We start from the raw sequence: 116606 nt of genomic DNA on the forward strand, positions 1-116606 counted from the left end.
AGTTGCCTTAATCTTGCCCTGGTTCTAGTTCAACTTTTCAGCCTCGACTTGCTGGTTGCAATGATGAATCCTGTAGGCAGTTGGCGCCACGAGCTGCGTGGCAAGCCCGCTGTGACCACCTAGTGGGATTCAGAGTATCCGAGAGATGGCCAAAAAACAAACTGCAACCAACAGGTAGACAATATTCATAATAGAGATTGCTTAGCAACTGCTGAAAATTGCTGAAAATTTGTAGTCTCATTGATGTAGACCAGATTCAGCAGTTTCTTTTATCATGTCATTAGATCTAGATCTAATTGCAAATATCAATTCAATGAGCCGCATAAGCCGCTTAGTCGAAACTGTACTTTCACTGCCATTGCCATGGCCAGAAATGTTGCAAGTTTGCTGCTCGAAAAGTTTAGCCCGCAGTTTTAATAATGCAAAGTAGTCGAAGGAACCCAAAATTAAATTGATGCCAATGTCGATACTTGGAGAGCGGCTTCACAAAGTTTCCCAAAAAAAAGTTGCAAAAAAATTAAAACAAAACGTGAACTCCTTAGAGATGCAGCTGAGCTGGCGTGCAACGCACCTGAAATACACTATTTACATATTCAAAGAGATCGAGCCTACCCATATAGAAGCAAATAAAGCCATGTGCTGTAAAAGAATAATAGGTATAGCCATGTAAGGAATATATATATACATATTTATATTTGAGATATGTATGTATGTATCTATGTGTGTGCATTGCAGTACAGTCTGCTGCTGCTGCTGCTGCTGCTGCTCCTGCTCCTGCTATGGGCTACGACTATTTCCGCTGGTCGCATTAACTGCAGGCGCATAACTTTTCCAATTTGCTTTTGGCAATTATTGATATAAGCCAACAGCAACAACACTTGAGCTCAGTTTTTCTCTCTCCCTCTCTGACTCTCTCTCTCTCTCTCACTCACTCGCTCCGTCTCCCTGTTGAATTTGTGTATGTGAGGCGGGGCCGGCCAAGCATATTTTCTTGCATTTTGCGCATATCTGTGCAACATTCTCAAAATTCTTGAACAAAGTTTTGTTATTATTGCCGTTTTGCTCGGGACTCGGGACTCGAGACCGAGACTCGAGACTTGAAAGTGGAGAGCCGAGACTTGGTTTTGGTGCTGACTGCCACTTTGATTACTTTTGCAGTTGCCGTTGCAATTAGTTTGTTCATTAGACGAGGCAACAAACAGCCCATGACGAGAGCGAGATAGACAGAAGCTCGAGCTGCAAGAGTTGCCTCGAGTTGATTGGAATTCACACACTTAATTAGTTGCATGCCCAGTTAATTTCCTCTTTGTTCCTGCCACTGTAGTTGGTAATTGCGAGCAGTTTTTGCTACAATATATCTTTAAGATTCACTCCTACATGCACAGGTCTCCCAGGTGTGTGCCTTCCCACTGCTCCTCGGCGATGCAAATAAGTTAACAAGCAAACAGCGTACAAGCTGTCTAAAGTGACTCACGGACTGCAGCCATTTCTGTAAGCTCTGAAATTCAATACAGTGTTGAACTGGTCGAGCTCTTTTTAATGTGTTAGCCGCAACGATCTGGCCAAGCTGGCCCGTAAGGCATAAGCCTTGGACCTGGACCTGGACCTGGACCTGGCCCGGCTATCCTTGTCCCTTGTTTTGTTGCATAATGCCAACTTATGCACTGGCACATTGCTGACTGGTTGTTCGGTATTTTGAGTAAAGTTCTCTCTGCCCGCCCTTCGTATTTATTTGCATTATCTCCTGATGGTCTAGTGCCAACGCATTTTGGTTGAAAAATCTACAATTCGCATGCCGCAAAACAAAAGCAAATGCCAGAGACAAACTCGTCAAGATGAATGACTGTAAGCAAATCCAGCGATTCAAGCTTGCATACCAGCATTACTCCATGTCAGTAGACCCCGAGAGCCCGGACAGCCTGCACAATTCAAATTGCACATGTCCAGCCTTCCCTCACGCTCCAGTCCCAAAAACAAGTAAGAGAGTACTAGTCGGGGTGACTGACTTCAAGCTACCCTGAACCCAGTACCATGTGCTAAATTTTCCATTGCATCCATAGCATCGAGCATTAAATATAAACCAAAATATACATAAAACTAACTGGGGAGGCTCTAGCTCATAAGCCGTGAGATATACTTTAATAGCTGCATTTCGACCACGTTTTTAATCGGTAACAATCAAACGGAGATTACATATGCGCTTCCTTCGGCCTGTTACATACAGTTTAACAAAACCACTATACCCTGATTTCCCATTTTCCATGGGATCAGGGTATAAATAGAAAAAAAGCAGAAAAAGGAAACAGCGAATATGTGACTCGGGGCAGTTTCTTCTGCTGCTTGGAAAATTCTCAAGTAAATTTCATTGAATAAGAAATAAATAAGTAAATACTTCAGATAACTCTAAGATTCTCTCTCTTTCTTTGCACTGTGACAATTTTCTGCGGCGCTTTCAATTTAATTTACTTCCCCCTAACCACGTCTGACCATTGTTGGAACGTTGTGTGTAATTTAAAATCCCCTCAGCATGCAAAACACAACCTCAGCCGCATTTAGGCGCTTTCACTTGTCGGAGACTAAAATCCAGAATGAAGCAAACCAAAGACAAATCCACACGGCCATAGAATGTGTGGCCAAACCAAATACGAGCAAGTATGACATGCCCCAGCATCAGGCATCAACGAAGCGTCGACGTGGCCTTGCAAGCCAAGCAAATAAATGTTGGAAGGCAAAATGGAACGTGCCAAAGTCAGTTGACAAAGCATGAGGTAACCACATATATAAATACTTATTTAGTAGTAATGAAATAGGTAGGGGTGGAGTGTTACAGGCATGGCTAGAAGTGTTAGACTGACTTTTCACTTTGCTTATTGAATTTTCCAACTTAAGTTTCCCCTATGTTGAAAAGTCGAATATAAAAAATAAAATAAATACCCTTGCGTTACGTAATTCAATACAAAAATATTTTTCCCTTAGTTAAATCAAAATTATATATATGTATTGTTTTTGGGGTAGATATTTATAAGTAGACGGCGCTTACCGTTGACACCTAATGCAACCGCGCTTGCATAGGGAAAAACAAAACGCAATTAAAATTGAATAAACTAATCACTTTTCTCCCTTTTACAAAATTCACTTTTTATAAAATAACTTTCAGCATTATAAAGCTCACAAATTATTTGCACCCGAAAACGAAAGCACACGCACGTGATTTGACTGCGTAGCTCCGCGAGAATGCTAAGCTAACATGCACACAAGAACAATATCACAAAGAAATAGAACTAACTAAAAAGCTTTTGCATTTACACTATTTCCAAGGCAAATACAGGCATAAGAACTTTTAACTAAATATTTCGTGCAGTAGGAAAATAAAACCAGGGGTGCCCGACTATGAGATACCCTGATCCCAGTCCTATCTGAGTCTTTAGTATATTGCCTAGTTTGTGTCTAGCTTAAAAAAAAAACAGCTGAAACTTGATATTAAGACACCAAAATTGCTTACGCATCGAAATTTTCAGCATATGCTCTACATATTCTATTTGCATATTTGTCAGCTTTGTAAAAATGCTCCTTCACATATTAACCCTATTTTCAACTCAACTTAAATATAAAGAATTTGGGGAAATGTGGAGACGGTATATAAAATCTATCAATACAATATACATTAAGAAAATATGCTGAGATCAACGCGCTAACGAAAATCGGACTGTTACATACAGTTTAACAAAACTAGTATACCCTGATTTCTTATTCAGGGATAACGGTATGCAAATCTAACGGGATAAAAGCTTTGAATATTTATATTGCATAAGTAGACATACATAACTCAGATAACAGGATCTATTTTGTATGTACACACACACGAACGAACGAACAAAGAACAATAAAGAGCGTACAAAGAATAGCGTCTGCTAAATGTCAAACTGAGCACTACAATGATCGACCATCTGGAACAATCGACAGGCAACAACTGTCCACAAAATGAAGTTGTGGAACGCATTGTTTGCGGACCGCCATATGCGACGGCCATGTGAGATCCCAGTCATGTTAACGAAGTAGAAGTCTGGCTGACTGTGGCATTCTTTAGCTGACATTGCAGCGCACAATTGTTTGATAATGACACTAACATGATGCTGTACTGACAACCAGGCAAAAGAAACCTACTTGCCATTTCAGTTTTCTTTTATTTGGGAGCAAAACCCCACGAAATTATATACGAAAATTATTTGTAACAGACCGCCGCTAGCAAATTTTGGTATCCTGGTCGCAGCTGAGTCGTTCAGCCTAAGCCTAGGCTGGATCTCATTTTGGTTGGCGCTAGTTTAGCTGATTTCCTGTGGCTGGCTGAGAAGAGCCACTGTGAAGCGATTGTAAATTAAGTTTTAAGCAACATGTCTGCAAAAATCATGCCCGAGGACAACAACCTCGGCCTTTGTTGCGCTCTCCCCTCTCCTCTCCCCGCTCACTCGCTCTCTTTTTTGCCTCCTTCCCTCTCACGAACACTGTCGCAGGCAGTTGCAAGATTTCTTCATTTTTTTATTCATTCGTTTATTTTTTGTTGCTTTGTATTCCTATTTGAAGAATGGAAATTGTGTTTTGTGTGTTTGCTGCAGTGGTCGCAATCGTCGTCGTGCAGCTCCTTGAGGAGCTGGCTTACTATTTTCGCATCATGCCTTTTTTACTTGCATTTCTTTTTGTTTTATTATTCCTTTTTTTATTGTACTTTGCTATTTACACTGCCACAGTCAACAGTCGGCGTCAGCGTCGACTTCGACGTCGCCAGTGACGTCAACAGTTGCAGTTGCTTTAGCTGTGCCTATTTATATATGTGTATATTTGCTGTAGTTGGGTAGCCGGGAATAACGGACGGGCAGGATGCCTCGGCGAATTTGTATTTGTATTTGTATTTGTGTTTTAGTTTATTGTGCTGGGGCCACAACAGCCACCAACGAACTTTGGCAAGCAAGTTCTGTATTTGAGCTCCGCTGAGGCAAGGAATTCAATTTTAGAATCGCAAAGGACTCGGCGCAATTGTTGCGGCTGCCTGTCTGCCTGTCTGGCTGGCTCACTGCCTGCATTTGATTACAGCTCGTTTCATTTAAAATTATTTGCCCAGTTGATCAGCTTACGTGCAGCCGGGGTAGTGCCTAATTAATGCCACCAACAATCGATATCATATGTAAGATGCAAATGCACGACTCTAAAATACCCTACCTTAAGTTCGTTTCCTATACGAGGCAGGTCTATCTATAACTTGATTATTATTGTCTAGTATTATCAATACTTTCAACAAGTTCACATACTATTATTATATGGTGTAAATTCACTGAGAAGAAATTACCGAAACTTATCAATACTTTCAACAAGTTCACATACTATTATTATATGGTGTAAATTCACTGAGAAGAAATTACCGAAACTTAGAGCATCTTAAAGGGCAGCGAATTTTAGTCATATTTACACAGATCCTGGTCACTGGCTTAGCTGGAATGAACAACAACCGACTAAACACTTGCCCGGCCAATTAATTAAAACTCAACAAAGCTTAGCAGACATCTAACAGCAAACAGCAAACAGCAAACATCAACAGCGACAACTGCAAATGATGTTAAGACCAGCTTAAATAAAGCTAAGGACTTAACTGATAAATGCAGCGCTAGTAAGTTGCCGTTATCAACTTTTGCCGGGCAAAGAAGGCTTTGCCGTTAGATCAGCCACCAGCTGCTGTATGGCCACGGTGCAGCCCACAACGCCAAAGACAATGCCGATTAGGATTAGCAGAATATCGCGTAATAGCTTCCAACGCAGGCGGCCATACCCTATCTGATAGTTAACGAAGATGTCAATCAGCGCCGGACAGATCAGGTTTAAGTTGCACAGAGAGAAGGCACCTTCCAGCTCGGTCAAAGCAGCCAAATTGGGCACAACAGCAGCCACGATGCCTGGAGGGAAACGAGAGACGAGCGATAGGAACGTAAACAGATCAGATCCGGCTGCTCCACCTACCCGTTAACACAAGAAAGCAGATGCGCACCAAGATTTCCACTGTAGTGCGGCACTTGTGCTGGGGTTTCTGATCACCAAATTCGTTGAAGACGATGGTTATGAACACAAAGCCGTTCAACGGATAACTCAAGAAAATGCCACATGCAATGGCAATCTTAATGAATTGTGAGAGGCTTGTAAAATAAGGAAGGAGAAGAAATTAAATAATGGAGTAGCTAAGACAGGTGGGCTCTTCGCGCTATAGAGCGATGCGCAATACTTACACTTCACTTTGCGGAATATTGAGCGTAATGCTGGCTTCCACTTGCTCGCCGTAGCGCCAGTAGCCCATGATTCCGAAAAATATGTTCGAGCAGAGTATGCAGAAGACGGCCAGATTAAGTACACCGAAGAAGCCAAGGTAGCTTTCTGGATGTGCCATGTTGGCTTCCACGACGAGCATCTAAGAGTGTGCACAGTATTTAGGGTAAATTATAGACGAGTCTCTGTCATACGCACTGAACCAACGGCTGTGAGGGAGAAGGCGGCAATGCCAAAGAACATCATATAGTCGAGGGGGGGCTTGAACATTTCGCGATCCTGTAAGCTAGGCAGGCCCTGGAACAGGTAATACATGATGCACAGGAATCCGACGTAGAGCAGGATATTCGAGAGGAGATTCAGCGGCACCAAGAACTTCAGCTTGCGTATCAAAAAGAAGGGCAGTTGCAGTACACAGACGCAGAGAACGTAGTAGCGCTCGTGATATTCCTTGAAGTAGAAATCGCCGATTTCCTTTAGGTTCTTTGAGACAAACACAATGTAAACGCAGCAGAGACCAAACTGGCCAAAGACCAAAACACAGGTGGTCGAAATGCCAGCCGTGCGGGCAAAGCAATGCAAACAGGCTGGTCCCAATTTGTAGGCAATCTGCACGGCCTGCGGCATGGATACCTGCGGTACATGGATGCGTCGGCAGCACTCGGTCATGCCAGTGATCTGTGCGGGAAGGCTAAATGCAAATAATTGCGATTTGGACCGGACATGGGCAGCAGAGAAGGCAACTGCAGATACTCACCAGCAAATGGATGCAATAGGTAAGCAGGACCATTAACAGCACAGAGAGCACCACGCCGGACACGATGCCGGCGTACCGCATGGCCAGTGGCATGGCCAGAATGCCAGTGCCAATCACGCACTTCAGCAGCGAGACGAATGCATCAAAGTTACTGTCGGAACAGATGTTGAATCAGAAGTCAGAAGTCAGTAGTAGCTGAAAACAGTACGATTCATAACAGGCAACGCCGTTCGACAAGTCACTTACGTTAGGGGCACCTCAACAGTGCGTTTTTCGTAGGGATTATAAATGTAAATCGATGACCTTGTTGGGTCGTTGGGTAAGCCGCTGCACGTGTTGCAAGGTTTGATTAGAGCCAAGTTCTCGGCAAAACCCAAAAGCTACTCACATAAGAGACAGCGTCGGTTGCTGGTGTAGCTGCGAGTTCTCCTTCGTTGGCTTGGCCATTTAAGCCAATTATTTGAGCCGTACGATAGTCGTAAAACTAAACCAATGGTGAATAACAAATTTTGATAACAAATTCAAATGAGTGTAGTATAGTCGTAAGTCGGAAGTCGGAAGTGTCGTCTGTGACACCCCCTCTCCCCACCCCGCACACATTCAATTTACTTTAAGCTAATCAGTGAGCTTAGCCCCACAATCAAAATCCCAACTGCTACACATGCGCGACGGCCATTACCATAATATGCGCAAATTATTGCATACTTTGCAGCGTAGCCAGAGCCAGTTGCACTGAGATAGAGGCAGAGGCAGAGACAGAAAGAGACAGAGACTGAGTCGAAGGCAAAGGCAGAGATAGAGGCAGAGACAGAGCACACAACTTACAACAATTTGCAAAGCAACAGTACAGTACACACCAGCTATAGCAGAACTCTATCAAATGAATCTTGAAATGTTTAACTTTCACATTTGACATACGAAGAGAGAAGTTTATATATAGAGAGAGAGAGTGGTAGAGAGAGATAGAAAATCAGGGAGTGATATAGGCAGAGAGGGAGAGAGATCACCATAGGAGATAAAGAAGTACTTCATGCCTCTCGCTCACTCTAGATTTTTGTCTGGCAGTTACATTTCGTAAAGAGAAAGTGAAAGTAGAAAGTCAAAGAGGAAGCTAAGGTTAGACCTAAGCGCAGTTGAGCATGACCTGTAAGACTTGTTTTTTGTACTTGTGTACTCTTCGGTTGCTATTCTATATAGCCAGGCAGAGCAGTACAGCATGCACTAGCTAAAGAAGAAAGATTATTTAAGTCTGCGTTTACAGAGATTTACCAATTTTCAGTGAGCTCAATCGTGGTCGACGGTCGACGGTCGAGCGACAAGTTTAACAATGGCAGCTGACACTGTATCTTGTATCTAGATAACCAGCGCTGCAGCTCTCAAATTTCAATTCCAGCTGCAGGATGCAGGATGTCGAGCTGGCGCTGGCGCTGGCGCTGGCGCTGCTGAAAGGGGGACGATTGTCATGCCAGAATGTGCACTTCCGCGTCCGCTTTTAGTTGTGTGAACTTTACAGTAAATTGAATTAAAATTTATTGTGAAAATTGCAAAATTCAAAAAAGCCGTAGCAGCTAGCAGAAGTGGGCTTCAAGGAGACATCAGCGCAAATCCAATACAAATAAAATTAAGTAAAAATGCACACACAGCGGCGCACATGGAGTGGGTGGGCTGTAGCTGAAGTGGGAGTCGAGGGTAGCGGGTGTTTGGTGGCTGGTGACGGGTGCCGGGTGGCGGGTGGCGGGAGTCGGGTGTCGGGGCTCGCCGTGTGTTTGCACAAAAATATGCAAATGTGATATTGTCGCTGGCGACATTTACAACAATTACAATAACAACGAACGGAACGTACGGATGGCGGACAGGCGGCAACTACTAACTGCGTGCGACATGTGACACGATATTCAAATAAAGGCGGCTCATAGGGAGACGTAGGTGGCTGGGCGTGGCATTTATATATTTTGAATAAAAAGGGAAATATGCAGCAGCAGCAGCAGAGCAAGAAAACGAGTGAAGCAGCAGCAGCAGTAGCACAGAAATCAAATAAAACAAATTTGGAATTTTACAGCAGGCGAACAGGAGAACATCTTCTACACACACGCGCACACACACTCCCGCACACACACTCGTGCACATATGTATGTGCTTGAAGGAGTCTCGCAGATGACTTCGACTTCGACTCTCTTCACTTCAGTCTCGCTCTGCCTGTCCTTTCTGTTTTTTCTACGGAGACAAACAGACTGACATTCAATTTAAATTCCTATACAAATAATTGCGTGCCAGTTCCGAGTCCACACACAGTTGGATAGCTGCAGAGTCTGCAGCACTGCAGCGCTTAGATTATGTTAGCTGCTTCCTTCTCTTTTTTATGTCTTTAATGGCGACACTGCGACGTTTGCCATAATTTGCCTAGCTCAATGTCAATGGACACAGACGCTAATAATTATGCATTCCTTGCCACGTTCAATCCTATGAAATTATTCTGTCCTCATCACCTGCTGTTGCTAAAACAAAAAGAGCGAGCGATGCAAAGGAAGTCGACGTGAAGATACCCTCTCTATTAAATAAGGAAGAAACCATAGTTATTTTTGAATTAAATAAATTCAATCTATTGTCTATCTATCAATTGTTTGATTGAAAATAAAACAAAAATTATTCTTGAAACACTTTCTAAACTCAATTTAGTTACCTCTCAGTTGATAGTTGTGACGCTCAATCATTTGGAATATGTACAGGGTATACGAATAAATTTCACCTCAAAGCAAAATTTCTTAATGCAGCGCACGCACCTGAGCTGCGTAGCTCTCTGTCTCTCTCGCTCCCCATCGTTGGCTACGGTTTACCTGACTGCGGCTTCAGCTATTATCGCTGCGGTTATCTCGCTCCCTCTCCACGCAGCCACCCCGTACTTCCCGCTATTATCATCAATGTTATCAACAGCTTAGCTTAAACTTTGTGCGACTGAAAGATGCACCACGTTCGACGTTCAACGCTCCAAGCCCCACGTTTCGCTGCAGCCACTTCCTCATGCTTTGCGCATCAATGATTTTGATCAGATTTACTGAAGCTGTCCAGCGTTGATGCTGAAAAAGAAGTTGACGATGATGACGTTGATGATGACGACGCGGCCACAGGGCGCGCTTAGCAGCCCTTTTATCTCGCTGCCCACAATAATTTTTGCATTTATAATGAAATTCATCGTCATTTTTCATACTTTCACAAAGTGGATTTTTATTAGATTTGCATTTCTTGCAAACCTTTATACTATATATATATATATATATATATATATGTAGGAAAGCTTATTGTTTGCTGTGGATTCAAACCATATGGTCAAAGTGGCTTAAATGCATTAGAACTTTCTATGCTTTCGTTATTTTGTTTTTGTTGTTGTTAGAGGCAATTTCATATGCAGTGCTATTAAAACTGCAAGATTCATGAATATTCATATTCATTTTCGTATTTTCCGCACAATTTGTCAATGGCGGGGAAATTATGTGTGTCTTAAAAACACAACGTGCAGAAAATTTTCTATTAGATAAACTGTCAGTCATTTGCGTTGACGTGGAACGTGAGCTCAGGAAACGAAAGTCATACGATGATATTTCAAATTATTTTAAGCCCCTCATCAACATGGTATCTTTAGGGCTGCCATTAGATACCCTGTATATAATTGAAACGTAACTACCTCCTGTTTTGTGTGTAAATAAACAGGAACATAAATGACATTTCGAGATACTAATGCAAGCGACATGACAATGAAGCATTAGATGCACAGTTGTTGCACTGCGACAGTTTGATAATTAAATATTGTACACGTAAAATATTAAAAGGAGTCCAGTCTGTGCATTATGCGATGTCAATACGTGAGCATAGTCGATAATGACAGACAATACGCGACGTGATAACTTACTAAGCACATCTATTGAAATATATGGCTCAGGCTTATTTGAATTTCTACTGTAGCGCGCGTAAGCCTGGCACTGCTGCTATAAGTGTTGGTGCGACACGAACTTTAAACGTTGACAAACACTTACTTATAAACCAATATATCGATAGTGGTCACTATAAAATCGACAAGCCCCCACGTTGTAGCGGCGTGTTTCACATATTTACGAAGAGTTAAATAAAAAACTGCACAAATAATGGATGATGAGGCGGAAACTTACAAACTCTGGCGCATACGCAAGACGATCATGCAGTTGAGCCACGATCGTGGTTACCTGGTAACTCAGGATGAATTGGACCAGACCCTGGAGCAGTTTAAGGAAATGTTTGGCGACAAGCCGAGTGACAAGCGTCCCTCGCGGTCCGACCTAATCGTCTTGGTGGCTCACAACGACGACCCTACTGACCAGATGTTTGTCTTTTTTCCCGAGGAACCCAAAATTGGAATCAAGACCATCAAAACGTACTGCACCCGTATGCAAGAGGAGAACATCCACAGGGCCATCGTCGTGGTGCAAGGTGGAATGACGCCCTCGGCCAAGCAGTCGCTGGTGGACATGGCACCCAAGTATATACTAGAACAGTTCCTGGAGTCTGAGTTGCTGATCAACATAACGGAGCACGAGTTGGTTCCGGAGCATGTGGTAATGACGGCGGAGGACAAACAAGAACTACTCAGCAGATACAAACTCAAGGAGAACATGTTGATGCGCATCCAGGCGGGTGACCCGGTAGCCCGCTACTTCGGCTTAAAGCGCGGCCAAGTTGTAAAGATTATACGATCGTCTGAGACAGCGGGTAGATATATATCATATAGATTGGTTTGCTGAGCGACTTAATGAACAGACGTAATAAACGTAATACAAATAGACTTTTCGTCCTATTATAACAATTAATTAAATATATATATATATGTATACATATATTTATACATATATAAGAAAAAACGTTTTAAAATATATATATTTTGATACTCACCATCTGCGGGTCGTATAAGCTAAGCTATCGATAGTTGATATCGATAAGTGTCAAATTACAACCGGGTGGGAAAAGACAAAAAAAAAAACAAATACAGAAAATACAATTATACAATCCGAGGTCTGTTGTGTCTCCTCCTGAGATGGCTATGCTAACGCGCCTGACCAGCAGCGGCACGACAACAGTAGCACCTGGTTCGCCTAAAGCGTTGCAACGCTTTCAGAATTATCTCAGCGCATTTCTCTGGCCGGGAACGTCGCAACGCAAGTCGTCGACGCAACTGGATGCCATTGATTGCTTCACCAATGAGCTAGTCAATCGTAAGACACAGAAATGGGGCGAATTGCGTGAAAGCCTGATGAAGCCCACTGGCGAGGAGGCCAATTATGGAGGAAGCAGCTTTGGCCAGAACGTGGGTCTCATGTCCAAGGGCATGATGAGCGATCTGAAGACTTTGCGCTCCCCGCAGCTAGGCCTCGATATACGATCTCTCTCACAACCACAGCTTGACAACTTACTGCTGGCGACACTGGAAGTTAAGAACAAGTTGGACTTCCTCTATTTAATACGACAATGCGTTCGCTGGCAGCAGTTGCCCTGCAACGAGGTTTTCATCTCCTGTCTAAAGTATTTGAGCTCTTTGGGTCGCATGCAGCAGCTGGAATCGCTGGCGGAGACCTGTCGCCAGTTGAATCATCCGTTTGCCACCATGTACTCAGATTTGGCGCCGTTCAAGGCAATCGCCTTGTGGCATAACGGCAACTCGGATGTGGCACTGATGACCCTGCATCGTGGCTATGGCGGAAGTCTTAATACAGAGGAAGGCAGGCGCATGATTCGCGTCGCCTTTCGCACCATTGTGGAGGAGACGCTGGCTCAGAAAAGCGAAGCAGTCCTCGTCTCCCTAATGGAGGTCGCCCGTGCCATACACAACGAGCACAAAGACATCTTTGTGGTGGCCTGTGTGTGGAAACAATGTTTTGCCAGTGATTGGTTTAGCGATCAGAAATCTGCTGGCGAGCTGTTCGAGCACCACAAGGAGCTGCAGCAACTAGTGGATCGAAGGTGCCTACTCGAATGAAATGTATTATGATAATTCCATATTTTACTAATAATTCTATTTTAGAGCCAGTCCGCTATGCTCCTCATTCCTGAGTCGCCACAATGTGGACGCTGTGCATCGTCTAATAGAGGTATTTTTGCAACACAATCAACGCAATGCGTGCGCCAATTGCCTCAGTTTGCTCTTCAACTATCAATGTATGTATATCTATCGCATATTTTACTCGATTGGAATAATAAGTTTCAAATGATTGCAGACTTGCGTAAGGATTTGCGTGCGTGCGCAGAAATTGTTAAGTCCTGCAGTGAGCTCGAAATGCCACTGAACGAGCTACAAAACGAACAGTTCCTTAGCCTGTTCCTTGATCAGAGCGAACCATATGATACTGCAGCTGCTGGCAATCGAACGACGGGGAACAAGTACAAAACGAAATCGTTCCAGTACAAATTTTAGAGACAATTGTATTCCCCACTTTGTTGCATCCGTAGTCTGTAATTGTAGAGCACACATTACATAGCAATACGCACATACCTTTACCACTTGAATAAATGTTATTTATCTTGTCAATCCAAATATATGGGACCTCGGGATACTAGTTATTGTTATAAAATGCTGCTCTTGGCTAATAAATATCTTGTTCAATTTTTAAGAATCTCGTATGTTGCCCTCGGGTAGCTGGGCGGTCGTCAGGCCCATGCACTCATAGCACCGTGAGATTAGATGATTGCCGCAACGATGCGCCTGGCACTGTTGGCAACGCGATCTCGCTTTAATTTCGCGCTTGTTGCGAGCGCAAGGCTTGCAACGACGATGCTTGTCCCCATAACGACTGACCAAGGCGACGCCTTTAGGCAACATGCAGTGGGACAAGCTAATGACACCAACTCCATTCGATTGGTTGGCCTCAATAGCGGCCTCACTTAACAGTCTCTGGCTGGACTGGCCCAAAATTTCACAAATTTGCAAACGCATTGCGAGTGTTGTTGCCGTCGATTGACGATGCAGGCGACGTTGTAAACGCTGCTGCGTTAAAAAGAGTCCCAGCTGCCGTTGAAAGTCGCGTTGATCTATATTGCTGTTGCCGGTAGGTGCCAGCCGCAGTAATATCCAAGAATTGACAGCCGACACATTGAGCATCAAATGGAGCAGCTGCAGGAACACATCGGGCTTAGTTCGAGCCGGCATAGACAATGAAGTGCTGTATCTATTGGCGAGCTCATGGAATTCTACGCAGGTTTCGGAAGTGTGCAGGTGTGTTTGTAAGGCGTTCAGTTGGCTATTCAAGCCACACACGAGCAACGCGACTCCTGAGTGTTGGGTCAGCTTCATTGCGCCGTTTGACAGTGCTCCACCAGACCAGGCTTTTGGATAGTCTAGCGAAGTGGAGGGCAGCGTACAAAGACTGCTCAAATTGCACTCCAACAATTGCTCGCATTGGCTGAAGCTAGCGTAGCGCGTCCCCAGTGTAATATTACGACCAGTGGTCTTGTAATCGCAGATGAGCTGTATCAGATCCTTGCTGTGTTTCGTCTCCGTTTTATTAATTATTGCATTAGTCATAAAGAGCGTCTTGGCATCGCAGCATAAGCTCAAAAATAAATGATCTGGAAGAACCTGCTCATCCACACAAAGCCAACCACTGGGTCCGTAATAGGAGCGACAATTAATCAGCAGCTTTTGCCACAGACGCAGTGCATCATTCCAGCTGCTCTCCCCCAGGTGGCTAAGGCAATTTGTAATAAACTCGAAGCGCGTCAGCGACATTGTGGCACGAAATATTGCATTTCCCAACTCCAGCGTCCACAGCTCCTCTATTGAAAAGATAATAAATTAGAAAATAAGTCCGATTTACACGTTGTAGTTGTTTAGCTACCTAATGGTCCATTGTACTGTGCATTACGAAAGACGCCACACAAATAGCTCAAACCCATCCAGGAACGGAGCTCTACGAGATCTACAAAGCGCTCTGGAGGATTTCGCGAACGTCGCTGTCGAATCTGATCATTGAGCAGCCGCAAGAGCATGCGCAGCATCTCATCATCGAACAACATCATCCAGGACTCTACAGCATTGGAGACTAATTTTGCAGGACCTTTGCCACACGCCTGGTGCTTGGGCACCAACAATTTTTCCTGAAGAGGAGTCTGCATATCACGTTCAGAGTTCCAGATATGGCCATTGCTAGAATGGAATCTGGTGTTGCTGCTTGAGGGCCGGCCGCGCTTGGTGCGACCTTTGGATGGATTCAATAGGACCGTCTCAGGCAACTGCTCATTATCATTAAGTAGAATATCTTCATCACTAAAGCGCCACGAAAAATTTAATGGCAACGCAGTTGATTCTTGAAGAGGATCGGCGTAACTATCCGCGGGATTTTCGACTGGAGTCTTTAGCTCTATTTCCAAATTCTCCACCTCCATTTGCTGGCCATTATTATTGGGCTTCGTTATACTGCTTTTTAGGCTTGAAAACAGCTGTTCATCCAAAACAGAAACTTTATCGTCACTGACTTCCATTGTTTACCATTTTTTATTTACGTTTTTGACTGCCGTGAAGTTAGCTGCGCGCACATTTTTGTCTCGCATGAAGTTGGCTGCGTGTGCATATAGATGCTAGTGACAGTGTGTACACATTGAGTGACATAAAATACATCATTAAAACAGCAGCAAAACAAAACATTGCTGTTATAATGTACGCAAAATTATAGTGACGGAGTTCGTGTATATATAAACATAATACAGATGAGTCGTTACACGCAGCGACGGCAAGTGAACCAAAATTTATCTCAACAACAGCAACATACAAACAAATATAGCAAATTCTGCGCTGCAGGCCACCCAAGCATAGCTGGCATAGGGAGGTTAGAAGCCAACAAAATAAGCCCTTTAAACTTTAACGTAAAACAATAAATCAACTGACGGCTTTAATGTTTACGTTGTGTGAATTATGCGCGCGTATTAAGCGATTTGTCAAAAATCCTGCTTGGCAGTGTCAATTTGACATGTTATACTGTCACGTCTTTGAATAAGTCTTATACGAGGTGCTGTCGATAGACGACCCTAACGATACGTTTCGATAACAAGCAATTTTGAAGGCGAGAAATTTCAAAATTAAAAATTATGCAGTAGGCCATGCTAAATTTTTGGCAGCTAGAAAATGTCGTCTAGTCAAAGTTAGTCTAATTTCAAAGCCGGTGCTGTGAACACAAAAATACGGAAACTAAAAATATATATAGTGGATATATTTATTACCTATAATTTTTTTTTTTTTGTGAAAAAATCGTTTATTGAGGAGCTGCAAGTCATCCTGAGCTTGTACTCCTTTTTTGCCTACTTGGTGAATGTGTTATGATGATCTCCCCGGAGCAACATGAAGTTGACTTGGTATTGGATCGCCAAGTGCGCAGGAATATACAGGACATGATGCATGAGGCGGATGTGCAAGCAAATCTATTGGAAAGCGAAGGTCAGTCTTAGCATTAGCCTTAATGTCTGTGTGAATCAATATTGACGCAATTTAGTTTAGGCGTTTCGGCACGTGAGCGATACAACTCGGAGTCAAGCATCGATCAGGATCAGCTGCAGCAGGACACAATGGTCGGGCTGGGCACTCTCTCTGCGGATGAGATTGTCGAAGAAGATCAGGACTCCGAGCAAGCGGTGCAGGAAATACAAAACTTTCACGACATGCTCGTGGAAACGCACATCGACGTCAATGGCTCGCTGCGAAAGCGACGGGGTAATCTGCCAAAACACTCCGTCAAAATCTTGAAGCGTTGGCTCTACGAACATCGCTACAATGCGTATCCCAGTGATGCTGAGAAGTTTGCTTTGTCGCAAGAGGCCAATTTAACTGTCCTGCAAGTCTGCAATTGGTTTATCAATGCGCGTCGACGCATTCTGCCTGAGATGATTCGCCGCGAGGGCAATGATCCTTTGCATTTCACCATCTCTCGTCGAGGCAAGAAAGTAAGCCCCAACTCTTCGGGCTCCATGGGCGGCCTAAATATCCATTGCACACCAAATCCAATTACAGGCAGTCCGGCTTCAGAAGTTGTAAGCTGCTTATACGATCCGAGTGTTTATATATCTCATCAGTTGTCTCATCTGAACAGGTTGTTGGCGCTACGGAAGAGGTGCACAGTGCCGCCGAGATGCACGAGGGTATAGCCAATGTGCTTACTAACTTTGATCAATATGTGCGTACGCCCAATGGTCAGATGGTCAAAATGGAGCCAGAGTTCGATGAGAGCGTGATATACAGGTAAAGCTCAGCTTGCTTTAGCAAATTGCCCTGTAGCCTATTTGAATGCATATGAGTCCACACAATTGATCTACCTGCTCCCCAAACACAAGTTGGCAACAAGCAATTGCAAACAATCCGCTGGGCTTTCAGAGGCTGCACGCCTCATTACAAGCTACCATAATCGATAAGATACAAAGCTATCAATTGCGCAAGGCGGCCTTGAGTGATGGTAGCACCACCTGCACCACTAGCAGCGGCAGCAGTAGTGAGAGCAGCAGCAGCAGCACTTGCAGTACGAACAATTCCATGCTATCGTATAGTCCTTACGGGCAACTGTCGGCCGAATTCGATGAGGATAAGCCGTCAAGGAAGCGCGGACGCAAGCGTCAGAACGAATTGAACAAGATGTCAGATACTCTCCCACCAGATAAAGTTCTTAAGCAGGAGCGTGGGCAAGGGCAAGGGCAAGAGCAACACAAATCGCTATATCTGTCGAAAGCAGAAGTATTTGCTAAACAGGATGATTGCACTGGTGGTTTTGTGGCTGCGCTTAGGTAGCTTCATGCTTTAGTTTTAGCTATAAGTTTCGTTTGGGCTTTTGCTGTAGGCCGTCGTCTCTAATGGCCACGTTCTCATTCGCAGGTCAGAAGGTGAGGAGAGCGGCCACGACTACGAGTCCTGCGAACAAGTCAGTGAGGAGGAAGTCCGCTTCGAGACATCCGACGACTGGCAGAGTGTCATCAAGTAAGTATATATCAACACAGCAAAAGACGCTAAGGCTGTAGCTCTTAATGCTTTGCAGGACCGTTTTCAGTACCGAGGAGGTGACCACCACCAAAACGAATCCCGTCACCAGCAATGCAGTCCATTGTGATTCAGTGACCCCGCAGGTCGTCAAAAATGAAGGTAAGTGTATTCTGTGGCTTATCGAAATTATGTCTTCTATCCTATCTTCCTCGACTTCAGTAATTGCAGGCAGTCAGCATTTGCTGGATCATATGCTGGGTGCAGAGGCAACAATTGTGACGAGTTCGAATGTGGATGATGGTGTTTCGTGCGTTCCAGAGCCGGATGAAAATGTCTCCATTGCAGAGAATGAGAATACACAACTGCAGGCGCAAACACCTCCACGTCCAGGTGCGTTAACTCAAATTACTATAAGATTTATATAACAATTAAGATTATTTGCAGCTTTAAGTCGTGAGGAACGAGATAAATACAAATGTCTGTATTATCTTGTGGAAACCGCTATGGCTGTGCGTCAGAGCGATAGTGGACAGGATGAGGATCTTTCCTACATGGGAAACTATTTAAATAACTAACCCCTAAGCCAAGGATTTATATTGTACATAACTATGTATTATTTGAATTATATTTCAAGCGTCTGCTTGCGCTTTTTCAACTCGTTGAAGCATGTGACCAATGAGTGTCATTTTGTACAAAATTGTTAACAGAAACTTCACCACTCAATAGCAGTCAAATACACCATGAATAGACCCTCGAAAAATACAAATCTTGTTTTATTGGCAGAAACATTTAAACGGTCGTTTAGTATAGTATCATTTAGATAGTATGTAAGTCGGTATTTTACGGTTAGTGGTCACACTGCGCAATTACACAAATTTTAGGGTGCCCACAGTTGAACATAAAACTGTTAGTGCTAGTAAAATTGAGCTGAGTGCAGACAAATGCGAGATTTGTGTAAATAATAAAGAATGAACTAAAATGTGAATGTGAAATATGAAATGCAGTGTCAGCCTCACGTAAACGCACAAAACCACCAAGGAGAAGACGTTTTCAAACGCTGAGTGAAGCCACTTTCCACCATCCGCCTTCACACTCTTAACCTGTCGCGCTGCCTTCACCGCCTGCAGCCAGCCACAAAAACAAAAAACGCGATTTCGAGATTGCGGCTAAGCTGAGGAAGCTTTCCCATCGCAGCCACAGACCAAAATCAGGACATGAGAAGGGCATTCCAAGTTGTGCTGTGGGTTAGTATCTGAAATGCTCACTTTATGAGTGACAAATTGACAAATTGTCTTTGTTTATTTGTGGCCGATAAGATATGCTTTCGGCAATTACATACTTTCGTTTTCTTTTGTTATTGTTTCCTGTACTCGCACTTGCGTCACCAAAAGCTGTCGTTGTGATTATTAGTTTATATACATACACATATGGCTGTATGTATTTATAATATAAATAAATATTATGTGCACTTACTTATCTTCTGTTGTTGTTCTTGTTGTTTTTGCTTAACGCTTAACTACGTTGTTTCAGCTACTGTACAATTCATTAAAAGGTTTTTGACTTCCACCTTTTTCGATAACTTGCTTCCGTCGGCTGTGTGTAACGAGGGTGGTCTGAAAAATGTCCAAGCTGATCAAAAATGTCCACACTAAGCCTCGCATTTTGGCTGCGCTTAGTTGTTAGTATATATGTATGTATGTACTCTAAAATATGTCAGATCATCATATATCGCATATATATCGATAGACATGACATAATTTGAGCATTTTTGAATCTTATATTTATAAGTATCTGATTTCAGTTAACGTAAATGCACTTTAATACGATAATGATCTGTTGTATTTATGTAGAAGTAGATCGTTTCGTAAATGTCATTCTCAAATACATATGGCACAGATATATTTGTGCCGAAATGGGAACACATTTGATTTGCAAGGGTGTCTATATTTCGTCATACTTAAAAACACAATTTATTCTCAATGCTTTTTTTCACTCAGTTGCTCACTTAATTTGTCGCTTTGCTTTGCTCCCATAAAACCCCCACTGGCTATTTTTAAGCACGTGCCGTTTTCACTCTCAGGACCCATTTGATGTTGGGCATGATGGGTCTCAAGCACACACACGTAGATGCTCCCAAGTGAACATTAAATTTTTTAGCTCATCATATCTTAGAATTAAAAATTGAGAGCAATAAAACGCTGCAAATGATGCATCTCCATACGTTTGTCAGTTCATTCTTATTAATACATTGAAGCTCCACCTCTGCACACCTCGTCTGTAGTATAATAATGCAGAGTCAACCCTAACGACAAAGGGTCAAATGGCTGTCGATGCCGCTGCGCAATTAGTTGTCGCTACACCACATACTCCGTCTCCTTCTCCCAACAGGGCATCGTCTCATGTCGTCACACAGCTCGACAATTTTCTATTTTGTTTAGCTCACGTTTTAGCACAGTTCCTGCTCTCTCTCTCTAACGCTCTCACTAACGCTCTGATGTAGTCTGTGCTTGCTCAGCGGTGGCTAGCTCTTTGGATGCCTCACTTGTTGTGCCACAACGAGGCAACGCATCATTCTCAGTTGCAATTATAAGCCACGTGGGTTCTAACTGAATGTTGTGTGTGAATTTCCAAGTTTTCTTCGTGCGGGATAAATATATAAATAAAAATAATTTGATATTTTGTGCATCTCTTCGGCATGGAAACAAAGAAATTCTTCACATAGTTCTTATGAGTGTTTTTTTCGAATCTACTGATCGAAATGCTGTTGCTGCGACGGTATGTGCTAGAAGGAAGACATTCTTAATTCATGATTTCGACAAGATTAAAGAGCAATAGCTTAAGGCATTTGCCATTTACCCTTTGTTATTTGCCATTTGGGTCACGCATACGTCAAGTAAGCCGCCGATAATCCATTTCTAAAGCGGCCGCATTGTTTGCTAGTTGCAATTGCTATTGGGTCATGAAATCATAAGTCATACCGCACATTGAATAGCCTATATAGACGGAGATGCGTGTCTGCGGTTGGAGGCGCTGCCTGTCTGGGTTGAAACTATTTTTAGTGTTTCGCGAGCGAGTGAAAGCAGCAACAATCTAATTTACTCTATTCACTTGTGCTATGCGAAATTGATTCCATAAGTGAAGTCCCTTTTTATGCATGTCTAATTATAATTGTGACACAGACTGGATACCGATAGTCGGAAGTAGCGTGGCCTAAGTGGCCATGATCCTAGCTTGTGATTCTAGTTCGTAGTTATAACTACAGAGAGCGGCTAACTAGCTGCTTGTTATCAACTTTAGAGCAGCGAATAGGTTGACTTTGCCCCGAGCTCTGCATTTGAACCTTGGCTTCGCATTACGTGCGATTTGCTTGCGGCCATCTTTTTCTTTATTACCCCCAAGAGCCAAACAAAATGAGGTAAAGAGAAAACATGTGTCTGCCTGTGAGTGGGTGTGGGTGTGTGGGTGTAGGTGTGTGTGTATGTGCGCCAGTGCTGACAACTGCCTATCGTAAAAACAGGACAGAAAAATGAGACAAATGCCACTTAAAACAAGAAGGAATGTGTCAGACGGGTGCTGTCGACTGCATAATACTCGTTCGCGTTAAATATAATAAGAACTGTGGATAATGCAGTTTTATCCGATTTCCCACAGTCCGAATGATTATATATCTACATACATAACTACATACTATATATTCAAAATTCCTCTAGCAGCCTAAATAGCTCCTTTTTATACCAGATAGAGTATTTCTTGATTTGCTATTTACTAATGAGTCAAAAAAATGGATAGTCTGAAGTCAGTTATATGAATTATTTGCAATTTTTATAGAATATATTGCAAGTATAGTGAAAATATAGCAGATTAAACACTAACAGAGAAATTTATGAAACAAATATAGGATATAGTCGGTAGTGTCCGACTAAAAAATATGTTTGATATGGACCCACATTTCCAAATAAACCAAACACATCTAGGGAAAATGCTGAAATAAAAGAGCTATACATTTCTACGTAGAAAGGCTAAATGGGCAGCAGGGCCATGCACTGTGAGGGGGCAGTTAAAAAGGCTAGACGACAAAAGGCTAAATGGCCAGCACTGCTATCTGCCTCACAGCCATCAAAGCTACACGGGTATTTTAACGAATGGGGCCGCTTTTCACGGTTAGCCGTAATGCTCTGGCCTCTTGCTTGTTAAGCGTTATGTCACTCTTGGTCCGCTCATTCGTTATATTTAATACGAAATCAATCAGATTAAGCTTGATGAACCTGAATGCAAAAGTATTGCGGCTAAGGTTCTGTCAAAAGCTTCGGCTGGGCTAAATTCAATTCAAGTACATTTTTATTGATATTTTTGCTTGCAACAGCCTTCTGCTGTTCGGATATGTATGCTTAAAACTAATGTCTAGAGTTAAAAATAAATTTGTATATAAGAGTGGGTGTGGGTGTGTGGGTGTGGGTGTGTGTGTAAGCGAAAGATGGGGCAGATACAAATGATTCGCAACTCGAGATCAGGGTGAAGCCAGAGCGAACTTCAGAAAAGGTTGATAGGATTGTTGCTATGATAAGGTAAACATTTTCTAAGCATCTGCTCCATATTATCCTATAAAATAAAGCACATGTGTGATATATTTCGATATTTAGTATTGTAAATTTGACTGGGAACTGGGTACTGGGAACGGCTCAGACATAGCCACTGGATTCTAGCTTGAGAGCGCCCTCGTATGTGGGCAAGCCCGATATGTCAATGATTTTGCTCATATCCAGGCTGATGATGCCATTCTCATTGATGTGGTTTATATCGAGGTCGGCAGCAGCTTCTGCTGTCGCTGTCGCTGTTGCTGATGTCGCAGTTGATGCTGCTGCTGTTGACATCGCAGCTGAATTGTCATTCTCGTCTATGTCTATGTCTGTGTCAGCAACAGTTGCAGCTGCAGCTGCAGTCTCAGTTGCGCTGTCCACCACATTTCCATTTGCTGCATCAGCATCAATTTGATTGGGGTTTTCGATGGTGGGTTGCAGCGGCTGTTGCTGAGCACTTGCCACGTTCTCATTGGCGTCGCACTGTTCCAGGACACTTTCGCCAGATGCCGTCAACGCCTCATCCTCGGCAGCATAGCGAAACTTGCCGCACAGTGGACAGCCGCGTCTGTAGTGGCTGTGCTGCTGCTGATGGTGCTGCTGACTGTACTGCAAATAGCGCCTGCCGAAGCTATTCAGCCGCATGGCCGCCTGTGCGTGCTTGCGCGCCTGCAGTGCCAGCGGCAAAGGCGACGATGGCGACGGCATCGCCAGTGGCATCGGCATAAATGTGTCCAGTTCCTGGCAGTGGCCACTCCGCGCCGCTACAGCCGCCGCGGCTGCGTTCCACATGTTCTCCACCTCGGCACGCTGGAGCGAGCAACAGGACTGAGCATTCAATGTGCGCTGCAATTGCTTGTTTGCCATGAGTCCTGCTCCAACAGCTGTTGCGCTGTTGTTGCTGCAGCTGCTGCTGCTGCCTGCCAGTCCATCGGTATTTGATATTTCTATTACTTGCTGCGCGCTGCTTATGTCTAGGCTGGAGCGATAGCCGGGCGGCGGTGAGACGCGCTGCAGCAGCAATTGCTGCTGCTGCAATTGAAGTTGCTGCTCCTCAAGTTGCTGCTGCTGCTGCAATAGTTGCTGTTCATGCAACACTACAGCGTCATACGATGGCGGCGGCTCGTGATGCAACGCTGGCAGAGTGGCCAAGCCGTCCGTTGAGTCGCCCAAGAAGAGGCCAGAAGTCTCATAGCACTAAAGCAAAAGAAGATGCTTATTAAAAAGGAAAGGATAAATATATCACGGATACTTTAAGGTGCACAAAATAAATTGATTTATTTGTGGAGCAACCACGATTGCATCCGCCTGCTTGCGCCCGTTGACAACTTTGTGTGACATGGACCAGGCTAACGCTGATTTACGCTCGGCTGTCGCCTTTTCCCACAGGGCCAACAAACAACAATGTAAGCACTGTATAAATGAAAGTGGCCTGTACTGAGGCCAACAACTTATTAAGAGCTTGCTACACAGCAAAGTCGAGTGTCTAACGTCCATTTCAGCTGTGTGCTCGGCCTTTGCTGTTTATTTATTTATTTCTCCCTGCTTAGTTTTCGTTTTTTCATCGTATTTGTTAAATACTCCGCATTAATATTCATTACCAAAGAGTCGAGTCTTGTGGCTGTGACTAAAGATCGAATATTAATTGTTCAATTCCTGGCTGGCATTGGGTCAAAAATTTACCACAATTCAGTAAAGTCACGAAGCTTCGTCTCAACTTCGTGCTTACCCAGATCCGTGGTGCTCTCAGCGATTAGTGCCTAGTGTGATTTCTCTATGATGTATTAGCCTTGTATGAAGCTTTGCTCGGGCAGTAGCAATAAGATTAGCCTAATTGCCAAGTGCTGCATTTGTAAGATCTAACGGGCAATTGATACATAGTCTTACCTGTTCGACACTGTATATTTCCATATTGGGATCGTTTTCCAGCCACTGGTGTTGTTGCTGCCTGTAGGCGGCCTCAGTGCGCTTCTTAATGTTGCGATGGCAACAATAACAAACTACACATAAAATAGTCGTCACCAGGCAGAGCATAGACCTGCAAGAAACGAGAATAATGTCATATATATATATATATATATATATATATATATATATATATATAATATATATATATATATATATATATATAAAAGTTTCATTCAGTTCGTCAAATAAAATACCCTGTAAGCCAATGGTAGAGAACATAAGAAAATCTAGCCAAAATAAATATGCTTAGCCGTAAACCTGGTCGACAAAGCTTTGTTAAAAAGTACCTAAAGTATAACATACATATGTAAGTATGTATGTGTGCATTGTACTCACAAGTAGAATGGCCATTCCATGTGGCTTTTGTTAGTCGGCGCTGCTGCACAACTAGTCGTATATCGATTGTGAATTATAACATTTTGTGTGTTGTTGCTTGCCCCAAAGGCATTTCGACAATATTGGCTTACAAATAGATTAAATAATTGCCAAAAGCAAAATGTTATTCAACACATTGTTTACGCCACTGCATTCGCGCTGAGCTATAAACATGTGGCCACAAATAACAAACAAGAGCTGCTATGTCCGTGTAATATATATATACATATACACGTATAATTGAAGTGAATACGTTTACATACGTATTGCTGCGAAGAACTGTTGAAGGGTCCTTTGTAATCTGGATAACGCCAAGTTGTGCAGCCCAGTAACCTCGTTAATCTGTCTCTGGAATCTGTTACACATTACACAAATCAATGATGTCACTTAATCCACTTTAAACACAATATAATGCCCTTTGTCCTCTGGCATGTAGGCGCTACCTCTTACTCTCCTCTTGCTTGCCTTCTTGCTTTGCTCATTTTCCGTTGAGCCTCACGCAATTTCTCGCATGTCAACCGTTCATTAAAGGCTCCAAAAAGCGTTCCATAGTGCTGTAACAGCAGGATGAGGAGGAGGAGGAGGTGGTAGGTGGAGGTAGGAGGAGCTAAAACTATCATCGGCATGTGTAGCTTTTATTTTTGTTAAATTTTATTGACATGCTTCTAGACAATCGATAAGTAAGTAAAAACGTCGAAGCGAAATATACTCGACTGCATAATACTCGCTCAATGGGATTCAACTGTGACGCAACTGTAATGTCAGTTGGTTCTAGATCTTGCCGATTGGAACATGGAACAGTTTATCAGACAAGAATATATTCTAGATTATAGGTCATCAGTTGTTAATCTATGAAACTGATGATGGCAGTCAGCGAAGACATCATGCAACCAATATACTCTCTTTATATCATGAGCGAGTAGAAAGGTATATAAAAAAGTAGTTAAAATAAAGTTACGGTCATCGAAGCGCACGCCGTTAGCAGACATCAGAACTTTGCTGTTGTCACTTGAAGCATTTATTTTTACTAAACCCATTTCATGAGCCACTCTGATCTGAGTTTGTGTTACAGTAGAAGTAGAAGAAGAGGAGAAAATATTAATTTAAATAAGCGGGCGTCAGTTCTTAACAACAAAAAGGGGAGCAATTATGAATATGACGACTTTGTCGGGGCCCTGAGTAAGAAGCGAAGAAGCCGTCGTCTATCCAAAGGATGCTCTGCAGAGTTGCATGAATTTTTTATGTTATTAATTTGCTGCTGTCCCATAAATCATAGGGATAACCGCCTTCTAGATGATCTATGGAGCAATAGCTCTGGCGCCGAGAGATGATGAAGTATTTATATACACAAAATGTTTAGCATAATAAATAATTAGAAATATTACAAAATGCCATTTCATGGCACTTAATAGAACATATATTAGGAAGCACTCCCTAATGCTTGGCAAGTTGAAGCTTACATAGAGAAGAGTATGCTCACTGTAGTTAGGCTAAGAGTACTTTTTTTACATTGAAAAGGATCTGGCTTAATGTTGAATGTTCAAATATGCCTGTCGGAGCGTCTTAGCTAACTTTGATTGCACCATAAATGAATAATTTGAAATGAATAACGCAGCAGCGGCATTGAGAGATGCCTCACTCACCCGCCAAGCAGAAGATTCACGCTGCCATTGACAACGTGAGCGTAGGTCTGTGAGCCGCTGCCAGTGCTGCTTCCGCTGCCAGAGCCGGCGGCGCCATTGAGCAGCGATATGCCAGCTCCAATGCCGCGCTGCTGATTATAGAGACCCATGCCGCCATTGTAGTATGTCGTTATTGAGGAGCTGCTGGCGAGCTCCTGCGAATGCAGCAGCTCCTCCTCCCCCACCTCCTCGCTAGTGGGCAAAGATGTTGTAGTTATTGTTGATTCTTCTGCTGTTGCAACAGCAACAGCTGTCGTTGTCGTTGTCGTTGCTGTTGACATGACTGTTGCATTGTTTAGCTGTTGTTGTAGCTGCTTCTGCTGCTGCTGGTCCTGGTTCTGGTTCTGGTGCTGGTGCTGGTGCTGAGTGAACGGCGCGATTATTGCATAACGCTTCAAAGACATTTCCCACTATGTCTTAAAGCTAGAGACGATTGCATAACAATTAGCCAAGGCACATATTAGAATGTCCATAACACAAATTCACCAACACACACACACACACCGTGGCAGACTCAACACACCTGTACAGGCCTTTAATTGCACACGCAGGTATTACTGTTGCCTGACGCTGCAAGCGCTAGACTGAAATACCAAGGACAACGGCCCTGCCTACTTAGTGTTATCCTCGTACACGTTGTGCACGTCAGCCTGGCACGCGAACCAACGCGAGGTAACGCGCACTAGCGAGGTGCGATCGATGGCCAAGGTAGCCAGCCCAGGTACCAACAGCAGCAATAACAACAACAACAATTTGTACAAGTGTTACTATTTCTATATTCGCTGACTATTCGCGTTCTGTGTGAGCTGCGTTGCGGCGCGCTCTGTCTGCGTCTTGGCAAATGCGTTGCGCTGTTGCAACTGAGGCCCGGCTTGACTTGCTGACTAGCTGCCAGGCAAGCTGCTTGGCTGCGTGGCCAGGCTGATTTGGCTTATCCTTTGTTGTGTGCCACGACGAAGTTGTTAGGCAACCGAGAACGAGAACAGCTTCGGCTGGCTTGCCTTCGGCCAGCAACAGTAACAACTGCTTCGTTTATGCCGTTATTTCTGTTGCTGCTGCTGTCACTGTGCGCCTGTTTCAATTCGTGCCGCCATTTTGCTGTTGCTTTGCAGGCAGCCTTTCCCTTTTTAACGGCAATGATGGAGGCCAAAAACACAGCTATTTGTATTGAGCATCCTCTTTGTGTGTTCGTCTTCGTCTATTATACAAATGTGAGCGTGTGTGTGTTTGTGTGTGTGCGGTTTCTGCACGTTTCACATCAAATTGAGCGCCAACTGTTTTTGTTATGTGTGCATGATTGTTGCTGTTGTTGCTGTTGCTACTGCTAACAACACTTGTCGCCAACTGTCGTTTTTCACGGCATGCGACCATAAATAATAACGCGACTCTAAGCAACAGTCGATGCACTGCATATTGAGCATGGTGCGTATGCGTATTATTCGAAACATCCCAGACAATGCTCTTATAAATTAAGAATTTGTTTATGTTTCGATATAATTAAACATTTAGCATTCCATACAGAGTATACACTTTTTTAATCAAACAGTCGATATGCCTGTCTGGGCATTGCCATGCGCACAACCGAGCGTATACTTAATATTTGAAATAAATTTATATTTACACAAAATGTAATTATGTTTTTATGTAACTTAGCATAAATTATTATATTTCTTATATGAACATTGATGACGTTGTTTCTTTGGGCCACATGTGCCCTCAATATTGCTTTACGGCACTGTAAATGCGTCCAACCGCTGGCAGGTGGTTCAAGAACATATGTAAATACTATATATATGCACGCCATTTTTGGGACCAGCGCTAAGCTGAGCCCACTAGGCCACTAGTAAGAACTGGAAAGGTTGAAAAATCCGTTCAGAGTCGCGCTCAGTCGCAGTTACCTACACCTCGACAGTCGCACGGCCACTAGGACGTCAGAGTTGTTGGCCGTGAATAGCGTAAGGGCTTCGCATATTTTCTTTAATTCCTTGCGCCATATAAAAACGTTTAAATATAGACTTGTGCTGAAAGAACTAACACAGCAGCAGATGTAGTTACGCCTGTAAAAGAGTCCTTCAACAGTTGGCTGACAGCAGCAGGACGATTTGTCTGTAGTGAGGTTCGTCTCCATTAGCGCCAACATATTTTGATGATGGATAGTTTTCGGCGCTTTTGCTCGCTAAGCTCAACACTGCGCACGCGTTGCAGGTAAGCAGGTGCAGGTGCCCGTGTGTGCTGCGTTTTTGTGGCTCTGCAACTTACAGCCAGAAGCTCTACCTATTCCTATATAGAGTTAAAAAAGCTGACATCTGTCGGGAAAACGGCCAAGCTAATAGCAGTGCCACTAACAATTAATGAGCCAGCCACCGATGGCCTTTCCTCTTGCTTATGCATTAACGATGTATGCCTCTTGATTTATTATGCACAGACCCTCGGAAGCAAGAATGAGGATGCCCCACAAAATGGTGCACTTGCTCGCTTATGAATATAACACACTCCACACTTCACGTGTTGTGCACGTTTTCCTTACCTGTGAATGTTTGACATTTGCAATTGACCGGCCACAGCAGACTGTAAGCTATGTGGCACGTGTGCGGTCGACTCTTTCATTGACCAGCCATAGCAAACATATACAACAATAAACATACATATGTTATGTTTCGCATTCCCAACTGTAACTAATATATTAGTGAGTGGCCCGCTGAGCATGCACCGAAGGGTGTGTCCTGTGTTCGCACTGGGGCAAGTGTAAAGTCCAGCAATTGCCTACAATAAGCTTGGTGTGGCAGCTACATTAGTCATTAGTCATCAGTCAGCAGACACGAAGACTCGAAGGTCTTGCTATTGAACATGGCAGTGTGGACTAAATTGTTTTCTGTTTATACTTGGGAGACTTTAAACTCATACCCTTAACAACAATATTGACTTGATTTGTAAATACAAACAATAGTCGAGGTGTTAGGGGCTAGTAATATATTTAAATTACTTAATTACAGGCATTTAATAGGATTCCAAATAGAGGAAGATAGCTCTATAATACTGCTCAAAATGAGGTCAAATAGCCCTTAAGAGTTGGTGATGAAATCCAAGATATAGACGACCCAAAACCTTCCCAACTGAGCTGTAGTGCAGAAGGTGGTCTATGCTTAAAACTTCATCACATTCGTATTTTTTTAAATCATATTCGAGTGTGTCGTAAGAGAGGATATCAAATTTGGGGTAGACGTCTGCCACACAGTTGCATCTCTGAGATTGTATTGCCGTATTCATTTTTGAAGCCATGAAAAAGTTGGGATCGTCAATCCGGTCACATTAGTTCAGGGTAACTATACTACTCGAAATGTATCAGGCGACCCCTTTTTCATTTTTTTGGATACTTTATAACCATTTTACATTCTCCATTATGTGGCACAAACAGACAGTAAAGCTAGAAAGGAAAATTGAACATGGAAGCGAGCTCGGACTCTTCTTCCGTGCATTGCGTGCCAGATGCTATATATGAAAGACAAACAATTTGCCATGGGCTTTATGTGTCGTAAAAGCCAAAGCTAACAAGTTTAGTTCCGCAAGGAGGCAGGGGAGCAGGGAATGGAGTTCCTTTGATTTTATTGATTGTTAAGCCCAGTTCATTTTAGTTTCATCAACCAAATTGCTAACGTTAATTAAAGTTCGATGTGTTCGTTGATTTGTTTGTGGTGCGGGCTCCTTATTAAACGATGACATGAAGAACATGACATGTAATTTATTAAGTTCCAGTCTTAGTTGTTGTTCTTTGCCTATTGTTAACTATTTAATTGCTATCGAGTGCAATTTAGCAGAATTCACATTTGATTGTCATATGGCTTTGACTAAATATGTTGCAAATCGTTTTCATTTTCGTTTTCAGCCTACGTTATCTGTTTAAGATGTCACTGGCCGTTTCGTTGCGCCGTGCCTTGCTGCTGCTACTCTCAGGAGCCATTTTCATACTGACTGTGCTGTACTGGAACCAGGGCGTGATAAAGACGCAATCGTACAATGAAGCACAGCTACGTCCGCACATCCAAAAGGATCATAGCTCGATTCTCATGTGAGTACAGCGATTTCAGTTGTTTGGAATTGGTTAAATTGAGTTAAACTAATTTCTTCGTCTTAGACCGTTGGAGAAGTCGTGGACTTATAAGTGCGACAATGACAGGTGCGTGCGCGTTAATTATCACAGGAATGGAGCCAACGTGAAACGTGTGTCCTTCATCAGCTGCTCAATGACCTGCGGAGATATAAACATTTGGCCACATCCCACCTCCAAGTCGCAGGTCAGCAGTCACACGCTGCGCTTCTCCGTGGAGGATTTGCAGCTACGGTTGGATACGCCCCATCACGATGTACGCAGACGACTCAAATTGGCCTTTGATGTGCTTGTCCGGCAATTGCGACAAATACAGCGATTGGAGTATGCATCGCCGCATGCAGAAGCGATGGCATCCGCCAGCGAGCCCTCGGCCAAATCCACAGACGCTGCTGAATCGCCACTAGCTGGCGGGCTTTTCAGCTCCACTTTCGGTTCACATCGGTCTGGTGATCTGGATAGTCTGCATGTGAAGCTCTCCGTGCATGAGTCAGACGAGCTCAACTTTAATCTTGACAATGATGAGAGCTATGAATTAGTAACAAGTTGTAAGCAATGTTATACATTTTACCTAATTACTCTGAGCTCCATTTTGTTAAATATCTGTCTGTCTCTTCCTGCTCGCAGTGGATCATCGGCGTTTGATTGTGCACATCAGGGCGAAGACATTTTTTGGCGCACGTCACGGACTGTCGACGCTACAGCAGCTCATTTGGTATGACGATGAGGAACGATTGCTGCGCACCTATGCCAGCTCAGTGGTCAATGATGCGCCCAAGTTTCGTTATCGCGGCCTTATGCTGGACACCTCTCGACACTTCTTTTCCGTGGATGCAATTAAGCGCACCATTTCTGCCATGGGCTTGGCCAAACTGAATCGCTTTCATTGGCACATCACGGATGCTCAAAGCTTCCCATATATTTCGCGACATTATCCAGAGCTGGCTGAGCACGGTGCCTACTCGGACAGTGAAACATACAGCGAACAGGATGTGCGCGAGGTCAACGAATATGCCAAAATTTTTGGCGTACAGGTGCTTCTGGAAATCGATGCACCTGCGCATGCGGGCAACGGCTGGGACTGGGGACCCAAACGTGGCCTTGGCGAACTATCGCTCTGCATTAATCAGCAGCCATGGAGTTTTTATTGCGGTGAACCGCCGTGTGGTCAACTAAACCCGAAGAATAACCACACCTACCTCATACTACAGCGCTTGTACGAAGAGTTTTTGCAGCTCACGGGACCCACAGATATATTTCACCTGGGCGGCGATGAAGTCAATCTCGATTGCTGGGCTCAGTACTTTAATGATACGGATCTACGCGGTCTCTGGTGCGACTTTATGCTACAATCGAATGCTAGGTACGCTACATAGAAAACGAGTTCAGATATATGTTTGTTAATTTTGATTTTTATCCGGCTCAGACTGAAAGTGGCCAATGGGAATGTTGCACCCAAGCACGTGGTTGTCTGGTCGAGTGCGCTGACAAACACCAAGTGTCTTCCAAATAGTCAATTCGTGGTCCAGGTGTGGGGCGGCAGCACTTGGCAGGAGAACTATGATCTGCTGGACAATGGCTACAATATAATATTCTCACATGTGGATGCTTGGTATTTGGACTGTGGCTTTGGCAGCTGGCGAGCCACTGGCGAAGCCGCCTGCTCACCCTATCGCACTTGGCAAAACGTATACAAGCACCGTCCCTGGGAGCGAATGCGTCTGGATAAGAAGCGGCGAAAGCAGGTATGACACATGACTTGCTGACAATTCGCAAAGAATAGAGTGAATAAATGGTGTTGTTTTAACAGGTGCTGGGTGGCGAGGCTTGCCTATGGACCGAACAAGTGGACGAGGGTCAACTGGATAATCGATTGTGGCCACGTGTCGCAGCCCTGGCCGAACGTCTGTGGTCAGATCCAAATGACGATCATGACTTCGATATAGTGCCGCCAGAAGTATTTCGGCGTATCTCAGTGTTTAGAAATCGCCTTGTCGAGCTGGGCATCAAAGCCGAGGCGCTGTTTCCCAAGTACTGTGCGCAGAATCCCGGCGAGTGCATTTGATATTTTATGTAAAAGTAAAAGGAAAGGTGCCCCTCCCCACTCTGTGCGTTAATTAGTTAATAGTGTAATTGTTATTTTTTATTATTATTACAATACATATTAAGCGTCCACTAAACCAATGCATTAAGAAGCGAACTAAGCGGACGAGGCGACACTCTTCAAGACATTTTGCGACCAAGTGGTTTCCGGCTCCAGCAGCCACACGTAATCACGAATTTAATTTTGATGTAGTTACAATTTTGTTCAATTCTCTCGAGACATACGCACACGCACATACTCACACGCCAGTGCTGTCAATTTAGCCTTTATCGGACAGATCCAAACATTTTGTTAAGAATATGGATTAATAGGGAAAAAATTGTTGATCAGATCTTCTGTTGTGTTTTTATCCATCTGTCTTATTTTTACTAAAGGCAGCTGCCAGCACTGACTCCCACATACGTAAAAGCCCACAAGAAAACATGATAAACGCTTTGTTTTCCCTTAAATGTTTTGGCAATTGAGTAAGGAGTATTTGGTAAGTGAGACAGTGATAGTTTTTAGCTAATATACATTTATAGGAAATACGTAGATTTCATACACTCAGATGCACACAACAGGTATATAAAGTAAATACTTAGTAAGACATTCGTAGCTTAGAGAACTATGTTAATCTGGCGAACATGAGCAAATTTTGATATTTTGAAAACTTTATTCGCTAATCATGAAATGCAAGACAGCAAAAACATAAAACTTGACTTGTATGCTCAGCTATACAGACATATTGTGTGACAGCAAATTGTTTATGTTTCGTTTCGTATTAGGATTATTTTAAATTACATTCTCAGTGATACAAACAATGTGACCTTATGGAAAAATAAATAAATAGGAAGCGGAAAAAAAAAACAAAAATTAAAATTATAAAAAATACACGAAACTCTTAGGGTTAACACACGCACACACACACACATACATCGTAATTGTAACAACATTGCACGCATTGGCTCGATATTGACAACAACATGAAAAAGAAAACCTAGTAAACTAATAGCTAATTTTTAATAACAATTGTAATAATTATAGTAAAACTGCAACACAGTGCAACAATTAATTGACGACCCTATTCTTTTTCTATCTTTCGGCATATTTTGACAACATCTTGACTCGACTCGACTCCAATGATTGCTGCACTGTGCTGGCAAATCTGACCTAATCTTAGTTGATCCAAATAAATTATGTTTAAGCTTATTTTGTACTTAACAAAGAATTTGCAAACTATAAGAATCATGCGTTAGTTTTAAACATTCTGCTGTAACTTCAAGTCACTTTTTCAACAAAATATAAAACGTCAAATCGAAACAAGAATCTTTTGGCTGACAAATGGAGTTCAATTCAATTCATATTTGTGTCTTTGTTTTTTGTGTTTTTACAATTATAAATTCTCAGCTTTTAAACAAAGTCGGTTAAATCTATGCTGTGAAAGCGATTCAATGAGCCAATACGTGTGTGCAGCGAGGGTCTCAAGCAGATGACGCACTCCTCGGTGCTGTAAGAGATTGGGATTAATATATAATTTAAAGTTGAATAAGTAATTCCAGTTCGTTGTAACTTGCAAAAATTAATACTTTAATAGTCTGCTCAATACAATACTTATAGACAAATATATTTATATGTATATAACACGCGCGGCGTGCGGTATGTACATATATATCATTCTAAATGTCCAGCGGGCACGGGACTTGTCGAAGTCAGTCTACAAAAACGATAAAAATTAAGGGTAATAAAATCAATAAATTAAAATAGGTAAAAAATAATAACAATTAAAGTTAGTTATTAAAATAAATATAAAACTTTGTAGTGGAGCTCATTATACTCGTTCACTGTCCAAGAATGAAACTTAATTTATATTCCGATCATGATCATTTATAGGTAACTCTGTAGAGGTCAACAGGGAGACACCGCAAGGCTTTAAGACTGTAAAGGATAGTCTTTCCCTCCTCATGTAGAAGATTTGGATCGTTCGGTGATATAGACACAGCTTCGTGAACGAGTATAAAAAGAAATTGTTCATGCAGCACTAAGTAGAGGTTAGTTGAAGCGAAAACGTGAGAGGGAGGCGATTGGGCAGGGAAAAGATGGTACTACAAGTATAAGCGGGACTATTGCGTATACGCACCGTAGACTTTCAGTACGCGAGCGCTGCGAGTAGTCTTTGGATGTGCGATGTCTGAAATGGAAATTAAGTTTTTAAGCGACAACAGCGAGCCACAGCAAAAACGGAAAGAAAAAATAAATGCAATGAAATATGATAAAGACAACAACAAGCCAGATATGTGGTGATCGAATGCCTATATGAGGATTTGTCTGTTTTATATCCATTTATAAAACTAATCAGACAGTAAACAGACCTGCGATTCTTGCGGGAGTTGCTGCGATGAATGTTTCGGCTCTCCCGCCATATGACGAAACGATGTCGCAACGTCTGCCGCACTTCTGAGTTCAGAAAGCAATAGAACAGAGCCACGAAGAAACCCTAGAGTAAGATAGAAATGGATATTAAAAATGAAACGAGTTTCCGTTTTAATGGCTCATACTCCCACCTGCGTGCTGAGTAGAAAGGCGCGTAATGCCTCAAAGAGATTTCGACTAATGCCCTGCTCGGGTCCAGTTAACACCAGTAGATAGGTGATGCCAAAGAGGGGTATTAGCACCAGCAGAGCCTTAGAGGCCTTATAATACTGTCGCGTTTCGAATGTTTGCGTCGAACGCAGTTTGGTGATGAGCACCTGACACAAAAGAACGTTTGATTATTCATATCCAATGCACACTGAAGTGGCACAATGAGGACTTACCCACATAATACGTATAAGAAAGACTAAATTAACAAGAATCGCCAACGAAGCGGGCCCTTTGAATATCCAATCAATATGAGATTCTCGCATCCAGGCACATTCAATTTCCAGCTACACGCATAAATAAGTTATCAACAATAGCAAAGGTCAAACTTATGACGCACTTACCCCATTAAAATGCTCGTTCTCCAGATGTGATGCAAATGCCTTGGCAATGGACCACACCAAAATACAGAGAGCCGGACAGCCCCAGCCAATCAATGCGTAGATAACAAAGCTAATATTCTCGCTGGAGAACGTTTGTACGACCAAAATATAAAGATAGAGACCTGAAAAGCGTATTTGCTAATCAAGTTGAGTTGAACAATATATTGGACTCAGAGCTCACCTTCGACGAACATCCAGAAAAAATTAGTCAGGTAAAAGTATTGAAACATTATGACCAGCGTAATGCAGCCAGCCTGACTAGATTCAGTGGTTATCTAAAAGGACATGGGAATACCTCTTAGACTATATTATGTGATTAATAAACGCCCACGAACCACTTGCAGGAAGAGTGTTAGGATCCAGAGCAGCGCCGAGGTGATGTAAGTTAGAAATAGATTCGCATGGATTGTGTTTCTCAGACAGCGTAAGTCTCTGCAGCAAAGACAAATTAATAGAAAACGCATTGTAGAGAATGCGGTCAGGCAGTACAACTCACTTAAAGCTTAGGAATATTATAAGCGCCACCACCAAAGTTGCAAAACTCATAAAATAACCACCAGTATAGATAATGGCAGGCAGGTCGACGCTAGCCGAGAAATCTGGGACATCGGCCACGGAGCCCGACTGCTGGTGGCAGCTGCTATAGTTGGAGTAATGATTCCATGTGCCATTCGCGTGGCAATATCGCGTTGCATTCTCTAGTAACAGGGAGACCAGGCCATATAGAGACCATACTATACTAATTGATTATTGTTATCCAATGCTCACCTGTTGTGTCATAGTGTACACCTTTAAACTCCTCGAAACAGGACAGCACAGCCCAACTGCTGGCTTTGGTACGCGGCCAACACAGCACCGAATCAAAGGAGGTGGGACAATGCAAATCCTGTTAGATTACAGTCAATATTAAAATAAAATATTATAATAAATACTTAAAGCTTTTTATAGATGATCTAAATTTATGCGCAATAAATGAGATTTATACAAAGCAAAGAAATTACACTAAAAGTGTATATAGCAAGGGGAGTATGGAAAATTGACAAGCTATTTATAGACATATTTTATTTTTAAATAAATCTATTTTTTATTTTTCATGTTCTCTTCCTCCCATCTTTTGTCCAAAACTAAAATAAAAATTCAATTTATTTTGTTCTAAAGTTATATTCCGCTCAACAAAATTTATATTTATCTTTTAAACTGCCCTCGTATACTCTTAATAAATCGCAGCTGTTTACTTTTGCCCATTAAACTCATTTGCAAAAAACCAAATTCAATAAAATTCAACCAAAATAAATAAGCAAAAGCGCTCTTTTTCTGATTGCTTGCCATAAATAATCGATCATTGATATTACCAGTTGGCTATTGGCAATTGGCTATGTGAATGGCCAAGTATTTGTTTATCAGCAAATAAAACAGTAACACATGTTAACAAAATCGTGCATCATCGCTTTGATTTAAACCTTCTTATCAGGCGCGCCATTTGCCTCTCGCTGATGTCACAGTTTGTGCCAATGTCGATTAGAAATAAAATGGATTTTATACTTTAATTGAAACAGACAAAAAAACAGTCCATTTTCCATTCAAATATTCTTAGTATATTTCATTCAAGTGCAAACAACTGAAGTTTGAGTCCAATCGACTTGGAATTGACGTGGAAAAGATATGAAAATTATCTATAACTTATAGTCCTTACATATATAGCCCAGAATGTAAGATTGCCAATGCTATACTGCTACACTATTATACTATTGTACTAATCTATGCTATACTACTATACTATACTCCTATAATATAATATTCTTCTATATTTTCTACACTACACTATACTATACTATACTATGCTATACTATACTATACTATGCTATACTATACTTTATAATACTATAATATACTATATAATACTATAAGTTGAACACTTTTCAGAGCTGTTTGCTAATTGAACGATCTCTTTTATGGTAAAGCTACGATCAAGTCGATACGGCGTGAGCACGAGCACGACTGTGAAGAATAGAGAGAAAACGGATCAACAGTCCAGAATCTCTTTACGAATATAAATCTTTGACAAGGCTACATCCAATATTAATAAAATTAATAAACCCACATTCATTTACGTGCTGTGTATTTTAATATTCAATTATATTTGTCGCGACTGCAATTGAATCAATCTTTAGGCTGCTCTCTTATTCTCTGTTTCTATTATGTTAAATCTACTTATCTTTGTCTATATGTTGCAGAGTAACACATTGATATTAGTAAATACATTTGAATGCTCTTAAAGACTTCAATTAGTTCACAACAGCCACACTCACCGGCTTGACATTTGATGATGCATTGCTGCTGCTGCTGCTGTTACTGTATAGGCGCTGCTCCAGCTCTACTTGGTGCCTGCACTGTTCTTCCAGGGTTCGATTGATAAGTAGAGCACCGCTGTGCAGCTGCTGGGTGCCAATTAGGGCGCTGGCTCGCTGCAGCATATCCAATGAGAAGTTGGCAATGGCATTGGCAATGTTCTCCGCCGAGGCGCCATCCAGGCTCTCGACTAACGCTTGCAGCTCCTCCTCGGCCATACGAAATGTCGCGGCTGTCAAGGCTGTCGATAGGTAACTAACTGCCAAGGCAATTGCTTATTGTAGAGGCTCAGCCCTTAAATGCACTCCTGTACATTTGCAGCTTACTCTCCGTTCGCAGTTGAGCATATGTATTTGCCGTACTTTTCACTGACTGCTGTAGCTGTTGCCTCCCACTGCGAACATCTCAGCTGGAGGTCAGTTGCGGGTGTGGACAGGGAGCACGAACCTGGCACACACTTCCTCGTCTCTCGCTCTTTGTGCTGGGCTGCACAATTAAACAGCTCAGCAATGGACACAGACAGAAATTGCGCAAATATGTTGACGAGCTGAAACGAAGTGAAAGAACGAGTGTATCTCTGCGGCTTGATGATATCTGTGTGTCTGATAAAATCAAGCAATGAACTTATTCACGCACTATTCAAGTCCAGAAAGGCAGGGCCACAAGGCCTCTGGGTTTGTATGGCACACATATCGAAATAGCGCTGAGTCGTCTTATTTGATTTGTATACATATATATACATATATATGTGTGTATGCACGCATATATAGAACTTATAAAAATCTGTACAAATAATACATGCTTAAATCACGTGGCTCTGTCTCTCTACATACATATGCAGATAATGTGCAGATAAATAAACAACAATCTTTATGGCCTCTACACTTTTGGGGCGGGGCTACTGTGACTATGACTCTTACTGTTACTGTGACTCTGAATCCCATACACTCGGACCGAAAGGGAATATCTCTAAGTGCAGACCATTTGAGTGAACCTGATCAAAACTAGTTATCGTCGGCACCTTTTGCCTTTCATTACAACATTTCATATAGAATTTTGTGATAATTATCTGTGAATAGAGTTTAACTATATACAATTATAAAGAATATTATATAGAATCATTTTTGCCCATATCTTAAGCAGCATCATTTCAATTGCATCTTTAAAAGGGAATCAATTATTCGAAAAGTAGAGATTGTCGCCGTGATGACTAATAACTAATAACTAATGACTAATGACTAATGACTAATGATTAATGACTAGCAATGCTATTCAGCAGAGCAATGAAGACACAAATAGATGAAAACCTCAGTTAGTTGAAGTTGTTGCTCACATTGCTGGCTTTAATTAAAGGTGCTTCAGGTGGGTAATTAGATATACACGTACTTATTGTGTCGTTGACATGCGACACAACTGTTGCCCGAAACAACTGCTAAGAGCTTGCTTCAAACACGCCAATTATTTATTAATGAATAAACAGCAGTTGACCAGGTAATCACAGTCAGAGTCACGAACAATTTAAGGTATATTTATTTGAGTTATCTTTTTTGAAGCTCAAGTTCAAGAAAATACTAATTTAACATAAATATAAAGCTATTTAACTCTTGAATCTAAGAAAGTTAAATAATTATTTGGGGGACTAAAGTTTGATATATTTGCCAGCTTGACTCCAAGTTTCAGAATCTCTTCTTTGCATTTCAGCCCTGACTTTGATCTAGGTCTAGTTAGACAGAAACATATTTGTAGTCGCGCTAGTTATGGACTTGGGGATCGGCAATATTGCAGAGTTCTGGCCGGGAAGCTAGCCAATTAGCCAAATGCCAGTTTGTGGCGCATGCCGTGATTAAATATTTGGCGAGCTGCGATTTATTTATGATGCTACGGGGCAAACAAGCGCAATATTTGTACGGGTGCGTTAGATTATGATTTTTATTTTTTTTTGTTAAGGCTTGCTATTCCATTAAAGCAGCGTCGACGGTGGCGGCGTCTGAGGCTGAGGCTAAGGCTGAGGCTGAGGCGGCTAATTTGGCTGCTAATGCGCACAATTAACAGCTAAAGCTAAATGCAAATAAACAGTCTTCGCAGCTGCCTCCAATGTGTAAATAGAGCAAATAATATTCTCCTGCTGTCTGCCATCGGCTGTAAGCGTTATAATTATATTTGCCAGGCTGCGATCTGTAAATGATTTATTAAGTGTCAAAACAAATGAAAGCCAAATAGGTAAACCTTTATATATTGCATTACACACATGTGGGACCGTCATTATATGGCATATATAGATGACAGTATCGGGGCTGTAATGATAAAGAAAATGCCAAATCGACAAGGGCTATCATAAGACCCTATCAATTATATGTCTTTTCTGTGGTTATTATCGGCCTATTGGCATGCCATATGCCATGTGCCATATGCTATGTGCCATTGGCCAGCTGCAGCGTAATAAAAGTCACGTAATAGCTGAAAAGGTCACAAGCTAAAATTTTATGAATGAATAAAGTCCGAGAGAAAGCAATTGCTATTACAATTGCAATTGGAGCTGAAAGTGTCGTCAGCTGGAAAGGGTGCAAATCAAAGTCAGATGCAGTCGGGCGATATGATCGATATTTATGAATGCCGGAAAGCAAATAAATAGCTTGTTTGCCGGCCGGCCCTGCTACCCGTCAGCACGTCCGCCCGTCTGCCCGTCCGCCCGTCCGCTCAGTTGCCCGATTGAATGGCTGTCTTCCTGCCTCGGCGCAATCGACTCGCTCAAGTCGACACACAAAAGGCAAACAAATTAAAGCCAAAGAAAACAAGCACACACATTTAGTATGCATGCGCCTGTGGCTATATAGCCATAAGTTTACAAGCAAAAACGAAAATGTTAAGACTCAATAAATGGCACTGCGTGGCCCTCACACCGTATGCGCGTTTTGCGGCATTAAGTATACGTCGAGTTAGCAAGTTCAAAACTTCAAACAAATTTAGCTCAACACTCAGATAAGGGCTGCCTGTGCATAAAGTTATTTCATGTGAAGCAGATACGTGGGCAGATCCAAAAATTTCATTTGCAATTATTATATAAATAATAAAGGAAGCTGCAGGCGACTTTATTGCTGGCAACACACGTACCCCATCCACAGATCGCAGTTCGCAGTTCGCAGTTCAGAGTTAGCTGTTCGCAGTTCGCAGTTAACAATTCACAATTCGCTGTGAAGACCCTGTAAACATTATGAAATTTTTTGAACAAATTCATTAGTTTACAGAAGCCATGCCAAAGTTTGTTTTATCTCTTTTGTAATTCCGAAATACCTACATGCGCGCCAGCTAATGGAGTACCATTGAATTCAATTAGCCTAATAAGGGCGTGACACAAATATATATTGCATTTAGAGTAAACTACAGCTACTGTCAAATAGTTGCACTGATTGCGCTCTTCAGGCAAAGTGGACTCAATTGTCTTAATGCAGTCTCAACATATTTTGCACTCGCACTCAGAAATCCATTTGGCTATCTGCTTCAACTATTCGCTCGCCACTTAAGTATAATTAAAAATTTCTATTTACTTAATAATTCAGAATCTAGAGCTATAAACAAATAAGTCGGTGCTACTTTTTCCCCAATACCCTCGCCAAATCGAGCGAGTTCAATGATATTAGTTGGCGCAGCTAAGCAAATATGAGTCTCAAGAATAACTAATTAACTGTGGCTTCTTTTTGAAAGCTTTCGAAGAGATATAGTAAAAATGCTTTCCTTTTAACTAATTACTCGATTCAACGTAAGGCGAGGGTAACTCATAGTCGACCCGTCTCATGGTTCTCTATGGGTTAGTTCGCTGCTCTTTTAATTTGAAATATCGCGTTGTTAGCGCTTTTCGATTTTTTATTTAATGTTTATTTTAAGCACTGGAGGCGACTAAAAACTCACTGCAAAGTCTTACATTGTTTATCTTTGGTCAACAACGAAAGGCAACTGCATCGAAGAGCGTGGGCGACGGCATTTATGTATTAATATATATAACTTATCTATGTATATATTTACATGTATATTTGTATGTAAACAGAATGATCTTATATGATTTAATATCCATTTTTGTGAAAGAATCAGTAAGGAACTCGTAGGAAGAGTTCAATTGGCTTGGCTTTTGTGTATTGCAAATTGTTTATCTGATGAGACTAATCAGACGTTTATTTATCAATTTAAAAGTCTCATTGTGAGCGCCAATAGGGTGCGTTGGTAAGTGATCAACAGTCTGCCGGGGCGCTCGAACTCAGTTGGTTAAGAAAAGATCATTTTTATTGGTTGTTTATTGGCCCAATGTGCTAATGCAGTCTATATATACAGAATTGAGGCAATTCTTTAGGTTTTTTTTATAATTCAAGTGTGAAATCAGCCGCTATTGAGTTTCATCCCAGCCAAAAGTCAGAAGTCAGAACAAATGTTTAAATTACCGTCTCACCCACATCTACTCACTCGCTCACATGTTGTCAGCCTTAAATGTTTATCGCCTTTATCATTTTTTATTACTTAACTCGCACACACACATATACAATTATTATTAATGTATATATATTTATATATATATTTATTAACATATATTCAAAACTCACGCGTCGCTGCTCAGCACAGTTAATTTTGGATCGCACGCAAACATAGAATATTTTAATTGCAGATAGCGAAATGATAAAATATGTATATTTAGTCACACATTACAAGACAAGAGTAAAACATAATAAACTGTCTGTAATTTTATATTTTATTTTTGTTTTTTTTTTTTAAATTTGTTTATATTTTTGTGTGACTTTTTTGGCTTTCCGAATCTATAATGTTATAAAGGTTGCGGAGGCTGCGACGAGATTCGCAATCAAGATAACGAAGTCAACCGACCAAAAGCTCACGTCTAATAACGGCAACTGACAGCGATGTACTACGACCGGGAGGGAGCTTTCGCGTCTGTTCGTTCGCTGTTTCTTACCGTGCGGGAGTGAAGCCCACACACAAGCAAACTTTGCCCTGACGACGCCCACAAATAAAGAAAACACAGGATACGACGACACCAGGCACAGTGGTCATGGATGCAGTGGATTAGCTTAATCTAAGTCCAATGAAAAGATTTATTACTCCAGTTTGAGCTACAATATCATTTCAATGCCCATAATTAAATGTGAGTGTATTGGCTGTGTGCAGCATGTGTTTGTTGTGTTCTCCTCCACTTATTAAAAATTCATACAAGCAAATATTCCCTTTCTTTAGTATAACTTATCTATTAGTTACCCAGATTATGTGGTTCTGATGTCCCTAATTCACGCTGTTTTTGTTTATTAACCATTTGACCCAATGGTTTCATCAAAATAGTATTGATGTATAATTTTGATTCAAATTTTGTCCAATATCCATCAGAGATTAAGAATTCCAAAAACAAGTTGAACAACTTGTATACAATCTGTAAATGACGCAACTTTTATTATAAACATTCGTCTGTATTTGTCAACAGTAAGCAAGACTTATTTTGATAAGCATTCAGATTGTAGTAGTTTTTTAGTAAGTTAAAAAGAACTGACAACAAAGCTGTAAAGCTTTCCGCAAAAAATTAAAAAATTAAAAATTAAATTAAATTAATTTGGTATTTTCTAGAATATTTATTAACTATTAATTAACAAAATTCGATGTTATGATTTTCGTAGCATTTGCTCCACTGTGCGATGCTCGCAACAACTTGTGGCTATGGCAACCTGATTAGGTCTGTGTCAGTGTGTGAGTGCAGAAGAGAACTAAAGCTCCCGCTTAACTGAGACCGACATTTTTATACTCTATGCCCATAATTGAACGTGAGTGTATTGGCCTTGTGCAGCATGTGTTTGTTGTGTTCCCAAGCACAACATAGTTCAGTCCGCCTGGGCCTAGCAATTACTGTCATCACTTAGTGCCAAAGGAACTCTACTCTTCATAGCTACTCCTGAAACAGGGTATCTTATTCAGGCTTTACTACATCAGAGATAGCTTTTGCATTTGCATTTGCATTGAATTGTCATCGAATGTGACGATGTCGTTGCCTATGCCTTAACACGACACCTGCAATTAACAATCAAACTGAATGGGCCGTTAAATACTTTTTGTCGATTACTTATTGCTGCGATAACAAATAAGCACCCTGTGCTGAAAGCGGCTCAAAAAACGCATTGTGATAGACGAACTTAAAATGATGAAAAACATGATTAACATATGGAAAAGACAATTGAACTGTTGTGAATAACAATTTATAATCCATTCGAAGGAAGCGTTGAGAATTGTAGAGAATTGCGAGCTTCAAATACTTGGAAATTGCAAAAAAAGTTAACGATATAGTCTATATATCGAAATTCAATCTATTAAAGACACTAAATTTCGAATAACATATTACATTTGTATTTATACATTTATACAATGTTCCAAGTGCAATTGCCCTCTTAACGGCTGGCTGGGCGCCACATTTCACAGCCGATGGAGTCTGAGTGTTGCCGCGGACAACTGAAATCAATGGAAAACTGATGCAAATTGTGTTCGGCCTCATTAACCCGCACATCGTCCATGTCATGGCCTATGGCTGTTGGTAGACGGCCACAAAAGAACTGCGCGAAATTCAAATGGAAGAGCTGTGGCGGCGACATCTCCTGCTCAAACTCATATGGGCGATACTCAAACCGATTTGAATCATGTCCCAACCCAAAGAACGTGTCATAAGCCAGTTGGAGTCCGTTGAAATCTGCCAATCGCTCCTTCAGCGATGCTGTTGGCGAGTGCTGGACACATTTTAGGGCAGCTTGAAATTTGACATTTTGACGTATCTGTAATCCGAGTACCAACTCGTTGCCCGCGGCATCGAAGAGTATGCCCTCCTGCTCGAAGGCGTGACTAAGCTCGTGACCGAGTATAAAGCCCATCAGACTATGTCGAAAAACGGAATGCTGTCGATAATCGTAAAAGGGCCACTGCATGAAGACCAATGGAACGGTCAACATATTTCGCTCATGCTCAAAATAAGGCGCATTGCGGGCTCTAACCAAGTCATCATTCACATAGTAGTATTTCAGTTGCACAGTCGCTCCTGGTTGCCTCAACGGCAAATGCTGCAGATGCGTACGTAAACGCAGGGCCTGCCAAAAGTTTTCCACAAAGTCGTCAGCCGTAAATGATGCACTGGCATAGTGATTATTATAGAAATCATTATCGGTGCTCGCTGTATCCGGTAGGTTGCCCAGTTTCAATTGCATGTTCGCCAGCTTGGCATGTAGATAGGTTAACTGCTCGGAACTTAGCTCCAATCGATTCAGCTCCAAGTATTTGGCAAACGTGCCGCGTAAGCTGGCAAACATCTGCTGCAGCTGCCGCATGTCCTCCGACCTTGTTCTATATACATAACGATCGTAGAGGTGGTTCATGCCCAAGGGAAGCAACGCACTCATATGATGTATGCAACTGTGCGCTGTGGAGCGTGGCTTGGCTTCCTTTACAAAGCTAGCCAGTCGCTCCCTTAGATAGAATTCCAAAATGGTTTTATTACTTTCACGCAGCAGCTCGCCCAGCTTTCGGAAATATTCCACATCGCTAATCTGCACGAGTAGCTTATCATCTCTGGGCTCCATTTCCAGCAGTTCCTCAAAGTAGGTTTGCCACTCGATCTGCGGTATTTCCTGCTTCAGCTTGCTCAATGTCCACAGGTGCAGCAGCGACTCCTCGTTGTGATGTTTCTCCCGTAAATCACGCAGAGCCTTTTCCAACAGCTGGAGGCCAGTTCTTAGAGGCTTCAAAAAGGCAGTTGAAGTACAATTTATATTTCATTTACTTTTTGATTTCACTCACCAAGTGGTTGTTTCGAGCCACTGGCCTTTTGAGCTCCACTACATAGCGGAGCGAGTCGTTGTAAGCAACATCCGCCATCTCATCGAAGAAAACACCATTCAATCCATATCTGCGAAGTCTGGCCGTTGCCCGCGTCCATTCGAAGGCATCGCCAGAGAGTAGTTTCTGTGGCAATTGGATCTGCTTCTCCTGTGGATGACCTACACATGAACTGAAATAGTCCTGGAGTTGCTTAAATAGGCGTGGAGGATCCATATTGCTGTTGTCTGTCAGAACAGCAATCATTGCATCGGCATATCTCTTCTCCGCCAGCTGAAAGTTGTCCACGTAGTTGGCAGACCAATTACCACATGCAAACGCCCAGAAATTTGTACAAGGCGAGACGCGCCGATCCAGATTCGACCGGATGCTGTGCATCGTGGCTAAATTAATATCCGCTTTGCAGTGAGTCACAGCCCAAACAATGCACCACAATAAACCAAAAATTATTCTTAACATTTCGCTTCTACTTCTCGCACTGAAATTAAGATTTAATGTTGAATCCATCCAACGCCTCAACCTTATCTGCCTCTGCGCTGCAGTTTAAATACGAAAGTATTATACATGATGATATTATATAGAATATATACATTAATATATATTGTGATAAAAAGCATATATGGTATGGAAGTTCTAATAAAATACATTTTATTGTTATGTTGATTACGAAACATTTATGATCCAAAATATTTAGTACCTATTATAAAAACAAATAATTGGCATTGGTTTATGCTGAGCTAGCCTAAATATTTGTTATAAATATACAATATATATATTTTATTACATATTTTAAGTTTCGCAACAAACCCGCCATCAACTTTTTAAAAAACTTATTTATATTTCAGATTATTTTTTAAGCTTTTGCTTTCTGTCGACTGTCTTCTTGGATTTTTTCAACTGCCCCAACTGCTTTGACTTATTTTTCAGTTTGTTTTGCATTTTGATGGGCTTTCCTTCCAGCAATGGCAGTTCATCTATATCCACTCTCGGCGCCTGTGAAAGTTTCTTAGTTAATTTAGACGTTGGCTTAGCATTGTGTTCATTTTTTTGCGCCGTAGCTTTTTGCTCATTTTTCAGCACTTTCTGTTTCTTATTGCCATTCGATTGTGGTGTCGTCTGCTTATTTTTGACTATTGGGGAAGTAGCAACGGTGTTTTCTTTTTTCTCGGCAGAGTCAGGCGCCGTCTGCTCTTTCTTTGCCTTGTTGGTCACTTTGATGGGCTTCTCAAATACCTTGGCAACATATTTCGTCTTACTTTGTTCAAGCTTTTTCTTTTTTAGGTCATGTTCTACGTCCGTAAGGTTGGGCTTGCCAGCACGTTTTCCGTACGTTTTTCGGGATCCTTCAATGGGTTCCGTTGCCTCCTCTTCCTTAGTTTCTGCCGTATTCGATTCAGGCTGATCTGATGCAAGTGCTTCATCTAACTGCTTCTCATCCGCTTCTTGTTGCTCCTTAGTGATGGGAATGGTATTTGAGAACTTTTTCAGTTTAGCCACATAAAAGCCATCCATATTGTTTGTATGCGGATAAAAGCGCATGCTCAAATTTAAGCTGGGATGGTAGCGATGCTGGCGGAACTTGGTAAAGCCAGGTTCACCAAAATCAATACCTAAAGGCACAAGCTTAACATTTCGCTTCTTAAGAGCGTAGTCGATGACCCATTCATTCTCCTCGGGCAGTACTGAACAAGTGGAATATACAACATATCCACCGGTGGAAGATTTAGCATCCACGCAATCGATGGCGGTAAGCAAAAGCTTGCGCTGCAAATTATAGCATCGCTGTACATCGATCTCCGATTTAGTTGTCTTTACACTAGGATCCTTGGAGACAACGCCTGTGCCAGTGCATGGCGCATCGAGCAGCACACGATCAAAGCCCGTCATTATGTTTCTAAACTTGGTCGCATCTTCACAGCTAACAACAGCATTCACAATGCCCAAGCGATGAAAGTTGGCAACAACGGCCTTGATGCGATCCCGGTTTGCATCGTTGGCAAATAACACGCCCGTGTTCTTCATAACGGCAGCTATGTGTGATCCCTTGCCACCAGGTGCAGAACACATATCTAGCACTCGCTCGTTCTCCTGCGGAGCCAGCGCAATCACTGGCAGCATCGACGAAGCACCCTGTATCATATATTGACCAGCTAAATACTCAGGCGTGGCGCCCAGTGGAACAGTTGAATTAAATATGACAAGGCCCACGTTTGTCCACTTGCCCAGCGGATCGAGATTGACGCCACGATTAATTAACGCGCCAGCAAGGTCTCGACGACGTGTCTTTAGAGAATTTGTGCGTATAGTTAACGGACGCGCCACCTAAGAAATAAATAAATAAAATAAAAATTAATTACTATCCACAAATTAGAAATAGTACTTTAAGAACCCACCTCAGACGCCTCCAAGTACTCCATAAGATCGCTCAACTTAAATATATCCATGAGCTTCGACATAAGAAACTCATTATAGCTGTAGTACAAACATAGGTCCAAACGGAGCTGGTCAACATACTCGCTACGTGCACGACCTTCCTGCCGATATTTGCCAAAGTCCGAGAGTACCTGTATTATATCCTTAATACGCTGTTGGACATCCTGTAAAGATAGCTCCTTCTCAGCATCTTCGCCGGGCTCTGGTAAATGGAACACTTCCGACTGATCGACAGACATCTGCATTTCCTCCTGTGCCAATTTATCATCTTTGTCCCGACGCTTCTTAAGTTTTTTGCTAGCACGCTCAATAGGCAATGTGTCATCATCATCATCATCATCATCATCATCATCATCATCATCATCATCATCATCATCATCATCATCATCATCATCTTCATTGTCTGATTCTTCATCGGTTGCTTGATCTTCAGCATCGTCATCAAAAAGATCGTCCAATTTACCGACTTGAGCTTCGTCATCATCCTCATCAATTGATTCCTCCTCTTCTCCATCGGTTACATCATTTTCCTCATCGTCTTCCGCTTCTTCCGAACTAGATTCAAATTCATTCTCGGGCTCTTGTTCCTCTTCTAGTTCCTCATCTGATTCTTGCTTCTTCGCTTTCTGCTGCTTTTTCGACTTCAACTTTAGCCATTCATTATCGTCATTTTTGAAGCCATTTGACTTTTGTTTTTTGATTGGCACAAGTTGCGGCACTTCCTCGTCTGATGACTCTGGCGGTTGGTTCGCTTCGGGCTCGCTCTCGCTCTCGCTGTGATACTTTTTCTGTTTACGAGGCTGTTGTGCACGTTTATCCTTTAATTTCGCCTTCTGCACTACCTTTTTTTGTTCCCGCTTGGCAACGCGCTGTTTTTGACGGTGTGACAATCTCTTATCCTCATCGTCGAGCGGCGCTGAAAACAAATATTTTAATATATTTGTTCAGTGGCAGTAGCATTATTATAAATACCAAATGATTTCTTCGGAAACTTTGGTGCTCCCTGTTTGCGCGCCTTTCGACCTGGCCCTTTCTTTTGTTTTTCACTATATTCAGCTTTGCGTCCCATATTTCAGTCCCTCCACGCTTCGCTAGTGAAAAATGTTTTTGAAAAAATGTGTGCCTCCACGTGCAGTATCTCACATGGAGTTTCGCAACACTGACTTGCGCCGATATTAGACAAAATATGTAGAAAAATAACAACTATCGTGTCATGAAATGCAAAGGAGTTATGCTTGCTTAGTACTTTAAAGAATACAATTAAAATAAAATAAAAATTACGTTTAACTTTAAATATAATCTCCATAAATAAAGTAAATTACCGCCAAGGCCAAAATAACATTCGACAAAGCCAATTTACAAACAGATACCGTCTCGTATTATTAGCGCTCAGCTGCATGCGAACGTTTTGCAACACTGGCTATAATTAGTTGGACCATTCATTGAATTTAAAACGTAAACATGAAAAATGTGAAAATTTAAGTCTGGCAATTGGTGTAACATAGGTAAATAGAAATGGACATTGCCAGCATTGAGCTTAGCGTGGAAGCGCTCATTGGCTCGCTCGTGGCGCTGAGCATGCTCTTCATTTTCTGTCGCAGCATTTTAATGGAAGATGTCATTTGCATATCGGGGAAAACACGTCATAGTTGGAAATCAATAAAAATCATTGAACAAGTATGTGTCAAGAAAACTTCATATGTACCTAGTACTATTTTCTATCTATCACTTTTCGTAGGCCTGCTTTTGTAATGTGTGTGAGATTTTGTTGACACCGTCTGCGGGTCTCTTCTGCGACTGTTGCGGCCTTTGCACGCACTCGGAGCCGACATGTCAAAGGCAGGCGGACGCTCGTTATCACTGCAAGGACAAATGGCTACGAAATACAGACGCAGTACGTCATTTGTGGGTGCGCGGCAATTTGCCTATGAATTACAGTTGCACGGAGTGCGGCCAGGAAGCTGAACACGATCATCATAGCAGCAGCTTGGGACCAGGTCTCTATGGCTGGCGATGTGCCTGGTGCCAACGATGTTACCACGACATCTGCTATAAGAAAGTTGACGCCAAAGGTGAATGTGACTTTGGAGAGTTTCGGGACATGATATATCCGCCTTACAGCATTGTAGCAGCCAGGACACGAGAATCGGTGCGTTTGCATATCGCAGGCATTAAACCACCCGACATTGAAAACTGGGAACCACTAATTGTTATAGCTAATACGAAATCTGGCAGTAACACAGCCGCAAATGTCTTGTCGCTATTGCGTGGCTATCTGCACCCAATGCAGGTGATGGAACTGGGCTCAAGAGGACCGCTTGATGCCCTCCAATGGGTAGCAAAAACCAGTCCACGTCCATGTCGCATTTTAGTTGCAGGTGGTGATGGAACAATTGGCTGGGTGCTTAACACCATCTACATGCTGAACATAAAACCTCAACCATCAGTGGCTATCATGCCACTGGGCACCGGCAACGATTTGTCCCGTGTGTTGGGCTGGGGCGCTGAGCCGCCTTCAGTGCTCGATCCACTGGAGATATTGCGAAGCATTAGACGTGCCAAATCCGTTAATCTTGATAGATATGATCTGCAAATTGAGAAACTGCACTATCGTCTTCCCATCCAGATGCAGCCCTTGAAGACCATACACGTCTATAACTATTTTAGCGTGGGCGTCGACGCATACATCACCTACAATTTCCATAAGACACGCGAATCTCGATTCTATCTGCTCAGCAGCCGCATTTTTAACAAAGTGAGACAGCTATCAATTACTAGTTTAACCTCTTAAATTAATTTCTTGTTTATGCCCATGCAGCTGCTATACTTCACCTTTGGTACACATCAGGTCATGCAGCCGGACTGCGAACGCATTGATAAGAAACTTGAACTTCATCTAGATAACAAACTAGTCGAACTGCCGGAGCTACAATCGTTGGTGTTTCTTAATATTGATTCCTGGGGCGCTGGCTGCAAACTGTGCGAGCTGAGCAACTCGAATGGCGAAACGCGCATTGTTAACTCCATCTCTGATGGCATGATGGAAGTGTTTGGCATAGTCTCATCCTTTCACATTGCTCAGCTGCAATGCAATATAAGCAAACCCGTGCGCATTGGCCAAGCCAAGCAGATAAGGGTATGCAACCGATCATCATTCTTTGTTTATAGCCTTAAATGATAATTGATTGCAGCTACGGGTGAATGGGACGGTACCCATGCAGGCTGATGGCGAGCCTTGGATGCAGGCGCCAGCAGAAATACGTCTGCAAGCACGCAGCCAAGCTCGTGTACTGAAGGCAGAGCCTGCAGCCAACCAATTGCAGTAATCTCAAACGTTATCACTAAATGTGCCACGGATGGATTGATTGATGTTAAAATTGTACTTAACTCCCCTCTTCGAAAATCTAGGGTGTTTTGACCCATTGAAGCTAACCAAAGCAACTTATTTTAGATCCTAGTTAGCCAAACTTAAAATTTTTTAATTTATGGATATAGTCAATTTAGATATTAGTTGGAATTAATACAAATACAAAAAGTTTCAAGGTGTTTGACTTTTAAAAGCATGTCACTTTATTCTTCTCCTGTTATTGTATGTTAAATGTTCGACTGGTGCTTAACATGCGGAGACGCATAACATTTGGGATTGGGGATTTGTTTATTTATTTGTAGTTTATCGAAAGGCGGGTAATAAACGAAAGCAACGATGTTCCTGCGTTCCAGCGCCTTAGAGCATAGTTAGCTCCATAATGGCATTTACGATGTCGTTTCTGTTGTTCTTCAGCGCCTTAATGGCCTTTCCACGCGTCGTATTCGCCTGCGTTATAACCAACTCAATGTCCTTTTCATCGACGTCCGTTCCGTCAACCTCTTCCTCATCTTCTTCGGCAATTGGTGCCACAGAAGTGGTGGCACCGACGCTATCAGTAGCAAGAGGACCTTCTGGTGCCTTGAACTTCTCGGCGGCAGCCACTTGAGCCTGCTGCGACAAGTCTTCGATCTTAGCCTCACCGAATACAATGTAAGTGTCACTGTGGGGGTTCTTGTACACATCTGGATTATTGATGACGAACAAGATGTTCTTCGACTTGCGTATAGTCACGCGGTTAACACCTTGAATCTGCTTCAGCCCAAGCTTCAGCATGATTTTCCGTGCCTTCTTCTCGCCGCGCGACTGCTTTGCCTTGGAAACCATATCAATGGGCAACCCTGTGGCACCGCCGCCCAGCTGTGTGGTGCCGGTTTCAGCCTCCTCCAATTCGGGAATCATATCCGAATCGCTCTCGCTGCCATCATCCTCGACGCGTACATCCCCATCCTCCGGTTGCTTCGCCTCAGCGGAGGTCGAAGGTGCTTCGTTTTTGATTTCAGTTAGCTCTGGCATGTTTACCTATTAAGTGCAACATAAAAACAAAATACATTAGTTTTAATGCGCAACGTTTTATAACAAGCCGGTGATGGGGTGATTTTTCCCATCGATTTTTCGAGAACAATTTTCTTAAAACTATTGGTATATTTAATAAAATATATACAAAATATTATAGTTCAATTTGTTCTCTTTTTTGTACAGTTTTCAACTCATACTTTTAAGACGTGATGTCAGCTGAAATTAATAATTACTTACCTCTTAAAAGCGGCTGCAGCACGGAATCGCTAAACGTTTTTCGTGAAAAGAAATATTGCCATCTGGTCAAAAATTCGTGTAGTGGCAACGTTAAATCGATAGTAGCCAGGCATACCGATAACTGTGCAATCGACATCGTATGTAAAGTGTAGATTGCTGCGTGCTCTGACACTTGGCGCAATATTTGAAAATAATTGCTCAGCAATATGTCAATAGATCAAAGACCGTTCTCAACAATAGACTACTAAGTACTATATAAGCCATGCCTACGCATAACAAGCGAACTAATAACTGTAATTACTATCCAATTTCCAATTAAACTGTATAAACAGCATTGATATTCCAGACATAATTACAGTTTTACAAGTAAAGCCTGTGCAAAGGGTTAAAATAACACAATTACGAAGGACAGTTGCTGTGCCCATATAGGAGCCAGCCTACAAATTGTAAAAAAGGCGTGTCAATTGCTGGGTAAACATTGGACAGCTCCTCGTTATGTGCCGATGTTGCGGTTAACTGCGAACACATGTTCGACTTTGCATTTCGTATACGAGCCGAAAACCCTAATGGTTATTAAATTTGTATTAGTTGTGGAATATAATTTAGGGTTGGTAGCCTCACACAAGCGCACATTCACCAAAGCTCCATAAGAATTTGTAGTATAACCCATTTCATCAGTGCTGTGAACAGCAGACATTTACATTGCAAACTAATCAGTTTAAAAACGGCTAAATGGACAGCACTGACCGTCTTATTGATATTGATGCACTCACAGTTGATGCAGTTGTAATTGTTTGTGTTTTATTTTGTGCGCATTTTTGAGCGCTGCAAACGAGTCACAAATATGCAAAATATTCAAAACAATTTGTCAGTAAATAATTTCGATATGCATCTGTATCTGTGTGTGTATTTGAGGGCCCCCACCACATACATACACACATATATAGACGACATCCCGGGTGTCAACAGCGCCCTGATTTATTTGAGCGCATGAAACGCTTCGTTGCATTTCGTTAATTTCTCCGTTTTCCGCAAAGGGAACAAACAGCGAACAGCAAACAGCAACATAACATCTACACACACAAACACTTACTCATATGTAGCAAATACAAAATATCTTTATGCAGGCTCTATGCCAAATAAAGTTGAATCAGCGCCAAATGAAAATCAGACCTTTTTATCATAATAACAATAATCGCCGACAAGGCGCATAATTATATTTTAATTTATTCCCAATGTAAATAAAATATTGCAATTTAAAGCGCTCATCAAATATTTCAAACACTTAAACGTGACCAAATGCTGTTTACAAACATTTGCTTTTTTTTTTGTTGGCAAAAATGTAGTCAATTATGGCCAATTTAAGCCGCAAATGCAAATTGACAAACGTATTACTTGTGGCTCGCATAATAAATTAACAATTCGATGGCGGAACTTATATTTTTATGAGCAATAAAATTAGATGAAAAGAGAGATCTGGGACGTTAATCATTAAGTTCTTAATTCCTCTTAAGTGTTATCTTAAAGTGTAAAAACATATTAAGTTAATTTATATTCATATTCAATTGATTTTGCTTGGTACAGGCAAGTGCCACCCTTACCTGCGCTCACGCAGTCAACCCGAAAAGCCAGCTAATATGCCACTTGAGAGTTAACTCTATTTCCCACATCCTGGCATAAACTAAGCTAAGCAACTGCTAACAATGTGGATATCGATATTGTCCTTATTCATGGTTAGTCTGATTACCACATGAATCAAGCAGCAATTAAGCACTCCTGTATTCCTTTAAGTGCCTGTATTTGTGGAGCTTCAAGAACAACCCCAAACACAAATAGAAAACATACCGGTTTGACAGCAATTAACGCACAGCCAATCAGAGACGTCTACCGCTCTAACACAGCGCGCCATATTGGTCATTAACAAGGCGGAGCTAGTTCGTGTTCGCTCTCTCTCACTCGCTCACTCCCGCGCTGAGTATGTCTGCGGTGGTTGTTTTCGACTGGGCGAGTGAGCTGTGTGCTGTGCATGCGGCATCGTTGGGTTTCATTTGCGCGCAGATCTTTGAACGGTTCACTACGTCACGTATCGCGCGCTCCGACATATTCGAAGAGAGTAAACAAATTTTAAGTTGACAATGCAAAACGACCATACGGCGCTGCTGCCGCCACCGCCGCCGGTAGAAAGCAGCAGCAAGCTGATCAGCAAACCGTTACCGAAACCCTTTTCCATAGAGAGTCTAATTGCGAATCAAAGAACTGCCGTTATTCCTGCATCCAATAGTGATCACGAACAGGAAAGAGAACGAGAACAAGAACGGGAACGGGAACGGGAACGGGATCGAGAACGGGAAAGTAATAGTCAAGAGCTTAATGCACGTGCTATGCTGGGTCTGACACAGTTTCCACTTTACAACCCCTGGCTGCATGGCTACTTTGCCCAGAACCACGAACGGCTCTCACATCTAATTGCCGGCGGCGGTGGTGGTGGCGGCGGTGGCAGCGGTTACCTGGCTGCACCGTTTGCCGGCAAGGAGCCACACTCACCGTCACAGTCACTGCCACAGTCACAGTCACATGCCTTGGACAGCCTCAGCCTCAGTCCGACAAAGCCCAATGAGCTGCCTCTGCCTCATCCGCTGGACACTCGATTCCTGCCCTTCAATGCTGCTGCAGCCGCTGCCGCCGCAGCTGCTGCTGCTGCTGCTCCCTCTGATCTAAGCTATCGTCGTCTCGCAGAACTCATGAACCAGGATTATGTGCATAGTCTGAGCGTACATGCCAGACTCCAACACATGGCCGAGAGCCAACATCATCATCATCATCATCAGCCCATGGCTTTAGCGCCAAGCCAACAGCACGAGCCATCACCACCTCAGCAATCATCGCCCTCGAAATCAGCAAGTCCTGCAGAACCTGCTGTCGATGTCGGCATGGACGAGGACTATGAGTGCAGCGGCGATTCCTGCAGCGACATCAGCCTCACTATGTCGCCCCAAAACTACGCCACGGAGCTCGACAAGAGTCGCAATGGAGGTAGGTGACAAAGCTTAAGCGAATCTAAGATGTTGGCAGTATTAGCTTAGAAATCAGTTAATGTACTTTAACAATGATGAAACTGGTAACTGTTTTAGCCAAGTATAACTTATGATTGTATATTTTATAAGGACAGCAATCTGAACTGAAACTTGATTCAAATTTAAATCTTTTGGATCATTCGATGAAACAAAGATTAATAATACGTTTTATTCTTCATATTGGCATCAATTCTAAAGAAGAGAATAAGTTATGTATGTGTGGTTCGTTGAGCTCGTCGTTTTATCCTGCACAGGTTGATCTGTACCTGTAAGAGGTTACAAAAAGTTTCTGCTGGTAGAACCTTGAAGATGTTGAAGTTAGTTACAAGGTGTAAATGGAGCATTCCAAATAGTAATAATTGAAAAAGATTAAGTTTATTCATTGAAATATTCACGTTGGGCTCTGCTAAGTAATCCTCTTCAGTTACAAAACAATTCTAGAAGAACTTCTAGACTCTATTTTCGGTATGGTCTTAAGCTTTTCAAACTTGATCTGTTCCCCAACTGCTCACTGATTGGGTGATTATACGGAGTTATAACTAGTTATAACTGATTTTACGGAGATCTAACTAGTTATAACTATTATGATAATAATTGAAAAAGTTCTTAAGGAACCGTTCTGAAACAGCAAAAAGCTAACTTCTGTGGCTGTCTCTCACCGTTCTTGAAGTCCAAGTTATTCTTCTTCTTGTAGTGGGTTTAAAGTGGTTTTGTCATGGTAATTAAAATGAGGCAGTCAAGTCATAGACAAAATTAGCATAAAACACATTTACGACCCAATGTTTGATGTCAATCAAAAGCTGCAAAGTTCTCCGAGGAGAACTGAGACTGACAGCCAGAGCGAAAGAGCGAAAGAGAGCGACAAAGAAAGTGAGTAAGAGTGAGAGGGAATATAACAATAACATCATAAATGGAGCTGACATTTTGACAAACGTAACGATTTAGTCATTGAAATGGAATGGAAGAGAAAAGTTTTAGCTAACCGCATTTCCATGACTTCTTCTGACTGAGGGTCTCCTCTGCAGAAGTTAGGCGAATCGAATTGGCACACACAGAGAGGTATAATGTATTCATAACTGAATTTCATATGATGTTGGGGGTGCGCATACAGCACTCGATGATGGTCCACCACCGCCGTGCACAGTGCAAATAAATCAGTGACAGGGCAGGCGATGGGCACATTTGAAGCGTGTAAGTGTTAAAAAAGCGTTTAAGCGTTAACAAAAATAATCAGGCATCTCTGAGGGGATGAACTTGCTAAGCTGCGGTCACTCTCTCTCTCTCACTCACTTGCTCTCATGCCCACCAACTTGCTCTCTCACTCTCTCTCTCTCTCTGTCTTCTTCCTACTCACACTTGAGTTCGGCTTGCAAATTGCTGTTGTTGTTGTGGTTGGAATGGGCGGGAAGGGAACGAATGGTTTGGAATGGGCTCACACATGTCTCCAGTTATAACTAAATATGTTTGCCACAAATGTTATGACACAGCCCATTGACGACAGAAGTCGAAGTCAGCATCAGGGTCTAAAGTTTGTTAAGTAGTGTTAATGGGGGATGCGCATCTAATGCGAAAGCTTAAGTCGTTAGAGATATGAATTGTTAATAAGATTTCTGAAGTTCTGAAGCTCTGCGTTGATTTCTCTATTCATTATATTCATTTCGTAGCATACACCAACTCGGACAGTGAGGATTGCAGCGATGACGAGGGCAGTCAGTCGCGCCATGAAGCCGGCGGCAAGGAGTCGCAGAGCGGTGGCAGCAACAGCTCCTCCAAGTCTCGTCGGCGACGCACAGCCTTCACGTCGGAGCAGCTGCTCGAGCTGGAACGCGAATTCCATGCCAAAAAGTATCTCAGCCTAACGGAGCGCAGTCAAATAGCCACAAGTCTGAAACTAAGCGAAGTCCAGGTGTGTTAACAGGGCCAATATAAACAGTTATTGAGACAATATGATACTGAAAGCATAATCTCTGAAGATGCTGAACTTTATAGAATTTGAGAGTAAATCCTTTCAGAATCATGTCTATTCTCTCTTTTAGCCTTCGTTTTGTTAACTTTTCCTGTGCCTCTTCTGGTTTTCTACCTTATTTTGGTTTAGGTAAAAATCTGGTTTCAAAATCGTCGCGCCAAATGGAAACGCGTTAAGGCCGGACTCACGTCGCACGGCTTGGGCCGAAATGGCGGTTCGAGTGGCACCAAAATTGTAGTGCCCATACCAGTGCATGTAAACCGCTTTGCGGTGCGCTCGCAGCACCAGCAGCTGGAGAAAATGTGCCTCAGCGGGCCCAAACCGGATCTGCGCAAGAAACTGCCAACGGAAACGATCAGCGGCTTCGAAAAGTTTAATGCCAACACCGTTGGCTCTGCCTCAACTGTGGGCGTAGGCGTGGGCGTGGCCATGGGTGTAGGTATGCCGTCGATTGGCCCCGCTGCAGCCTCGCTGGCCCTGGCGCGTAGTATTTACTGAAAGAGCCGAAGAGCTAGTATTTACTGAAAGAGCCGAAGAGCTGAATAACATCTTTGTTAACATTTTTGCTGTACATAAAATATGTCTCTCCCCCAAGAATTTGGCTCAAGTGTAGAGACAAACTTTTGTAAATAAACACACAATTTAATTCAAAACAAACTATAGATTTTATTACATAACATTTTTCGTCGAGCTCAACTACGTAATTGCTGACTCTTTTGTTCTCTTTCAATTCTCAACGAGCAACGGGAGCTGACAGTCCTAAAGCCTAGTGTGGGTGAGCGAGATGGCTATTATTCTTAATACGTACGTATGAGCAAGGCACAAGTCTTTGCTTCTATGAGATGAGAATTGTAGCCTTAAACCTAACGCGATCGAGCTCTCTCTCTCTATCTCCCTCTCTTAATAAGTCCCGCACAAAAGTGCAGTGCACATAAACATGTATGCACTTGAAGCAATGCTTCCGTTTTAAGAGAGCAGTATTGCAGACATAAGCCCAGTGCGATCAAGCGAGATGGCAGCTTTCTCTCTTTCTTAGCAAGTCTCGCACTTCGATTTCAAATTCTTCCCTTTTATGATAGCAGAAAAGCAAAAGCGTCTGCCATTACATATATATAAAATTTCATCTTCTCTTGGATATTTTTGGGTAGGATATCTAAGCTTTGTCGTGCTTGAGTAATATATTTTTCGAGTCGATACACACATACATAAACATACACATAGCATTCATATGTTTGCATGAGTTGAACAGAGTGTGCTAAACACAGCAGTTGAACTGCTCAAGAGCCTAAATGCTGCTAATAATTCACTGCTAACCAGCGCAATAAATTCCTGGCTATCGGTGCACGCCTCCAAGCTGACAAAATCAGTTCCCAGTTGCCCATTTATTCTGGGCCACTTAAGGGCCAAAACAAAATTTGGTGTCAATTCGAACAATTAAACTGCCAATTTGTGCGATTTAACACGGCAGGCCCCGAAGGCAAAATGTTGTTCAGCCTTTTTCCCAGTTCGCCGTGTGACTAATTTTTGTAATTTAACGCACCAAATTGTCGCAAATAAATGAGAGAGCGAGAGAGAGAGAGGGAGAGTTTGTATGAGATTTGATAGCGACTACTCCTCATGGCCATATCAAACAATCACTCCAGGTGTCTCACGTGTCACGCCTCTTCACAGAGAGCGAGAGAAAGGAGGGCTCACACATGGTGAGTTATTAGTTTTGTAATCCGCAGCCCTCAGCCATCAGCCCTCAGCCTTCAGCTTCTCTCTGTGTGTGTGTGTGTGAATTGTTAATTGCATTAGCGACTTATTGGCTTCGACAATTGACTTTTGTTTGCAGAGTAAAAAGTACAAGTAAGCTTATCGCGCACGGGTATACTCGACTAACGAATGATCGCTCATAGTAATTTATAATTTAATTTTTATAATCATAATTTAATAATTTATAATCATATTCAGTTGCTAAATTTAGTTCTAACTATGGCAAATATAGTTGTTTCTCAAAGAGCCCTCAAGAAAGAAAAGTCGTGAGAATTTATTAGAGTAAATTATATACGATTATACATACAAATTGGAAGTCTCTGGCCCAACTCAATATACTCACTTTGTTGACTATGTGAGCGAGTATCGTGTACTCGTGGCTCTAGCCACCCTGTAAATGGGAAGTTCTATGGCCAGGCACCCTTCTGGTATTATTGTATTGTTGTATGATTCTGTCGTCTCGTTGCTCGTTTCGTTTTGCAGTTTTATGTTGGGACACGCCTCCAAGCATGAGTTTTTATTATTGTAACACTTAGGCAGGGAATTTTTGGGTGCCGGCTGCGAGAAGTCAGCTACTGCTACTGCCACTGCTCTTTTAGGGGTATTCGAAAACTGAAATTGCGGCAAATGAACAACGTATCACTGGATGCTGACGATGATGATGCTAATGTCGTGTGTAAGTGTTTGTTCGGCTGCGGTGACTGTAGAGGGAGCTACAGATAAAGGGATAAAACAAATATCACGGAAACACATGAGAGAAAAGATTCTCATATGAGCTATATGCAACTGGGGAAATAAAGAGTATAAAGTTAGAATTGACAATTACACTAGCTATTGAAGCTCATTGACAGTTCGATGGGGCCGGACCCATTTGGAATAGAGTATTCGTCTGGCTGGCCGTATCTGCAGCCGTAAAGCTTTGCGGTAAATTATTCTGCCATTAATTACGTCCGGATTGGTGTCGCTTTAAACAGTTAAACAACCATAATGCAGCACGTTAAAAATCACTTAAAAATCATTAAAAATTATGTAAAAGTAACCCCAAGCAGCCAAAGTATTCTCTTTTTTCACACGGCGCATTTTGTATACCGTACAATTGAATTTCGAAAAGTTAATACAAATTCTGAAGACCTCTTTAAAATAAGGTATAATCATTTACCTGAGTGTTGACTACTTTCTTACTTTAACTTACTTTAAACTGACTTTAGTCCACTTGCGTCTCACTACTTATGAAAGCAACTACATTAAATCTAACGATATTTATAGCCAAAGTAATCAGCTTGCCTATAAAGTCCGTATGGACTCAATTTGAAAATATATCTATAGAAACTATTAAGAAGCAACATTTTGGAAAAAGTCGGCAACAGGAAATCTGTTAGCATAGTCGCGGCTTGGAAAGAAAAAGGGGGTCATAGTTGAATGCAGCGGGGTCATAAATCAAATGCGAAATGCTCGCTGTCATAATTTGTCATAAGGCGGGGACACGCCCTCCATTTGCCTGAGGCCGTTTTTGCTTGAGTTGGCTGAGAATAGCTAGACTTTGAAATTCGAAACATGTGGCAAATTTTTGAAACTCGAGTTTCTGCTTGCTATATTGTTGCCCGCTGCCAGAGTCCGTGACCGAGACCGACTTCTTACCAACTTATTACTTGACGTACTTTGTCAACCAAATTCGATAGCATGCAAAGAGAAGCAGAGGACTCCCATTTAAAAAAGGCTAAATCAGTTCAGATTGGCAGTCAGAGTCAGAGTCAGAGAGGGCCGTTCACCAATAATCACTAAAATTCTTAAACAAAGGCTAGATCTGTCCAGTAACCAAATATCAGTAGTAGAAATTGCAATTGTAGAGGTCGCCCTGACGATCGCATTTGCTGCCCACTTTAGTTTGTATCTGTCAATCGGACTGTCAGTAGGCAGGGGGATGAGGAGGGGGCAGGCGAAGACTCGTTTGCTAGAGTCCGTCACGGTCGCCGTTGAAGAAATTCTCTTGAAAACCGAAAAAAAATGCACTCACGCACCTGAATCGCTAATCAGAGGAGCACCCAAGGCCCGCCGCCAATCCACGGTCTGTGGCGGCAATGCATTTTTTCTTTATTCTTTTCTTTTTTCTCTCTGCTGCTGTCTTGTGAATTAATTAATTACATTTTTATGATTTTATTAATTTCCCAACAAATATGAGATTGGGAATGTATTCGGGTATGTCTCGACTGTGTCTTCGTCTCTGCCTCCGTCTCCGTCTGCCTTGGCGACTCCCTCTCTCGTCGAGCCTTTCTCCAATTCCCATGGCTTATGGGCACGTACGATGAGCTCGTAATATAATAATGAATGTAAATTGCCTCAATGAGCGATTTAATGTCTTAATACATTATTTACAATGCATGTTCATTATTGTCAGTCTCTGTTGCACCTAAACAATGCCACGCCCCCACTCACTCGGGCTAAACGCCCCCAAGCGAAGTGACCGACAATTGACATTTCCACAAACAATTTGAATATCTAATTATTACTCAAAGTAAATGCGATTCATGATGCCATTGTAATAGGAACAGCAACAAAAAATGGATAAATAAGCATGACTATAAGATACTCTGCACGTAACTTAAGAGAGATGGAGAGGGGGAAGTAGGAGAGGGAGCGCGAACAAAGAGAGAAGACGAGAAAGAGAAGGTTTTACTAAGTCCAGTTATCTGTATTTGAAATAGAGAGAGGAGAGACAGAGAGCAGATACAGGGAGAGAAGAGAAAGAGGGGATAGAGAGAGAGAAAAGAGAGAAAATAGACAGAGGAGCTAGAGAGAGGAGAAAGACGACAGAGAGAGAGAGAGAGTGGGATAATGAGAATTGTTTTTAAAAATAACTGTATTTAAATTAGTATATACAGTAATAAAACAAAAATAAAAAGTATTTATTTTATAGGAATTTTTTCCGAATACCATCATTCCTAATAGAGAATTATTATTAATAATAATAAATATAAATGTCAAATTCCGACATTTAAAAATTCTGCTATACCCTTGATAACTATTTATATAGGTAATAACTATAAAAAAGTAAACAAAGTGCCGACTGCATGTGCCTAGATTAACAATTCCATCATAATCAATGGAAATAAAGACTTAATGAAGTTTGAAAAATATTGAAATCGATTTGCAGCTGGCGGCTGCCCTTTTTTTTATTAATTTGGGGAGTTTTCGGTCACAAAGGAAGCCATTCATCAAACACTGTCCAAAATTTCGTGCAAGCTAATTAAATATAAATATTTTATATTGTGGCCCAGTCCCAGAAAGCTTCACGGTGAAAAGCCTAGTTTGCGACGGCTTGAACCATGGAATGGAACGTGGGGATTATACAAACTGATCAGCTGCCCACCTTTGTATGTGGCCCACCTTTGCGACATTTATCACTGGGCAAACACTTCCGCTTTGCCACATAGGTCGCATCCTGATCCTGACCGCATAATAAAGCAAATTTGGTCGTGTGCACGTACTCCGATTCGTTGGGTGCTAGAGCACGATGTGTGGTCCCGGGGAGAGGGAGCGAGAGAAAGAGAGATCGTTTAAGATGAGTTACGAGGCCAACCATCGATTTATCTACGTGCCCTGTTCAAAATGTTGTTTATATCTGTGGACTGCACTCTGCGGTCTGCCTGTCCCAAAAAGGACACGTGCACGCGTCAGATAATTGATAAAATTGCTCAGATAAGATTCGGGAGTTTCAGTTAAGTAATTGATATTCCTGTCGACAAGTCAAGTTCCACTGGCTACCCGCTGAGCCGAGCTGAACTGGGTGCAAAAGCAATCTACGGCGACTAAAAAACCGACAGACAATTTATGCCACAGCATTCGGAACTGCCAACACCCACACACAGGAAGAGAAAGAGACGGAAATACATACTATATATACAGATATATATATATGATATTTGGTGAGTTAGCAAAAAAGCAAGAAAAAAATCTGGGAATAATAAAAAAAGATGCTTGCCGCACACAAAAATCACATCATTGTCATCTTCTGGCTAGCAATTTGGGAACCCTCTTTTTTTGCAACGCCCACCGACCCAAGGGCCGACTCACCGACCACCGTCTCTAAGTCTGTCTCTGTCTCTTTCCCTGTCTGTCTGGACTCGCTCTAGTTCCGCCCATCGGCTTCCGTCCACACATAAGTGCCAGCCAGCTTTTGAGTGAGTCTCACTTTTTTGCTGTGGCTCTTGCTGTTGTTATATGTAGTTTGAACGCTTTCAGCGGTTAATGTACTGAAATGTGACGGAATGGGTGGCGCATGTCCATAATTACAAAAACCACCCACCGAGCATGTGGTGGCCACTTGCCAGTGCCTCTGCCTCTGCCAGTAAAAAAAAGTGATGACGTAGTTTGTGGCACAACTCAATTGTTTGGCAACGCCCACCGCTCAGCAGGCGGTCAATTTTTGCGGTAATCATCGTCGCGCGACTTGAACGACTGTTAAATGCTACCGGCGGCTTTTGGCTGCATAGCAGATAGACCGGATAAGCACACTCAATTAGAAAACTAAACAATGTAATTTTGTTAGATGATTTGAATTAAAGTATTTACAACTGCTAATTCGTTTTGCCTCACATTTCGTAGCAGTTTGCTCTGGTAAGTGAGCTTCAGTCATTAATCGATAGTCCCTAAAGTAAACTTGCTCTTGCATTTTCACTGATTGTCGCGTGAATAAAAAACAAAATATATATAAAACATTCCTGAAAGAAACGAAGTAAAAATTAATACTAAATAAACATATTTATTGCATAAACATATTATATAGATTGCAATTGCAATTGGACTTTTCGCACCTCATACTGAACAGCTTTAGTATGCGAGCTTCAGTAATTAATCGATAGCCCCTAAGAGAAGATACAACTTTCGCACGAACAACCGTTAACTTAAAATGGCATGTAAGTAAATGAATTCAATTAAAATTAATTTTGTTTTATTTGTTCTTGCGCATGTAACTCTCTGCTGCTATTTTCTTGAGCTGATTAGCCGTGGCCTTATCAGTTTGATTAACTAGATTTAAAAGAGCACCATCCTCCAGCTGCAAGAGCTTATGTGGTGCTCCAAATTCGATTATTTTCCCTGCATCTATAACTAGGACCCTGTCGTTGTCCATGACTGTGTGAAGACGATGAGCAATGGTCAACACCGTGCAATGGGCAAATTTGGTACAAATTGTTTCCTGAATAAGCTTGTCAGTGCTGTAATTATAAGTAATTAATTTAATCAACATATTTGCAAGATATTATTGATTACTTACTTAGCATCCACATTAGCCGTCGCCTCGTCCATGATGATTATTCGATTATTGCGGAGTATGGCTCGGGCTAGGCAAACCAATTGCCTTTGGCCCATGCTGAAGTTCGAGCCGCCATCTTGCATATAGCACGAGAGCCCGCCCTCCAAGCTGGCAACGTATTTCTTCAGCTTTACATCGTCGAGAGCGTTCCAAAGCTCCTCATCGCTCTTCATACCAAATGGATCGAGATTGAAGCGCAAGGTGCCAAAGAAGAGGACTGACTCCTGTGGTATGATTGAAATACGACTGCGTAGATCGTGCAGTCCTAGTTGGGCAATGTCCTGACCATCTATCTCAATGAGCCCTTCATTGACAGCTAGCCGGAACAGTGCTTGAATAATCGAGGATTTACCAGCGCCCGTGCGCCCCACAATGCCAATCTTCTCCATGGGCTGTGACTCAAAGGTTATACCTTTTAGAATTTCTATATCGTCTGGGGCATACTTCATGCGTAGATTAGAGAAGCGTAGATGACCCTTTTGTGGCCAGTCTGACGAAAGATTTATCTCCTTTGCTGTTTCCAGTGCCGGTTCAGATGGTGTCTTTGCGTATTCCAATATACGCTCCACACTTGTCATCTTATTCTCCAGCTCTGCTGTCTGCCTCATACCCCATTGACACATTATCACCAGTGTCATGGATTGGGTGATAGCCAAGCCAACATCACCGCTGTAGAAGGTCTGATTGATAACCAGGAAACTGAATGTCGCAGCCAGTATGTAAACAACACAAATGAGATCCGTCCAAAAGGAAAAGGCACGATTGGCGCTCGTATAGAGAAAAAGTGCTGAAGAGTTCGTATTCTGATGGCCATGGAAAGTGTGCTCCAATTGTGGCATAGCATCCAACGCTCGTATAGTAGTCAAGCCTTGAAATGTTTGATTGGCATGCGTGTAAACAGGACTACGAGCTAGCAATGAAAAATGACTGTTAGTAAGAATTATGCTTTACTCATTGACTTACTTAAGCTCTCAATGCGTTTCAGACTGCGACTGGCACCTATGTAAAATGAACGGCAAAAGTACATCAAAATGGCCATAATAGCTGCTGGAATGAGTAGCCAATAGTTGGCGATTGCCACGATGACTAAGACAGCCACCACATCCACAAAGAACTGTAGTAGATGATAAATTATAATATAAGTTTACCTTAATTATAGATTGATTTACCTGCAAAGAGTCCATCATAGCCTGGGGCAAGGCCACATCCACGCTCTCAATATCACTAGAGAAGCGATTGAGCACTCGACCCGAGGGATTGGCATTAAAGAAGAACATGCGAGCCCGTATAATCCCAACGAAGAGCAAATTATGCAATCGTAGTGAAATACGTAAACATAACAGAAAGAAGCCAAAGGTGCGCAACAAATAGAGAGCCAAGGTGCACAGTAAGAGGACCGCGTACCAGGTCACCATTCGAGCGCGTGTCTTTTCGAATTGCTCTGTTGTTTCATACACTCGATTCTCCTCCCAGGTAGCCCAGCGAGAAATAAAGATGTCCATAACTGCTTCGCAGACTCGAGCGACAACAAAGAGCGCGAGCACCAAGAAAACTAAAGTGGGCGCGCCCAGAGCACGGAAATAATCCATATACGTATCGTAGCTAACAGCTCCTTTTTGCTGACGCTCTGCGAAGGCACTCTCCTTATTAGATTGACCATCCACAGTCTTTGTAGGATCCTGAAAAAGCTTAGAGTTTCTGTCCACTTGGCTAAGCACCCTCTTTACCAGCTGCTTGTCAGCCTCGATGGCATCCAAATCTGGAGCTGCATGCTTCTCAATAACGTCTCGCAAGTCCGCGTAGCTGCCTTGTTGTGTTAGTCGTCCGGACTCGAAGAGCAGCAAGTGGTCCACATTCTGCAGCAACTGCACATGATGGGTCACCAATATGCGCAGCTTGTCTCCTAAGAATCGATTAAAGCACTTGTCCATTAGCAGTTTGCCCACTCGTGAGTCTACCGCAGCTAGAGGATCATCGAACAAATATATATCTGCCTTGCGATATACAGCCCGGGCCAGACTTATCCTTGCCTTCTGTCCACCACTTAAACTGATGCCCCGTTCACCGACTACAGTGGCATCCCCATGTGGCAGCAGAGCTAGATCACAGTCTAGCTGGCAGGCGTGCACCACAGCTCGATAGCGCTGCTCAATGTATGGTTCCACAAAGAGTATATTTTCACGTATACTGGCTTGGAAGATCCAGGGCTCCTGTGGGGCATAGCTCAACTTGCCGTGCACTTCGATGCGACCCTGCATGAGCTCTACTTCGCCTAAGATCACATTTAAGAGCGTACTCTTGCCAGAGCCCACGTTGCCCACAATGCCCACCAATTGTGTTGGAAGAAGCTTAAAGCTGATGTCTTCAATATGCGCACGTCTTGCCTGCAGAACGCTTGGCTTATTCCAGCTTGCGCTCACGTGGCTAAAAGTGAGAGACTTTTCCAGGCTCTCTATGCAGTGCAGACGACCCACAGGAAGAGACTTTGCAGGTGTCTTGGTTAAGTCCAATTGCAATGTGGGATTATCTCTGCAGTGGGAGGAGCACTCTTCGCTCGTGGGCGATTCAGTTTGTTGTAGGAACTGCGTCACGCGCCTTGCACTGACCACTGTCTGTGCCCAGGTGGTAATGGCCAAGGGCCAAAAGTGCTGCAGGGAATCATTCAGCAAACTGTAGTAAGACGAGAGTATAAACACTTTTCTTGACGTAACCACATCACCTGTATACACATAAGCAATGAGACTCAGGAACAGGGACACCTTCGATATCATATTGGTGCACTGCAACGCAGCGTATATGCTCATGGAACCTCGGATTGCTTTAATCTCCATCTTTCGCACGTTGGCTATCAATTTTGCAAAAGATTGCTCCCACGCATACATTTTGATCACCTGTATCGCACCTATAATCTCATTCATCAGCTTTACACGGCGATCCCGTTGTTCCGCAGAACTAGTGCGAAATTTGGCTGCAGCCTTGGCAGCCCACGCTTGAAGTGGAATCAGCAGCGCAATGAAGGCAATTCCTATTAATGACGTCCAGCCAATCTTAGTGTACATAATGTAGCCAAAAATACACGCCTCCACGGGTCCTTTCCACAAATCATGAAAGAAATAGAAACACAGATCGAACTGCGGCAAATCGATTGACATCACTGATATGGCCAAAGCGCCAAGTCCATCTCTGCCATTGATCGCTGCACGTAAACACTTTCTATATATCAGTCCAGCAAAGGCTACGCGAATCCTTGTGCCCACGGCAAACACGAAAAACATAAATGGGTGAAATATCAGTGAAGTCACCAGTGCACACAGCACAATGCCCGTGGCGTAGAGATAGGCGCTGTCCTTGCTAATACTCGTTTGCCCTTCAGCAAAGTATGATATTAAACCACCCAAAAATAGGGGCTGCAAGGCGCTGTAATGAAATTATATTAGAGTATGAGAATCACTCACACAGAGTGCTTTAGAGGTTCAGGGAATCGCATACTAAAGTACTTATATTGAAACGCACTAAGATTCCGCATATTCAAGTTGTTTATATGATTATACTTACTGTATAACGATCTCCAGGATTGAGTAGATCACGCAAGCAGGCACAAACTGCCAGCCGTAATGAGCGAAGATCAGATGCAACGAACTTGGTTGCTTGCGTTGAGATTCGCGTATCCATGGCTGTTGCAAATCCTCCGTCAATTTCTCACTATCGAAGCAGGGTAAATTTGCATATAGATCGCTTTCCGATAGCTCCTCTCGCCTCCCTTGCCAAAATAAATGGCGCATCCACCTAAATTATTAAAGTAACAATCAGCCTTAAGTTGACTATTGATTGGAACTACGTGCTGCTATGCAGACAATATTCTACGGATCTCTCGAATTACCAATAAATGATAAAACAAAAGCTAACGCATAAGGAATATTTTGTCGAATACCTTATCGGGACAGCCTAGACTTACGGAGCTTAAATGGCTTTTATTTCTCAATCAATATTAAATCAAGAATGAACCGAACTTATTTAATTTTTTTATATGAGATTCTATATTATTTATTAATTATTATAAGAAACGATTTATATTATTACATCATTTATTGATGATATTATTACAGCTCAGTGATATTATTGAAATTCACTTAATATTATTTTGAAAATATTTTTCTTTTGTATTGCTTAACGTATTATTTTATCATGTTTTTATAATTGTTAATTTATTTCATTTTGTTATTTTTAAGATTTTATTGTATTATTAAACTCACAGAAAAAACCATTTTGAGAATATGTTAGCCTTTTGATAGGGATTTGTTTGGCGTTTACGATTTGATGGAGTATTCATAGCGCCGCCATTCACAAAAATTTACAAACTCTATCGTCTATGGCAGACGATTTTCAAATGCGCCCCATAGCACCCTTTCATGCCGTTTTATAGCTAATTTCTGTGTTTGTTTGAAGTGCTTGATTAAGTCGTCATCAAAACATACTTTAAAATATTTTGCACTAGGCACAACACAAACGATTGATAAGAAGCAATGGAGGCTAGTTGGGCCAATGAGACTGGGCTCTGATATTATTTGGCTAATAGATGTTGTTAAATGCGTAATCAATGGGGTAATAGTATAGGAAAATGTCGGCCATTTGTGTGTGTCATACATTAAATGCAGATTGCAGCTAAATTATAAATATACATACATATACAAGAGAGACTTATAAATCTTTGGAGCTTTGACTAATTCGGCATTGTCTCTTAATGATAAATCCTGATTAGCTTTAATTTGGCTAGCAGGGGCAACGTTCTACGACAGTTCTTCGAGGTTGCACAATCTAATCAAGAAGCGACTTAAGATTCTAATTTCATTATAAATTTCGTCACAGATAAGTTGACTATACGATAAATATAGTTGAGAAACATTCTTTAGTCGAACGCTAAAGCTTTAATAACACAAGTACGAGCAGAAGGCAATAAATACAAACAAAGACACAAACATTGGAATGAACCACTCAATAAGACAGACAGGCTAATGGGTTCGACAATACGTTAAAATTTCTATAATGACCTATGAGAGTTTTAAGGCAGGCTATGGAGCTCCTCCAGTGTATAAAGCTGATCAGTGCGATTGTAGACATCCTGCATATACCGTAACATATTAGGCAGCCTTTGAACGGCGTTCGAGACATTCGCATCGCTGCAGACACGCTTGAAGAGCTCACCGCGCGTGGGTATTGCAAACATTGCAACTTGAGCACCTTTTCGAATAAGGAAGGGGTGATGCTTGGCTAGGGTATCATTGTAAGCTGATTTGCAGATATGGTGCGCCTTTTCCTCATCTGCCACGTCTTGCAGACGGTGTAGAAACTCGTACACAAACTCTGCAAGAAATGAAATTAGATAAGATAAGAATCTGTTATCTATTTGACAGAGTACTACCTAAGCCACGATGCAGACGCAATAAGGTGCGACTGCCCGACACGTAGCCTTTCTGTCGCAGCAGGCTGGCTTCTTTCTCATACAACAGCATAGTTTTAATACTATCGAAGTGTTTGTTATCTTCGTTGTCCTGCTGTCGCAGATTGTACAGTATATCCAGTTTGTTGCGCACGTCACTGCTTACAAAAGTAAACACGCTGCCCATCAGTAGGAAGAACCTGATTCAGCAAAACTTGTTAATTTGTTTACAAGTGTTTTCCATTCTAATTACTTCATAATCTCCTCATACGCTTCCAAATAGTCTTCCATCCGGACATCATCATCGTCAATTAAACTACCTTCAAATAAATCTGCGACTTTTTCAATATCAAAGCACTTTTCTGCAGCTGCAGAATCGCTAGCAGAAGACATTTTCGACTTCCTATTATTATTCTACAACGTATATGTTTAGTCAATAAAAACAATAAAGTATCAGCAATCGATATCAGCACAAAAATTTCGATACGATATTTATTGTTTTCTCGAATGCTCTTTACGTTTTCGATAGGCTAGTCAGTTACGTCAAATAGAAAAGGCGCAAACTGTACGATAGTTGATTACCGTGTTCTTATTTGCTAAATTTCACTATACCGTCGTCTACATCGATATAAATAAATCATCTGTTTTAAAAGCAAACGTGAAATTAATTCAGAAATGTCTTCTGCCACTTTACTTACAAAAGCCCAATTACAAAATGCATTGAATAGCATATCCGCTGGCTTTCTAACGTCCGCAGAAGCAAATAAAACTGAGCCAATTTTGTCGCCATTTAAGAAACTTGGTGTACTCATTGACCTCGAAGATATTGAAGAAGCTAAGGAGACAAAGATTCCGCTATACAAAAATGTGAATACAAAGACAACACAAACGCAGTACTACAGCTGCATTCAATGTCGGCGGCAGTTGCCAACTGCACACCTGTTGGATCTGCATATAACCGAGCAACATGATTTATATTTCGCAGTCAGCGTTGAGCGAGGTGACAAGCCCCACTACACATGTTACATTGAAGAATGTCCTTTAAAGTTCTTTCTGCCTGCTGAGCGAAAGGATCATTGCATCAAAGTGCACAAATTCCCTGCCAACTACCGATTTGATCAGGGAAAACTTCCTACCAAAGCAAAGAGTTCCATAAGAAAGGCAACTAACGCAATGGATGTAAATGTGGGTGAAAATATGAATGATGGAAAGCTTCCATATATCAAGGCTTTCAGCTTCGGTCATCCAACGCAGCGAACTTTCAATTCCCGCAAGGAAAAGGCACTTCTCGATGTGCAGGCAATGAGGGAGGCACTGGACGATATGGACTAAGTTTTTTTATATCATTTTATTACTCGAAGTTGATTTTATAAGATACTGCTGTTAATTAACTTGTGGAAATCTCGAAGATCATTTGCTTTTGATGCTAAGCCTGCAAAATAAACAAACGCAAATGAATTGCTTGTCAGGTCATATTTGTAGTTACTTCACTTACTTTCCCGTATTGGCGTTGATGTAGTGGTAAGCAACAACGAGCAGGAAGAGAAAAACACCCAGGACATTTGAAAAAATTGCCAATTGCACATCAGTTATCATTTTGATACAGAGACTCTGCAAACAGAAAATAATAAATTCTTAAGGGCTTCTGGTGACACGTCATGTTTACAGAGAGTGTTGTTCTATAACATGCACACACAATGAATATGGCAAGTTACTGTCATATTGTCATATGTTAGTTATAACTTTAATTAACCATTTTTTTTCGAAAACATGAGATGTGTTTTATATTTACTTTTTATTTCTAAAAAACAAGCCGGTTTTGTTTAGAGCACAATAATTGCCAGAGATGCAAGATAACTATCGATTGATACAAATCTATGGACAGACCTTATTACTATCGATATGAATAAAGGCAGCACTGGTAATTGCCAGAGATGCAAGCTAACTATCGATTAATACATATCAATGGACGTACATTCTTATCGCCACTACTATCGATATGAATAAACGCAGCACTGATAATTGCCAGAGATGCAAGCTAACTATCGAATGTACAAATAGTGACAGACCTTCATATATCCACTATTTGTATTTTGCTGTCGAAAATACTAAAAGCGGTATATTAAGACAATTGTCATTAAGTTATATGAAAAGCCCAAAACTGTATATTCAAAGCTTGACTTTGTAATTTGTAACATATATGAAATTTGACAACCTTATTATAAACATAGCTTAGAAATCAATTAAATTTTTCTTTTGTTATATTTTAAGTATTTTAATCAAAAGCTAAAGACTCATATTAACATAATACTTATTGATGATTGCAGATATTGCAAATCGAATTTTACATAATCTTAAGGTCACTTTAGTGAATATAATCTTTAAGAATCAGCAAACGCTTCTATCTCAGAGTTATACATTAAGTTGTAATATTAATATTAAATACAAAATTTGTTTACATTAACATAGCTAAAAACGAACGAAAGCTGTGCTTTTGCCGTGCTTTAAAATCTTCAACAGGTAACAGAATTTGACAGATCCTTGTTAATTTGCTTATAAATTATGGAATTTGTGTCCTAAACGATTGTTAAATCCATTATTCAAATGAATTGCGGGCTAATTTGTTGTGACAACAACCGTTGAATGTGTTTGACTGACATCCTGGGAGCTACGTGGCAAATAGGACTTCCCATTCGGTTTCGCGGGAAACAGATCAGATACGTAGTTTGCCTGAAAGAAAAAAGATGGAAATGATTCTGATTATTAAAGTGCAGTTTAGAGTGAAATTTTGTAAAGGTAGCAATAAAGATGGCTCCTAAAAGTATGGTATGATTCTTATAGGCGGCAAATAGTTGTGCAAGAAAACTGAGTCCACGTCCAATAAACCAAATGAAGCGTAAAATTGCTGATCTATATTTTTGCATATGTGTGTATGTAGCTGCAGCTGGTCAATTTGAAGCTAATGTGGCAGCCACGATTGCATGCCACATGCCATATTGCAGCAGGTGTTGAAAGCGAGCCAATTAAATGCACGAATATTTCGAAGCTAATGGCGCACTTCTAACAAAAAGCCGACTTAAAGGAAACGCCACGATGTGTGTGTGAGTGTGTGTTAATGTCAATTAATATTATTTTAATAGCTAAGAATCTTGATATTACAAAAGATTTGAAATCTCTCTCTCTCTCTCTGTTCACTGGATCTTAGCTTCTTTGGTGGGCCAAACTGTTTGCAAGTTGAAACACGCTTTGGGCATAAAGTAGCTCTAGAAAAAGATGATCAAGTGAGATGTGTGTGTATAAGACTTGCCGTATATAGTATGTGAAATGATAAAAAGTTGAGGGGGAGAAGAAGGAAAAGAACATACCACAATCACTGCACAAGCAGCTCCAATTGCTGAACCAGCCAGAACATCCGACCAATGGTGCTTGTAGTCGGAGACACGGCTCAGCGCCGTATACCAGGCAATCATAATGAAGAGGAATTGTAGAAAGTGTCGCAGCAGCTTCGAGCCACGCCAATTCATGCGGGCTTGCAGGTAGAGCTGGACAAAGAGGGAGAGAGAGATGCTTAACATAAGGGGCAACATGTAACGAGCTCAACTTACTGCCACATAGACCATGGTGTAGAAGGTGAAGCTGGAGTGTCCACTGGGAAACGAGAGTCGCATCTCTTTCAGCATCCGCGCCGAGCTGCCCACACCTTGGCACTCGAAGTCCATTATATATTTGCCCACATTCGTGGCGTTCTCGCAGGTCGACCAATCAGGCATCTGCGGCTGGCACACCTGAGCAACGTCCATAAGAACAAACAGTCAAACATTGAGAACTGAGTCAAATGAGCGCAGCCGCTAAAGCTGCTTAGCTACAGTTACTGGTTGCCCTGGCTATGGGCAACTCTCATTTGTCCCCTTCCCTTTGGCTACTTGCAACATGTGCTACGCATTTAATGCTCAATTTTGCAGCGCTGTTGCCGCACTTCACTAAATAATAGGGCGTCTCTGTGCTGTTTAGCAGCTGGGGGAGTCCATAACCAGCAGCATACGAAGTGCCCCACCAACAAACCAAGGCTATCTCTGGTGAGGCGCGATTATGCGAGGGTAGCTTACAAAGTATTTGGATGAGATATATATAGCTAATCTATACATATAGCTAATAGGTAATCTCTTGAACAAGCCACCCTCGCTTGGCAAACACTTTAAATATTTATCAAATGCAAATAAAGAAGATAAAAGGAATATCTAGGGGAAGGCGAAGGCCTTGGCAAATATCTTTTATATATGTTATATTAATTAAATATACTCTCTGTCTCTCTGTCTTTCTTTGCCTACCTAGAGCAGCGTCAATGAGCCAACCCTCTCAATGTCGCTAACTGGATTGCAACTTATAAATAGCCCCTTCGTGTGTGTCTGCTGCCTCCTGTCTCGCGTGTCATATGTTAAGCGCGTTGCATATGTTGCATATTAAAATTAATTGGCAATTTGAGTTGCTTAATTGTCATTCGATGGCCCCGCTTACCGCTATGAAGTGTGGACGCAATCGGCCAATTGAGTACTTGGCTATATCCGTCGTCAGTTGACTGGCAGCGGCGCCGAATGCAAAGACACCCATTTTCTTATAGCACTCGACCAGCCAGTCGGGTATCTCGTACGACATGAAGATATAGCGTCTCGCCGATCCAGTGCCAGAGGCATTCGCATTTCTCGACCTTTGCAGCTCAACGATGAGCATCTGTATGGGAGAGAATAAACGGAATGATTAGACTATTACGATCTGGCAACTCAGAATCAGTAGCATAACAGTTATTGTGACCGGTATCGGTATCTGCATGAGAGAATGGCAACGCCAAGACACTGAAACTGGGCAACAGTGGCGTATAACAGTTATTATAACAGTTTTGAAGGAGTCGCAACCATCAATATGTAGAAAATTACTTGCTTTGGATAGAAAAAGGCTAAATTACCAACACTGCCATCCAATATGGAAGAGGAAGAGTGCGAATGAGAGCTTAAGCTTGGGGAAGTAGTTAGAAATCGCAATTGCGGAAGTTAAATAAATAATTTTTCTGGAGGCAATAAGAAATGCTAATTGCTCTGCACTAATTATGAGAAGGGAGAGTGAAAGAGAACTTGTTGAATAGGCTGCTGAGAAGAGAGAAAAAAGAAAAGGCTAAGCTAATGTCTGGCAAAAAGATTAAATTGTGAGGCAGTAGAAAGGCTAGATCTGTCTGAAATAAAGCCACAAAGAATAGGAGACAGAGAGGCAGAGAAGACGACCTTTAGAAGTAATGAAGAGACAGTAGAAAAGGCTACTTTTGTGTGGCAAAAGGGGCTAAGTTATCAGCACTAATTACAAATGTATTTATCAATGAACCATTTCCTTTTAGCACATTCCTTGTGGACAGTTTGTTTTCTTAGGAAGGGCCAATATAAATAGAGCCAGGGGCGGAGGCGGAAGCCGAGGTAAATAGGGAAATAAATAATTGTTGCACAGATTTTCGGGCAATATTTGAGGGAACGAGTTGTTTAGTTTAGGCAGGCGCTGGGCTACGCTGGGCTAGAAGGTACGCAAATAGTCGTAAATTCGGGCCGTTTTTGCTTGTATTTAGGTTTCAGGGGAACTAGGGCCAGGCCATTAGCCAGTTTATAGCCCATCGTTTGCTTTTTAGAGACACAAACAGATGCTTGCTCTGGTTTCATTTACAACATGTGGAGTGGACAGCAGATGCCTCGATCTATCACTCTCCTCCTCTTTCTTCTCTGTGGCGACTCCCACTGCAGTTGAGCAAGAGCTTAAAAGTGGAGCACACATTGACTGTCTATGTGAACTTGAAATGATTGTGCAATAGACTCCAGGGTATCAAATATAAAAAACATCAACTGGCTGACACATGCTTGACATCATTTAACATGGGTGGCCACTTGGGTGCTTCGCCGGTCCCCAAAGAGCCCGCAGCGCTTAATACGCAGTGCACTTTATATCAATTTCAATTGCCCACTTACCACGCCCACTGGTATAACCAGGCCTATGATGTACAGCATCCAGTTGCGCACAGTGGACTCCTTGAAGGGATGCTTCAGCGATTCATCGTCACAGAAGAAGCCGCGCTTGTACGGATCCCCAAACAGAAAGAACCAAAGTATGGGCAAGCCAACTGCAAAATAGAAAAGAACAGGGAATTAGAGAAAGCAGTTGATAAAGTAAATGGTAGTTCCAAAAGTATTCTCCACAGTCGCTTGTCAGAGAACATAAGCCGCCATGATTTATCAATATGCATTTAGTAGGTCATTGGGACTTGGGCATTATCAAGGGGCTCCCTCTCCGGGTTTCGGTGTGCCTGACACTGTTGACTTACGATATGTCTAAGCTATTGATAAGATTACCAATCGGCGGCGTTGTGAAGGGAGACATCAAGACGACATCGACGACCCGCCCTAAAGCAACTATTTTTGTCTGCAACAGCTGCAAGCAGGGGGACTTTCGGGATAGTTGAGGGGCTCCGGGTGCTCCGAAAGGGGCTTAGAACAACTCGTGTCGGACCTTTCAGCAAGCTACACAACTGCTGCAGACACGCGCTCTTTTAATTAAACATGCAGCACCATTGACAAGTAGGAAGCACTGTAGTCGGGTTTAACTGACTGCAGAGTGAATAAGGAAGGAATTAAAAAAGAAGTAACTGTAGAATATATAGATCTAGCTGAATGTAGACCTGGTCTGGAGTGATATCATCCGAAAACTTGCTAATCACAAGATCTCCCCAGGGGGAAGTATCGAAGTTTGCTCTCAGCAACGCTACGCTCGAGTGTACAGTGCAGACTCGCTTAGACGACCCTGAGCGAGTATATTAAATAATTATGCAGCACCATTAATAATAACTAGCAGGCATACAAATTGCTTTCGCCTGGACAAGTGGTCACAGTTTGATTGATTGACTGATCAAGCCATCCATCAAAGGTCCAACGATCGCAAGTGTCAGCGACACTTGAAATATGTTTGTTTTTCTTGATTACAGCGAGAGATCTGCCAGCTACGCGACACGGCGCGTGAGGACGTATATCTAATTAAAATTAGATTAAGTGCAGGCCAGAGAGGTTGTTGTAGCTAGAGCACTAGCTGCCACAGTTGATGCCAAGTCAACGGATGGCTAATTGCCATTGCAATTGTGCGTATTACCTGCGTGAAAGATGCTCAGCGATGCGGTGCCCATTAGGCGCACTGCGAGGGTTGCCTAATGCGTGTAACAGCGGACCAGAAAGACTATTTGGAATGGCTATTTATAGATGCAAATGGCCATTGGCTAGATGTAGACGGCGTCGACTACTTGATGGCGCCGAAAGACATGTAAACTGGGAGCGACACGATGTTCTTTATGCAGTTTTATACTCGCTCCAGTAGGCCACACGGGCATATTGGCAGCTAAGTCGGAGCTAAAGACTTCACATATGGCTTTGTGATATTCTCTTTGTGTCGCACTTAAAAATTGCTATATTCATTGTTACAGTATTGTTAATATTACTTGTATACGCTCACGAGGCGCGTGACAAATCGCAAACTTCCATATCTTTTGAGACTTGGAATTTGGTATATAATTGTGCAGTCATATATATATATATATATATCTATATATATATATGTCTAGAGAGGGAAAATAGTTTATCTCGCACAGTTTTGAAGCTGGAGCTCAATCTCAAGCTGCAGCTAGAATGAAAAAATGTTGCAGCTGAGTCACTGTTGCCTTGCCTTTAACAATATTTTGAATTTCCTTATAATTTTGCTTTGATATTAAGTCTAACAATTAAGCACTTCGAAATTTGTCTCCATTCTTTCCCATAGTTCTATATTAGCATGCGAAGCGAGGGCAGTTTAATGAGTGAGCCACGCTTAGCAGCAGTGCAAGCTGAGCACATCGGAAGTACTCGAATACACTCAACTATTTATAGAACTTTTTATAGCAGGAGTACTTGAGTTGGCGTCGATTGCCCGCAGAGTCAGACATAGGAGCAGAGTGCAAAAAGCAGGATTATGGATTTTTAGCCACAGTCAGTCACTGTGAAAGGCACATGAATAGCTGGCGACAAAGGTAGGACCCTAAAAAGAAAGTGAGGCAAATGTGAGCGCAGCTGCATTCGAGGGGAACAGGTTCGATCTTTGTCTTTGGGAGTGACTTAACATTGGATGCTGGGAAACTGATGCTGGGCTGCAGCCATTGTTCCCAGATTAGAGTCGTGTTGCAGCAGAGCAAGTGACCTTTGTATGCGGGCGGCTTATCCCAGCCCAAACAGTAGCCACTATCTGGGGTATCTAGCGCATCTATAGATATGGATTTTTATGTCTTTCGTCTCGAAGTATAGAAAGGGAAAAGTACAATTTTCAGTTAAATGGAACAGAGAGAACTCTGTATGGAAGCATAACTAAGTAGATTGAATTTATGTTTTTGCTGCCCTTTGTTTTTTTTTTTTTTTTTTGATGAGAGATTCTCATTCGAAATGGTGGAACATGGGCGGAAGTGGTTCGTTTAGAGGCAAATCTGTCGCACTTTGATTTAAATTTTATAGAAAGTGCTTTGCGTTCATTTGGTGTCAAGTCCATTTCAATAATGCCCCTCAGCCACACACACACACCCACATACACACATACACACACTCACACCCACAGACAAAACAATTTGTTTGTTAAACAAAGAGGTAAACGCTCTAGAAACTATAAAGGGAGGGGGGTGGTAAATATTAACCTCATCCACCTCCAGATATGATTCAAACGAAGCCGCAGCTGCCACCGACGTACGCCACATCTGAGTCTCAACTTATCTGTGCAGTTGCCCACAGATACTTTTGTGTCTTTGGATGCTGTCGCTCTCTCTCTGTCTAGGCGCGTACACAAACACTTTGTGGCCCACACAAACATTGGGCGGCACTTCATAAAGGCTGCCGCTGCTTAACGTGCAACACAAAGAGCTGCAACTATTTCGAACTGGGAATTACGAAAGCTGAAACATAGAACTCTTCTCTGGCAAAGATTCTACTATCAGTGCTGTTCATTTAGCACTTTTCCAGCCAGCCAAGAGACAAATATTTGACCATATTTTAGGCATTTTCTAATGAAAGCGAAAACCAAATCTTATCTCATCTGGCGGCAGCTAATGAAGACAATAACTGTCTGGTTGCTCAATTCTAATAGCATTAATTAAACAAGACGGAAGTTTAATTAAAGACAATTAATACCAAAGATTTGGACTCTTAACCTCTAGCCAGCCTCGCTGACTCGCTGCAGACTCCAGACTCCAGACTCCAGACACCCGACGTCAGTCTCAGTCTCCAGCATAAGCTCTAAGGATGACTGACAGCTCTCATTGATCGATCAGCGAAGGACAAAAGCAAAGCAAAAAAAATATTCATTTGCGAATTTCGGAGTATAAGAGTTTGAGAATATACGAAGAGTCGATTATATAAATTTGAGAGTATAAGAGTTTAAGAGTAAATACGCTTAAGAAGCAGTCTCGACTTGACCACTCTTAATTGCTTTTATATACACATCGGACACAGACACAGACCTCGACTGAGAAACGCATTCAGGCATCTAAAGTATAGGGCAACATCTTTGGTAATTTCGGGCTGCAGTACGCCACATCAGTTGCAGGGACAATGCAGTGAGATCGCCAAAGCGAGGGCGACTGCGACACATGAATTGCAATGTGCAGTGCACATGCAGCTGAGTACCAGGAATTCCCAGAGAGATGCAACAAAGGTGTCGCTCAGGTAGGGGCCAGACACCTTTGTCATGACAGGTTTGAAATATTACCAATAGCTCAAAATCAGAAAGAGACTGATGAGGCACAGATAATTACATATGCTTTGAATGCCTCACTAACTGTAGCAACTGACAGAATAGAAAAGGTTTACTCGACATCAAAGATATCCTACAGCTAATAAATGGGGATTAAATACACGATTACAATGGAACTTAGGTTTAATTCGCCTATAGGAAGTGTTTCTGTGTCGTTCACAAACTGAAAATAGAGGAATGATAGATAGATACCCTGTAATCAATTAGCTAGTTGCTCAGAATATGATTGTGCTTCGATTCTTTATAACTTTCGCATTGCTATTAAAGATTTGAAACACATTAAAGATACCCTACAGTCAGTAAGAACAATACTCTTCAATTAGAACTATTTTTTGTTTCCAGGGTATAAGCACGCCGATCATCGTTTTCTTTTGGCAGCTGTCTCGCCTTCGTACGTGTTTGTTATTTTGTTATTGTGGCTTTTGGCTGGAAAGTAAACAATAATATTAAGGGAAAGAAGAAGAGCGAGATTGCATCCATTGGCCATGACAATAAAGCAAATGCGTAGCATAAATATTTTTCTTTCTACTTAGTTTTTCGTTTGAACATAGGGAATATCACTCCAGCCCCTCCTCGGCACAATAAATTATTGGAGTGCGTACGCACTTTTTTCTTTTTCTTTTTCTTTTAATTTTTCTTTCTCTTTTATGAGTTTAATGACTCCACCAAAATACAAGTCGAGGGGGAGTTTTCCCAATTGGTTGTGCTGCAGCTCGTTCGCATTCAATTAACGTCAAACAGAGACGCTCGACGTTTATTTTGAGTCCAATTTTGGGATTGTTAAGGTATGTTGAAGACCCAACCACAATAGCTGAAGTGGAGGCACGCACTCAGCCTCTGCTCGGCGTATCACTCTATCAGCGCCTTCTGTGTCAAAACTAATTTACGTTCAAATTAGTTGGCGACAGACGAAAACGTCTAACAGATTCGACAGCCACTCAAGTTAAAGTCTCTTAATATAGCTCTTAAAAGTTGCTCTCTTACTAAAAAATACACAATTATCTGATTGGAGTGAATATTTAATTGGAACTTATAAGATGTTGAAGCTGTCTCTTAAAAGCTGTTCTCTTTCTGAAAGTTTACAGTATATCTGATTTATGTTATGTTAAGCTAATTGGAATTTATTTGTTGCAAGCTGTTCGGTGCCTAAAAGGTCACACACAAATCGAATCCGAATGTATTAGAATTTGTATAAAAACCAATTAGAATTTATTTGTGGATGGATAACTTTCGGTGTTTTTACATATTTGATTAAGTGTGCAGCTGTTAAAAGTTTTTTCGTCTTATTCATGGATTCCAATGGGGCTTTTACTTTCGATAAGGGACTATAAATGGAAACGATTTGATTATTTGATTATGTTGAAATATTGAAAATTATTTTTACTTTTTATTGCCTTTTATGGATAAGATTACTTAAGTGTCATGAGTAAATACCCCTATTCTGAGCACAGATAATGTTTCAAACTCTATAAACTTGGCTATATCTTAAATTAATTTCCTTTTTTATTGCCAAAACTTAAGATAGATAAGCGAAATCTTATTCAGACAAAGCTGATTCATCAAGGATTAATGTCCGGTTATATATAGACACTTTTGAGGGTTCAACACGTCTTGCAGCACCTTTTGGCATAAACGAATGAGTCAGCCTCAGTTATCTGAGCTACCTGCTGCCAATCTACAGTTATTTATGTTCAGATGTGTGTAGGAGCCCCTTTTTAAGACATTGCAGTATTCTGTGAATCACATATGTCAACTGTTCAAATAAGTAAGTAGCACAGGGAAGCTGTAAATACTTGAGTATTTATGTTAGAAACAAACAAACACAAGGTGTTCCACCTAGTTGCCAATTGGAAAAACATTTAAAGCCCGGTTGAATGAGTCATGTAGATTAAGAGAGAGGGAGAGAGCGGGTGCAAAAGAGAGTCTGGGCACTAAACAATCAAAGACGCACTTCGAATAGCCAACGGGTTTTACGGTAATACAATAAATATTATGAATTGCTTAGTCGAAACACGTTTTTTAGTCAACGACTGCTGATAAAGACTAAAATATAATATTGCTGATTGTGAAGCACACACACATGTGAAGACTCCCCCATATAGTTGGCAGCATGTACCGTTTTTTTGGTGACTTTATTTTGCATGCAAATGTTGACAAAAGGCGTAGCATAAGGGAAGCAGTGTCAGCTAAACGAATAAAAATAGCTATAATTGAGTTCTGTGACTTGATTAGCGGGCGATTTGAATGCTTTTTATTTAAACACTTAAATTGTGGTTGCGGTAAATACGAAAATATTATGCCAAACAACTTACAATAAATGTTTAGCTGTTCCGAAAGAGCGCAACAGCTTGTAGTTCTCTGAGAGAGAAAGCTCTGTTGAGCAAGGGCAACTCAGCGAAGCGCGCACGCACACATCTAAAATGCCGAAAATTACATAAAAAGAAATATACAAAACAAACATTGCGACACACGAGAAGACGGCAAATGCATACATATGCATGAGCGCGCACACACACGCACACGAGTGCACGCACAGATTCGGATTTACGTATATGCATATGGTAGTATGGTTGCCGCGTGCGAAATTACGAGAGGCAAACACTTACCGCAGAGCAAAATCAAAATATCGAGGCCCACACGGCATAAAATTCGTTTGTTTGTGTCCATATTTTTTGTGTGCTGCTGTTGTTGTTGTGTGTGATTGCTGTTGCTGTTGTTGTTGTTGTTATTTACACCTTGCAATCGCTCCTCAATAATGGCGTTACTGTCGTTGTTGGCAGTCAGCGCTGTCGTCTGTGCAGGTGGAGAAATGCCAATGTTGATGACGTGTTTGTTGTAGTTGCTGCTGGCCACGTTAGCGACTAAGCCTGCACTCAATTGACTTTCCGGCCGACGCAGCGGTGTTGTCTCGCTCGCTGACGATTCGTTACTCATTTCGAAATCGATTGGGTGCTTTCGGTTAACTTAAAAATGTTGCTGACAAAAGCTTAGCAGAGCTTTGCTCTCTCACTCTCTCTCTCTCACTGTCTTGACAATGAACTTGGGCTTTACTGACGGCGCAGGCAGCTGCTTGTGACGTTCAGGTAAATTTCTGAAAGAGCGTTAAAAAGATCAGAATTAATAAAGGAAATTTCGCTGTTACACAGGGCACATTTATTAAGTTTGCCTGTATGAGTAATGTCTGCGGAAGCCCCTAAGATTAAGAAATGCAGCCCGTGACAACTTCATTTCGGAGTTATCATGCTGTGATTCATTGCAGCTATGATTCGCATATCGAAATTCAACAGGTATTTGGGTATTTTTTAACCTCGATTCAAGTTTTTGTTGTATTGAAACTAAATTCCAACTTAGATAAAATCTGTTGCTAATCAGCCAACGACTCCAGGTTTGTGAGATTTATAAGCTCAAAGCATACAGGTGTTTCATATCAACTTCGTTGCTTCTTAGATTTCAATGTCGAACGCGAATTGCTTATATCAGCCGCACAGACGTATTATTTTATTATTGTTATTTACACGGCAAAAAAACAAAAAACAAATAAGTACAACGACCGCACATGGATGAACTGGACACCTGGACACTTGGACACATGGACAGGGGGACAGCCTGTAGAGCTGTCGGTGTCGTCTTGCGGTCTTCTTACGATGACAGCGTCGTCAGTCTGTCTGCGAGCTGCATCTACTACCCATCTAGGTAGACGGGGCGGACGGAAGGGGAGGGCAGGGCTCCAATAATCAGTGTGAAATTGAATGCCTCGACTTCCGGACAGTTTGCTGACGTTTATTCATGTTTGGTTGCCACTTTTTGGATTTTTATTTTTGTTAGCGCCACAAAGTCATAAATTCGAGCTCATATACATGTGTATACATTATATTTAATATGCAATTTGCATTTACTCTTATGATTATGTTTTTTTGTTAATTTCAATATGCCATTCGTTGCGCTCAACGGGCAACAGATGGCGCTGGCTGACCTTATTTCGCAGCAGGCGCGACATTCGTCTCCAACAGGCCGGTGGCGGGGCAGGAATGGTGTGCAAGGCTGCCTCAGCTGGTGGTCATTGCCCGTCCATAAAAATAAAAAACGATTAACCCCAGCATCAAGAAATATGCCTTAAGAATTCAATAGTCAGCTGCATTCAGAGAGGGAATTTTTTGTTTTTTGTGCCTCGGTGCGATAAAGGTTAATAACACATGTCTAGGTTTATCTATTTATAAGTTGATTAAGCCACAGTTACAATTTTAAGCAACGTAATCGGAGCCACAAACTTTGTTGCTAAAGACATTTTCTAAGTATGGGAAATTAACTAGTTCGAAGCAAACTTTGTTTATAAACATTTGCTAAGAAAAAAATGGTCCTTTTGGCAGGGATATTACTGATTGACATTAAGTTAGGGAAATTAACTGGTTGCTGAAGGAAATTACTCTGCATTGGCAGCTGAAGCTTGTTTTGCTATCTATAAATAGTTCTTGGCTGTTGGGAAGCCTAGCGAATCATTGACTCGATCTCTGTTGGCCATATTTGAAGCTGACAACTGCAGATCCCCAATCGAATGCGGCAGCTCGTGGAATTCTCTATGCTGCTCTTTACTCTCCACTCTTCACTCTCTGTTCTGGCTGTCTTTTGTTTGACGTTGGCCACTGCCACTAGTTGCTAAGGATTGTTGTTCCAGCTACAGGTTCTCATTGCAGTTAAGGCTGCTTATTACAACGCCCTTTTTTACGTCCGAGTAAGTTAACGAAATTGCATAAAATTACAGAGATTCTATTTGCACAGACTCTGGCCACAATCTTGGCCAATAAGCGCTGCACGACTCACTGAGCACAGAGTGCTGATCGCTGCTCATTACGATCGAAAACAGCTACAGTGAACTACAGTGAAATCCCTGTTGAGATGCATAAGATATTGAAATCTTTCATAATTTATTGAACAACCTTCGCCCGTGTTCATTTTTACTCCTCTTTCTTATCAGCTCCAGTTGCGTTTGCTGTTCACTATAATCTCGTTAAGTAAATAATTATTTGCATTTTGGCCAACTGCCAATACGACGCGAGTCGGCTGTCACCGATTGCCCAATACTCTATACACAGAACTAAATGTAATCCAAAGATAAATGAGGAGAGACGAATAAGGCACAAAGCCAATATGCCCACTCGCACTATCTGAACGGGTATAAATACATAAACAGAGAAGGTGACGGGCTTGCTGTTTCATAAAAATCGATCAAATTATTAAATTCATCATGAAACGCAATTCAGACTGGCCGCCGTTGCTGATTAGGCGAGCCCACCTGCCCGCACCATACACCTGAGCAAATGATAAGCAGTACGCAGTCATTAAACACAGCTCGACACTAACTGCACTCTATTTGGATCTTAAACATTGACTCCTATGAGTTGACCTTGGCCCCCAGCTGGCCCCAAGTGAAAATCGATTTTCGCATCGATGTGAGGGAAACATATATCAGAAGTTGATACGGCCCCATACGAATACGAATGGATATTTGCGGGAATTGTTTGCCAATTTGTGCTGGCTTCATTCATTACACAATGCCTTTGAACACCTTTAAACATCTTTGTTTATAAATTGGCTTTAATTTTTTTGGCTTGTTTTGTTTACTTTGGCATTAAAATATATGGGAAGCTCACTTTCCTGTTTTCAATGCTATTTAAATTGAATTCGAGGAGAGATAAAAATAAAAGTAAATTAAAATTATAATCTTTATTAATTGAACTCACGCACACACACAAATATAAATAAAAATAGATATTTTTACCTTTTTGCCAATTGAATTGAATTTTCGCCTGTGGAAAGCAGCTGGGAAAATTTCTGAGCTTGCTGCTTTGCTTCTAGCGTCAGGTAACAGTTATTTATTCATGATTGTTATGCATAAACAAATTACGAAAGAAAGCACAAAAAAATTTCTCGCAACAGATTTTCCTATAGAGTAGTAGACGGAACTGGACCGAGCCGAACCGACCGAACACATCCGCGGCATAAATTGAACTAAAACACTATGAAGGGAGAGACAGCAAACGTGCCTTGTGTTTGTCACACGCACCGACACAGGCAGATAATGGATGAGAGCGAGAGAATTCGTTCTATGCTCTCATCGAGTTTTGTGAGAATGACACGGAATGTGCGCACTCGCATTGGCCAGGTGAGGCAAAGGCATATTCTAAGCTTAGATAAGATATATGTTGTATGTTTGGAAATCAATGGAATTTCATAAAAATAATAATAGTAATGAGGTCACGATACCAGCAGCATAATTAATAACTCGACAGATAGCCGATGTTTTAAATAAATTCCCATTTAGCAAGTTATTTCTATTTCGAAAGAGAGAGCGCCAGCAGTGCCGAATGCTAAGGATTTGTATATCTGTGCAAATTGTTTAGTCTAAAGCACTGTAGTCTTTTTCGGTTCATCTTCACATCTCAAGCTCAAATTGACTATTCGCTCGAAAGAGAGAGCGCTTGCTGCTCTCTTTGGCACTCTCAGAGCAGCTGATATCGTTTTAAAGGTGTTTGAACAATGCGCCATTGGCGTTGGTGGTGGGTTGCTTCGCTGCGCGCTCAGTTCTCTGGGCATTGTCGAGCGCTGCGGTCGCTTATTTTTCTCGATCGCTTCAGTTAAATCTTTGTCTTTGCATTCTTTGCGTTTTCGTCGCTGACGGCGCTGCGCATGCGAAAGAATAACGCGCAAGTAGTAAACTAAAATAACGGAATATAAGAAACAACAATAATAATTATGGCTATTTAAGCAACCTCGACGAAGTGCGAATTCAAGTGCAAATAATTTTAAAATGAAGAAAAAAATAACTTAAAAAGTTGTCCATGTTTTGTGCGTTGCCAGCAGAATTGAAGCAACATTTCGCAATTTCCGAGTGAAACGGCTCTTCTGACCGACAAAAAAGTCAGATTTTTTGTTTATTTTACATTATTGATCGGCGGGTTTCTCATTTACGCAACGCCGACGCTTATCACCAAGCCAAGCCAGAAAGGCAACGTTCCTGCCTTTCTCAATAGCCAAATCAGCCAAAGTAAATAGCATTCGAAGCGAGTCCATTAGCGTATGCCCAAATATTTGAGGCTCTCCTTCTCGCTGTGCTGATAACGATGCCCACACACATTGCCAGCAAGGTGCACTAGAGCCACACCCACACAATGAGCAGCCTTCGGCCCGCTAGTGTCTGCGATACGACGCCGCTGCAGCGTTTTGAGAGCCAGAGCAGCAGCGGCGAGGAGCCGTCCTCGCCAACAGCGGCGAGCATTGTAGCAGCCGCCGCCGCCGCTGCCGCCGCCGCTTCAGCTGCGTCCACTTCCAATTCTCACCAACTCCAACTCCAGCTTCAACACCAACACCCACTGCAGCAACAGGAGCAGCTCCACAACAACAATAATAATATTAACGACAATGTAAAAGTTGATTTGCAGCTGCCACCGTTTGTGGGGGTTACAGCGGACGCAATGCGTCTAGCGAATGGACATTCAGCAAATGGCGCCAAGCAGCGCCGCCGTGGAACAGCTCAAATCTTTGGACGCGTTGCAGTGGACGTGAGTCTGCTTTTCTGCCGTGAGTATTGATTCCAAGTTTATTTGGCATGAAATACAGAACAGACTTCGAAATCTATATATACGCGAGGGTGGATAGAAGATAATTAAATAGAAAACTACAAATTTATTTACTACTGATAACATTGCTACAATTCAAATTGTACTGTTATCTTTACTATTCTGCTACTATTAGTCTACTACTATTCAACTCTAAGACTCAACAACTAGTACTACCTTTCTATTACTGGCATGCTAATACTACCATGTTTATACTCATATTTTACATTGGCTTCTGATATTAATTTGGTTCTACTTTAATGTTTTTACTTCTGTTCTCCTATAATTACTATTATTTTGCTACTACTACTCCTGCTGTTCTACCACTTTGCTAATATTCTACTACTATTGTGGTATTACTACTACTACAATTAACCTACTACTACTATTCTATTTTTACTACTACTTTGATAGTAGTTCACCTTCTACGTTTCACTTACTAATTTTCTACTGCTACTACACTCCTAGTACTACTAGTATTACCACTCTTCTACTACTATTAGTACTACTGCCACTAGTTGAGTACAACTATTTCAATTAGTTTACTGCATTTATTTAAACTGTGTGTTTATACCTTGATTTAGGTGGTGTGAGATCGAACATTAACTTTGAGAATATATTTATGTATAAACTTATATAGCATTGCTAGAATTGCCAGACTTCTCTTCATTTCTTCTACTACTTTTACGATGTGCTATATCACATTTTGTACCAATTGATCTCTGGCACTGCATGCGTCCATTTAAAGGTCCCGCTCCGGTTCTACTGTCTGCATAGAGCATGAGAGTGAAGTATGTGCCATATCAGAGTTTTAGCTGTCGTCCAGCTATGCTTTATCTGTTCCCCTCTCTGGTCACCTCTTGGCGCCTTCTGTGCCATCATTGTTATCGGAGACCCCGAGCGAGCATCATACGCTTAGGTTGTTATTCATTTAATTAATAATAACACTAGGAATGCTATTTTTTTTTAATAAATAAGCATCTGTGCTGTTGGGGGCCCTCCAACAGATGCCCAATGACGGACCAAATATATGAGAATTCGCTCATCGAGTGTTGTCTGATTTATATTTGACTTAATTTACGCAAATGTTTTTTCTGGGGTGAATTTATTGTACAAAGTGCTGTGAAAATACCAACAGCAACAACAACAATGAAATGAAAACATCATCATTCATCAGCTTGATTTCGAATTGGAACTGTGTGGCACTTGGCTCTGTTTGTTTACAGAGCTCTAATTTGGGCGCGATCAGCAGACCTTGCACCGATGAGCTAGTGCGTCAGCTAGAATCCGAAACCGCATGGCAATGATGATGATGATGATAATGATAATGATAATGATGATGATAATGATGATGATGATGATGATCTAGACCGCCCTTGACAGACAACTTGGCTTAAAGTCTACACTCTTATTGCACTATAGAAATCTGTCTTCATATATATATCTACAGCAATGCTGATAATGATAATAAGAATTGATAATATTAATAATAATTATTATTATTTTGCTTATTTTAACCTATTAAAGTTGGCTTCACCATGTTCGGCTTATCGTTGTACGTTGAGCCGCATAAGCGTGGTTTCTTCTGCAACGATCTCTCTTTGAGGCATCCTTATAAGGAATCCACCATACGTAGTTGGATGCTGTATCTGATGTGTGTATTGCTGCCCGTTGCTATGGTAAATTTTCGCTAAATCAAAGTGGAAATTCTCAATTTTAATCATTGCACATGGCACAGATTTTGCTGGTTGAATTTTATAGGGCGCAGGACTGGTCGAGGCATCATAATCAGCCGGGCAGTGGCTACTATTTGTGCCACATGGAGCTCCCACACTGGGCGGTGGACAGCTATCGTATGATTAGCACCTTGTTTTTTGGTCTGGCAGTCGAGCAGATGACAACGGACTTGGCCAAATATACCATTGGACGATTGCGACCTCATTTCTTTACCGTAAGAAGCAGAAGACAAAGACTTGCTAAGGCAAGTCTAATCACAATTCTTTCATTTCAGCTCTGTAAGCCTATGCTACTCGATGGGACGACTTGCGCCGATTACGTCAATGAAGGCCGCTACATTGAGGAGTACACTTGCACGGCTAAAGATATAAGTGTGAAGCAATTCAAGAATATGCATCTCTCTTTTCCTAGTGGCCATTCAAGCTTTGTATTCTTCTCCATGATCTACTTGGCGGTGCGTAAAAAATACATATATACATATACATATAGATGTACATAAGCATATACATATACACAGCACACTCATAATGGTGCAATATGTATATATTCACTTCTTATGTATTCATTTAGGCTTAGAAGAATCGAGATGGCCTCTCGCTATCTTAGCTACTCACACATAATTGCTCTCTCAAATGTTTGTATGTACACACGTATGTATATTGAAATGAATCTTTGCATACTTATGCAATTATTACTCTCGCACTCTCTTTTCTATTTATTTTCTGCTGAAAGTGAATATTGCAATAGAGTAAAAGGATTTGCTTGCCTAATGGAATATGACAAGCCTTAGGTTAAGCGCAAGCGAGCGAGATGACCTCTTGCTATCCTAATTACTCTTATATAATTACTCTTATAAAATTGCGCTATTTTTAAACGCAGCTGTGCATATTCCAAAGCAATTCCTACACTCTCTCTCTCTCTATCTCTCTCTTCTACCCTATTTGTTTTCTGCTGAGAGTGAATATATTGTAAAACAGTTAAATGGCTTGCCAAGCTCATTTAAAAGCACACACATATACAATTGATTGTTTTGTAATTGAAATCCTTTTTGTTCGTAGATCTATTTGCAGCGTCGCGTGAACTGCTCGCGCCTTCGAATGCTGCGACACCTGTTGCAATTCCTCTTGGTAATGTTCGCCTGGTATACGGCTCTGACGCGTGTCTCCGACTACAAACACCATTGGTCAGATGTCTTAGCTGGCAGCGCGATAGGCATTGTCTATGCTTTTCTAGTGGTAAGTTATAGCTCACTCTTTCTCTCTATCTCTCATATACATATATATATTAATTCGATATTTTCTTTGCTGCAGACATCGAATTTTTGGTAACCTGACAAAATCGAACCGAGTTCAAACCCCAATCAATTGGCTTTTAAATTTTACGTTCATGGATTGCCTTCGTCTCTACGTATGTGTGCAACTCTATTTATAACTGTTTCTGCGAATATGGTGCATATATATGGATATACATATTTATATATACATTTATATATGCTTATATATGTGTGTACTACTTATGTACAATGTACATCGTCTCTATTCCAATGTGTAGGTGTGTTTTATCCATATTTTTACTTAATAAAATTTTATGTGTATGTCAAAAAACGAATTGTCTTTGATTTGAAAGGAAAATATTATGGAGCGAGTTTCCTTAATAACAGGGCTCAATCGTAGTTGCAAGGGTTGCAAGAGTTGAATGTGCGGAAAATGAGGCTACTGAAATAAAGAAGTAAGGGTGCTCTGATTGGGAATGCTCGACTAGCAATTATTTCATACTGCATATGGAATGCCTGCTACATACATTTGGAGAACTCATCGTACCCCCCTTCTGAATGCTTACCTCTTACGACAAACCTGAGACAGAGGCTGTGTTGGTATTCAAATAGCCGCCATCGACAAGACATCGCTGTACAGGAGCACTACGGACAGTAGACAGTGGTCAGAAAACATTTTGCAATTGCCGTTAGCTGAATGATTGAAGTTGACTTTAATTGCTGTTAGCGCCAGATAAAGAATTGAGTTATGTGCAGACCGGTAGACAGTCAGTCAGGCAGCCAGGTAGCCAGGTTGCCAGGCAGCCAGGTTAACAATTACCATTGGCCAATTGGCTGGGTTCGTGGCCAGCTGCAATTAGCATATTAATCGAATTTACTGCCATTCGCGCACACTCGACACGCGCTCAACGAGATGCAGATGGAGAGGGGCCGAGGAGAAGAGGCGCTGGCAGCCGAACTGAGACGAGATGGGCCCAGACAGACGTCTTGTTTGATAGCCTCTGCTATCAGCACTTAGCCAAAAGCTGTGAGATTGATGCGCCTGTAAAATGTCAATGAAATGGTTTTCTAATGCCCGATCGCTAGCTGAAAACGGGTATATTTGGTTTCCACCTTTTCAAATGACGAAATTGTGTGTCCTCAATTGGGGTTAATATATCTCAGCATATGTAAATGGTACCACTTAAGGCCCTATTTTACTCAGGGACTTGTGCTGTTTCTCTTAACGTCTGCCCGAAGTACGTCTCTGTGTTTGGATTGAGTTCCTTTATCCTAGACGCTCAAAATGTCAGTCTGTGAGGACCTACTGAGGCTCCAGAGTTGTCATATGTTGTGTATACTGGGACATACCCCGCTGGTCAATGAAGTTCCCTATGTGACAGCTTTTTCAACTTTTTCAGATCTTCTTTGTAGTTCGATCCACTGATCTATAAGCAATATAATCAGCTCATTGAAGCGAGGTGAGTTTAATGTGGCTCTTACACAGTGAGCGGGTATCGCTGCCGTCCCTAGCATCCGACTTCAACTTCTTTTTGTTGTCATCGAGTTGGGTCTTCAAGCTCTCCCCTTCGACATTTGATGCATTCGAGCGATTGACTGGAAGGCCTGTTCCGAATGGCAATTAACACAATTTTTTATATCCATTTTATCGTCAAGAACTACATTGCTCTTTCCTCCATTTCCACAGTTTTCCACATTTCACTGAGGCGCTTTTCAATTGGACTTTCGTGTTGCTTCAATTGCTTCAAGTTTTATGTCGAAATCTTTGGACGCTATCAGCTCTAAAGCCGAATCGTGTTCAAGAAGCCAGCTGCAGAGTGAGTGAGGGAGAGAGAGGAGGCTAGAGGGAGAGAGAGAGGAATAGAGAAGAAAACTTTTTGAATATGACAAAATGCCAGAGGGCGTGAAGGCTGCGTCCATTTGCTGCTCCCAGTGGGGTGTTAAATTGACTGGCAATTTCCATTCAGTTTCGAGCGGAACATTAATTTTACCATGAAAATTACAGATTGCAAAGGTAACAACAATAACAATAACACCAGCATCTACTCTTGTTTATAGCGAGAAGTGTGCAAAATTACATTAGGGTAGAATTTCCCATTCATAATAATCGTAGTGCAATGGGTATAATTTCCGCTCAGCGGGGTGGCTTAGCATGATCAGCTCGATCAGCCCTTTTACTAAACATGGATTCAATTATTTGCTACATTTTAATTACCTCATTGATGTACATCTTAGATGTAAATGTAAGATGTAGAGGTAAAATGTAGATGTCAAATGTAGATGCAATAAGATTGAGATCTTAGATCTTAGTACTTTTATTTTAGATTCTACATGTTAGATCCTACAGTTCAGATGTCAGATTTTAGATTTTTGATCTTAGGTTTTAGACCTAATTTTAAGATCCAATTTTTAGTTATAATTTGTAGTCTCCGATTTAAGATTTAATTTTTAGATCTTTTATTTTTAGGTCAAATATATTTTAGATCTTACATTTTAGATTTAGACTTCAGATCCCTGAGTTTAGTACTTATATTTTAGATCTCAGACTGTAGATCTAAGCTTAAAAATAGAGCTTAAAGTTTAGATTTTCAGTTTTATAAGTTATTGATTGTCGATTATCTTATTAATCTAAAGTTCCCTCTTTCAGAGGCAGGGAGTTTTCTGGTAAGGGTATTTCGTATTCATGTATCCCAGCATATATTGCTTTGCTGCCGCTAGGCAAGGCCACAACTTATGCTAGAGCCATGTCCATTGCGAAAAGCGCTAAATTTTTACCACGTGCAAGAACGAAACGAATGGAAAATCTGCACAGTCATAAGATCGTTAAGGCAAAACGTGGGCCAGCTCTGCGTGGGTTTTCATTTTCTCTCCTTCTATACTCTGCACACATTGCAATGTGATCGGGGTATATTACTACTTTGTAACGCGTCAGAAGAAGGCTAGCTTGCTGTCATATATTATCAGTATCGACAGCTGAGTCCAGATATCTCTGATTCTATTATTATAATATTTTTCTTCATTTATTATCAATTTCTTAGGCCAATTACTTAAAATCGATAAGTATCTATATTTCGACTTGGGTTTTTCTGCATAACACGAGGACTATAAATTCTGACGTTTTCTGTAACTCTCCTCAATTCCCTAAGAAATGAGCTCTGTACAAGTTCCAGGGTATTTCGTAGTCGTGCAGGCTCTATTCTCTACTTGTTTAATAAGAGTCCCTGTGCTAGGCCTTTGTCTTGCACGTACTCGTCGCAACTTGTGGGCAAGCGGACGCAATAGGTGGTCGGGCAGAGCGGTCACCTCAGTCACCTCGGTTACCTCAATCACCTGATCGCATTGTCCTGCACCTAGGTGTGCTGTTCTTATTTATTGTAGTTGGACAATTAGTGGGCAGTGGTGCAATTTACGTTGGCACTAAACGCTTATAAATGAGCTCTAGACAATTTTTAGATACGCGCATAATTTATGCCCCATTTGGGCCCAGTGGCTAAGCAAGCGATCTATAAATCTTCTGGCAGAGCCCCTCAAAGATAAGGCTCGGCCCTGCCCAGGCTAAAGCGGTTTCTCAATGAAGTTTCCTGCCAGCAGCCACATAAATCTGTAGATACAGATTTAGCTTAAAGCCTGAGATAGCTACGGACTGAGATAGTTAACGCATTTGAACGGTTTCAAGCAACGCCTCGATTTGCCTTTGGTTCCTTCGAACCGGTCTGCCCTAGCTCGTTGCCATTGCGGGTTACTTTTCAATTGAATGCACTTTTCGCATGCTTCGTCGTCTTCGTCATAGTCACGTTTGGTTAACAATCGTTGTCGACTGGGAATGTGTCACATAAATAAGCAACAAACCTCCCTGGTTACCCCTTCGTCCTCCTTCAGCAACCCGTGACGCAGAGCACATAAAACACACCTCGCAGCAGGCTGCCAGCGCCTCCTTTGACACTTCTCGCCCTGCTTTCCTTCTCCCTTCCGCTTTCCTTCTCTGCTTCTTCATGTGACTCACTTTGCCCTCCTTGCGCCCCTTTCCCAGCCCAAGGTCTTAGCTCAGAAGCTGTAAATGTTCTTTGAATAGACGATCAAGCACCTTTAGCTCAATCGCTATCTTAGCTTTTCTTACAATATGACTAAGTTTATATATACATATATCAAATATCTATGTATATATATGAATGGACATCATTATGCTTTAAAAATATTATTAACAAAGTTCATTTGGAACAACAATGCAAATTGTGGGTGTGGGTGTGTGTGTGTTGTGTTGTTTGCTAAGTACGTAACATTGGAATATCAGCTCTGCGCAGGCATCAGGTATTTTCTGGTCGGACATTCCCGACTAGAGCACTCTCACTGCTGCTATATACCTTTGACTTATGCCACTTTCTCTCTCGCTCTTTGCCACTGTCAAGCTGCCAGTCTAAGACGACGTCTCTGGCGCCGATCGCATTGATGACAAACTTCCCGCTGGTTTTTCGCGATAAAAATAGAGGAGTGGAAGTATTTGCGTTGATTGTGTTTACAGATTTCGCCTGCTGCGAGCTGTGGGGGCGAGGTGCAAGAGATGAGCTTGTCTTGTCCAGCCGTAGAGACTAATCCCAGCTGAAAAGTTCATAAATTGCACATCGTATGGAACAACAGATGCATTAGCTTATGGCCAACAACATGAGTTTATATAAGTATATATAATTGCACATTTGGTTGAGTGCATGGAAATTCCTTCACGCTACATACAACAAGGCTGCAATTTGTTGAGGAGCGCAGCAGATGAGCTAAATCAGTGCGTTTTTAATTGAATAAACGCAGCAGTTATAAATGTTTACATTAAGTGTCTGCTTTGTCCCCTTTGCCCCCCTAAAAGGGGGGCTCCTGTCCTGCCCCTGTCGATCAAGTTTAATTAGCGGCAACAAGTTGAGCAACGGATGCGTTCAATTATGCCCGACATGAGCTGAAGCTGGAGTAACAGCGGCGCCATGTACACCTAACACCCCGCCAAGAGCTGAAAAAGAGACGGAGAGAGAAGGGGAAACACTTAACCTGTAGCCTGGTGTCAGAAAAATTGTCACTAGCCTGCGGGCTACACCGTTTCTTCAATATCGGTCATTGCATTTTGTGTGTGATCAATTAGCCAGGTGACCGATCAACATTTTGTAACTGGGAACGCGTGTCGCATTTGCATTTGCAATTTATGGCTCGAGAGCGTGATTCGCGTTTCCTCAATGCAGCAACGTGTGATTTATATATCAGTCATAAGCATACATACGTGCAAATATAACGCTAAAGGTGTGAAATCAATATTTGACATTGTTTCAATCAAAGATTACTACATGAATACTAAAAGCAATTGGCTCATCGGCTTGAATGAATTTATGAGATTTGAATAGCGCGCCACAATTGGCACTGTTAATGTACAGTGTTTGGTAGTAACACTCTGTTCACTGTTGACTTATGTTTTCCGTTTTAATTTACGCGCCACTCTGTTAGTCAGTTGTGAATTGACTGGATGTTAACTCAGCTTGGCACTGTTAACAAACCGCCGCTGGTCACATCTATCTACCACAGCTGTTATGCCATTCACACAAATAAGCTAATAGATAAATCCAATCGGTATCGTAATCGAAGGCACACCTGAAGTCGCGTTCGCGTTGTCATCATCGCTCCAAAAACCTCCATACACAAGATTGTGCCGTTTGAACACACGAAAACGTGTGTGTTTTTGCTTAAAATAGGCAGTAAAGTTGCTAGTGTTCTTATGTCTGCTGCGCACAGCTGTTGCGGGTGATAAAAAATAGTGCAACAAGTGGTTTTTAACTTGCTTTTAATACTACTCAATCAAAGTGCCTTACTCTCATACACACTTACACAGCGACGCGCGCACACACACAGAGACGGTTTTTTACCTGTCAGCTTCAACACATACAAGCGCATACGTAGGCAACAACAAGTTTTGAGTGAGCTGTATGCCTGGAATCCAATAAGATAATTACGCCGAAAATGCTAAGCGCATGCACATAATTTAAGAAAAGAGCTCAGTCTCTCAGTGAGTAACAAAAACAAAAACAACTGCCTAAATCCCCGACGCGAGGATTAGTATCGCGTTTTCGTATGTGATAAAGGAAGAGGAAGAAAGAGCGAGAAAGAGAGTCGTCTCTCTCTGTGTTTGTGTGTGAGTGCGATCTCCTTTACAACAACAACAACAAAAGCTCTTAACAAATTGAAACAAGTGTATTTTAAATATAGATTACAAAGTTCACTTAAGCAAATACGACATAAGCTAGGTAATTATACACATAACTCACATTTTTCACTTTTGCTTTTACATACACACATGAATATATAAGCAGACACACACACTTGCATATGTGTGCATCTCTCATTGACATTGTTTTTGCTTTTTTCTTTGCATACTATGTAAAAGTTTTTGCGCGTTTTCTCTGCCGCGTATTGCAAAAGATATATACATACATTTACACATATATACATATTTCGTATGGTATTTTCTTTTTATCATTTCTCACTGCCCTCGCTGCTCTCTTTTTTTATTGTTTTTACCTTTCTATACTTTTAACAGTCATCATCGTTTTGCACTTGTTTCTAAATTTTGCCATCTCTTTCTTACTGAAGAAATGGCAAGAGTGCTAACAGTGGGTCTAATACGAAATTTTTATCGGTCTACCCGAAGTTTCTTGTTTGTCTACCAAGCACACAACACAGCACACATACACGTATGCAATGGCTAATAAATGAATGCCGCCGCATTGGAATGCTAGTTTGCCGATGAAAATTTTTGTTTTTGTGCTGCCGTTCCTGTTCTCAATACATTTTGTATTAGGTGGCCGTTGTCAACGGGTTTGGTTATCACTGCACAGCACACACATACATACGCAAAGAGCTAATTTCAATAAACAAACTACAGACTGAGTCGCTTCGTTATTTCCGTTGCTTGTCCACCTTTTCTGTGTCAATCACCTGTTTTTCACACGCCAACGACCAAAGCATTCAACAAAAACAACTTCAGCAGAGCAACAATAAATTCGCCCTGTTCTCTTACTCCTTGTTCAGCCATTCCATAGCGGCAAAGCAAGTCAAGCTGAATTCGCCGTGTTTCCTGCCGCAACAACAGCTGTTCGTTTCAGTTTTGTTTATCTTGTAACAGTCGTTTATAGTCTAGCTAAAAGCAACACAAACTAAAAATTTTACATATTTCAGTTAAATTTGAAAACTTTAACAATTATTTTACTTGACTTAAACAAGATAATGCAAGTAATAAATAATAAATGTTAAAAAGCATGCGGAACCCCTCTGATTGTTAACATTAACATTAACATTAACATGGAATAGCGCTGTTGACCTCAGTCGTTTTTCGACATTCGTGCGCGTCACAAGGATATGCGCAAGGATAATTTCACAAAGCCACTCACATGCACACACAGTCACAAACACGTTGCAGTTAGACAAGCCACATTTACGTAGCGGCTTTTCAATTATTTAAGCCAAAAGCTGACGTGCAAGTTGAGTTTATGGCTGCAACTCAAGCCAGCCGCAGCAGATGAGATAGAGATAGAGATAAAGACAGATATACAGATAGAAATGTAAGATGAAAGAATGCAATAACATAAAGCGGACAAGTAGAAAAGTAGAAAAGTGGAAAAGTGTATTAAATAAATAAAGGCACCTGAGCCGTGGCTTTAACCTAAGTATTTAAAACATTTTGTCGTTATCTATTCCAGTTAATAGAGATTCAACAACACACACAATAATGGAGTCCATGGAATACGAGATGGCTCGCAATATGACGCTGCTGTTCTTCCTGGAGCGTTTGCTGGATAAAGGAGAGCCACGCACCGTTCACGATTTATCCTGCCAATTTGGCAACAAGGAGTTCACCAAGGAAATGCGACAAATTGCCGGCGGCAGTCAATCGGGTGAGTTGGACAGCAAATTGTACTCGCTCATGCAGTGAGAAGAGAGTATATTAGTTATGTGACAGACTGTAAAGTGGGTAACATTCATGATGACCTTCTCTATTGATAGACCTATAATGGCCATTGAAGCAAGGCTAATATTTGAGTTAATTTTACAGTCAAACAGCTGTAACCAGAAACCAGTTGAAAACTAATACTGAACATATTTGTACACCTGTATGTATGCGGGTTCAATGTCTGTTTCTTGTTGTTATTGTTTGTGTTGTTATCTCTTAAGTGCTTCACTTGTCCAAGTGCACATTTCATCAATGTCAGCTTCCAATCCAGTCGGCGCCAGTTTTGGCCTAGCAATTGAAGCTGCTCAAATTCGCATGTGAAAATCGTTTGGAGTGGAATTTACACAGCTCCAGCATATCCTGTATTAACTTATTTTTTGTAACTTTTTCAACTTACAATAGCTTATTATTTATCCAGTATTGGTAGACATGTTTCTTTATAAGGTGTGTTGTGCAATTGATATAAGAAGGGCATTAGACGAGTCAGCTTGAAATTGAAAGAGAGTTTATTTAGTAACTTTTATATTCGGGTTCAAATACCAGGCTATATTATGAATGAAATATTGTCCAGGTTTATTATATCGTTTTATTAATATTATTGTTTGACATTTTGTAAATATAACCCTCTATAAAAACAGTTATGCCCATTTCAGACATTCGGCTACTGTTGGGTATAAAACCTCGAACTAGCTTTTGTTTTTTTTCAGGGTTTTCTTTTCTGTTTTAACTCAATCGATATTACACGTGCCTTTCCTATCCAAGTTATTGTTGCTTAAGACGCGCTACGTTTTGTTTACGTCTTCAAGTCTCTATAGATAGTTAGATGAGAATACCCATTTGCACGTCATGATCGAGTATAAAAAGGAAACAGTTCAACACACACAAAAAAACATATTGAGATGTTTGTGTGCTTCAAAAATAGAAATACACAACTCTTCAGAAAAAAGTCTTATAAATAAACATCCACTGGAGGGCAGTGCACTGCACTTTCTTCGATCCATCTATTTATCTATTAAAAAAGTCTTTCCAAAAATTCATTAGCGTATTAATAGAAGCTGTCCCCAAGGTGATTTGTACAGGAAGTGGGAAGGTATTAATCAGTTTGGGCTAGGGGAGTGGCACCGTTTAGCCAAGTTAGTCCTGTTTTTTGACAACAATTTGTGTTTTGTTATTGTTTTTTATTATGGTATTTTCATAGTTGAGTTGTTGTTTACTTTGGCATGCCTTGCTAATTTTTTCTCTTACAACACATTTTATTTGTTCACACTTTGTGGTTGCATTAATTGCACTCATAAAATAAGTGCAACAAATGCAATCAGCAAATACTTATCGCACTTTAAAATACATATGTCTTTTAAACTTCAAATCGTGTTTCGCTTTGAATACAGCTATAAACTGTTTGCAAGTGCAGAACAACGCATAAGGCAAGAGCCAACAAGAAGTGGCTAAGATAATATCTACTAACCATGCGAACACATACATATAAAAAAACAACACAGACAATTTTTTTTTTTTTTTTTTTTTTTTTTTTTTTTTTTTTTTTTTTTTTTTTATTTCTTTATTTTGTTGCAGCTTATTGTCTTAGACTCTATAGCGCATTTAGCTCTAAACCTTAACTAATGGGAGGGCAGATATGCCAATTATTCTGCACTTGTAGCTACTATCTTAATTAGTTCTAATATTGTCTAGAGGATGCGATCTCTTCAGTCTTCGCCTATTGTTGTTTATAGCCAGGTTGCTTGCGAGATGGTTAGGATGCGCTGCAAGTCTGTCCGCGTATCTTGAACTGTGTCGCCCAATGAGTTCAGCAACTGTGGGAATTGCTAAATCCCTATGTAAGACTGAGTTTCTTACAAACCAGCTGGCTCCAGTCCATCTGCGTAGTGCTTTATTCTGCAGGGTCTGAATTTTGTTCCTTGTAGTCTTCGCCGAGGAGCCCCATAGGGAGATACCATATACGAAGGTTGGGACAACTATTGCCTTGTAGATGGCGGCCTTGCTGCTGTAAGACAACTTGCTTGAAGCTCTCAGCATCCAGTCGAGGGTTTTTAGCTTGCTTTTGCATTTTGAGGTTACTTGACTTATGTGCGCTTTAAAAGTCAGCCTTCTGTCAAGAGTGATACCAAGGTACTTTACTTTTGAGGCTTTGGGAATAGTGGGCCCCAATGCAACGCTTGGGCAATCTCCTCTTCTAGTGGCGAAGGTAGTATGTACAGACTTTTGTGCATTAATGGTGATACACCACCGTTTTGCCCAGCGTCCGAAAGAGTCCAGATATTTTTGTAGTGAGTCTGAAGCTTCTTGCGCAGATACGTGACGTGATAAGATGGCGGTGTCATCTGCATAGGTCGCTATGAGTACTGCATCTGTACTTCCTATATTTGGCTCGGGAGTTGGCATATCTCCTGTGAATAAAGTATAAAGTGTTGGGCCTAGAACACTACCCTGTGGTACTCCAGCCATAATTGGTCTAGTCAAGGATACTGCTTGCCCCCTTGACACTTGGAAGGTTCTTCCAATAAGGTATGAGGATAGCAACGCGAAAAATGGGGCTGGAAGGGTGGTCCTCACTTTCTGCAGCAGTCCCAGGTGCCAAACTCGATCAAACGACAGACAATTTATGCGGCAGAACCCACACCACACTTTGCTTGAGTCATCTGCGCTCTCTTCACTTGTCCCACGCACATACAATTTATGCTCTTAATCGAGCTATTGACCAGTGCGATCCAAAGAAAGTGTCTCTCTCTCAGTCTTCACTTGTCCCATGCCCTGTACTCTCCTTTACTCTCTTGCATTGCAAGCAAGCAATCGGCTAGTGCGATCGAGCGAGATGGCGCCTCTTGCGCTTTCCTCACCATTCCATTTTGTGTTTAAGCTCATTCTTTCATTATCATTGTTTCTGTTTATGTATGTGTGCGTATATGCCTGTAATTCTTGCTCTCCTACGAAAGAAGCATTTTAAAATAGTAAAAGGATCTGCCAAATTCACACACAAATTTAATTTTCGCAGCATAATTTTTGAGTAGGACATCAAAGCATTTACGTTAAATTATTCCTAATGAGCGGACGGTTGTAGATGTATGAGCATATATGTAAGAGTGTGCGTAGGCTTTGCTGAATGAAAATGTAGATTTAAAGTGGTTTTTGGATATATATCTGCATTCAATTATATACTGTATGGAAATAATACTGTTAGTTGCAGCCGTGCTTACTTAACTTAAGAGCTATATGCCAATTTTGTCTTAAGTAACCGTTCTGTAGCTTTCTTTGGATGCATTACCTCTACTTTTTATCCAAAAAAAAAAAAAAAAAAAAAAAACAATAACAAACAGCTTAAAGCGTATTTCGTAAGCCCGAAAAATAAGCCCGACAAACTAGATGGAAACACTCCTATAAACATATTTTATGTGTGGCACCTTTTCTTGTCAACGTTTTTTTTCGTGCTTGCTTATTCCACTTGTAAGCCGTTAAGGGCCAACTCTCTGTACCTTTGATATTTTCATAATGCTTAGCTTAAACCCGAGTCGATGTTGAGGCGGATTCCATTTGATGATGATGTGGGTAAATTTGCTTTTCTTGTTTGGCTTGCAATAGAAAAAGTGTCGATTACGTGACAGAAATGTTCAATTGAATTTCAAATATTATAGCAAACACTATTCTAGAGAGACTGAGAGGAAGATAGACACAGAGAGAGAGACAGGGAGTGGAAGAGAGAAGGAAATAGATGCCCATTTGTTGCTTCAATAATGCATAAGTTTAGTTTTGTTGAGCTCTCTCTCCGTCTCCCTCTCTCTCACTGTGTGTGTGCTTCTCTCTCTATTCCCCAGTGGTTGATGAGGGTTTAAAGGAGCCAAACAAGAAAACATTTACAAAATTAATGTCGCAAGCAATTTTTGTGCCAACTTAACAGCAACTGAAACATTGACACATTGAAAGCTGTTAGAAAGCGCCAAACGCTTAATTTCTATGGCAATTTCTCAGCTTAAAGACTATTAACTAATATGTGATAATGGCTTAGCAAACAGTAACCAAAATTCCATTGCTAATTTGACAAGCGAAAACCTAAATAATAAGCAAAAAGAACGTTCTAATGGGCACTCACAGACTACACAATACTCGTTCCCAGCTCGAAAACATATTGCCAAACGGAACATGTAAATTAATCTGTAGCGTTGGTCAGCTACAAAACTCCTCTATGTGTTATATGATATGTATATGTGTTATACGTTATATGTTATTCATCAAATAGGCGAGCCTCTTGATGAACACACACATAAATAGCATAATCCAAATATACTCCATTTGACATTGCGAGCGGACATAAAAACAAGTTTTGCATGCGATTCGCGCGAATCATTTGACCAAACTTGACCGGGCCATTAACTGTTGACTATTAGTCGATGTGGCTGTAGCTGCGACTGCGGCTGTGGCTGTTGTCAAATAGTTGCACACAAACATATTCCATTTATATATTGGCGGGGCTATCGATGGAGGTCTCCAAGACATGCTTTGTTATTTTTTGCGTAATCGATTGGCAACGCATTTGTCAGTTGAGCCAGCTGAGCACACATAATGCGAGGGCGAGGGTGGTTTTAGCAAATGCAGAAGACAGACCTAAGACTTGCTGCACTCTAGAGCATATGTTAAAATATCCAGCTAAATATATCCATATCAACTGATAAGAAGGAATGCCTCCTACATGCATTTTAGCCAAAAGCCAATATACCCTGCTTAGCCATTCGCAATGTGTGTGCAGGGTATTAAGGGCAGCTCCTCTTTAGACTCTTGGAAGCTGTGTGCTTGTTGATTTTGCTGGCTGTTCAATGATCGATGGACCATCGTGTGCCTGTTTCGCTTTTAGCCCTTTAACATGTTCAGCTTTTTGACTTTGGCCTCCCGTTTGCAGACGACAAGGAACATAAATTTAACGATTTTATGCCGACAGCAGTCGGCTGGCCCATTTGGAATCCTTCAGCAAGCTGCTCTCCTGCTCCTCGTGCTCCTCGTGCTCCTTTGGCATTGCGTGTCAGCAGTTGTGCGTCTGCCAGCTGGCAAGGTTTTTCCTGTTATTATTCTTAGCTTGGGGCGAAATGGAAATGTGGAAATGTGAAATCAAAGTGGAGTTGGCGGAGGGAGAGCTTCAAGCTCGACATTGATTATTTGACTTGAGCAACAAACTTAACAGCACAATTTGATATTTATTAATATGGCCTAATGAAACAAATGTTTCAATTAATTGATTCATAATGAAGTCAGCCAAATGTGCCTTCAACTCCACCTAGAATCCATTTGCCCAGCAGCAAATTGAACTTTCCCAACTTGAAGACATAAAATCTTGAATTTATGTGCACATAACCCTTTTCGGCTACACCTGCTGAATTTTCTAAAGGTGTAAAGGTTACATTTCAATAAGCAACATGAAATATGCACACACATGCATACATATATAAGCGTGTGTGTGTGTGTTTGTATATATTTATAGAAAATGTGCTCGTTGCATTTGAAAATTGGCCACAAAAACTCTTGTGTCCAATAATGTGAGGCGAGTGAGTGAGCATTAAATGTGCCTGCGCCGACACCTGCTGCCGCCCACTCCACCTGCTCCTCGGGGGCATGCCGTCGGCCCCCTTAAAATATATATATTTTTGCCAAGAAATGTCGCTGGCAAGTATTGTTGCCTCTGTATCATAATATTTTGCTTGGCAGTGTCTCAGGAAGCTATAAGCGAGGGCTGCTCCTAAAGTTTTAAAGATTTCTAAGTCCTTATATACTATAATCTAACATACTCAAGATTCCAGACTTCAGTGGTCTACTTGGAAGAGTACGAGATACCCTGAACCATGCGCAGAGCTGCGATTTTAATCTTTCTTTAATACTTCCAATGAGTTAAGCCTATAAAAAATAGAGGATAGGAAAGTATACTATATAGGTATATAGATATATTCCAACTAGTCCTTAAGTAGCTTAAGATTTTAGTATGCTGTGAGAAAAATGCTTAAGTTTAAGTTTTGAAAAATTAGCTATATCCTAATAATTGGAGAAAATCATTTATAATTTCTTTTTATTTATATGACTTAAATCTTAGATCTATTCGAAGATTTTTTTAAAATTATTTGGCCTCTTTTCTAAGCATTCAACTTTGAGCTTTGCAAAATTGTTTTCATGTCAGTCTATTTTATTTTTGGAGGATTTTGTGAATGCTAAGTTACCTGTTACCAAATACTCAATGTGTTATTCACCTGGCTCCTCAGTGCTGGGCATACGATTTGATGACGGCGTTTTGCTCTCGGCCGACACGCTCGTCACCTATGGCACCTTGGCCAGGTACCAGAATGTCAATCGAGTGATTCGGATCAATGATAATGTTCTGCTAGGTGGTGGGGGGGATTTCGCTGACATACAGTCCCTGGTGCGTACGATCAATCAGAAGGTAGTCGACGATTACTGTCTGGGCGATGGGCTCAACATAAGGCCGAATGCTCTGCTAAACTGGGTGACACGGCTCCTCTACAGCCGGCGCACCCTGAAGGATCCACTCGACATGGAGCTGGTCATTGGTGGACTCGATGCCAACCTGCAACCGTTCCTAAGTGTTGTGGATGCGCGTGGCACGTCCCAACACAGTTACGTTGTGGCCTGCGGCTTTGCTCGTTTGATAACCGTGCCGCTCGTACGCGAACGGAAGCCCAGAGATCGGGACTTCACTTTGGCAGAGGCAGCCAATCTGGTGCGCGATTGCATGAGAATTCTCTATTATCGCGATACTCGCAGCATTTCTCAATATATGGTCGGCATTTGTTCAAAGAGCGAGTGTTGCATTAAAGGCCCCTTCAAGGCCGAGGAGAACTGGGAAATCGCCGAACACGTAACGGGATACTAGCTAAAACAATATCAATACAGTATACAGTACACAGAATATATATGAATATAAATATAAATATAAATACTTTCAGAGCTCTCCAGTTATTTCTGAAATATATGCGAATTTTCGATAAATGAGGTAATTAACATGAGGTGCGCATGATATATTGGAATGAATGTCATATTTCAGGTGAAGCTGTTAAAGACCTAAAGACTTGAAGTTTCCCTCTCAGACTGGGGAAAGACCCCCAAAATCTGATATTGTTAAAGCTGTCTACACTTAAATGATAACGGAAATATAGGATAATAGATTGAGAGATCCTTTTGCTTAAGTTTTCGAGCTGCCCTCGCTACTTTTATGAACGTGTAGAAGCTCTTCTACATAATATAGATATATATGTATATATATATGGCTTTGCTTCCTTTATATGTATCTATTTTGGCCAGGAACTTCAACTGTAAATTTCAATTTCAATTTGTGTAATGCAAAAGGTGGATAAAGACATAAAAAATTGAATTATGCAGCCGTTGCCAGGCCCCCATTTAGTGGACACACATAAAGTACGACGATATTTCTTTTTACTTTCACTGTGGGGGCGGAAGGGTCGGGGTCATTTATCAGTTCTGTGGCTCATTGAACACATGGGAATAGATTTGTTAGACGAAATCCCAGCAAATCTTGGGTAATCCTTATATAATGCCTAGCAATTTCTTTACACTTTTGATTATTTGAATTTAAATTTGATTAATTTCTTGTGCACAACTTGTTACAAATTCCAAATGACAACAGTAGAGGCAGAGGCAGAGGTAGATGCTGTTGCTGTTGCTGTTGCTGCTCCCCCTACGACACGCAACAATAAAAACAATTTCCCCTTTGGCCTCTCCCGTGCTCTGTCCAAATGTTGCGCGTTTGCCATGTCACGTCATATTACACACACAATAGGCTGTGACACCCGCCCTGCCCGCCACGCCATGTACAGTATGCGCACCCACTGACGGACGGGGTGGGTGTCTGTTGCGACTCGACTCAGTCAGTCAGGCAACTATGACCTGATTTATCAAATAAAATAGCTCGCGCAGCTTCGCTGAGTGCATTCACTTTTCATTTGGCTGGAGTTGTACACTGTAACCAAATTCAGAGTGCATTGTTAAAATATGAGAATTATCCATATGGTATTACTATAGTATTCTATAGTATTCTCCTTGATATGAATGTCTTTCAGGAGCGTAGCTTAGTCCGGATAAGAATATACATGAGAGTGATTATAAGAGTATGAGTATAAGAATACGAGTAAAAGAGTTTTTGTTTTTGTTCAGCCTGTCAAGAGTATAAGGAAGTGATTATAAGAGTATCAGAGTATGAGTATTAAAGTATAAGTGCTGGAGAATTCGTATAAGAGTTCGTATATTATCTTGGCATGTGTTTCAATCTAAGCGTATATGAGTGCTTTTAGGAAAAGAAGAGTATAAGTATTATAGTGTATAAGTCCGTATATTCTCGTTATACGTGTAGGAGAGTATATGAATGAGATTATTGATGTATAGGAGTATTTGAGTATCAGTATTAGAGTAGATTATAAGAGTTGATCTATACTTCTCACGGAATGTATAAGTGTATATAAATTGATTCTGCAAGTATAAGAGTTTGAGTAGTAGAGTATCGGTGTCTTTTGACTAAGAGTAATGTTTGCTTAACTCGTACGATAGGTATAGGTATACGTATGTATGTGCTCGCAGGCAGGGTAACTTCTAGTCGGAATCATTTCAAATATGCTTTTATAGTTCGCTGTGTAACGGACAACTTTCTGCAAAATGCTCGAGTTTCATCCGCACAATTGTAAATGAGATAAGGGCAAAACTTTAGCCAACTTTACAAACTAGAAAGAGAAAGAGGACCCTACATACATACAAATGCATACATAAATATATGTATTGTGTACGTATGTGATATAGTGATTACAATAAAGTTAATTATGGGAAGAAAGACATATGTAGCTAGCTGCCGGAGATAGCAAAAAGTTACACAATTCGCATTTTAAAGCTAACTTATAATTCAACTGCTGTGGAGAGTACATATTTAGATAGACACACACACATACACACACACATAAATACCATCGCATTGAATGGGAAGACGCTGACAAATTAATTAAGTTAACACTTTTACTGCATTAGTGCATTAAGCAAGAGATGAGCTGAGAAGAGACTCTCACTAATGGCTTATACTAATTATAATTGACAACTTTGTCTCTCTCTCTCTCTGTCTTTCTCTTTGCCTTTGGCTTGGCGCTGACAGGTCTGAAGAAATTTCTTGCCCAATACCCATCGATATTTTTGGTGGACGGTGATTATGTGCAGGTGAACGCTTATCAGCACAGCAGCTCCGACGATGGCAACGCCGGCGGCAAGCGCGACTACATCCAAGAGGCTAAAGACTACTTCAAGAACAAGATGCTGCAGTACGGCGCCGCAGCCGAAGTGCCAGTGCGCAGTCTGCTGGGCCATCGGTCGCAGGCATCGCCCCAAGTGCGTCACATATCCGGTGAGTGAACTGAACCGAACTCAACTTAGCTTAACTTAGCTGAATTGAGTTCTTAACTCTAGTTAGTTTATTTAAGCATGCAATCAATGCTCTTTGTTTGCTTAACCTGTTTTTATTTAAACTCAAATTAACATCTCGAATATACAGTTAGGAAATACACGACTGGGAAATACCCTAAGCAATGATCAGGCTTTGAATTGTATATAATTGATGATATCCCAAAAGTAATATGTGTTAAAACTGTCCACACTTAACGATAACGAAAGCATTCGAGATGGACCAGCAAAATGGACTTGCTTTTATAAATATTTATATGAGCTCTTAAATATATTTTAAAGAAAACAATATACCCTGTTTAAATGTATGGGGGGTATAAAAAGCGAAAGCTCCTTAAGCTCTGCTTGCTGCAAGAGATGATAATTGACTCGATAGAGGAAATGCGATATAATGAATGTAGCTGGATGAATAATATATATACGATAATATATAGTACATGCAGATAATGTATATGTATAAATATAAATATATAGAGATGGATCGATGTAGATAGTATACAGCTGAACTAATCGGAATTCGTTCTCTCTTTGGTATTTCGTAGGTCAGCATATCAAGGAGTTCACAGACTTCCTCTCGAAACACACGGACACGTTCAAGGTCATGGATGACTATGTGATGCTGGTGGGCAGCGAGAATATGACGGATCTGCCAGCCAGAGATCGCTTGCATTTGCCGCAGTCGAATATCGATACGCGGGGCACACAGCAGATGCTCGACTTTTTCGCGCAGTGCATTGAGATGAAGGGCCCGCTGCTAGTAGATCAGCTGTTCCATTTGCTGACCTTGAACTTTCCGCAGGACCAATGGCTGCGCATGTTCAAGACGCCCGGCGACTTGAGCTCGTTCCTTAAACTATTCGGCGATTGCTTTCACATACAGGCGAATCTAGTCACGCTGCTGCAGAAGCCCAAGCTGAGTGACTCCCACATACAGCAGGCACAGGCTCGCTCGCGAGAGCAATTCAATTCGGTTAACAACAATCAGAATCCTCGCAAGGGCGAGCTGGCTCTGAGTCCTGTGCAGCAGCGTTTGCATTCGCCGGGAATGCGCAGCAATGGCTACAGCAGTCCGAGTAACAACAACAACAACAACAGCAACAACAACAACAACAATAATAATAATATAGCATCGCCTAACTTTAAGCTAAATGCGCCCGTCTCCAACATGACGGGCGGCAACGGCTTTGGCCAGAGTCAGAACAAGTCGGAGCCCAATTCGGGCTTCGATAGCTATGTGCCCATGTCGGAGCTCAAGCTGGAGAATCTGTGTGAGAACAACTATCCCAGCTCCAATGTGTGCTATGGGCCCATAGGCGCCGCAACGCAGCAGCAGCAGCAGCAACAGCAGCAGCAGCAATCAGCACCAACGGAGCGCTTGAATAGCGTGAATCAAACCTTGAAGCAGCGCATCAATACTCTGGTCATACGCACCTTGGCCGAGAACCTGGAGAAGGATAAGCAATCGTTGGCTAATCAAAACGCGCACTCGAGTTCCGTGCACGGCAGCAACACCAAAGCAGCGACAGCTGCAGCAACAGCAGCAGCGAATGCCGCAACTAGTCAAAGTTATTTTGTGGGCGACACCTGGAAGATCAAGGTGCTGCAAAACACAACAGTTATAGCAAATGTCAAGCACTCAACCTTTGTCACCGACGCGCTGCTAGATCTGGCCAAAGACGAGGAGCACAACATAGCCATCTCGCTGGATTGCGAAGGCATCAACCTGGGCATCAAAGGTGAAATCACTTTGATCGAAATCGGCACAGCACGTGGCGAGGCCTTCCTCTTCGACGTGCAGTCCTGCCCGGCCATGGTCAGCGACGGTGGCCTGAAGACGCTGCTGGAGCATGATCAGGTAATTAAGGTGATTCACGACTGTCGCAACGACGCAGTCAATCTCTACCTGCAGTTTGGCATTTTGCTGCGCAACGTCTTCGACACGCAAGCAGCGCACGCCGTTCTGCAGTACCAGGAGAATGGCAAGCAGGTCTATAAGGCTAAATACATATCATTGAACTCGCTGTGCGAGCAGTATAATGCACCCTGCAATCCCATCAAGGATCAGCTCAAGCAAATCTATCGCCGCGATCAAAAGTTCTGGGCCAAGCGACCGCTGACCCGCGAAATGATGCTCTACGCAGCCGGCGATGTGCTCGTGCTGATACACGAACAGCTCTTTGGCAATCTAGCTCAGCAAATTAAGCCAGAGAACAGGCAGCTATTCTCTGAACTGTGCACCGAGCAAATTCTTATGCAGATCAAGCCCAACGAAGTCAAGATTCGCAAGAAGCAGCGAAAGGTCAGCACTGAGGTCTCGGACCTCAAGCAGAAGCTGGCTCAGACCAGCAAAAGTATTGTATTATCCAATCGAGAGATACGACTGCTGCGGTGAGTACAGTGAAGCCATGAACCCAACGGACTCCCTGTTAATGAATTTCGTATTTCCTTACAGCTACATGGACTTGACGGAGGAAGAGAAGGAGCGACTCAAGGGCTACTACAAAGTGGCCAAGAAGCTGGAGAAAATGGAATCTGCGGGCAATCCAAACAAGTTCGTTGTGATTATTGAGTTTCCTTGAAGATATCTTCAACTTAGGTTCTTTTGCAGAGATCAAAGTGACTCGGAGGATGAGGCGGAGGCAAATGAGAATGACTTCTTTCCAAGTTTGGATTCGGTTCCATCGGACAATTCGCTCTCGGGCACCTTCTCGCCGCGCTTCAGCTCGGAGCCGCCCAGTTTGACTGAATCGATGCAAATGCTAGAGGAAATATTGCAAAACAAATCAATGGATCGAATAGCGCGTATTGATAAACTCGAGGCCATATTGACAACTGCAACCACATTGCCATGCGATCAAGTAAACCGAATGTAAGCCCCAACTTAGAATCCATCTCTAACCAACTCTTCATCATAGATAATCACTTCCAACGCAATGCAAGAACAATTGGGGTCCAGTATTGCTACAACTGAGAATCTGCAAATTATTCGCGAGAAATCGAGAAAGTAAGTGGCAGTGTCCAGCTAGAAGCCGTAGCCATCAAAATAATATTTGTCTCTTGTTACTTTTAGCATGAAGAACTGCAACTGCCATGGAGAACGTAGCATTACGCCCATTTTAAGATCGGGAAATGAGAAGCGCGTCGTTAAGCTGGTGGATGCCGAGTCGCAGACATTGAGCACCGGCGATGTTGTCATTACCAAAATCTTCTTTCAAGACGAACACGAGCGTGCCAAGGAGACGGTGTTGGCCAACAGCAATGCGAACACCAATTCGCCGAAACGTTTGACCTCAACTTGAATTTGAGCTTTTCGACACATATGATTCCTAGTTATATGAAATACATGTATTATTTTGACGATGGTGATGATGGTTATGAGACTCCCCAGTTGCATTGTAAAAGACGGAGAGATCAACTCTTTTTAAAAATATGCAATAATTTTCCCTAACTAATTGAAAGCAATATAATTTGTGCCTAAATGTTGAACATTGTATTAACAATACTTGCTATATAGTATATTATTTACTCCTATTTCAACTGTGTTAACATACATATAACTATATATATATGCACATATATATATACATAGACATATATATATCTATTGATTTGCTCACTAATTAATGGAGAAACGAAACATTTCATTGTTACACCGAATCACACTTCTCATCGTCAGATGATTTAGAATTTGTGTTGCATTCTGATTGTTTGGCAAGTTTTTGTTATTCAGTTACTATACTATACTAAAGCGAACCTAGCGAACCAATCAATAGCAAATCAAAATTTTCGTATCTAGGTTCGCTTTTTATTTGCTTGAGGCAATCCTTACATAAGAAACGTTGGACCAATATCTGTGTGTAAAGTCGAGAAGCCTTTAACTTTTTACAAGCTGTAACAGTTTTACAAATCCTTGTCGCCATATCGAAACTGAGAACTTTGTATTTCTTGACCAGAAACACGTTAATCCAACATAATTTTAGTCGAACTCCAACAGCATAATCAAAACTTCTTAACCTATTAACAACAAGCGTAGTCAATGTAAGAATGATATTAAACTGTAAAGAGAACATATTGAAATTGTACGATTATATAAACAAGCATATGCCTAATTAAATAAATTTGTAAAATTGTATTATACACATTGAACCAACAGACGTTTCTAAGCTAACTTTTATCCCAATTAAGCTTAGCAATGGACTTATGTTTCAAGCAATGTCTAAGCCTTACATGGAAGCCATACACAAGGATCAAAGCTCTTTTGGAATATAGTAGCAAGGATATACAGGAATCATCATCAACAAATCGCGGACTGCTCAGCGCTCACATAGCTTAGCTCAGCTTAAATCATTTAATTATAAAGAATTGTTTTTTTCCGTTTTGGTTTTTTATTTAACATCAAACATCAAGAGGCTTAAAACATTGATTTAGTTTGTGCATAAGTAAGATTAAATCTTTGTAAACATTTATAAAGATATACATACATACATATATAGATATATATTATATATGTAATGTATCGACTTTCTATAGTGTATATAATATTATTAATTTATCGTTAAATGGTTAGCAAATTTTGAATTGTAATTTGTCTAAATCAGTCAGGTTAAATTTAGTTTTTGTCACATAAATATTTTCTTCGCATTGAGCTAAATTCATTTATTGTTTTCTTAAGCGAATTAGTTGCTTTTTAGATTATTTATTAAGCATTATTTGATTGGGCTATGCTAGACATCGAGCTGAATATGCTTATAATTTGTTAGTATGTTGGTTAGTTTCTTGATTTAACTTTTAAATTGAATATTTATTTTTGGCAATCGAAATTTGATTGTTGAGCAAATTATTAAACAATTTAAATTCGTGTTTTCATTTGAGTTTATTATCATTTTACTTAATAGCTGTATTAGCGCTAGTTATTATATGTGTATATGCTAAAACTTAAGTACTAATTTAGCTAGCTCATAAAAGTTATACTATATTATTAATACTATTTATAGGCAAAAATCATAAGAAAAATGTAAGAAATTAATTTTTGAATAAAAATTGAAGAAAAACCAAAGAAGTTGTATTAAATTGAAACTTTACGGAGACAGCAGCCATAACCCAAAAATGCTACTAAATAAATGTCTGGAGCTAATGCGAGTCGAAAAATTTCACGTTGCGCTCAGCTGAATAGCAAGCGAACGAACCCAAATTCAGGATCTGAAATTTTTCATAGCCTACTTTTAGGAGGCGTATTTTGTGAATTCATTGCATACTCTTAGGAATCGCATTTAACTGCAGCCAATCAGATGGAGATGTATTCCATTCATGAGAATACATGTCAACAAGGTGAACGGACGAACATAAATGCAAGTAAGTAACAAAATATCTTATGTTGTCATATTTTTAATATAAAGTTTTTTTTGAGCGCTCATTTTTATATGCGAATTTTCATCACTTTAGTACTTTGAATAAACCAGCCAAATATGACCCTAATTTCAAAAGTTTTATCTGTTTAGGCTCGGGCTCTACCTAAATATTGACCAATTTATTGAAATTCTAATAGGAAAATGCAGTGCTTTTAACAGGAAATTCGTTGAATTTGAAACGTTTCTTTCGATACCAGCGCCGTACTACCCTGACATATTTCATCACATTCCAAATTAAATTTTGAGCGATTTGTATAACTGTAATGAGTGTAGACGTTCAATGAACTTCCACTTAGAGATCCAATGTTAAATAATTGCTAAATATTATTATAAAAAATAATACGAATATATATTTAATAAGTATTGCATACAACCCTCTGCCACCAACTCAAGCGTATGATGTAACTACAGTAGCTATTACAGCCAGACGGACTAGTCAGTAAATCAGCAAATCATATAGTCAGTCAATAAAGTGAAATAGTTTAATATATAATAACACCAACGACACAAGCAATTTCTGTTGAAGTTTAGAAAAGTTATGAATGTGCTTTTAGTAGAAGAGGATAGGGATAAAAGATAAGGAGAAGCATAAGCTACGTCTTTTGAATAAAAATTGAATTTGCATATGTGAAAATTTATATTAAAGCAAATTAGTTTTGAAGGAAATGTGTATCAGAGAAAACTTGTATAATGAGAATTTTGTATCAAATGAAATTTGTCTGAGAGGAATTTTTATCAAAGGATTTTTTAAAAAGAGAAATTTGTAAAAGGGGAAATTTATATTGATGATTTGCATTGAGTTCAATTTGTATCAAAGGACATTTGAATGGAAATTTCTAATAGTAGAAATTTGTATTAAAGGAAATTTGGAAAATGCTCAAGAAACAATGCGAAATTGCAGTCAAAGTGGTGTTATTATATATTTCCCACTGTATATATAGACGTATATATACATATATTTATAAATATATGTTTATCCTATTATAATTAACTTAACTAACTATTTACTTAGTGTTTATTTAGTGTTTTACAGCCTTCTCGCATATTTGAGCTTTGTAAATACAGTCATAAATAGACATACGACCATCTTTCACCTCTGAGTTGCACTTTCCGTTCCATTTATGCAAAATGATAGAAGCAACAGAAGAAGTATACGTAGGACTTATTATCTAGTTGCAGAAGTAGTCGTATATACAAAATCTTATATCAAATATATATATATATCCCATTTGTACGCAAGGGTCTGCGCCTCTCTATATATATATTTGTTAAAATCACATCTTTGAATGGTATTTAGCTCGTTAGCTGTATGTACAATTTGTTCTAACTCGCATAAAACTACGTTTAACTGACACCTAGGGACTTAATCAAAATATTCGTATAGTAATCGTATAAGTTAATAATGTATTCGTTTTCAGGAAACCTTTTTAAAACAATTGTTTTCTCTTCTGTCGCTATACACTTAATCTTTTACCTTAACTTAACCTTAACATGTTGATGGACAATTTTCCACATCTAGTATCGTATATAGCTATATATATATATTTCCAGGTATGACACAGATAAAGTTGATCTCCATCCAATATCTCACACGTCCATATATATTTATATATATATTCATTCAGCAAACCTTGATCTTCTACCAGGGAGTCAAATTGACTTTAGGAGCTACAGAGTTTAGACTAACAATAAAAACTAGGGGCTTACAAGCTAATTGGCTTTGATGATTTTTCAGAATTGTTTTAATATATTTTTATAGTTTAGCTATTCCTAAGAAATTAAAAACTCTAAACCTAAAAAGAATAAAAGTCAAACTCAAGTCGGAAGTGCACTACTATGAAATACTCGAGCCGATCTGCGTTTGCAATTGAATGCGCTGCTTTGAATAGAAAAATGTTAAAACAAAGTGAAATTATATAAAATACAGCTGAAGTTCAATTCGTGTAATTATAAATGAAAAAAACAAATTTCAAAATTTAAATGGATTTTGATGCTTCAAAGAATAAGTAATATGATTAAGCTGAAGTTTTATAACCTTTTGTTACGTTTTCTATTGATTAGATTATGAGAAAAGTTATCTTTTATATGAGATCGACGCTTTCGTACATGCGGAAAGACGAACAGACAGACGGACAGCTAGATCGACTCGACTGCTTTATGAAGTATATGGGCTCTGCCTTCTTCTTCTGATTATTACATTTATTTATTTTATTTAACAAAACCAATATACCCTGTATGCTAATTTTCAATGGGTTCAGTGAATAAACCGAATCAAATCTTAAGTTTATAAATATTGAATATTCTAAAATCCATTAGAGTTATTTTGAAGTTTCTAATGTGTCAAGCGTTTAGTACAACCATCAAATAATTCCCAATCTACATAGTACACAAAGTTCTCTCTTCATATATATATTCATAGTTCTTATGATAATTTAGATGAAACACTTGTTCCATCAAATCCATTTGCTCTCCATTTGCTAATGATTTATCATTATTTATTTTATTTTATGCCTATATTTTTGTATATTTTATTTTTATTTTCAATTATTGCTAAACAACTTTATATATTTTCAATACATACCTTGGGATACTTGTAATTAAGCATACAATTATATGTATTTAATCAAATTTGCTAGACATTGAATGCCTAAGC

General features: G+C 41.2%; 20 protein-coding genes across 35 annotated transcripts; 9 read left to right on the forward strand and 11 right to left on the reverse strand.

Moving 5' to 3' along the window:
• Window positions 1–5347: 5347 nt before the first annotated feature.
• LOC111593179 (glutamate transporter polyphemus) lies at window positions 5348–7652 on the reverse strand. Of its 2 annotated transcripts, XM_023305788.2 has the most exons (7): window positions 7452–7652; window positions 7310–7390; window positions 7064–7214; window positions 6505–6984; window positions 6270–6448; window positions 6007–6179; window positions 5348–5942 (listed from the first exon to the last, which is right to left on the reverse strand). In XM_023305788.2, the coding sequence occupies exons 1-7, from the start codon at window positions 7508–7510 to the stop codon at window positions 5674–5676; spliced, it is 1392 nt and encodes a 463-aa protein (XP_023161556.2). In that variant the 5' UTR covers window positions 7511–7652; the 3' UTR covers window positions 5348–5673. The 2 variants fall into 2 exon arrangements, with proteins under 2 accessions (XP_023161556.2, XP_023161557.2); XM_023305789.2 differs by lacking the exons at window positions 7310–7390; window positions 7452–7652 and having other exon boundaries at window positions 6505–6997; window positions 7064–7145.
• Window positions 7653–11127: 3475 nt separating this feature from the next.
• LOC111593196 (DNA-directed RNA polymerases I, II, and III subunit RPABC1) lies at window positions 11128–11873 on the forward strand. Its single transcript, XM_023305820.2, has one exon. It carries the CDS (start codon window positions 11200–11202, stop codon window positions 11830–11832), a length of 633 nt encoding a protein of 210 aa, XP_023161588.1. The 5' UTR covers window positions 11128–11199; the 3' UTR covers window positions 11833–11873.
• A 141-nt stretch (window positions 11874–12014) lies between these two features.
• On the forward strand, window positions 12015–13614 carry LOC111593192. Its single transcript, XM_023305816.2, has 3 exons — window positions 12015–13045; window positions 13107–13240; window positions 13300–13614. Exons 1-3 carry the CDS (start codon window positions 12123–12125, stop codon window positions 13494–13496), a joined length of 1254 nt encoding a protein of 417 aa, XP_023161584.1. The 5' UTR covers window positions 12015–12122; the 3' UTR covers window positions 13497–13614.
• A 50-nt stretch (window positions 13615–13664) lies between these two features.
• Window positions 13665–15653, reverse strand: LOC111593189. Of its 2 annotated transcripts, XM_023305806.2 has the most exons (3): window positions 15581–15653; window positions 14917–15517; window positions 13665–14854 (listed from the first exon to the last, which is right to left on the reverse strand). In XM_023305806.2, exons 1-3 carry the CDS (start codon window positions 15626–15628, stop codon window positions 13689–13691), a joined length of 1815 nt encoding a protein of 604 aa, XP_023161574.2. In that variant the 5' UTR covers window positions 15629–15653; the 3' UTR covers window positions 13665–13688. The 2 variants fall into 2 exon arrangements, with proteins under 2 accessions (XP_023161574.2, XP_023161575.2); XM_023305807.2 differs by having other exon boundaries at window positions 14917–15632.
• A 544-nt stretch (window positions 15654–16197) lies between these two features.
• LOC111593190 lies at window positions 16198–18787 on the forward strand. 2 transcript variants are annotated; one of them, XM_023305808.2, is made up of 8 exons: window positions 16198–16508; window positions 16569–17098; window positions 17158–17306; window positions 17399–17842; window positions 17931–18032; window positions 18091–18194; window positions 18255–18425; window positions 18480–18787. In XM_023305808.2, the coding sequence occupies exons 1-8, from the start codon at window positions 16391–16393 to the stop codon at window positions 18608–18610; spliced, it is 1749 nt and encodes a 582-aa protein (XP_023161576.1). In that variant the 5' UTR covers window positions 16198–16390; the 3' UTR covers window positions 18611–18787. The 2 variants fall into 2 exon arrangements, with proteins under 2 accessions (XP_023161576.1, XP_023161577.1); XM_023305809.2 differs by lacking the exon at window positions 17399–17842 and having other exon boundaries at window positions 16199–16508.
• Window positions 18788–18900: 113 nt separating this feature from the next.
• On the forward strand, window positions 18901–34137 carry LOC111593187 (probable beta-hexosaminidase fdl). 4 transcript variants are annotated; one of them, XM_023305804.2, is made up of 7 exons: window positions 29780–29956; window positions 30053–30371; window positions 30521–30703; window positions 30770–31290; window positions 31370–32105; window positions 32169–32487; window positions 32553–34137. In XM_023305804.2, the coding sequence occupies exons 3-7, from the start codon at window positions 30540–30542 to the stop codon at window positions 32805–32807; spliced, it is 1995 nt and encodes a 664-aa protein (XP_023161572.1). In that variant the 5' UTR covers window positions 29780–29956; window positions 30053–30371; window positions 30521–30539; the 3' UTR covers window positions 32808–34137. The 4 variants fall into 4 exon arrangements, with proteins under 4 accessions (XP_023161571.1, XP_023161570.1, XP_023161572.1 ...); XM_023305803.2 differs by lacking the exons at window positions 29780–29956; window positions 30053–30371 and adding an exon at window positions 18901–19279 and having other exon boundaries at window positions 32553–34136; XM_023305802.2 differs by lacking the exons at window positions 29780–29956; window positions 30053–30371 and adding an exon at window positions 20715–20810.
• LOC111593193 lies at window positions 22419–27463 on the reverse strand. Its single transcript, XM_023305817.2, has 4 exons — window positions 26983–27463; window positions 26599–26907; window positions 24500–24650; window positions 22419–23809 (listed from the first exon to the last, which is right to left on the reverse strand). The coding sequence occupies exons 1-4, from the start codon at window positions 27039–27041 to the stop codon at window positions 22715–22717; spliced, it is 1614 nt and encodes a 537-aa protein (XP_023161585.1). The 5' UTR covers window positions 27042–27463; the 3' UTR covers window positions 22419–22714.
• Window positions 34138–34171: 34 nt separating the features above from the next.
• On the reverse strand, window positions 34172–43549 carry LOC111593191 (diuretic hormone receptor). Of its 6 annotated transcripts, XR_002751023.2 has the most exons (13): window positions 42784–43548; window positions 38155–38741; window positions 36614–36731; window positions 36342–36543; window positions 36181–36277; window positions 36027–36120; window positions 35807–35967; window positions 35639–35749; window positions 35387–35572; window positions 35195–35319; window positions 34963–35013; window positions 34412–34539; window positions 34172–34332 (listed from the first exon to the last, which is right to left on the reverse strand). XR_002751023.2 is itself a non-coding variant. In XM_023305813.2 (12 exons), exons 2-12 carry the CDS (start codon window positions 38410–38412, stop codon window positions 34497–34499), a joined length of 1446 nt encoding a protein of 481 aa, XP_023161581.1. In that variant the 5' UTR covers window positions 38413–38741; window positions 42784–43548; the 3' UTR covers window positions 34172–34496. The 6 variants fall into 6 exon arrangements, 5 of the variants coding, with proteins under 5 accessions (XP_023161581.1, XP_023161582.1, XP_023161579.1 ...); XM_023305813.2 differs by having other exon boundaries at window positions 34172–34539; XM_023305814.2 differs by lacking the exon at window positions 34963–35013 and having other exon boundaries at window positions 34173–34539.
• A 1001-nt stretch (window positions 43550–44550) lies between these two features.
• LOC111593198 (membrane metallo-endopeptidase-like 1) lies at window positions 44551–46534 on the reverse strand. Its single transcript, XM_023305822.2, has 2 exons — window positions 46013–46534; window positions 44551–45954 (listed from the first exon to the last, which is right to left on the reverse strand). Exons 1-2 carry the CDS (start codon window positions 46508–46510, stop codon window positions 44620–44622), a joined length of 1833 nt encoding a protein of 610 aa, XP_023161590.2. The 5' UTR covers window positions 46511–46534; the 3' UTR covers window positions 44551–44619.
• Window positions 46535–46827: 293 nt separating this feature from the next.
• On the reverse strand, window positions 46828–49883 carry LOC111593172 (25S rRNA (cytosine-C(5))-methyltransferase nop2). Its single transcript, XM_023305778.2, has 4 exons — window positions 49807–49883; window positions 49457–49729; window positions 48445–49400; window positions 46828–48373 (listed from the first exon to the last, which is right to left on the reverse strand). Exons 2-4 carry the CDS (start codon window positions 49551–49553, stop codon window positions 46898–46900), a joined length of 2529 nt encoding a protein of 842 aa, XP_023161546.2. The 5' UTR covers window positions 49554–49729; window positions 49807–49883; the 3' UTR covers window positions 46828–46897.
• Window position 49884: 1 nt separating this feature from the next.
• LOC111593173 (diacylglycerol kinase epsilon) lies at window positions 49885–52169 on the forward strand. Its single transcript, XM_023305779.2, has 4 exons — window positions 49885–50161; window positions 50223–51239; window positions 51303–51620; window positions 51676–52169. Exons 1-4 carry the CDS (start codon window positions 50000–50002, stop codon window positions 51808–51810), a joined length of 1632 nt encoding a protein of 543 aa, XP_023161547.1. The 5' UTR covers window positions 49885–49999; the 3' UTR covers window positions 51811–52169.
• LOC111593174 (nascent polypeptide-associated complex subunit alpha) lies at window positions 52031–53201 on the reverse strand. Its single transcript, XM_023305780.2, has 2 exons — window positions 53106–53201; window positions 52031–52871 (listed from the first exon to the last, which is right to left on the reverse strand). The coding sequence occupies exon 2, from the start codon at window positions 52863–52865 to the stop codon at window positions 52209–52211; it is 657 nt and encodes a 218-aa protein (XP_023161548.1). The 5' UTR covers window positions 52866–52871; window positions 53106–53201; the 3' UTR covers window positions 52031–52208.
• Window positions 53202–54903: 1702 nt separating this feature from the next.
• On the forward strand, window positions 54904–58776 carry LOC111593195 (homeobox protein unplugged). The gene is made up of 3 exons (XM_023305819.2): window positions 54904–56138; window positions 57844–58085; window positions 58275–58776. Exons 1-3 carry the CDS (start codon window positions 55241–55243, stop codon window positions 58641–58643), a joined length of 1509 nt encoding a protein of 502 aa, XP_023161587.2. The 5' UTR covers window positions 54904–55240; the 3' UTR covers window positions 58644–58776.
• Window positions 58777–64816: 6040 nt separating this feature from the next.
• Window positions 64817–69563, reverse strand: LOC111593180 (probable multidrug resistance-associated protein lethal(2)03659). The gene is made up of 6 exons (XM_023305790.2): window positions 69465–69563; window positions 68767–68997; window positions 66381–68628; window positions 66175–66325; window positions 65173–66121; window positions 64817–65113 (listed from the first exon to the last, which is right to left on the reverse strand). Exons 1-6 carry the CDS (start codon window positions 69539–69541, stop codon window positions 64849–64851), a joined length of 3921 nt encoding a protein of 1306 aa, XP_023161558.2. The 5' UTR covers window positions 69542–69563; the 3' UTR covers window positions 64817–64848.
• A 692-nt stretch (window positions 69564–70255) lies between these two features.
• LOC111593181 (ceramide-1-phosphate transfer protein) lies at window positions 70256–71112 on the reverse strand. Its single transcript, XM_023305791.2, has 3 exons — window positions 70902–71112; window positions 70631–70848; window positions 70256–70572 (listed from the first exon to the last, which is right to left on the reverse strand). The coding sequence occupies exons 1-3, from the start codon at window positions 71039–71041 to the stop codon at window positions 70271–70273; spliced, it is 660 nt and encodes a 219-aa protein (XP_023161559.1). The 5' UTR covers window positions 71042–71112; the 3' UTR covers window positions 70256–70270.
• Window positions 71113–71181: 69 nt separating this feature from the next.
• On the forward strand, window positions 71182–72051 carry LOC111593183 (protein lethal(2)k10201). The gene has a single exon (XM_023305792.2). The coding sequence runs from the start codon at window positions 71324–71326 to the stop codon at window positions 71978–71980; it is 657 nt and encodes a 218-aa protein (XP_023161560.2). The 5' UTR covers window positions 71182–71323; the 3' UTR covers window positions 71981–72051.
• On the reverse strand, window positions 71985–72534 carry LOC111593184 (dolichyl-diphosphooligosaccharide--protein glycosyltransferase subunit 4). The gene is made up of 3 exons (XM_023305793.1): window positions 72441–72534; window positions 72144–72259; window positions 71985–72080 (listed from the first exon to the last, which is right to left on the reverse strand). Exons 2-3 carry the CDS (start codon window positions 72242–72244, stop codon window positions 72059–72061), a joined length of 123 nt encoding a protein of 40 aa, XP_023161561.1. The 5' UTR covers window positions 72245–72259; window positions 72441–72534; the 3' UTR covers window positions 71985–72058.
• A 582-nt stretch (window positions 72535–73116) lies between these two features.
• LOC111599924 (putative phosphatidate phosphatase) lies at window positions 73117–86342 on the reverse strand. Of its 3 annotated transcripts, XM_030223855.1 has the most exons (8): window positions 86265–86342; window positions 83095–83579; window positions 76648–76799; window positions 75164–75376; window positions 74254–74433; window positions 74014–74190; window positions 73808–73911; window positions 73316–73378 (listed from the first exon to the last, which is right to left on the reverse strand). In XM_030223855.1, the coding sequence occupies exons 2-7, from the start codon at window positions 83420–83422 to the stop codon at window positions 73840–73842; spliced, it is 1122 nt and encodes a 373-aa protein (XP_030079715.1). In that variant the 5' UTR covers window positions 83423–83579; window positions 86265–86342; the 3' UTR covers window positions 73316–73378; window positions 73808–73839. The 3 variants fall into 3 exon arrangements, with proteins under 3 accessions (XP_030079714.1, XP_030079715.1, XP_023171536.2); XM_030223854.1 differs by lacking the exon at window positions 73808–73911 and having other exon boundaries at window positions 73117–73378; XM_023315768.2 differs by lacking the exon at window positions 73316–73378 and having other exon boundaries at window positions 73721–73911.
• A 233-nt stretch (window positions 86343–86575) lies between these two features.
• Window positions 86576–91299, forward strand: LOC111599923 (putative phosphatidate phosphatase). 3 transcript variants are annotated; one of them, XM_023315766.2, is made up of 7 exons: window positions 86579–86648; window positions 87914–88063; window positions 89629–89780; window positions 89840–90052; window positions 90113–90292; window positions 90897–91073; window positions 91149–91298. In XM_023315766.2, exons 2-7 carry the CDS (start codon window positions 87958–87960, stop codon window positions 91164–91166), a joined length of 846 nt encoding a protein of 281 aa, XP_023171534.1. In that variant the 5' UTR covers window positions 86579–86648; window positions 87914–87957; the 3' UTR covers window positions 91167–91298. The 3 variants fall into 3 exon arrangements, with proteins under 3 accessions (XP_023171535.1, XP_023171534.1, XP_023171533.1); XM_023315767.2 differs by lacking the exon at window positions 87914–88063 and having other exon boundaries at window positions 86576–86648; XM_023315765.2 differs by lacking the exon at window positions 86579–86648 and having other exon boundaries at window positions 87053–88063; window positions 91149–91299.
• Window positions 91300–97261: 5962 nt separating this feature from the next.
• On the forward strand, window positions 97262–112667 carry LOC111599918. The gene is made up of 8 exons (XM_023315747.2): window positions 97262–97383; window positions 98836–99030; window positions 108244–108489; window positions 109088–110933; window positions 110998–111096; window positions 111154–111403; window positions 111461–111549; window positions 111616–112667. The coding sequence occupies exons 2-8, from the start codon at window positions 98865–98867 to the stop codon at window positions 111842–111844; spliced, it is 2925 nt and encodes a 974-aa protein (XP_023171515.2). The 5' UTR covers window positions 97262–97383; window positions 98836–98864; the 3' UTR covers window positions 111845–112667.
• Window positions 112668–116606: the final 3939 nt, after the last annotated feature.

The sequence above is a fragment of the Drosophila hydei genome, unplaced genomic scaffold (genome assembly GCF_003285905.1).
Source record: "Drosophila hydei strain 15085-1641.00,03,60 unplaced genomic scaffold, DhydRS2 tig00000315-arrow-arrow-pilon, whole genome shotgun sequence".
Lineage (NCBI taxonomy): Eukaryota > Metazoa > Arthropoda > Insecta > Diptera > Drosophilidae > Drosophila > Drosophila hydei.

What these genes read in the sequence shown, in the direction of transcription:
- LOC111593179 (XM_023305788.2), bottom strand. Translation starts at nt 7,510, where the DNA reads ATGGCCAAGCCAACGAAGGAGAACTCGCAGCTACACCAGCAACCGACG. An exon ending in CAACCGACGCTGTCTCTTAT is followed by an intron (nt 7,391 to 7,451) that starts GTGAGTAGCTTT and finishes CAACACGTGCAG; the next exon opens with CGGCTTACCCAACGACCCAA. An exon ending in AATATTCCGCAAAGTGAAGT is followed by an intron (nt 6,180 to 6,269) that starts GTAAGTATTGCG and finishes TTATTTTACAAG; the next exon opens with CCTCTCACAATTCATTAAGA.
- LOC111593196 (XM_023305820.2), top strand. Translation starts at nt 11,200, where the DNA reads ATGGATGATGAGGCGGAAACTTACAAACTCTGGCGCATACGCAAGACG.
- LOC111593192 (XM_023305816.2), top strand. Translation starts at nt 12,123, where the DNA reads ATGGCTATGCTAACGCGCCTGACCAGCAGCGGCACGACAACAGTAGCA. An exon ending in CAGCAACTAGTGGATCGAAG is followed by an intron (nt 13,046 to 13,106) that starts GTGCCTACTCGA and finishes ATTCTATTTTAG; the next exon opens with AGCCAGTCCGCTATGCTCCT. An exon ending in TTTGCTCTTCAACTATCAAT is followed by an intron (nt 13,241 to 13,299) that starts GTATGTATATCT and finishes AAATGATTGCAG; the next exon opens with ACTTGCGTAAGGATTTGCGT.
- LOC111593189 (XM_023305806.2), bottom strand. Translation starts at nt 15,628, where the DNA reads ATGCGAGACAAAAATGTGCGCGCAGCTAACTTCACGGCAGTCAAAAAC. An exon ending in ACTTCACGGCAGTCAAAAAC is followed by an intron (nt 15,518 to 15,580) that starts GTAAATAAAAAA and finishes TTGGATGAACAG; the next exon opens with CTGTTTTCAAGCCTAAAAAG. An exon ending in ACAGTACAATGGACCATTAG is followed by an intron (nt 14,855 to 14,916) that starts GTAGCTAAACAA and finishes TCTTTTCAATAG; the next exon opens with AGGAGCTGTGGACGCTGGAG.
- LOC111593190 (XM_023305808.2), top strand. Translation starts at nt 16,391, where the DNA reads ATGATGATCTCCCCGGAGCAACATGAAGTTGACTTGGTATTGGATCGC. An exon ending in GGTTTTGTGGCTGCGCTTAG is followed by an intron (nt 17,843 to 17,930) that starts GTAGCTTCATGC and finishes TCTCATTCGCAG; the next exon opens with GTCAGAAGGTGAGGAGAGCG. An exon ending in GCAAACACCTCCACGTCCAG is followed by an intron (nt 18,426 to 18,479) that starts GTGCGTTAACTC and finishes GATTATTTGCAG; the next exon opens with CTTTAAGTCGTGAGGAACGA.
- LOC111593187 (XM_023305802.2), top strand. An exon ending in CTATGAATTAGTAACAAGTT is followed by an intron (nt 31,291 to 31,369) that starts GTAAGCAATGTT and finishes TCCTGCTCGCAG; the next exon opens with TGGATCATCGGCGTTTGATT. An exon ending in ATGCTACAATCGAATGCTAG is followed by an intron (nt 32,106 to 32,168) that starts GTACGCTACATA and finishes TATCCGGCTCAG; the next exon opens with ACTGAAAGTGGCCAATGGGA.
- LOC111593193 (XM_023305817.2), bottom strand. Translation starts at nt 27,041, where the DNA reads ATGTCTTTGAAGCGTTATGCAATAATCGCGCCGTTCACTCAGCACCAG. An exon ending in CAGCACCAGCACCAGCACCA is followed by an intron (nt 26,908 to 26,982) that starts GAACCAGAACCA and finishes CATGTCAACAGC; the next exon opens with AACGACAACGACAACGACAG. An exon ending in AAATATACAGTGTCGAACAG is followed by an intron (nt 23,810 to 24,499) that starts GTAAGACTATGT and finishes CTTTTGCTTTAG; the next exon opens with TGCTATGAGACTTCTGGCCT.
- LOC111593191 (XM_023305811.2), bottom strand. Translation starts at nt 38,412, where the DNA reads ATGGCCGAGGAGGAGCTGCAAGCGTTAGTCGAGAGCCTGGATGGCGCC. An exon ending in TTTCTGGATGTTCGTCGAAG is followed by an intron (nt 35,968 to 36,026) that starts GTGAGCTCTGAG and finishes TACGCTTTTCAG; the next exon opens with GTCTCTATCTTTATATTTTG. An exon ending in AGAACGAGCATTTTAATGGG is followed by an intron (nt 35,750 to 35,806) that starts GTAAGTGCGTCA and finishes TTATGCGTGTAG; the next exon opens with CTGGAAATTGAATGTGCCTG.
- LOC111593198 (XM_023305822.2), bottom strand. Translation starts at nt 46,510, where the DNA reads ATGTTAAGAATAATTTTTGGTTTATTGTGGTGCATTGTTTGGGCTGTG. An exon ending in TGGCTCGAAACAACCACTTG is followed by an intron (nt 45,955 to 46,012) that starts GTGAGTGAAATC and finishes GCCTTTTTGAAG; the next exon opens with CCTCTAAGAACTGGCCTCCA.
- LOC111593172 (XM_023305778.2), bottom strand. Translation starts at nt 49,553, where the DNA reads ATGGGACGCAAAGCTGAATATAGTGAAAAACAAAAGAAAGGGCCAGGT. An exon ending in GTTTCCGAAGAAATCATTTG is followed by an intron (nt 49,401 to 49,456) that starts GTATTTATAATA and finishes ATTTGTTTTCAG; the next exon opens with CGCCGCTCGACGATGAGGAT. An exon ending in AGTACTTGGAGGCGTCTGAG is followed by an intron (nt 48,374 to 48,444) that starts GTGGGTTCTTAA and finishes TTTATTTCTTAG; the next exon opens with GTGGCGCGTCCGTTAACTAT.
- LOC111593173 (XM_023305779.2), top strand. Translation starts at nt 50,000, where the DNA reads ATGGACATTGCCAGCATTGAGCTTAGCGTGGAAGCGCTCATTGGCTCG. An exon ending in GCAGCCGCATTTTTAACAAA is followed by an intron (nt 51,240 to 51,302) that starts GTGAGACAGCTA and finishes ATGCCCATGCAG; the next exon opens with CTGCTATACTTCACCTTTGG. An exon ending in GCCAAGCCAAGCAGATAAGG is followed by an intron (nt 51,621 to 51,675) that starts GTATGCAACCGA and finishes AATTGATTGCAG; the next exon opens with CTACGGGTGAATGGGACGGT.
- LOC111593174 (XM_023305780.2), bottom strand. Translation starts at nt 52,865, where the DNA reads ATGCCAGAGCTAACTGAAATCAAAAACGAAGCACCTTCGACCTCCGCT.
- LOC111593195 (XM_023305819.2), top strand. Translation starts at nt 55,241, where the DNA reads ATGCAAAACGACCATACGGCGCTGCTGCCGCCACCGCCGCCGGTAGAA. An exon ending in CGACAAGAGTCGCAATGGAG is followed by an intron (nt 56,139 to 57,843) that starts GTAGGTGACAAA and finishes TTCATTTCGTAG; the next exon opens with CATACACCAACTCGGACAGT. An exon ending in TGAAACTAAGCGAAGTCCAG is followed by an intron (nt 58,086 to 58,274) that starts GTGTGTTAACAG and finishes ATTTTGGTTTAG; the next exon opens with GTAAAAATCTGGTTTCAAAA.
- LOC111593180 (XM_023305790.2), bottom strand. Translation starts at nt 69,541, where the DNA reads ATGAATACTCCATCAAATCGTAAACGCCAAACAAATCCCTATCAAAAG. An exon ending in CTATGATGGACTCTTTGCAG is followed by an intron (nt 66,326 to 66,380) that starts GTAAATCAATCT and finishes CATCTACTACAG; the next exon opens with TTCTTTGTGGATGTGGTGGC. An exon ending in GAAACGCATTGAGAGCTTAA is followed by an intron (nt 66,122 to 66,174) that starts GTAAGTCAATGA and finishes TTTCATTGCTAG; the next exon opens with CTCGTAGTCCTGTTTACACG.
- LOC111593181 (XM_023305791.2), bottom strand. Translation starts at nt 71,041, where the DNA reads ATGTCTTCTGCTAGCGATTCTGCAGCTGCAGAAAAGTGCTTTGATATT. An exon ending in GCGTATGAGGAGATTATGAA is followed by an intron (nt 70,849 to 70,901) that starts GTAATTAGAATG and finishes TTGCTGAATCAG; the next exon opens with GTTCTTCCTACTGATGGGCA. An exon ending in GCGTCTGCATCGTGGCTTAG is followed by an intron (nt 70,573 to 70,630) that starts GTAGTACTCTGT and finishes CATTTCTTGCAG; the next exon opens with AGTTTGTGTACGAGTTTCTA.
- LOC111593183 (XM_023305792.2), top strand. Translation starts at nt 71,324, where the DNA reads ATGTCTTCTGCCACTTTACTTACAAAAGCCCAATTACAAAATGCATTG.
- LOC111593184 (XM_023305793.1), bottom strand. Translation starts at nt 72,244, where the DNA reads ATGATAACTGATGTGCAATTGGCAATTTTTTCAAATGTCCTGGGTGTT. An exon ending in ATCAACGCCAATACGGGAAA is followed by an intron (nt 72,081 to 72,143) that starts GTAAGTGAAGTA and finishes TTTATTTTGCAG; the next exon opens with GCTTAGCATCAAAAGCAAAT.
- LOC111599924 (XM_030223854.1), bottom strand. Translation starts at nt 83,422, where the DNA reads ATGAGTAACGAATCGTCAGCGAGCGAGACAACACCGCTGCGTCGGCCG. An exon ending in TGCGTCCACACTTCATAGCG is followed by an intron (nt 74,434 to 75,163) that starts GTAAGCGGGGCC and finishes GACGTTGCTCAG; the next exon opens with GTGTGCCAGCCGCAGATGCC. An exon ending in ACACCATGGTCTATGTGGCA is followed by an intron (nt 74,191 to 74,253) that starts GTAAGTTGAGCT and finishes CTCTTTGTCCAG; the next exon opens with CTCTACCTGCAAGCCCGCAT.
- LOC111599923 (XM_023315765.2), top strand. Translation starts at nt 87,655, where the DNA reads ATGAGCAGCCTTCGGCCCGCTAGTGTCTGCGATACGACGCCGCTGCAG. An exon ending in TATTGCTGCCCGTTGCTATG is followed by an intron (nt 89,781 to 89,839) that starts GTAAATTTTCGC and finishes CACATGGCACAG; the next exon opens with ATTTTGCTGGTTGAATTTTA. An exon ending in TGCGACCTCATTTCTTTACC is followed by an intron (nt 90,053 to 90,112) that starts GTAAGAAGCAGA and finishes CTTTCATTTCAG; the next exon opens with CTCTGTAAGCCTATGCTACT.
- LOC111599918 (XM_023315747.2), top strand. Translation starts at nt 98,865, where the DNA reads ATGGAGTCCATGGAATACGAGATGGCTCGCAATATGACGCTGCTGTTC. An exon ending in CCAAGTGCGTCACATATCCG is followed by an intron (nt 108,490 to 109,087) that starts GTGAGTGAACTG and finishes GGTATTTCGTAG; the next exon opens with GTCAGCATATCAAGGAGTTC. An exon ending in CCACATTGCCATGCGATCAA is followed by an intron (nt 111,404 to 111,460) that starts GTAAACCGAATG and finishes TCTTCATCATAG; the next exon opens with ATAATCACTTCCAACGCAAT.